This window comes from Euprymna scolopes, chromosome 6 (assembly GCF_053919585.1).
Source record: "Euprymna scolopes isolate OS-2025 chromosome 6, ASM5391958v1, whole genome shotgun sequence".
NCBI lineage: Eukaryota > Metazoa > Mollusca > Cephalopoda > Sepiida > Sepiolidae > Euprymna > Euprymna scolopes.
In genome coordinates, this window is record NC_136487.1 from 115,179,560 (window position 1) to 115,319,870 (window position 140,311).

General features: G+C 33.6%; 3 protein-coding genes and 1 pseudogene across 6 annotated transcripts; 3 read left to right on the forward strand and 1 right to left on the reverse strand.

Moving 5' to 3' along the window:
- The first annotated feature begins 14,186 nt into the window (after nucleotides 1-14,186).
- LOC145277893 (large ribosomal subunit protein bL17m-like) lies at nucleotides 14,187-29,650 on the forward strand. The gene is made up of 4 exons (XM_080129888.1): nucleotides 14,187-14,713; nucleotides 23,669-23,740; nucleotides 27,315-27,453; nucleotides 29,297-29,650. Exons 1-4 carry the CDS (start codon nucleotides 14,537-14,539, stop codon nucleotides 29,536-29,538), a joined length of 630 nt encoding a protein of 209 aa, XP_079986014.1. The 5' UTR covers nucleotides 14,187-14,536; the 3' UTR covers nucleotides 29,539-29,650.
- Nucleotides 29,651-35,190: 5,540 nt separating this feature from the next.
- On the reverse strand, nucleotides 35,191-121,669 carry LOC145277895 (centrosomal AT-AC splicing factor-like). Of its 3 annotated transcripts, none has more exons than XM_080129891.1 (9): nucleotides 121,451-121,669; nucleotides 63,630-63,799; nucleotides 62,406-62,498; nucleotides 55,386-55,452; nucleotides 50,298-50,357; nucleotides 46,121-46,243; nucleotides 41,847-41,967; nucleotides 37,338-37,470; nucleotides 35,191-35,310 (listed from the first exon to the last, which is right to left on the reverse strand). In XM_080129891.1, the coding sequence occupies exons 1-9, from the start codon at nucleotides 121,655-121,657 to the stop codon at nucleotides 35,214-35,216; spliced, it is 1,071 nt and encodes a 356-aa protein (XP_079986017.1). In that variant the 5' UTR covers nucleotides 121,658-121,669; the 3' UTR covers nucleotides 35,191-35,213. The 3 variants fall into 3 exon arrangements, 2 of the variants coding, with proteins under 2 accessions (XP_079986017.1, XP_079986018.1); XM_080129892.1 differs by lacking the exon at nucleotides 121,451-121,669 and adding an exon at nucleotides 72,037-72,286; XR_013868241.1 differs by lacking the exon at nucleotides 35,191-35,310 and adding an exon at nucleotides 37,751-37,866 and having other exon boundaries at nucleotides 37,334-37,470.
- On the forward strand, nucleotides 72,197-111,913 carry LOC145277894 (G protein pathway suppressor 2-like). 2 transcript variants are annotated; one of them, XM_080129889.1, is made up of 11 exons: nucleotides 72,197-72,332; nucleotides 75,394-75,506; nucleotides 79,630-79,733; nucleotides 81,643-81,767; nucleotides 85,543-85,660; nucleotides 87,948-88,110; nucleotides 93,940-94,182; nucleotides 101,088-101,203; nucleotides 104,091-104,180; nucleotides 109,670-109,759; nucleotides 111,619-111,913. In XM_080129889.1, the coding sequence occupies exons 2-11, from the start codon at nucleotides 75,413-75,415 to the stop codon at nucleotides 111,706-111,708; spliced, it is 1,233 nt and encodes a 410-aa protein (XP_079986015.1). In that variant the 5' UTR covers nucleotides 72,197-72,332; nucleotides 75,394-75,412; the 3' UTR covers nucleotides 111,709-111,913. The 2 variants fall into 2 exon arrangements, with proteins under 2 accessions (XP_079986015.1, XP_079986016.1); XM_080129890.1 differs by lacking the exon at nucleotides 72,197-72,332 and adding an exon at nucleotides 73,042-73,277.
- On the forward strand, nucleotides 85,012-85,148 carry LOC145278440 (U2 spliceosomal RNA; annotated as a pseudogene).
- Nucleotides 121,670-140,311: the final 18,642 nt, after the last annotated feature.

The window sequence follows — 140,311 nt, forward strand, 5'->3', positions numbered from 1 at the left end:
CATTAATCCTTTATTTTGCATTAATCCTTTATTTTGCATTAATCCTTTGTTTTGCAGTAATTATTTTTTTTTATACCCAATCAAGGCATATTTATGTAAGGGTTACGATTTGGGACCATGTCTATGGGGAGCTATGTGAGGAGATGACCAATATGTTTGTTTACAATACATTTAAACTTCTGTATGTTAATACAGTCAGGCAGTAGGAAACAGGGAGAGAATTCCAGAAACTAGCAGTCTAAGGTAAGAAGCTATCAGAGTAGAAGTCTTTCCAGCATCTGGGGATTTCTACAGTGTAGGGGTGAGATTTTGCTGCTTGTCGGGTTTGTTAAAAGTATGTACATTGAGTAGGGTGTACAAATGTGATGAGTTCACATTCCATTAAAAGCCTTGTAAAACAGACATAGGAATGCGACATTGCGGTGATGGGACAGAGGTTGGAGCTCGGTTAATAGTGTGGAACCTATTAGATTTGAGACTCTTTTTTTTGGGGGGGGCCTTGTCTAAGAATGAGAAATGTGGTAAATGTACCAGCCGAAATGCGGCAACATTACTCCGATGCATGGTTGAATGGTGTTTTTGTAGATACAAGACACTCTCAGGTGGCAGTAATTTTCTAGCCAGATATAGAAAATCCATCTCTTTTGTATCCTTTACATATAATTTTTGATTTGATAACCTCAAAAATGAACAAACGATTTTTGCATTTGTTTTTTTTGTTTGTTTGTTTCTTTTTTCAATTCATAATTTTTTTTGCATGCCCAATGTTCAATTTGAACATCTCCATAAAAAGGTCAAGTTTTTTTTGTTTATTTTTTGTAATGGAATTTTCTTCATGATTAATGAGTAGAATGTCTCGGTAGGAGTTATGGTTCATATCAAAGATAACAGTGGCTTTAAAAAAAGTGAGAGAAAAAAGAAAATCAAGATTCGTATCAATGTCCATAACTGTGAACAAGTTTGTATAGATTGTGGTTGAGCTGGCGACCAGAACAAGGTTACTTGTAATTGATCCGATGTAAGAAAAACAGTAATGTAGCAGGTACATTGTTAAAGATGTCAGTTGTATTGAGCCAATCCCAGTGATTTATCATTGCTTATTGATTGTTCCTTAAAATCAGTTATGAAATACCAATACATAAAAATACATGCTTTCAAATGAGATACTACAGAAGCACATCACATATATTTATTGAATGCTAAACATTTTATCTAATACATAAAGAAAAGTCGATCGGATAATAAAAGTTAAGCCAAAAAAGCATTTAAACTGACAAATCAAACTTTGCTTTTGCCTAAACAATTTACATTTAATATATGAGGAAAAATCGGCCAGATCTTAAAAGTTGGACGTAAAAAGCATTTAAACTGTCAAATCAAAATTTGCTTTTGACTAGCCAATTTGCATTTGTTATTACTGCATATATACCAATATAATATCGTTTTCACTCTAATTAACTTTTAAAAAGTACTTAGTCCAGCCCAGATATAATTTGAAACATTTGTAAATGACTATAATAAAAATAAAAATCAGCAAGCAGATAAATCATATTTTAAATTGAAGAATACAATAGGAGTTGTCTACTTTACAACTAACATTAAATTTTATTTTTCTGTATAAGTTTAAAAAATATACTAACAAATAAAATTTTTTAAAACATCTTTACTGTATCCCGGACAATGCCGGGTATGTACAGCTAGTTTTTAATATAATAATATATTTTTTTTTTACATAGGCATCACCACTTATCAAAACCCAGATGCCACTCGAGGATAAGGGTTAAAGTGTGTACAGTAGAAATTGGACAATATAGTAACCGTTAGTAATGGAGATTCGGTAAATTTGTTAACTCATATGGAACGGCTCATCAAAAACTTGTTTACGTTTGACTTGAAGACGACCATATTGTAGTCAGCTGGAAAGCAGAAAAACGGAAGACAATTCCAAAGATGTGCAGTTCTAAGAAAGAAGCTTTGCTCATGGAATCTACGTTTAGGTTTAGGCACAGATAAAGAGTACGAGAAATTAGTGATAGTGTTTTCTGCTAGACGGGTGTTTCTTGTGAAAGTTTGGCGAGGGGGGCACAATAGAAAAGAGCTCAGCCAAGCACTTGCTATGAAAATAATGATAAAGCAGAGACAAACTCGCAACATCTCTTCTGTGAGAAAGAGGTTGCAGGGAAGAGAAAAGGACTTTCCCCACAAGACTACGAAGTCTATTTTGAACTCTATCAAGGCAGGATAAGTCCTTTCTAGCAGCTCCTGCCCAGATGTGGCAACAGTACTCCATCCTTGGATGTACCTGGCTCTTATATAGATAGAGAATTGCATCAGCAGTGAGATATCTACTGGATCGATAGAAGGATCCCACCATTTTTCCAGCAGCCTTGGCAACGGATTTAATGTATGTGTTCCATTTACGATCAGGAGTAAAGGTCAAGCCCAAAAGCTTGTGAAAACATGAAGCCCCCGCCAAGACGAGAGCCATTCATTTCAATTGATGGCAGATGGGGATCAGAACGTTGATGATGTAAAGATAAAAGCTTGGTTTTAGATGCATTAAAAGTAACAAGCCACCTCTTTCCCCATTGTACCACGTGCTCAAGATCAGAGGAGAGAGAATCAGAGAGAACTTGGTCGTTTATGGTCTTAGATGTGTTGTTTATTCATTTCAAAATCTATATAATACACATATGATTTTGCTTGCTTGTTTGTTTACATACTGAATATTTTAAATAGTGGGAGGAAGGATGGATGAAACGAGAAGTGGTTGGAGGAGGGGAATAGGGGAAATAGTGGAAGAATGGAAGTAGAGCGAGTAGTAGTAGTACCAGCAGCTGCGTTGAAAGAGAAGAGTGAAATGATATCGTTTAAAGTAGTTTTGCTTTAGTTTGAGTAATAATTTGATATTTGAACAAGTGTCATAGTCGAAGCTGATGTTTCTAGCATGAGTACTTATGGCTTAACCAACCAATCATAATCTTGTAAAAAGGAAAGACCCAGATGTACTCATTTCCCTCTGAGCAAAATTTTCCTGTTAAATTTAACTTTAATATCTGCTCTTTTTAGGATCTTGACATAATTTATTCACTTTTTTCCTAGATCTTTTCTTATTCAATCCTCCTTGTCGTGGTGATGTTTGACACAATGGTGTTTCTGGCCTTGAGTTCAGGAATACCTTGGAGAATGCTGACATCCGAACAGGAATTTCTATTTTGTTGCCATGATCGGAAATCGAAACCAGAACATTATGCCTTTAATTATTACGTTCTACTAATTTAGTTATTTAGATATTCTCATAAATAGAGTTTACAACATTACCTTACCCAAATAATTAGATCTTCAGCATGACATCATAGATTGATGTACAGTATATTATGTAAAGTATTCTAAAATATGACTTCAAACATAAGCGATAATCTATACAAATAAAAAAGTAAACATATGCACGTCTGTGTGTAAATATTTAACCGATAAACTCTTAATATATGGCCAGTCCAACTCTTTTGGTTTCTATTCCTGCTTCTCAAAACATTCTCCCAGTCCTAAAAATTTTGAAAAAAAACAAACTTTGTCCCTGTAGTCATCTGTTTTTCTCTTATTCACTGGAATACATATTTACTCAGCCGTTCATAAATGTAACGTTGTATGCAGGCATGATTCTGAATACTTTTTTCATTTGTGTCTCCACTTTGATTCTTCTTCAGAACTCGTTTGAATGTGTCCATAATTTTTTCTGTCATTCCGTTCGATCTTGGATGGTAAACTGGTGTTGTCATGTGCTCAATGGCCAATGATTTGCAATATTCCTTAAATTCTTTTCCTGTGAATTGGGTTCCATTATCACTGACTAAACGTTTTGTGATTCAAAAAGGACTCAATTTTTTTAAGTGCATTTATCGTATTTGTTGCTGTATGATGTCTGCGTTTAACAATTTCTGGCCACTTTGTGAAACTGTCCACAATGACCAAGTAATACGATCCATTTATGGGTTCTGCATAATCAATCGAGTTCAAGGACCCTTTGCTACCAGTTGACATCCTCTGCATTGTCTTGCCATATTTTCTATGTCTTGGTCCATCCTTGACCAATAAGTGTAACTTCTCAAATACAATTCGTGAAATCCCTGGATGGCCCTCTTGCATAGGGACATTCATATTGGGGAGACGGCGCTGATGAGGGGGAGAAGACATTTATACATTTTACAGTCTGTGGTTTCTTATTACATATATTGTAGAGAGGAGGGAGGGTGATCAGTTCTTTAACACCGGAGGGGACAGCCATTACTTATTATAGAGAGGGGACATATTACTCAAGATGGGTTATACAAAGTTCATTAATAATGATGATTTCACATTACCTTCAATTTGGTAGAATGATGACACGAAGACGGCAGTTACAAAAATATGAGATGTTCTTTTATTCCATTTGACCGGTCGGCTACATGATTAAGACTTTCTCCTTCGCTTCCAAAGGGAGACCCTCCTCTGATCATGTCAGCGCTGTCTCCTATTTTCGTCTCCAACTCTGTCTGTCCATCTCCCAATATCACTAAAACTAGCAAACTATATTGAGAATTCATTTTCTGCTATGACGTCATGTATGGCTTCAAAACGTGCCACACACACACACACACCTGGAAACTCATGTGGCCTAAACATGCATGGTTCGCACATGTCCAAACCATTTCTGCAGACAAAGAATTCTTACTAACCTGTTTTTCGACCTAACTTATTTTTCAATATGCTTTTAATTTGCTATTGTTCGTTCTTCTCGATGACCTTATTTTAATACAATTTTCATAAAAAAAATTGAACAATTAAAATTCCGTTTACAACAATATATCTAACTATTTTATGTGAAACTGGACAATGCGAATTCCTTTCTGAATCTATTTCCGAACCTTGCTTACAAGGTTCGAATCTCGGTCTATCTAATGTTTTTCTTATTTACAAGAAAAGGGGAACCTTTTCTTTTAACAGCCCATGTGAAATTCAGCCCATGTGAATTATCTTTTGCAGAGTAGTCGGCATTACTACTCTATCTGCATATAGTACTACCTGTTTGCATATTGAAAAAGGTAACACACTATTTCCCTTTTTATTTTTCTTGTTCAACCAGACTTGCTTTTTCATTTTCTAATGAAATTATTCTTCTCCACTGCTTTTTTTTTTTTTTTTTTTTTACATCTTTTAGCATTACTGGAAGTTTTTTTATAGTATTCCATAACAGACCCGACAATTCACTTTCGTCTCTATCACTACTACTACAGTTTCTTTAAGTAGTTCCGCATATTTAGGTATCAGTCTTTTTTTTTTACATAGGAGTCACCACTTATCAAGGCCCAGAGGCCACTTGAGAACAAGAGTTAATGGATGTACAGTAGTCAATGGGATAATATTGTAGTGTATTAGTCGTGGAAATTTGGTAAATTAGATTACTTAAGGGTATGGTTCATCAAGAATTTGTTTACATTGGACTTGAATACGACTAGATTGTAGTCAACTGGAAAGATAAAGAGTAGGCGAAATTATTGACAGTGGTTTCAGCTAGACTTGTGTTTTTCATGAAAGTTTGGCGAGGTGGGGGGGACCACAGATTGGAGCTCAGATGAGCACTTGCCATGAAAATAATGATAAAGAAGAGACAGGCTAGCAACGTCTCTTCTGTGGGAAAGAGGTTGCAAGGAAGAGAAAAGGGCATCCTCCACTATGCTATGAAGTCTATTTTGAACTCTGTTAAGGCAGTATAGGCTATTTTTAGCAGCTTCTGCCCAGATGTGGAAACAGTGTAATAAAGTAAGGGTGTGGGTAGGTTGATCCCACTCCCCCGTTAGGAAGAAAAGCAAAACCACTTGGTATCAAGTTGTTTATTTAAGAAACCTGAGAACTCTGTGTGTTAAAGGTTAACAGAAACTGTATTTACTAACTGTTTATTTGAGTTCGATCAGATCTTTGAAGCGAGCCATTGTGTTATTTTTGTAAATGATAATTTAGATTATGGACTGAGAATTGAATTTCTAAACAAAAAAGAAATAATATCCGCGTGATGTTCAGAGGGCGATATAATTGTTTATATATATATCAACAAGTCAGATGGACAAAAAGAGAGAATGTGCAGGCATTTCTTGGAGAAGAGATGCGCAGAGAGGAACACAGTCAAAGCAGAGTTGGCTCTTGACTTGACACATTTCTTTAGATACCCAGAGACCGACACTTCACAAGGCTACAAGCTGATGCCTTCGACCATATTCTTAGCATAATAACACATCGCTTCCTTCAGGACTCTGAAAGAATTATAAGAACTGTTTTTTTTGTTAATATATATTTGGTGCAGAATCGTTTTATCCTGTTTTTTTCTTTTACTACACAAAAAAATCCACAGCTCTCTTTTGACAACGTTCGTCGTTAAGAGGGTACACAACGAATTGCTCCAGGATATATAACTAGACGATCAACCGATAATTCGGTCACTTCCCCATACCAGTAACTTTAGATGGCCAAGAATTATCACCGGCAGTGGAAGGGTTCCGAGGTTGACGATCGTCCTTAACCGACTGGTGAAAGAGTGGGGTACTCCATCCTTGGATGCACCTGGCTTTTAGAATGTAGAGAATTGTATCAGCAGTGAGATATCTATTGGAGCGGTAGAAGGATCCCACTATTTTACCAGCGACCTTGGCAACGGATTTAATGCATGTGTTCCATTTAAGATCAGGAGTAAAAGTCAAACCCAGAAGCTTGTAAAAACATGGAGCCTCGCCAAGACGAGAGCCATTCATTTCAATTGATGCCAGATGGGGATCCGAGTGTTGGCGATGTAAAGATAGAAAGTTGGTTTTAGATGCATTAAAATTAACCAGGTACCTCTTTCTCCATTGCACAATGTGCTCAAGATCAGAAGAGAGAGAATCAGGGAGAACTTGGTCATTTATGGCCTTTGATGTGCTGCCGTAGATGGTAGTGTTGTCAGCATAAATGTCTATGAATGATATTACGAAATATCTTGATAACTCATCGGTGTGATCTATCTTTGAAGGTACATATTCTATTTTAATTTATAATTCAATAGAATTACACCCCAATGCTGTAGTCAATATGATTTGTCGTATGAGTTGGTATCCCTTTTTTCAAACAAAATATTGCTATCAGCAGTTTGTGGCCTGTTTGCAGAATAGACTCTCTTCCATATAAAAACCTGTAAAACTTTTTACAACTCTTTTTTTTTATTTGACTGTAATTTTTTCCCACAGGTAGTAATGCTCTCAAGGCTTTAGAGATTTTAATTTGTGCAACAGTACAGTTCCTCATTACTAGCATTTGCTGCAATTATTTTCCTATTCAGGTTAAAATTGCTAATGATAGATCTGCTAATAAACAGTTTTTAATTTTTTTTAATGCCTGTTTGCATTCTTCTGACCATACTCAATTTGTGTCCCCTTTTACCAACTTATTTAATAAATCTATCAAGCCATATACTTTTGGGATATATATGCTATAATAATTTACTAATCCCAAAAAAGCCTAGAGTTTAGCAACGTTATCTGGTGCTGGCATGTTATTAATACCTTCAGTCCTTTCTGGGTCTGTTTTTCTTCCTTTACTTTCAATAATCTGTCTTAAATATTTTATCTTCTTTAAAAAGAAATCAGCTCGAATTGGTATTCTTCAATTCTCTGAAATACTTCTCTAATATAGGCTTTGTGTTGCATCTCAATTTCGTTTTTAATCAAAATATCATCCAAATATGTGATTGCATATTCAATGCCAGCCAATAACAGCGTTGTTTTTAAATGTTGAACCAATATCCGAGTCATATTGGAATTCAGAGAGTGAATCTGAGATTCCTTCAGCTGAAAAAAAATCCTCAAATCGTGTGGTCTTGTAATAAGTAATTTTACCAAGAATTCTTCATAAGTTTTGGTTTCGGTTTCGATTATAGCTGAAGGAATTCAAGTTATATATATATATGGCACTTCTGCATAACAGTGACATATTAGCAACAGATACGAGTTATTAATTCTTGTTCTTCGCAAGAGAAACGACATCTAGCGGTCACTTTATTTCAAGTTAATTCAAGTTAACAAAATAGAAGCAGTCTATTTCATATACTGCTTATTTATATGTGTGCTCAGTGGTATAGTTAATTAATGCGTGTATTACTATTTTTTAATTTTTTTTTTTTATTACATTTTCACCCCAAACAAGGCACATTGCCACTTTGGTGTAGGTGGCTACTAACAGGGGAAACATCTACTGGGGTACTATGTAGGGATTTGGGCAGCAAGATGTTGGTTCACGTTGCACTTGAACTTCTGCATGTCAGTACAGTTGGGGAAGCAGTGACCTGGAATGGAATTCCAAAGTCTAGCAGTTCTGGGGAAGAAACTACCGGAGTAGAAAGATCTTTTACATCTAGGGATCTCTACAGTGTGGGGGTGGGATTTTGCAGCTTGTCGGGTCTGTCGAGGGTGTTCATGTCGTGGGGGCACAAGTGCTTGCAGTTCATCTGAGCATTCACCATTAAAATACTTGTAGAACAGGCAGAGGGATGCAACGTTTCGTCGATGGGACAGAGGCTGAAGCTTAGATACCAGTTTAGGGCCTATCAGACTTGCGACTCTCTTTTGAACCCTGTCAAGGAGCGAGAGGCTAGTAGCCGATGCACCAGCCCAAATATGACAGCAATACTCCATACATGGGCGAATGGTTGCCTTATAGAGGTACAGGATACTTTCGGGTGTTAGTAGTTTTCTAGCACGGTAGAGAGAGCCCACCTTCCTTGCAGCGGCCCTGGTAATGCCCTCGATGTAATTGTTCCAACTCATGTTTCCTGTGAACGTTAGGCCAAGGAGCTTGAAAGACATACTCTCAGATAAAGAATCGCTGGCCATTGCTATAGGTGGTAGAGAAGGTTTCTTGTAATTATTGAATGAAACTAGTTTAGTCTTGGCGGCATTGAACGTGACCATCCATTTTTGTTCCCATTCCACTACTGATTGGAGGTCATCCTCGAGTGTTTCTGCCATTACTTTAGATATATGTTCATTTGTTTTCCTGTCATACCTGCTATAGAGTGTGGTGTCATCAGCATATATACCCATCTCAGAGGCAATTTTGTCAGGGAGGTCATTTATGAATATCAGGAACAGTAGATGTCCAGGGATAGATCCCTGGGGAACTCCCGCATTTATATCATATTGTTTAGATGTACGACCGTCGAGGACAACCTGGATTTTTCTCTTATCTAAGAAGGATTTAATTATGTTGGGTATTCTACCAGTGATACCGTATGATCTAATCTTCCTGAGGAGACCCTCATGCTATACCCTGTCAAAAGCCTTAGATATATCTAGAGCTACCGCTCTGCCCTCTCCTGCTTTGTCCAGTGAATGGTATATGCGTTCAGAGATTACAGTGAGGATGTCTGCTGTGGAACGGGCTTGTCTAAATCCATATTGTTGGTCAGTCAGAAGTTTAGCATCTGTAAGGTGCTGGACTAGAACATGGTTAATTAAAGTCTCAAATATTTTGGCAAAAAGTGGGAGGAGGCTAATGGGGCGATAATTTAATAGGTCAGTTCTTTCGCCAGAATTCTTTAATACTGGTACCACAGAAGCAGTTTTCCAACAGCCTGGAAAGCAAGATTCATTAAGGCATTTGTTGTAGAGTTTGGAGAGAACTGAAGCTACTTCGGCTGAGCACTTTTTTAATAGCACAGCTGGGATGAGATCGGGTCCACATGCTTTTGAAGTGTCAAGGTTTTTTATGATAGCATGCACCTGAGCAGGGATGATTTTCAGATTGTCTAGCGTGTCGTCTGTCTGCATAGGAAATTGAGGTAGTGGGTGGTTGGAAGGGTCCAGTGTGGAGTTTGAGGCAAACCGACTGGCAAGCATGTTAGCCTTTTCGGTTGCTGAGCAAACAATCTCGTGATTGTTGGTTAGTGGGGGAATTGTTGATTGCCCATTATTTACTACACTGTTGTAGATTTTGCAAAAACATCCTTTATTAATTAGCTGTACTCTCTTCTTATCCTTTGAATTCAACAACTGTTTTGATTTTAATATAATAAATAGTTCTGTTAAGTAATCTATATATTAATACAATAGCGTGTGTTGTTTTGTGTGTCACACTTACATCTGGGTCGTTTAATTGTTATGACCTTCAATTTCTTGTAATAAATAATTTTACCAAGAATTCTTCATAAGTTTTGGTTTCGGTTTCGATTATAGCTGAAGGAATTCAAGTTATGTATATATATGGCACTTCATCATAACAGTGACATATTAGCAACAGAGACGAGTTATTATTATTATTCGAAAGAGAAACGACGTCTAGCGGCCATTATGTGAACCTCAAATATAAACAAGTGTTTACGATAACGCAAAAATATATAATAACGAAATAAATAACACAAAAATATGAAAATTGAAACATTTATTGAATAAAAGATGGATCAAAATATAATTTTAATGTATTAATATTATTTATTTTCAATGAATGATTCATAACTGAAAATAAAATATGATAAAAACATGAAACGTTTATAGATTGTTTTTAGAATTATTTGTTTTTTTTTTTACTAGGTACATTATATATTTTTTAGGTACATTATATATTATTAGGTACATTATATATTACTAGGTACATTATATATTATTAGATACATTATATATTATTAGGTACATTATATATTATTAGGTACATTATATATTACTAGGTACATTATATATTATTAGATACATTATATATTATTAGGTACATTATATATTACTAGGTACATTATATATTATTAGATACATTATATATTATTAGATACATTATATATTATTAGGTACATTATATATTATTAGGTACATTATATATTACTAGGTACATTATATATTATTAGGTACATTATATATTATTAGGTACATTATATATTATTAGGTACATTATATATTACTAGGTACATTATATATTATTAGGTACATTATATATTATTAGGTACATTATATATTATTAGGTACATTATATATTATTAGGTACATTATATATTACTAGGTACATTATATATTATTAGGTACATTATATATTATTAGGTACATTATATATTATTAGGTACATTATATATTATTAGATACATTATATATTATTAGGTACATTATATATTACTAGGTACATTATATATTATTAGGTACATTATATATTATTAGGTACATTATATATTATTAGGTACATTATATATTATTAGGTACATTATATATTATTAGGTACATTATATATTATTAGATACATTATATATTATTAGATACATTATATATTATTAGGTACATTATATATTATTAGGTACATTATATATTATTAGGTACATTATATATTATTAGGTACATTATATATTATTAGATACATTATATATTATTAGATACATTATATATTATTAGGTACATTATATATTATTAGGTACATTATATATTATTAGGTACATTATATATTATTAGGTACATTATATATTATTAGGTACATTATATATTACTAGGTACATTATATATTATTAGGTACATTATATATTATTAGGTACATTATATATTATTAGGTACATTATATATTATTAGGTACATTATATATTATTAGGTACATTATATATTATTAGGTACATTATATATTACTAGGTACATTATATATTATTAGGTACATTATATATTATTAGGTACATTATATATTATTAGGTACATTATATATTATTAGATACATTATATATTATTAGGTACATTATATATTATTAGGTACATTATATATTATTAGGTACATTATATATTATTAGGTACATTATATATTACTAGGTACATTATATATTATTAGGTACATTATATATTATTAGGTACATTATATATTATTAGGTACATTATATATTATTAGGTACATTATATATTATTAGGTACATTATATATTATTAGGTACATTATATATTACTAGGTACATTATATATTATTAGGTACATTATATATTATTAGGTACATTATATATTACTAGGTACATTATATATTATTAGGTACATTATATATTATTAGGTACATTATATATTATTAGGTACATTATATATTATTAGGTACATTATATATTATTAGGTACATTATATATTATTAGGTACATTATATATTATTAGGTACATTATATATTATTAGGTACATTATATATTATTAGGTACATTATATATTATTAGGTACATGCAAAATGAATGCTGATACTCAAAATGTATAAACATCTTGATCCCTCCCTTTACTTAAAAATTCACCAAAAATCAGGAAATTAATCAATTTTAATGAAATTTTCAATATTTATCAAATAATGATCATGGAATATATTGAACACAGACCCCCGAAGGCATAGTGGGTAGAGATGTTGAATCTCTACAGTTCCAGGTGAGAATTGTCTGAAAATAGCGGTTTCAATTCTATCCAAAGCCGGCCAGAGGCTTACTTGGCCAAATCGTGGTGAGACGACAACAACTATGGATGGCAGTAATTGCTGAGAATGCAATTAGGAGATTCGGAGTTTCTATCCTATCGCAGTTACCACCTGACGAAGACCAGAGGAATAGTTGGCCAAAATGTTGTGAAACAACAACTAATAAAGATGAGGATAATAGTCCGCAATAAATAAATTAATAAGTAAGTGGGTTGTTTTTGAATATTTATATCTATGGAAGGAAGTCGAATATTTGATTTTATTTATTTTTTTAAACTGCAAAACAAACAATTTTTATATGAGAATATTTTTCAACCCGTTCTTTTAATAATAAATAAAACTTTTCATTGAGTATTTCCAAATATTTTAAAGTTAGAAGCATTTTTCACAACATTTTTTTTTCAAGCTAAAACAATTGATGAATTCAATATTTTAGCACCGGGCGTAATTTATTTCTTTGAAATATATTTAAGATTTAAAAGTTTTTGTTTGTTTGTTTGTTTTATAGAATTTTATCTGTAAATAATTTACATGACGGAAATGGGAAATAAAATAGGAAATTTTCTATTTTCTCAAATACATTCACTTTATTCTTTAAATGTTTTATTCTCTTGACCACTTTATTCATACGAACATAAATTCATCTGAAAAATTAATTAACTAATCAGTTTTAATTAAAGTTTTGATATGAACTAAAAATTAAGAATGCATTAAATTTTAGTTAACATATTTTCTTGTGTTTATCTTATAAACAAATACTGTATTATTTGTGCTGTGTACTTATCGTGCTGAAATAATAATGTTATTTAGAAAGCCATTCTTAATAGGGAGAGGCTTCCTAACTATTCTGCATTTTTACCTAACAATTTGATGAAAAAAAAAGATACCATAAAATTTAACTTGAAAATCCTATTATTATAATAATAATAATAATAATAATAATAATAATAATAATAATAATAATAATAATAATAATAATGTCCTCTCCCAAATTTACCACCACCCTGATTTAATATCGTAGATGTTTACTATATTTTCTTAGTTTTTAACCAATGTTCACATTATGGTATGATTGTCTTTTGGTAGGTATGTGAACTTTATTTCCGTATTCATGTATTCTACACTGATATGAAAATGAAGACTATAGCGGAGTATATGATACCTAACCATGTAACTGATGAAAATACGCTACACATTTTGATGAAAAAACATGGGGAAAATGAACATAGAAGAACAGAAAACCAAAACTAAATGTAATTTCTGTATTAAAAGTAATAGTTATTTAAATAGTCCAACGAAGAAAATCCAGCTCCCCTAATAAGGGGCATTCTGGATATGAACAAAAATAAAAAATTGTCTCAGTCATGAAGGATTTCTCCTCCACCGGCCGAGGACAGACCACTACTACAGTACTACACTGTGATCTTGTCCTGAAGGCCAAGAATTGTTTGTGTTTTATGTTTCTTTAATTGTTTGTTCCTTAAATTCATAATTCAGTTTTATCAGTATTAGATTGTATACGTAATTTTATATAGATAATATTTATATTTTATATTGAATAAAGCTCAGTTTCATTATTAATCGAATTGGGTTCATTTCTTTTCTTTTTTTTTTTTTAACATGTTTTAAAAATGCCGTCATATAGTATCGACAGTCAGTCACAGTTCGACAAATCTTACCTACATTGCGTGCAGGTATTTTTCAGTTAACAGTCCTTCTATATCTCGGTGGCCGTCGTTTGGCAGCAAAGTTTCTATGTTCGACAAGATGTATCTGATCTTTAGATGCATCCTATGAAACTTGGAAATCTTTCTGCTGGCGTCAGTAATAGTGTAGAAAAATTTGTACAACAATAGTTGAAATAAATCAGTAAAAGATGACACCGGTTTTGTCTATATTCACCTAAGGGACGATTTGTTCGTTTACACCGCTTTTCTTACGGTCGTTTGTTTCACGCGTTATTGTGATAGAGGACGTTTGTTTATGTTATATTAACTCCTAATACGACTGCATTTAAAATTATTGCCATATCTCCAATCTCTCATTATATTATTTATTTTTTGTTAATAGTAAAAAAAAGACAACAATGTTGAAGTTTGCTATCCGAACTCGTCCAAGAAAGATGAGCTCTACCCTTGGCCTTGGAAGCGGCCCCCTTGGCCGCATCGAGCGACTTCGGCGAGTCGTGACTGCTTTAATGCGATATGAACGATTAGAATCTTATTATGGTCGTTTAGACGAAGCCAGAGGCTACGCAGAGAGGGTAAGGATATTATTTTGATGTCATGAAACGATTAATAAATAGCAATAATAATGGATGTAAAAGTCTTTCGTGTTTTTTAAGAATACGTTTCCACTTTTACTATTAAATAATTTGGCAACAGAAATAGGAATTAATCAATTTTTTTTTTTTAATTATAACTGTTTATTCGGTAACATTATAGAATCACTCCCATCCAGTGTTTTTAGTTTTTGTAGCCCCCCCCCCAACCAGACTTAGGGTTAGTGTTGGGAGTCCGGTTTAGGTAGAATTGATTCTATAAAATTATGGTTTATTTTGATTTTAAATCGGCCAGTTCAATTTTTAGGGTGGCATTTAGTTGGCTTTGAAAACTTATAAAATGCGTTCTTCTCGCTCTGAAATTTATACCAGCTATCTGAAATTATTTATTTTGGTCTGAAAAATCTGGGTTAACTGCTCAATTTTTAAATGGTTCAATTTACAGTTTAAATTTAAAACATTTAAGTGCTTGAAATAGAACAGCGTTATTTTGGTTAAGAATGGGTTACAATCTTCATCAGTGACAGTACGGTGTTTGAGGGGTGTAATTTTATGCACTTTTACAGTTTAACATACCCCTGCAAATTTAGAAACCTACTCTTAACATGGGAGAGGGTTTTTGTTAAGTCTTGCCTTATCACGGGCGGAACTCTCCGAAAATGAAAACAATTTTACCTAGGGATGTTAAACGTACAAAGAAAACATAAGTAAACTACTGCTAAAAAATGAACATTTTTTTCGAAAGCCCCCCTTTTTTTTTCTTTTGTTTCCGATTTATAATCATCCATTCTTCAATTTAATAACACGTTTTGAGTGTGTGGGGGTAGGGGACGGGCATTTTCATTTTTGTTTGCAATCTAATTCTTACTCGCGATTATTCCCTCCACATACACAAAATAAACATTATTCATACAGTCATACACATAACTAAAATATTCTAAAACAAACTGATACACACTCTGAAAAATAAAAATAACTTATTTGATTTAAATAAACAAAAGCAAAATGCGTCACTTAAAAAAAAACAAAAAAACTAGTCACTTAAACTGAGACATATTTACGTATTTTCGACAACAAAAATAATTACAATATCTTTTTAAAATTAGATATAATCTTATCGACTTAAATACGTTGTAGACGTGTTTCATCCAAATTTTGTTTTTAATCAATAAAAATCAAGTCAGCGAACACAACACACGTTTGTTATGAAACAATTGAACTTCATTTACAAAAAACAAAGAAAAGTACGTAACTTCGGCTTCATTACATATGATTAGTAATATTTATGGACTATTCAATCGCTTGATAAAAATATCAATTTCCAAAAATGCTCAACTTTAATATTAGTTACATAAATTATTTAAAGGGAAATAAGTTAAAAACTTGGGAAAGTTGGGAAATTAGTTAAAAACTATCTATTTCGATTTATCTATTTATTGTACCCTATTTGCGTAAAAAAAAAAAAATACTACCCGTATAAATTACCGTAAGTATCGATTCTGAGCAAAGTAGCCACCTTGTTAAATTACAGGAAGTAATGTATCTGAGATACATTGTATCTCTTAAACAAGTGACTAAATAAGATCACTACTTTGCTTAATATCAATATTTACAGTATCATTATGAATCGTATCTTCCGCTTGGTGCGGATTGCAAACCCACGTGATTTATTTTTTGCCATTCTGTCCGATCCAGGGCAAGTTGGTTGATGAATGCCCAACTGTTGAGAGATGTCCAATCAAAAATAAATTTCTCTCCACCTTCTTCTTGGCTTTCTTCTGCTTCTTTTGCCTTCTAACATACCCTCAAAGCATGACTTTGACAGGCCAGTGGTTGATTGTTTGACATGGCCCAAAAGTTTAAAGGTTTTACTTTTGATTTTATCAGATAGAGGGGGTAGGGAAGTAGTTTGACAGAGGGTGGACATCATTTTTTCGATCAGGCAATGTCCTGTAATGAAACGCTTTATGTGATTTTGAAACGCCTCAATGCGATTGGCTAGTTGTTAAGTCCATGTGATACAATCAAGGTCATATAAAACTACTGGGAGGATATAAATCAAATAAACTTTTACTTTAACAGTTATCAGCACCCTTTTTGATTTTAAAATGGTGCTATGTTTTTGGAAAGCCCCCCAACCCAGCTCGATTCTGTTTCAATATCGTCTCGTGATCACTGGAGAAAGTCAGTTTATGCCCTAAATAAATGAATTTGGTGACCTGTTTGATGGGTTTACTGTGAATAGTCATGTTTAGGTTAAACTGTGATTTAGCTGTAGACATACATTCTGTTCTCTCTAGGTTTATTTCTAATCCTATCTCTTTTGTATTCATTGAGAAAAACTTGAAGTTTGTGTGTGCATTCATTAACAAGTTCGATATCATCAGCATAGGAGAGGTTGGAGAAGATTTGTCCATCCATAGAAAAACTGCTTTGACAAGTCTCCTCTGTCTTAAGCATAACAGCAGCTAGTGCAACACAGAACAGGATTGCTGAAAGCATATCTCCTTGCTTGATGTACTTTTTTATGTTTAAAAACATCTAAACCAATGTCAGTTTTTATAAAAGCCTGTAATCCATCGTAAAGTGATTTTAGAAGGTTAATGTAGTTTTTATTGAGATGGGTTTTGTCTAAAATTGACCAAAGTTTGTCCTAATTTGATACTATCGAAAGCTTTTGTAAAATCCATAAAAATGATGTATTGCATTTATTAAACTTGAAACCTTGAAAAACATTGAAACTAGTAATTTTTTTCAATTAGGATTTCAACCTTTATTAGATGCTCTTCCTATTGATGTTGAAGAATTTTCAGATGTAGTGAACATTAAAATCATTGAAACTGCTGAAAAGGTCAAGCAGTTAAGCAACCAGTTCCACAATGGATTCAACCCAATACCAGGAGAGCAATTGATAACAAGAAAAGCATTTGTATAAAGTATGGAGACAATTCAACTCAATACAAAGTAGCAAAAACAGAAACACAAAGTCAAAAGGGATCAAATCAATCAACAGTATTTACAGTAACTTAACATTAAGAGTGACGAAACAGCTGCAAAACAAAAAGGAGTCGTTTTGTCTAAAGATGATCATTTTTTTATGTTGACAGATTCCAAAACTTTGAGACAAAATGAAAAATGGCCAATACTAAGAATTTTAAAACAATTGTCAGCAGACAGATGAACAACTAGGATCATGTAATTAAAAGTTTATATAGTTTGCACATGTTTTCCGGCTCTTAGATAACAGCTATGTAAAAAAAAAAAAAAGAAAATAGGGCCTATAAAAGCAATTTCATTGAAAAAACATTGAGAGGATAATTACCAGATAGGCCAACCAGATGTATTTGATACTGGTGTGCTGCTACTGACAGCTGAAAGACTGGCCAAAATCATGGAATTTTGTCCTCAAGCATGTAGCAAAGCTCTTTAGGAAAGAGAATTTGTTTTCCTCCTAATTTTAAATTTGTGGACACAAAAAGAACAACACCTCTTTAAGAAAAACAACAAAAAGAAAGTAGACCGTTTCAATGAATATAGTCGCTTTTTTGCCAGTAATGTCCAGAGTGAAAAGTTTGTCAGTGCATGAAAGCATGCGATAAGACCAGTCTAATATAAGTGAGAGGAGTTTTCACAGCATCCTTTCTGAAGGAAATATGTATCTCATGTGAGAATGCCTTTTGGAACTGAAAATTTTATAGTCTTTTGCCTATGGTGCATTTGTGGGAACTTACTAAAATAAGCTTGCAGTCTGTTTATGTATAGAGCTGGGTCTGTTGATGTTAACTGTATCGAGGTCAGCATCTTTGTAGGCTAGAGAGTATTCCAGGTCCTCTTTGATAGCTTCACGACAATCAAGAAAGATAATTTGCTCCATTGCTGTTGATCAGGATAAGCATGTAATGCAGCTTTCAATGAGTGATGGAAGCATTCTACCATCCCATTAGAAGCTGGGTAATAGCTTGTTGTGTGAATACAGTTGATCCCTAAAATCCTAGAAAGTTCCTGGAAGAGGTGGGAATCGTTTTTTCCGTTAAATTCTATATTCTGTAATTTCTATAAAAGGTAACATTTTAAAGAAATTTCTGCACAACTGTGGCTTGAGTAATTAGCAATGCAAGTTGATTTTTTTCTTTTTAGATAATTATTATTTTATCAACTTGCATGAAAAGAGCTATGTAAAAGATGCTTAAAACCGTTAGAATTATGTGAATACCATCAGTAGTTCAAAAGTTATGAGAATTTTAAGTGCCAAGATTTAGGCTTTTCTGTGGACATTTTTCTTTAGAAAAAGTGGGCTAAATTACAGACCTCAACATTTCAAGAAATTTGTTAATTTCGCCATTTATTTATTTATTTTTCAAGCTATTCTCATTAAACTTGACACTCTTATGTAAAATTGTGTGCTCTTTCTGATTATGCAGTCAAATCTGATGCATCTCTTTACCATAAGCCATGAATTATAAATTCAGATGTACAAATTTGAATTTTTTTAAAACTGGCACATGGTATCATACAGTGGGTGTCTCTTCATTAGCAAAACTAAGTATTATAGTGGTATTTTAATATAGCCTTATTGAGAGTAGGTATTTACTTGCCTCTCCACCAAAACTTGAAAATAATTTTTTTCAAAATTGACAAACTCAGATTAAAAAATGAAACTGATCTTTCTGCTTTGGTTTTGAAAGCAGAAAAAACAGTTTTCTATTTTTAAGCGAATACAACAAAACTCGTTAATATGCTGACTGTAGTCATCGCATTAATGCATAGCAAGTCGTTTTTTTTTTTGTTAAATTGTATATTCTGTAATTTCTATAAAAGATAACATTTTAAAGAAATTTCCGCACAATTAATAATTATCAAATATTAACATATTATATATGAAAATAATTCTGAAACTATTATCTATATGAAAATGGATGATATATACCGATTTATCTTATTAATTTTAAAATATTCTTCATCAACTTTGCTCGGTTGTAACTTTGCTTCCTTTGGGTGTAAAAATAAAACTCAAAATCCAGTATAGATGGACTTCTTTGTTTATATAGCCTGTAAAATTTCAGTCATATCCAATCAAATTTGACCCCGCGCATTTGTATCCAAACATAACGTATGAAATGTAAACATTGAAAAAACAGTTTCCCTTTTTGCTGTTGTCATTTTTTACCGTTTTTTCATTTTTAACCTGGAGCATAAAAACATTGAACGCATAAAAGCAAAATAAATTAACATCATTGGAATGCTTATTCAATTCTCTTTCCATCAATGTAATTCTTTTAAAAATTGACCCACAAATAAAAAAAATATGACTTGTTGAAGCATATTAGGTATGTAATATTGTCTATGTACATGAAAATACAGCATACGCTTGTAATGCTATAGTAACAGTATTGGGAACTCCATAATGTGATATCCAACCTGATATAAGGGTTTGCGCTATGGATTCAACCAAAATGCCTTTCAGGGAAATGGCTTCAGGCCACTGTGTGAAATAGTCTATGCAGTTCAGGTGATCAATAAATCCCTGGCTGTCTGGTTATGGTCCAACCAGATGAAGAGTGTGCATGTTCTTTTTTTTTTTTTTATATCTGTATTTGGTGGTAAAAACGATCAAATAAAAGTTAATAGACACCTGCTAACACTGTATTGCTTTTTTGATGATACATTCTAATAATAGAAAAATGTTTGAGGACATAACAAACATGCTGAACAAGTGTTGTTCAATTTTGAACACAAAAAAAATCTATGAATAAACATTCATAAATAACAAAGATCACATGTTTATGTATTTATAAATTGTAAAATACAGAATCGAAAGAAAAACGTTTCGCTTACGATTTATTTTTTTCTCTGCCGTTAATGACTGAGTTCTGAAGACATGTTGCTGAAATGTTAAAAATGAAAGCATGAACCAATAACTACTACATAAATAATGCATGCATATTCATAATGTTGTCGTTCGACTTTCACCTGGCAAATTTCATTTTTTTTTTTTTATTTTCACACTTTTGCACCGATTTTCCCAGGCTAAAACCATAATATAAAGTTTTGCATGGGTTCAAATACCTTATATATGAAGTTTCATGTCTGTAGACCAAAAACTAACAGAGGAGTTTGGTAGGCAAAACGTTTTGGACAAATATATATACGCATACACACCCCTGCTCAGGTGCATGCTATCATAAAAAACCTTGACACCTCAAAAGCATGTGGACCCGATCTTATCCCAGCTGTGCTATTAAAAAAGTGCTCAGCCGAAGTAGCTCCAGTTCTCTCCAAACTCTACAACAAATGCCTTAATGAAGCTTGCTTTCCGGGCTGTTGGAAAACTGCTTCTGTTGTACCAGTATTCAAGAATTCTGGCGAAAGGACAGACCCATCAAATTATCGCCCCATTAGCCTCCTCCCACTTTTTGCCAAAATATTTGAGACCATAATTAACCATGCTCTAGTCCATCATCTTACAGATGCTAAACTACTGACTGACAAACAATATGGATTTAGACAAGCCTGTTCCACAGCAGACATCCTAACTGTGATCTCTGAACGTATATACCATTCACTGGACAAAGCGGGGGAGGGCAGAGCGGTAGCTCTAGATATATCTAAGGCTTTTGACAGGGTATGGCATGAAGGTCTCCTCAGTAAAATCAGATCATACGGTATCACTGGTAGAATACTTAACATAATTAAATCCTTCTTAGATAAGAGAAAAATCCAGGTTGTCCTCGACGGTCGTACATCTAAACAATATGATATAAATGCGGGGGTGCCCCAGGGTTCTATCCTTGGACCTCTATTGTTCCTGATATTCATAAATGACCTCCCCGACAACATTGCCTCTGAGATGGGTATATATGCTGATGACACTACACTCTATGGCAGACACGACAGGAAGACGAATGAACACATTTCTAAAGAAATGGCAGAAACACTAGAGGAAGACCTCCAATCTGTAGTGGAATGGGGACAAAAGTGGTTGGTCGCGTTCAATGCTGCCAAGACTAAACTAGTTTCATTCAATAATTACAAGAAACCCTCTCTACCACCCATAGCAATGGCCAACGACTCTTTATCTGAGAGTCCATCTTTCAAACTCCTTGGCCTAACGTTCACAGGAAACATGAGTTGGAACAATTACATTGAAGGCATTGCCAGGGCCGCTGCAAGAAAGGTGGGCTCTCTCTACCGTGCTAGAAAACTACTAACACCCGAAAGTATCCTGTACCTCTATAAGGCCACCATTCGCCCATGTATGGAGTATTGCTGCCACATCTGGGCTGGTGCATCTGCTACTAGTCTCTCGCTCCTTGACAAGGTTAAAAAGAGAGTCGCAAACCTGATAGGCCCTGAACTGGCATCTAAGCTTCAGCCTCTGTCCCATCGACGAAATGTTGCATCCCTCTGCCTTTTCTACAAGTATTTTAGTGGTGAATGCTCTGACGTGAGCACCCTCGACAAACCCGACAGGCTGCTAAATCCCACCCCCACACTGTAGAGATCCCTAGATGTAAAAGATCTTTTTACTCCAATAGTTTCTTCCCCAGAACCGCTAGACTCTGGAATTCCATTCCAGGTCCCTGCTTCCCCAACAGTACTGACGTGCAGAAGTTCAAGTGTAACGTGAACCGACACCTTGCTGCCCAAATTCCTACATAGTACCCCAGTAGTTGTTGCCCCTGATAGTAGCCCCCTACACCAAAGTGGCAATTTGCCTTGTTTGGGGTGAAAATGTAATAAAAAAAAAAAAAAAAAAATATATATATATATATATATATATATATATATATATATATATATATATATACAAATAGTTTTGTTTACTAGAACGTTTTTACGCAAATATGACGCAAGTATATATCATGTAGAATATCTGCATGAATATAAATACACGTAATAGTTAACTAAAGATGATCATTCCATAAGAAAACCGAAAAAAAAACTAATAAAGAATTAACTAAAATGAATGTTTAAAAGAATATGGAAATTAGCTAGATCTTTTGCTAATGAATGTAGTTAATATGTAGTGAGCCCTTTGTAAAAAAAATATATAACAAAGTTGTATTTTCTTTTTAAATAAATCAAGTTTTTTTTAATGAATATCAATACATACACACACAAAAAAAGATTTATAGGTGTGTGTGTATGTATGTATGTATATATATATATATATATATATATATATATATATATATATATATATATATGACTGTTTTCTTCATGATGAAAGCATTGTTTAAATGCAAATTGAACATGTAAGTTTAAGAAGCCAATTCAACGCAGATTTTAAGAAATGAACAACCATTTGTTATAAATTGAACTTTTTGATGTAATCACGTCTTTGTCAGAATACAGTTTTTTTTTCATCTTTTTTCATCCCTCGTGGCATTATTGGTGTTATCAATGGTGATTTTTTTTTAATGTTGGGAGATTCACATGGTTATGTGTGAAAGTTATATGAAGTTTTCTCTGTGATAAAAGTGTTATTTAAGTGCAAATTCAAAATGTAAGTTTAATAAGCCAATTTACCGCAGATTCAATGAAGTTCTTGACATTTTAAAAAATTTTTTTCAAATTTTGGAATTTTTTTTTTTTTTAGTTTAAGTTTATTTTCAAATCATTAAAATAGAATGTCATGTTAAGAAAAATGACATTTTCACGACCCCATGTTTGATTCTTTTTTTTTTTTTTGATTTCTAACAATGATATTATGAAACTTTTGAATATTAGGAAGAAGTTATAAACAAGTGAGAATGCATTGATTAATTAGTTAATTTTTTTTATTAAACCTTTTCAATTAAAAAAACAAATAACAGAAATGCAGTTGTCAGCAAATCTATACATGAGGGGAAACAAAAACTTTTCTACTTTTAAAAGATTTATTTCTTGATGAAACCAATTTTTTTTTTTTCTATTAAAATTATTTTTCTGTTGCAGTTGATTCACTTAGCAATAAAAAATGGCGATACTGACAAAGCGACCATGGAAATGGCAAATTACTGGCTCTTGGTAAGTTTTTGAGTTTAAACTTAAAATCTCAACATTTTGGTAATATTGGTGGACATTACAAAAGTGAAACTTGGTGGCAAAGTCCAACATAGATTGAAGTTTATCTGAAGCAAACAATTTCCCCCACTATCTATCACTGCCTAAACCTAAACGTGGATTCCATGAACCAAGCTTCTTTCTTAGAGCTGCCCGCCTGTGGAACTCTGTTCCGCTGGTTTGCTTTCTAGCTGACTACAATATTGTGATCTTCAAGTCCAACATAAATAAGTTCTCATTGAACCATCCCCATAAAAAATCTAATTATACCAAATTTTCACCACAAATGATTCTTACGCTACTGTCCCTACAATACACACATTAACCCTTATCCCTGAGTGGTCTCCAGGCCTTAATATGTAGTGAACCCTTTGTAAAAAAAAAAAAAAAAAAAAAAAAAAAAATTTGGAAAGCAGAAAAGAATGTTAGTTTTATTAACGCTGGCTAGAAGGAGGCTCAAAATGCTGTTTTTCCTACAAATTTTCCTATAACATTTAAAATCAAAAACATACGTCATTTGCAGATCTCTGTGTAACAACATAAGAATGAGTCAGCATCTTATATATTGTATGAAGTATTGCCAAAGTTATAGCAATAAAAGTATTTATCTGCTTAGGCTGCAACTTTGCACACTGGTTACTGTTATTAAAAAGCATCTAATTCATACGTTAAATTTGAAAAAGTCTGAAGATGAAATTCCATTTAAATCTTGACCAAGACCAACCTGATCAGATAAATCTAGCCGTATGGAGTCTCAAGGTCATATAAGATGCAAGACTTCACTGGCTACATTATGGGCTAAATGGCGAGTTTCTATGATGAACAGAACCTTTTCTGTGACCTTGACTTTAACCAAATTGAAATCAGTCCGAAGTTGGACCGTGACTGATATTTTGACCAAGTTTGGTGATGATTGGTCAGGTGATGTCAATGCTACAAATAAACTTGATTGAAAAGATAACCTCCTTGGCAAAAGTAAAGATTGTTTGAAATATTTTTGTCCAAACTCTTTTAAATAGGTTGGTGCAAAAGTAATGTTTTTATATACAAAAACGGGCTTCGTGTACACTTTATTAATTAGAGTTGGGGCCCGTTTTTTTGGGGGCCACCCTGTATATAGTTGAATGTCAAAAAATGACATTTTTGCACCAATCTGTTAAGAGGTCCAAGGGTTTTAAAGTATTACAAACATATCCTTGGATGGGTACTCTAGCTAGTGTATATGTACGAAGTACCTTCAATAAGTTTCCAGACTTTTTCCGTATGGACACTTTTATTGATAGTACACACGTGAAACTCTAGTACCGTTCCAACAACTTCTGGAAAACCCCATGGAAGTCCTCTTGTGTAAGCGTGTCAATAACCTTCGTCACAGCCTCGTTCATCTCCTCAATTATCTCATAACGACAGCCTGTAAGGTTGTCCTTGAGCTTAGGGAATAACCAAGAGTTATAGGGGGCAAGATTTGGACTATACAGAGGGTGAAGAACTGTTTTGATGTCCACCTTGGTTTAATAGTCTGTGATCTCTGAGCATCCTTGGGACAAACTTTGTGCAAATCTTCCGAATCTTCAGTTCCTTGCGAATAATTGTATGTACAGTTCCCACACTGACATCAAACTGTGCACTTATTGTCTCTATAGACACACGATGGTTCTTATCCATGAAATTCTTTTTGGCTACTCAACTCTGGTATTCTGACTTCCTTACTCCTTAATTTCTTTGAATTGTGTTGTGGTGGCCATCTTGGATTTCACAGACGCCATCTTGGATTTTTCACGATGTAATAATGACAAATGATGATGTCCGTCAGAATAATACTTCCTATGATGATAAAACCTTACCTACCATTTTTCTTAGTTTTTATGATGTTTCTACTTAAAGCTGTTAAAATAATTAGTATGCAAGTCACCAAGCGAGATGGTCATAAATACAGCCATCTGATCCTTCATGGTGTTCTGATAGTATGTTCAAAATTTCATCATAATATCTTAAAAAGATCTGAAGATACAGCTTTTTAAAGAGGGGTTAAGTCTGTAAAGTGTGCAAATTTCTTACCATTTTCAGTCACAAGCTTATATGCATTTGAATAAGACTGACTTGAGACAAAATGTCCAGTGAACTGTGTATCTTTTGATACTTTGAATGGTTATAACACTAATTCTACTGGACCGATTTAAAAAAAACAAAAAAACTAAAGATGATATTTTTTGTTTTCTATTCAATAATGCTTGATTTGAGTTTATTTTTTTTATTTTTTTTTTTACATGGTGGTCACCACATATCAAGGCCCGGAAGCCACTCAGGGATAAGGGTTATTGCAAGTACAGTACGTTAGTGTGGAGATTTGATGAAGTGTTTACTTAAGGGGGCGGTTCATTAGGAATTTGTTAACGTTGGACTTGAAGACATCCAAGTTGTAGTCAGGTGGGAAGCAGGCGGACGGAACAGTTCCACAGGCGTGCAGTTCTAAGAAAGAAGCTCTGTTCATGGAATCCACGTTTTTGATTTAGGCACAGATAAAGAGTGGGGGAAATTTTTCACAGTGGATTCAGCTAGACGGGTGTTTTTCGTGAAAGATTGGCGAGGGGGGGACGAGAGATTGGAGTTCAGACGAGCACCTGCCATGGAAATAATGATAAAACAAGGATAGGCTTGCGATGTCTCTTCTGTGGGAGAGAGGTTGCAGGGTAGAGAAAAGGGCATCCCCCACTAAGCCATGAAGTCTATTTTGTACTCTGTCAAGGCAGGATAGGCTGTTTTTAGCAGCTCCTGCCCAGATATGGCAGCAGTATTCCATCCTTGGACGTACTTGGGTTTTATATAAATAGAGAATTGCATCAGTAGTGAGATATCTTCTGGAGCGGTAGAAAGATCCCACCATCTTTCCAGCGACCTTGGCAACAGACTTTGATGTATGTGTTCCATTTCAGATCAGGAGTAAAGGACAAACCCAGAAGCTTGTCAAAACATGGGGCTTCTCCCAGACGAGAGCCATCCATTTCAATTGATGCCAGATGGGGATCAGTGTTGATGATGTAAGGATAGGAGTTTAGTTTTAGATGCATTAAAGGTAACCAGCCACGACTTCCCCCACTGAATTTGATGTAAAGAAAAAAAATGGTGTCGTATCACTACTACTTATGCTTGTCAAGTTCCAATTTTTCAATTTTGACCCCCTTAGCAGATGTTTTTACTGGTTAAAAATCAAATCAAATTTATTCCACAGGTTTGAATCTACATATCAAATTTCAAGTCTGTAGACCCAAAATTAACAGGATAGTTTGGTAGAGACTGTTCAGCAAATGCACACAGACAAGATCACTTTTATATATGTTAATAAAGATGGTGAATAAAATAAAAAAACATGTGTGAGTTGCATTAATTTTGTGACTCAACAAACTATTTCTTATTAAAGACAATCTTAGAGGATATGACATCATATCTTAAAAAAAGACACAATTTCAGTCATCGACGGTGCAAACATCAAATCTCTGCGATAACATAATTCAAAGTAAAAATCTTTTTTCTTTTTCAGGAAAAAGACTTGGTCCATAAGCTTTTCAAGGTTTTAGCTCCACGTTATCGTAATTGTACGACGTCCTTCACTCAGATGCATATACTGCCGTCAGTTTATCCAGGACATGGAGGAGCTCTGGGAATTCTTGAGCTGAAAGGTTATGACTTTTATTTTGTTTGTTTCTTTCTCTTTTGGTCCTTAACTTATTTGGTAAGCATGAACGTGGCTAACAGTGTGGCTTATGGAATTCTTATCTAAATAAAAATTTTATCTGTCCATCTGTTGCGATTTTTTTATTTGAAATAGATACTAGTATTGGGACAGTTACTCGCGATCGGAAAACATCTGTGCTTATTTTCTGATGTTAAAAGCGATTCCTTTAATTATCTTTTTTATTTGATTTCATTTAAAACAAAATCTGCCACTGCTTGTAGTAATAATGAAATAACAGATATTTATTGATTTTTAAACGACCAGTAAAACTAAAATCTACAGATCACCTCCTCCACCCAATGTGTGTTTTATGTTTGCTCATTGGTCATGTGATTTTATGGTAATCGGCGGGGGGGGGGATATCAAGTTTATAATTAAATGTTTAGAGATTTATAAAGAATCGAATCAGGAATTTAGTACAAAATCGGTAATTGTATCAGAATCGGGAGAGGAGGGGGGGTAAATAACTTCTTTTAGAAATTTGGAAATTATGAGATCTTTAGTCTAAAGTTCTACCAATTGATCTATTTTGACTTTCTTATGAATATAGCTTAAAACATTACCGAAACAAAATAATTATAACTCTGTCGTGACGTCATAGATTTATGATTTACGTCATGTTTCAAAACATGAATTCAAGCATAAACAATGAAAAATAAAAGACAATTTCTACAATTGATGCTTCATTAGTAGACACATTATATAAATATTTGCAGGTCGCATAAATATTATATTTTAACTCATACAGAAACTGAGACATTTGCATGTGCATATTATTTTTTTTCTAAACCGTTCACTTTTTGTAAGTTAAAAAAAAGTATTTGAGCTGAGATCGAAAATTAGGCCAGCTTGACATGATCTTTAAAAAGTGTTTTCAAACCTACTTATTCTTAACATAAGGAATCTGTCATGTGAACCATTCACTCAAGCACATTCGTGAAACAGTTGACAAACAGATAAAAATCCAATGACATGTGTACCCCCCTCCCCGTATCAATTTTGGCTCCTTAGCAGCCCTTTTTTCTGGATGAAAACCAATTAAAAAGTTTTCCACATGACTGAATACCTCATATACCAAATTTCTGTAGTTCATTGAGTTCATTAAGTTGTCCTCTCACACACAAACTTTTATAAATGTATGGATTAGCAAAAATATGCGACCAGAATTAATTCCTCTATTTTTCATCCCAAACAAGGCATATTGCTACCTGGAATATAAGGGGTTACTCTTTGGAATCGTATCTAACAGGGGACTGTGGGGAATTGAGCAGTGAGATGTTTGTTCACATTACATTTAAACTTCTGCCAGTTAGTACAATTAGCGAGCGAAGCATGAAACAGGGAAGGAATTCCAAAGTCTAGCAGTTTGAGGAGAAAAAAAACTATTAGAGTAGAAGGCTTTCCAGCATCTAGGGAGCTCAACCGTGAAGGGGTGGGATTTTGCTGCTTATGGGGTTAGTTGGGAGTATGCACGTCAAGGAGGCACAAGTGCTATGAGTTCATCAAATTAGACAAAGTACTTTTAAAACAGGCACAAGGATGTGACATTGCAGCGATGGGAGAGAGATTGGAGCTCAGCCGATAGAGCAGAACCTTTTAGATTTGAGACTCTTTTTGAACCCTGTCTCCAGACCACATATATAAGAAGAATACTCCATGCAAATTTAAAAAATATTTCTATTCCATTAAATTGTTGTTGAACTTAAAAAAATTGATTTCTTTTTACGTTTCTCAATCAGTTCTGTATACTATTTACTTATATAGTTTTATTATTATAATCATTATAGGAAACCCATGGCCGCCTGTTGAACCGAAAAAGATCAGTACCAAAAAATCCCTCGTCAATCAACTTCTCGATGCCAGTCGCACAGATTTTGAAAATCAGTTTCTCCAATCAGTAAAACCATCCAATGTGGACGATTTGCTTGTGGATGTAAACAATCTGATGATTTCCGAACAAGAAAACAAATCCAGCAACACAGACTCGCTTGACCCGACAGAAATGGACGTGCAACAAAAGACGGCTTAACAAAAGATTCTCATTTGAAATGAAAGGGACGTCTCAATATTTATTTTTTTAGATTGTGTACTTTTATGTTTTTTTTAAATTTACAAATAAACTCCTCACTTATTTAATTGCATATTTTGCATTAAATTGTGATTTATTCCATTAAAATACTATACATGAAGGTCATTCCAAAAGTAACGCTTCCTATTTTAACACAAAAAGTTGAAGAACTACAAAGATGGGAGTGGTACCATTAAAACGAGCAACCTTTTGTGCTCCAGAATTTATTTTTCGTCATAGTCACCACCATTCTCAATGCATTTTTGCCAGGAATTCAATGCCGCATCTCCGCTTCTGAGACGAGAGGTTGCTTTCTTAGAGTCTCACACTGTCAATATCTGCAACAGAGATAAAACTTTAAGGTCGGGTAAGTTCAGTCATCATAACCATGCAATTTGCAATCCCCTCTGATCTATTTAAGTGGAATAAAAAAAATAGGAAGAATTACTTTTGGAACGCTCCTCATACCTCATTACACAATGTGTTCCTTCTTTCATTTGTCTAACGTCAGTCAGGATTTCCTTGAACAGAGTTTTTTTCCAAGAACTTCTCTGTGGAACATAAACCTCATAAGTAATCAAACTTTGTTCATTCCATTAACCCTTTATGACCTGGTTGAACTAATTCATTCAGTCATAAATAAATTAATGTCACAACTTTAAATAAAGTGGGAATTGATTCAAACACACCTTTGTACGTATTAGTTCAGTATCTGGGTAGATGTCAGATACCTCCAAGTTGCAACTATCCATTGCTTACATTCAGTGTGCTTCCATCTAAAATTAACAATAAATATTTTTTTTAATCATCTACATCACAACTCAGGTCATAAAGGGTTAACTATTTTCAATCCTTTCATAATATTCTTCATCTTTCCACTGACAGTCATTCCATCTCATTAATGCTTATTCTCAACTAGAATTTGGTCTTGATAAGTTAGTGATGACTCATTAAAATAATTTTTTTAAATCATAATTTAATATATTAAATTAATCTTTCTCGTATATCTCTCTATATATCTATACATGAGGAGGGGTGGCAGTGAGAGAGGGATACAAAGTCATAGCACTCCTTCTGAAGCCAAGCCTGGGTCTCTTTGGACTTGTGGGCCAGCGCCAAGTCCTGTTGCCACGTCCAGGGTTTGTCATTAATTACACCAGAGGATCATCACACTCTTTAACACATCCAGGTACACTTCGATGTGTACTTTCAAGTAGACTTCACTTGAAACCACACCAAAGACCATAATCATGGCCGGAAACTTTGCTTTTATCACCCCAGGCACGTCCCTGTTATCCAGAATTGCATTTTAAGGGTGCTGGCAATGGTCCTGTTGGATCGGTAGAGAGCATGAGTTGTACAGTGGTGCATCTCCAATCTCGCTCGTGGAACATTGTGTCACTTTCAGACATGATAGAAGGCTCCTATCGCTCTTGGGATTTGTACATAACTGCCCAACTAGTAGATGGCCTGCAACAAAAAAAAGAAAACCGGTTTTCATCAAACAGAAATGGAATCATGTCGTCTTTTCTAGGGAGACAATTTTATTGTTCCACTCTGTACACGAGTAGGGAGACATGATGTTGCCCGGGATTAAATGATGATCAGCGAATGTTTCCCACTCCCATATTTATATTTTCAATGAAATCGATTGATTGCCTGCCCTAGTTGAGGACCCATCACAGTTTATGGAAAGGAAGCTTCACATGCCTTCCCGCAGTGACAGTGTACAATACATTTTACTCTACAATGCACTGTAGAGAACATACTGTTGATTTTTATAAACTTATTTTTTATATATAACAGCTTAAATTAAAGTTTAAAATTCAAAAGTCAAGTATCATGCTTTAAACAGAAACATTTATTTTGAATGCATTTTTTTTTTTTTTTTTTTTTTTTTTTTTACAGTGATCACCACTTATCAAGGCCCGGAAGCCACTCAGGGATAAGGGTTATTGCAAGTACATTACGTTAGTGTGGAGATTTGATGAAGTGTTTAATTAAGGGGGCGGTTCATTAGGAATTTGTTAACATTGGACTTGAAGACATCCAAGTTGTAGTCCGGAGGGAAGCAGGCGGACGGAACAGAGTTCCACAGGCGTGCAGTTTTAAGAAAGAAGCTTTGTTCATGGAATCCGTCTTATCAAAGAATCTACTGTTGATTTTATATGTTGGGCCTTTTGGCTTTTGTGGTAATAAAACTTCTCGGTACTCTTGATTAATTTGACTCAGATTCTCGGGAATTCCTGTCAAGCATAGATCGGGCGAGACCGGCAATCGTCAGTTTCAGCCGAGCGTTGTTTAAATGTTGAAATCCTAAATTGACTTTTTGTTTTTATTTACATCATCGACAAAGAGGTTTTTTTTTTTTTTTTTTTGATGACTGTACCAAATTGCAACACCAAAACCCTCCTTCCAATAATAAACAAATACATTGTGTCAAGGACTACAGTCATATATCCGACTGTTAGAAGGGCCTATAACAAAGTAAGAGGAGAAGGATTCCACCAACCACCTGATAATGAATCATAAGTATAAATTTTGTAGACCCCACAACGAAGGCAACAACAGACTACCTCGAGAGGATGTGGAAGGAAGCGAAATAAGCAAGAATGCAGAACTAACTAGAAGCTTCTGGGTACATATTTACTTGAATTTATGTGGAGACAAAAATTCAGAAGTGATCTTTTTCTCTCCATCATAAATCACGTTTCCAAAAGCTACCCGGTTCTTGGGGAGCTTCCTTCCATTTCGTTTTACTCCCAGCTTCCTCCCTCTTTGTTGTCGATGACTGTTCAACAGTCGACAGAAGTAAAAGATTCCTAAGTTCTTCCGCCAGTTATGAACAGCCATAAAAAAAAAAATCTAAAGATTTCTTGAAAAAAAAAAAAATCTAAATTTTTTCCTGTACTTTCATCTAACAATTTACACTTTTCCTAAACATATCTTTACGCATTTTCTTAAAAAAAAATATGTGTGTATATATAACTACTTCATTTACTAACATAAAATTAATATACGAAAGTATAAATTTGCGCGTAAACTTTAAGTATTTACTTCAAAAGTGCTCAATACGTAGGTAGAGCTAGTTAGTAATTTATAAAATATATATGGCGATTAAGCTACACTGAATATTCCACGCTTCATCCACATTCTTCAGGCTTATGCGCGAATTTTGTGATTGCCTGTCATTTTTATATATGCACCTTCTATTGAGATTTTAGTTAGCCAATCAGCTTTCTAGTATCCACCGCACCCTTTCTATCAGCCAATCAACATGCACTTACAAGACAAAGGCCCATTTGACCTCTGGTTGACCTGATTCTTTGTGTGTGCTTTATTTAGCCTGGATGTCTTGACCTCTTTTAAATCTAGGTTAGGGTTTTTTTTTTTTTTAATGTTAGTTTATATATACATATACATACATATATGTGTGATAGTTTATGTATATGCATATTTATTTATTTGTTTATTTTCTATTGTTTTTGTTTTAAAGTTATTTTGTATCTCTATCCTAGAGTAAATTTTATCACATGAACACAGTTGTTCACTATTTCTCTCCTACAGTTTAATAGATGTTGGGGTTCTTTAACGTACAGGATAGCTAATTTTTCATGAAGGCATAATCTACATGGGTCATCTAGGTCTCTACATGTGTTTGCTTGTCTTACTATTTTCCATTCGACTACCAGCGAATGTCCGCTTTCCTTGAGTTCCCAGTATTTGTTTGCTAGCGTTGTTTTCATACAGTTTTTTTTATTATTGAATGTACTTTTGTGGTCATAATATCGAGTTTTGAAATCTAAGGACGTCATACCTACGTAATATTTCTTGTTATTCGGGTTTTCTTTCGCAAATATTGTGGCCTGGTAAACTATGCTTTTGGTTAGACATTTATTTTGAAGTGGGCCTTTGTCCTGGAAGTGCATACTCATTGGCTGAGAGGAAGGACACGGTGGATACTAGAAACCTGATTGGCTAACTAAAATTTCAATAGAAGGTGCATATATAAAAACGACAGACAACCACAAAATTTGCGCATAAGCCTGAAGAATCCTAGAGTGGATGAAACGCAGAATATTCAGTGTAGCTTAATCGCCATATATATATTTATATAAAATTTCTATGCCCCCCCCCCTCGCCTAAAAAATGAAAACTTGACTGAACAAAAAGTCTTGAAAAAACTTGTACTTATACCTAACAATTTACGGTATAAAAAAAAGTAAAACTTCCATCTTTTCTTGAAGAAAAAAGAAAAACTTGTTGATAAATATTTTGCCAAAAAAAAAAAAAAATAAAGAATAAAATAAATTAAAATATTTTCAGTTAAATTTAAAAGTAAGTTTTTTTGTTCTTTTTGATTATTTCCACTTTTTTTTTTCTTTTCTGTTTTTTTTGCAAAGTATTTAATAACAAAAGTGTTTGTGTGTATATGTTCAGTTCAGTGTGCGTTTGAAAATAAAAACACATGCATGCATGATTCCGACAGACTAACGGGACAAAAATAGAAATACAACAACAAAAAAATATAAACATACTGTAAAGTAACTGAATATCTATATGTATTTAATTTTATCACAAGAAGTTGCAGTTTGTATTATTTACATTTTTTTTTTTGCACAGTATTTAACAACAAAAGTTGTTTTTGTTTTCAAACGCACACTGAACCAAACACATGCATGCATGTATAAATTTACTGCATACCTATTTATTTTTCTCCAGAGAAGTTGCATTTTGCACTGTTTATTTACTTTTATTATGTTTTTGACAACTAAAGTTGTGTTTTTTTATTGTTACATCGCCAGGCCAAATAATATGTCTCTTAGTGACGCCATATTTTTAATTTTATTAATCGTTCATTTATAAATGAAAGAATAAAATTCTTCATTATGAGAATTTTCAGAAATCAGCCAATCAGAATAGATGGAATTTGACGAGGGAGCCGTCATTATTTATGAGTCGGAAATCGGAAAGATTGTTATGTCTATACATCTATGGGTCAGTTACGATTGGTGTAATCACTCTGCCTGTGGAAAATAAAGAATTGGTCCTGGTGATAACTGCTAGCAGTGTTAGGACTAAATATTTAGAGAGAAAAATAGGAACTACTTCCTCTAAAGATGTTGTGATTGTGATGGTGTTGTTTGTTGGATGCAATGTAGCATTTTATTATTACGACTGAATGTGTCTATAATGATGTTTGAAAGCTACATAAAATATTGGCTATTAGGATAGATATATGGATTTTATATGTGGCATCTGTTGTTACAAACCTACAATATTTTGGTCCAGAGGGGAATTTCTGCAGTCATTTTATTATATAGGAGATAACAGCACACAAATCATTTAAGGTTTAACAATGTTTCCATGGCTTTTCTTTTCCAGTATACAATGAATATGCATATCTCCAAAGCACAATCTACTGTCTTTCACTATTTGATAAAAAAGAATGCAGATTTTCTCAGCTTAACTGCTGCATCTCTATTGATTTTCTGTCCGACCAAAAAATAATCACATTTAATACTGTAAAAAAATTATCTCAAGAAAAAAAAATGGACAATATTTCATGATAGTAAAAAAAAAATGAAAAGAAATAAGATCTACTTGAGAAAATTTCTTTAAGTTAACTCTTTATTTCAGGGTCTTTTTCTTTGGTAAGGTTTTATAGTGACTGATCGTTTTGTACTTGTTGGCACGGCTGGTTTTCTTTTCACACGTCTCAGAAAGTCTTGCCTATGAAAAGAAAGAAAAAACAATCTATATAATTCAATAAAACAGATGCGCGTGTGGATTACTAGTCGTATAACGCTGAAATTAACAGGAAATAGTAATCATATAATAAGGATGGTTTACAACGAGTAAAATCTTTGTTTGGATGGATGAAATGCACTTTAACTTGCCGATATATTTCTATTACTGTTGTGCATGCGCAAATTTATTCATACTTTGAACTGGTTTAAATTTTTCTTATATATCTGTCAATAGCTTAAATGGTAGGGAATGCGGCTAGAGCTCTAAATGTTTTGGTTTTGATTCTTGCGAATGGAACCAAAGTCATCTTTTTAAAAACTTGAAATCAACACTAATATATATATATATATATATATATTAGTGTTGGGACAATTACTTGGAATCAGGAATCAAGAAGAACACATTCATTGCCAACTACGAGTATTCTTGTACCCTGACATTTACTTAGCCTAACCTGCTACTAATAAACTTGTAGTAACGAAATTCTTTTTCTATTAGTCAATGTGTGCTTGGCACGTACGATAACTATCTTTAACTTGGACTGGCATCTCAAAATAACACATATTGAATAGCATGTTTACGAGTTATCTCGTATTTGGCCTCTGCCATGTATTATGTATTTTTCTAGCGAATACGTATATAAGTTGAATGATTCACTATAAATAAAAGCTGATTTGAGTTATTTTTATTACAAAAAATATACAAACTGATAAAAAAAATGACAATTTCTTTAGTAAAAATTAGTGACAATTCCTTTAGAAATAAATACAAATTTAATAAATATTCCATATTATATTCATATATTTGTTGACTTTACTTTTTGGAAATTGCAGAAAAATAGCTTCGCAATGACAATAAATTTAATAGAGCTATAGCTGGCTGCGAATGTGTTTAGGCATCAGAATTGGAGAAAATTGTGCTTACTTTCTGATGCTGAAACTGATTCTTGTAATTGTTTATTATTTGGTTTGTTTTTGTTTTTAAACTGAATTCTCCATCACTTCAACTAAAGATACAAAATGTATTGGTTTTAAGCTACAAACAAAATTAAAATATATAGATCATCCACACAAGTATACATAGGTATATTTTTATGTTCATGAAAATATATCACATGGGTTTTTACAATAATCCAAAGAAAAACAACTCTATAAATAAATATTTAGTGATTTTTAAAAAATCAGAATTGGGAATATAAAATAGAATTGGTAATTATATCAGAATTGAGAAAAATTTTGGAATCACTAATATATATATATATATATATAATATTCAATAGAAAATTGGTTCTGTAATAATAAATATGAAGTCTGCATGAATTAAAATGTATTTAAGCATATTTTATGACTGGGCAAAACCCCTACCCCACATTCCCCCACTCACGCTCTGCTAATCTTATATAAATAGAGATTTGAGATTCTGTCTGTTGGTCACATTTTTTAATGCAATAAATACATTGCGTTATTTCTCTTACTTTGAAATATTTTATTTTAAAACTGGAAAATATTGTATGAATAGTAAGTAACAAATTCCCAACAAATAAAGTGAAGTATATGACCGACAATTGAAACTGAAACGGTGTATAAGGATTATTTGATACTGGAGATTTTCATAATTGTACCCTTTTTCCAAAAGATGGGAGATATATGAGAAATATTTGGAATCAAGTCTCTCATTGCTGAATTTCAGATTATTTGAAACCATAGCAGCAAGTTTTAGTCACCCTTCCATCAAGACCAGAGGTTTTGGGGAAATTAATATCTATACTTTTGTAAGATCCTATAGCGACACTTAGAGATACCCTTGCAAACCAAATTAGGGTTGTGACCTTAGTGATAGAAATCATTGTTAGATACCAATGATCAAACACAAAACATTTATGTATAAATCTTTTTTACATATCAAATAGTATGAATTAAATAAATGTAATTTCTCACAATCTTTTCATCAAAAGAAACTAAAAAAAATGAAAATAATTTTGTATTTTTCTTACAAGAAAAATAACTTACTTGGTTTGTAATCTCCGATGATTATTCCACACTTGACCAAAAGATGGTAACCAGGAATCCGAAACTGGTAAGTTATGTTCAAAATTAGCACCAACTCTTTCCTTGGGAAGTTTTTGTTTCTGCTGAGCTTTTACTGAAATTAAATACAATAAAATACAAATATCAAAGCAATTTTTTTGTTTGTTAATATTTTGGAAGCAAAGTGTACAGATAGTTCCTATTTACAATGCCTTCCCACAGGACAGAGTTTGACACCAAGGTCATTTTTTAACGTGGAGAAAAGAAACAAAAATGAAAGTTGTCTCAGTCATGAAGGATTTCTCCTCCACTGACATAGAACAAGAAACTGAAGTGTAGCATCTGAAAAACACATACTACACTTTGATCTTGACCCAAAGTGTACAGATAGTTACCCTTATACAATTGTCTATCTGGGATTATGAACATGGTCTTGCGAGTTCACTACCATTGAGTCATGATCATCCCACTTGTTGTGATGGTTCAAAGTAATTGTCAGATCCAGTTAGTCCTGCAAAAAAAAGAATTCTCCCTCCAAAACAAAAATCATAAACCCAGTTTATAAACACTTATAAAACTCGTAAAATCTGTTAGCAACAGACAGAGGCTATTAAGCTAATTAGAGAATCCATAAAACTTAGGAATATCATGATAGTTAGCTAATATAGAATATAGAACTCCGAAAATGTAACAGTGATGCATATTCATTCACACAATTTTGAGGCACCAAGTTCAGGACTGCAGCACACCATGTGAAAGGAGATCGCTGGTACATCTCTGAGCAAACACCAGTGTGATTACGCAGAGAGTCTAATGTGAATATATATTGTCGCAGGTTTGGTCTGTTCAGCCACAGAACAGGCTGGTATTGTGGTGAGGCAAGAACCATGAAATAATTTGTAGGCAACAGAAGTAACTGTCACATTCCGGTGAGTAGACAGCAGATCTGATCCAAGCAGATCATATACTCCAGAGGGAACAGGGTCATGGTGGGGAATATGTGAGTGATATATATCTGGTGGCATGATGCTGTAGATGCTCGAGAGAATCAAACACCCTGCCAACTTTGGCGAGCATTAAGGACCCATATTCCAAGTGGGGACAAATCATTGTCTTGTAAAGTCAGCAAATGCCATCATGAGGAATTGTTTCTCTGTTTAATAGTTTTTTTGAGACTTATTTCATGTCAAAGTTTTAATACCAATAACAATGTGTGGTATAACATTCATTTATGTTCTTGACTGGTGAATAGAAGAAAGTACACTACCATGTTAGATGTCTTTTTTAACTTTTCCTGAACTGTTATGTTATTATGTAATTGGAAATATCAGGTGCTCTATCCTAGTGATCTTGCAAATTGATGACCAATATGTTGCTGCTGAAGAAATTATTATTATTATTTTTTTTTTTTTTTTTATCTATTACTGATGCTACTAAGGAAGAGAGGAAGATGCTTTCTTCGTCTTTGGTTGGATGACAGCAGTAGTGCTGTCATCCAACCAAAGTCGAAGAAAGCAGATAATTCTATTTCTGCTATTAAAACATGGCAGTGATGACTGTCATCACTAATGAGAGACATCATTATCGAATCAGTTAACTCCTTACATGTCAAAGAGACGAACAGCTGTTTCTATCAATTAAAAAACAAGGACAATTTGGTGCGGATAAAAGAACTTTCCATGTAATGCTACCAGTAGCTTATTTGTATGGCAATGCTTAATTGTGCTATATTTTGAATTGATTGGAATAATTGAAAAATATTTAAAAAAAAAAAAGGTCCACAAAAAGTGAGATGTGTTTACATATTTCTATGCATAAGATTCACTGCTAAACTAATCGACCAATGAATTATGGAATATATATTCTAGGCTACATGGTAAATAACATTAACACATTATTTCTTTTTGTAAACTTTACCATTCTTTACAGTTCAAACTGTCACTACTCTTCACACTAACTTTTAAAATAAGATAAAAAAAAATTTCATATAGAAAAGAATTGCTCTACATCAAATTTTGAGTCATATGATTTCAAACTCCTTCAAATATAAGCAACTTGAACTCACAGTGACATTTTTAAGCAAGGATTATAGGGCTATAAGATCTGGTTTTCTGAAACGTGTAAATGGACTTACCACCATTGGATTTACTGATGATACCATTTGATCTAGGGAAACCATTCAAGTTCCAACTCCATTCTTTTGGATATTGTTACTCTTCTATTTTTCATCTTCATACGTGGACTTTAAGCTGAATATCCTTTATTGATCTATATATTTCGATATTATCTTTAGAATATTATTCCCTTCATACTTTGATACTTACAAGCAATGTGCTAACCAGAAAAATTATAGCTAGTCTATATAAAACTTTTATAATTTTATGAGTTGGAACAATTACATCGAGAGTATCGCCAGGACCACTGCGAAGAAGGTAGGTTCTCTCTACCATGCTAGAAAGATACTAACGCCCGAAAGTATCCTATACCTCTATAAGGCCACCATTCGTCCATGTATGGAGTATTGTTGTCATATTTGAGCTGATGCATCTACCACTAGTCTCTCGCTCCTAGACAAGGTTCAAAAGAGAGTCGCCAATCTAATAGGTCCTGAACTGTCATCTAAACTTCAGCCCCTGTCCCATCGACGAAATATTGCATCCCTCTGCCTTTTCTACAAGTACTTTAATGGTGAATGCTCTGATGAACTGCAAGCACTTGTGCCCCCTCGACGTAAATAACCCGACAAACCTGACAAGCAGCTAAATCCCACCCCTTCACAGTAGAGATCCCTAGATGTAAGAGAGCCTTCTACTCCAGTAGTTTCTTCCCCAGGACAGCTAGACTTTGGAATTCCCTGCAGAGTCGTTGCTTCCCCAACTGTACTGACATGCAGAAGTTAAAGTGCAACGTGAACCGACATCTTGCTGCCCAACTCCCTATACAGTACCCCTGATGCCTATGTCCCTGATAGTAGCCCTCTACAACAAAGTGGCAATATTCCTAGTTTGGAGTGAAAATGTAATAAAAAAAAAAAACTGGCATATATAAAAGTTATTTTGCTAAGTGCTTTTCCTCCAAGGATAAGAGCCATTCTTTGAAACTCCATGGAATAAAGAAATAATCATCTTTAGTTTGTATGTCTTGTTTCGAATAATAAATGTTGTAAATTGCAATTTGCAAAATTTTAACTTCCTTTTATATATTGATGCTCTATCTTGAATATTGAGATTTTTCATCTGGTCAGGATTTTCCTATAAATATTGGTATTTATATATCCACCTTTTTCAAACAATTTTTTAACTTGTAAACTCTGAAATTTCTGAACCATATATTTCTCTTTTTTATTTCATTTTTATTCTGTTTAGTCCTGACATCCTTTCCCCCCCTTTCGCTTTCTATGCATGGAGTCTAAAAATGTCATTTAACCCCTCACCCCTCCCTTTTAAATTTAACGTTTTATTTTTCTTAAAATAAATATATTTATTCAATTCTCTCATTTGAGAACCAGACGCTTTCAGTGGTACACAAACTTTATTATGTCACCTGACGAGGATTTTTGGTCCTTACCGACTATGTAATATTTATTTATTTATATATATATATATATATATATATATTATATGATGATTGCAACATCTTGTCAGACGAGTGCCACTCCCTCAGACATTTAAAATCCATAAGCCCAAATGTCTGAGGGAGTATCTATACAAATATGATGTTACAGAGTCTTAGCTTTGTACGACAGCTAAGTCTCTCTCTCGGTTCAAAATGTTGAGAGCCAGCAATAAGCAAGAGCAAGATAGCCAGCAACAAATTAAACTGCAGACCAGCTTAATGCGGGTACTGGTCTTCCGCTTTATGGTTTTTTAAATCAGAGATTTGCTTCTCCTAGAAAGGTTGCCTTCACCACGGCTTACGGGAGCCCTCTCTACCCCAATACACATATACACACACACAAATATACATGGTGCTAGTTGGCCGTTGACCCAGAAAAAGAGTTCATTCGCCCTTTGGAAGGTCTTGTTTTTAATCCTTCAGGGAGACTAGCCGCCCTCCTCACCAAACAAGTCTAGTGGGGGAACCAGTTTAGTCGCCGGTGACCCGACCATGAGGCAGGTAGTACTGGGTTACATGGTACTAGTAGCATATATATATATATATATATATATATATATATATACACACACACACACACACACACACACACATATATATACACTTTTGGTAAGTGTATCAAACATGGTATTCAAACATCACTGGGTTAAATTTGTATGAAAGATTTGAGAAAATTTTTAGCACAACAGATTTTTCTGATAATTTTTAAAGGCAACACAATTGGTATTTTGAAACGATTTTAGAGAAAGAAAAAATTTTAAAGGCAACACAATTGGTATTTTGAAACAATTTTAGAGAAAGAAAAATTTTTAAAGGCAACACAATTGGTATTTTGAAACAATTTTAGAGAAAGAAAAATTAAAATATTTTACTTACAGTGTTTGTCAAAATCTTCAAATGTTGGACCAATCGTGCTCGCTTGAACTGGTTCGACATTTTGTAACCATGGCGGTAAAGCGTCAGTAAATATATTTCCGATTTTAGGATCTACAGAATCCTACCCAAAGAAATAATTAAACTTTACAAAAATATCCATTGAAGAAAAAGAAAAAAAAAAAAAGAATAATAATAAATAAATAATACATCACTTAATCCTAATCAATAAAATAATAACTTTTAGACAAAATTCAACTTTATCAACATCGTCTCCTTCTAGGGTGATATGCTGACTCCAACAAATCTTTACCAATTTGATGTCTTTTATGCAAGACAGTTTGTCTTCAACCACAAAATATGCTTCAGTTTCTGATATCTTCTTTATTTGAGCCAAATCTCTTTCCTTAGAGCAATCTTTTGAGGTCTACGCACAGCCAGTAGGGATCAGATTTGGAGGATAGGGTGGATGTGAAACCATTTAGGAGTGCAATTCATGTAGATGTGTCATTGTTGCTGTTGTGTCTGGAGAAATGGGTTGTTGGAATCATGGAATATTTGAATGAAAAGTAAACAAGTTCATTTTAGGTTAAATACTATTTATTACAGTTGAAACACAAAATATATTTACAGCACGATATGCATGTGTTAGCGCAGCTGCCATCTTGTCCATTCTCCCTGGAATTCTCTAATGTTTTCTTTTCATCTACATAAGGGGAAATAACTCTTATTAGAGTTATTTCCCCTTTAGCTTTTGATCACTATAACAGTCACTATCATACTCCGTGCACTTTTGATCACTATAACAGTTGCGACCGACTTATGGCACTGTGGACTGTCTTTGTGAAGGAACATTTTTTTCATCTTCATTTGTGGACATTTTTTAGTGATTCCTCCTTAAAATGCACTGATAATACGATATGATATTCGCTATTAATGTTTCTCTATTCTCAAGGTAATTGTTGAAACAAAATACTTTGCACATCCCAAAATATGGAGACCGACTCATATTTATGTCATTTGTCAATTTGGATGGCTTTCACCTGATGCTGCCCACTCAGCTGACTGCTGATTTAACTCCAGAGTGAAGTGGTGGGTTCATGTTTCATCCATTGTTGCATATTGATGCAAAAATCAATTTGTGTTATATTGAAATACTGGCAAATAATGCTCTTAATTATCAATGCAATTTGGATTTTGATCAATTATGAGCAAACGAAGTGCTCACTTTGAACACCTTTCTCCTTGACAAATGTCCACGCAAAATGGTGAATAGACTGTGTTTTTGTATATATTTCCAACTCCTCTGCTATTTTATGAAACTTTAAATTACGATCAACTGAAACACGTTTATGAACTTTTAAAAAATATTTTCCACAACAACTGTTAAATTTGGGCCACTTGAGCATTCAGCATCATTTGTTTCTGTACAATTGTGTTTAAAATCAATATAAGTTATCAAACTATTGCTTTGCTTGAATAGTATTTTATCCTCATCAGAAAACAATTCCTTATTAACGAAATTAGATTTTTACACTGTTTTCAACATTTGCAACATTAGTTTCATTTAAATAATTTGTAAAATAATAATCCAATTGGACTCATATTTTGACACATGCCATTTGAAGGTTAGTATTTTCTAACACCAATATGTATTTTCTATTAGTGGCACCATGTATATGTCAGGCCCAGGACGTATTAAGTGATTTGTTACTGGAACATAAATTAAGAAATTATAACAATCATAGCAAACTATGATTATTTGAAAAAAGTTTTATGATTATTATTGATCAGCATTTCCATTACAAAAATCAGATTTTATAGTTATGGATGACCAAAATGACCTATAATTTCATCCATTTCTCCTGAACCCCAGTCCAATCTAATAATATTAAATCAGCAATTATATATATTATTCTCCACAGTGAGATGGATCACAGACGGGGAAATGTAAGGTGACTCTGTCCTAGACCCCATACGTACCCTGTATGGTAGTCGACCAAGAGAATGAGTAAAACCCTTTCATTGTATGTTCTCTTATATTCTGTTGCTCCCATGTCGTCACTGTAGAGGTTTCTAGTGTAGGGGAATAACGGAGAAGAACACTGGTTGCTAGAGACAAGGGTGGGTTAGTTCCCTTTGGACAGAGAGATCCAGACAACAGGACACGAATGCATGCTTGCTCCATGGTGGGCTTGGAAATAACAAGAATAAATGTTCTTTTATTAAAACTGAAAAAAATCCTGAGTGAGTCGAATTTTTGCTTCTTTTCTTCTTCCTTTTCTTTGATGTCTTTTATACAGACTTTGCATGCTAATATTATTTAGTCTTTTATGACAGACTCTTTATAGTCTTTTATGACAGACTCTTTATAGTCTTTTATGACAGACTCTTTATAGTCTTTTATGACAGACTCTTTATAGTCTTTTATGACAGACTCTATTATTGATGTCTTTTATGACCGACTCTATTATTGATGTCTTTTATGACAGACTCTATTATTGATGTCTTTTATGACAGACTCTATTATTGATGTCTTTTATGACAGACTCTATTATTGATGTCTTTTATGACAGACTCTATTATTGATGTCTTTTATGACAGACTCTATTATTGATGTCTTTTATGACAGACTCTATTATTGATGTCTTTTATGACAGACTCTATTATTGATGTCTTTTATGACAGACTCTATTATTGATGTCTTTTATGACAGACTCTATTATTGATGTCTTTTATGACAGACTCTATTATTGATGTCTTTTATGACCGACTCTATTATTGATGTCTTTTATGACCGACTCTATTATTGATGTCTTTTATGACCGACTCTATTATTGATGTCTTTTATGACAGACTCTATTATTGATGTCTTTTATGACCGACTCTATTATTGATGTCTTTTATGACCGACTCTATTATTGATGTCTTTTATGACCGACTCTATTATTGATGTCTTTTATGACCGACTCTATTATTGATGTCTTTTATGACCGACTCTATTATTGATGTCTTTTATGACCGACTCTATTATTGATGTCTTTTATGACCGACTCTATTATTGATGTCTTTTATGACCGACTCTATTATTGATGTCTTTTATGACAGACTCTATTATTGATGTCTTTTATGACAGACTCTATTATTGATGTCTTTTATGACAGACTCTATTATTGATGTCTTTTATGACAGACTCTATTATTGATGTCTTTTATGACAGACTCTATTATTGATGTCTTTTATGACAGACTCTATTATTGATGTCTTTTATGACAGACTCTATTATTGATGTCTTTTATGACAGACTCTATTATTGATGTCTTTTATGACAGACTCTATTATTGATGTCTTTTATGACAGACTCTATTATTGATGTCTTTTATGACAGACTCTATTATTGATGTCTTTTATGACAGACTCTATTATTGATGTCTTTTATGACAGACTCTATTATTGATGTCTTTTATGACAGACTCTATTATTGATGTCTTTTATGACCGACTCTATTATTGATGTCTTTTATGACCGACTCTATTATTGATGTCTTTTATGACAGACTCTATTATTGATGTCTTTTATGACAGACTCTATTATTGATGTCTTTTATGACAGACTCTATTATTGATGTCTTTTATGACCGACTCTATTATTGATGTCTTTTATGACAGACTCTATTATTGATGTCTTTTATGACAGACTCTATTATTGATGTCTTTTATGACAGACTCTATTATTGATGTCTTTTATGACAGACTCTATTATTGATGTCTTTTATGACCGACTCTATTATTGATGTCTTTTATGACCGACTCTATTATTGTGGTCTTTTATGACAGACTCTATTATTGATGTCTTTTATGACCGACTCTATTATTGATGTCTTTTATGACCGACTCTATTATTGTGGTCTTTTATGACCGACTCTATTATTGATGTCTTTTATGACAGACTCTATTATTGATGTCTTTTATGACAGACTCTATTATTGATGTCTTTTATGACCGACTCTGCATGCTAATATTATTTAGTCTTTTATTAATCACCATTAAAATTCCATAAAACTAAAGGGTAGTCAATTATAAGAAAGGAATTTAATCACTAATTAAGTCTGATGTAATCATCTGCGTTTAGATACAAGAATTCTGTGTAGCTTTAATATCATATATTAGTGGTCTTTTCTTTTAGTTAAATATTTTCCGCCTGCATCTATGTATCCTACCAAGCATAAAACATCGCACATGTTAATGTAATGTGCAAAAAAAAAAAAAAAAACTTACCGTGATATTAATGCAAGTTAGACCAGAAGAAAATACTGCAATCGTTTTTTTTCCTTTCGTTTTAGTTTCACATTTTAAAGCAGATGGTATGTTATTTTCATATGGAGATTTTTGGTGATTTTTCTGAAAAAAAAAATATTTATAGAAAAATGTTTAACATTCATTCTTTAACAGAATTTATCTAAACAAAAACAAAACAAATTTACTTGTAATCAGAATCTAAACTTTCGAATTTCAAAATAATACATTCCGAAACAGTTTTAGTTTGGGCAAAATTGTTTAATGGTGCTTATAGAATTCTATATTCCTATTTATCTACCTCCCCATGATGACAGAAGTAGACAAAAGGTCAATTTTTTAACATGGGAAAAATCCAATTTCTTAAAGAAAGGGGCGTTTTCAATTTGCACAAAAATAAAAATGGATTCAGTCTAGAAGGATATTTCCTTTACCTACCAATGACAGAAAATGTTAAGTTATTAGGTCAATACAAAAGTTCATGCTTTTTTAAGGTTTCATCTTGAAAATAAAAAACTGTTTTTGAAAATCTTTATCCATAACAACTTTTGCTATCTCTAATTTTATTCCATCTGTTAAATATGCTTATAAATGCCTCCCAGAATAATAATTTAATTTTAGGTTTTGAGGCCTCCCAGAATAATAATTTAATTTTAGGTTTTGATGCGAAATATGAATCTAACTCATGTTCAATCATTTTTCGTGATGTTAACCTACATCTATCTAAATGGTTTTGTAATCATCAAAATAAGTGATAATCTGAGGGAGCTAGGTCGGGAGAATATGTAAGAATATGGACAAGAAGTATGTATCATGTCAAATGCTAATAAAATGGAGCCTTCAGGTCACCCTTGACCATGATTAACCAATTTATTTTTCTTTGATTTCATCTGTCAATGAGCTTGTAAATGTATCACTGGTAAAATTATTTAGGTTTTGATGTGTAATATGAATTAAACTTATGTTCAATCTCCTCTTATGATGTTAACTTATGTAATCATCGAAATAACTGAGATAGCTAGGTCAGGAGAATGTGCAGGATGGGGAAAAATTTCCCAACCAAATTCTCCTAGATCTTTGGTCCATAGTGCTGTATGAGAACAAGTATTATCATGATGGAAGATGACCCCCCCCCCCTTTTGTTGACTAAGGCAGGTCATTTTTGGGTCAACATGGATTAGAGTATTGCTAAAAAATATGAACGTTTTAATAATCTGAAAGAAAAAAGTTATAAATTAATTATGGTTATAAGTTATAACAATATACATAAAATAAGTTACAATCGTTTAAAATGACCTTTCTCCAAATATATTCCTCCTCTGGTCGTATATATTTGTTAATTTTATTTATCTCTTCTTCTTTGCAATGAACCAATAGGCTGATTTTGGCCTAGTAAAGCTAAGAATAACTTCTAAAAAAAGATCTCCAGGCCAATTGGTAACACCTTCATTTTTTATCACCTTTTTTGTCGTCTTGTTGGCTCAACTTCAATATGGCACAAAACCATACCAGATTCGCCCTAAAATGTCTGAAAGCATATTGGCAAAATACTTAGCTCAGCCAATGACGTATAATAATGCTCAAAGACATCACACACACACACACACACACTTAAAAGCTGCTCTTGTTGCAGAGTTTTATGAATGATTTTTTTAAGAGTATATTTAGTTATTTCCCACTGCAAGAACTTGATGAAGATGACTCCCTTTCTGTTTACTAAAGGTCATTCTCAGGTCAGCTTTTTTCTGAGAAGTGCACGCCTGTGGAATTCTCTTTCGTTTGCCTGTTTCCCACCTGACTAACAACTTGGACGTCTTCAAGTCCAACATAAACAAATTCCTGATTAATCGCCCCCTTAAGTAAGACGCTTTATCAAATCTCCAATATCAACTATTACTATGATATTATCCCATCGATTATTGTACACAAAATAACACTTATCCCCAAGTGGCTTATGGGCCTTGATAAGTGGTTATCCTCATGTAAAAAAAAAAAAAAAAAAAAAATAGGTCAATTGCTGAAAAATATGAATAATGCTTTAATAATCTGAAATAAAAATGTTATAAATTAATCATCGTGATATGCTTAAGTAATAACAATATGCATAAAATAAATTACAGCAGTTTAAGATACCCTTTAGAAAAAGTAGATTTTCCTATTCTTAACGATCAAAATGATAGAATATTGGATGTATTTCTTCATCTGAACAAAATATCAACAAAACTTCTGATCTGAATGCCATGAAAATCAAACAATGTGTTCTTTTATTTAAAAGTAATATTAGCTAGACTCCAAATTGTTTTGTTTTTTTTTTATCAGGGGGGTAAAATGTAAACAAAAAATAGTGAACATTTTGTATTTTTCTAAAAAATAGAAAATTTTTTTTTCAAACAATGGAGAATTAACAAGGTTTTTTTTTGGGGGGGAGGGAGGTATCAGAAGACCTATGCCATATTCAGGTATAAAAATGTGCTTGAAATAGAAAAGAATTGAAAGTGAGGAAAAAATAAATCAACAGTCAAAAACGAGTAAGTCATACTCCCCTAAAATAAATATGTTCTAAAAAAAGAAAAAAAAAAAGAATAATTTCTTGCATGTACAAGTAAACTTGGGTGATGTAATTAGCTCACTTTTTCTTCAAGAGATAAAATAACTAAAACGAAGACAAAATCTTAAAAAAAATATTTCAATCTATTCTTGATGCTTACTGCTGAATAATATCTCTAATCAAGAAGATATCAAGGAAATTAATGCCAACAATAATCATCTGATTAATATGAAATGAATGAATGGTGCTCAACAACAATAAGGAGCTGACAGTGGCTAAGTGGTTAAAAATTTGGTTCCATTCCATGCAAAAAATAAAGCCGCTTGATATTGGCTTCAAATGTCATGAAAAATTCAAGAAAGTAATGTTTTTCATGATGCGTTTTCATTCGTTTTTTTTTTTTTTTAAATCACTCTTTTGCACACGTTTGCTTTGATAACTTTACATGTTCAGAGGTGTTTAATGTTGCTTATGAAATTAGACATTTTTGCTGAATATTTCTTTTAGCTGCCATGTTTGATTTCATACGAGATAAAACAATTTTTCCAATAGAAATCACTCCAGAAAAAGCATGTAGCTACTAAATATAAGGAGCTAAAATAACGAAAGATGATTATCGCAAAGAAAAGAGATGCCTATTAACTTTAGTCGTAAAAAGGTAGGAAAAAAACAGTCAGCAAGAAGAGGATTCCACAAACCTGCAATTCTTGGAAAGAAGATATTATAATGAGGTACAAAAACAGTATATTGGTGAAAACCACTAGACTGAGTCAAACAAGCTGGAACAAAGGAAGCAGAGAGTAAATCTGATGAACACATGTTTTAAAAAAAACTGAGACTAGCAACATTACATCTGTGAGGAAGAAGAAACGGTGAAGTCAATCAAATTACAGATACAGTAGAACCCCCGGGATACGGTGGCCCTAGGATATGTTTTTTCAGGTTACAATGTGGAATACAATGTTTTTTTTCAGTCCCTGGTTATGGTATTTGATTATATACATATGTATCTGTATACTATACATACGTATCTGTATACATATACATATGTATATGCATACTATACATACATACATATATATATATATCTACTGTATTTTGTTACTAATTTTTAATGCCATATACCGGGGTTCTACTATACGTTTCTGCACCTTATCAAGAATCTTCACAAAAATTCACCAGCCAAATATGATAATATTCCATACATGGCCTGATAGTAGATTTGTAGAGCTAGAGAATAACCTCAGGTGTGAGAAAGTGTTCAAAGCGATAGAAAGAACTGATTTTACAAAAAGCAGAAAGAGTAATGGATGTAAAAATATATAAACTCCAAGAAAGATTTGATGAGAAAGAAAAACACAAGATCTACTCTTAGTAAAAGAGATTGAGATAGTGTTATCTTCCTCTGCATAGATCAGAACAATCAGGGAAAAAATTGAGGTTGCTACCAGCAATCAGCTAGGCAATTAAATCTTCCTTGTTCATAGGAATTCTTTCAATTTTAAAATACTTAAATAATTTCAATTGTTGCCATGTTGATCGTTTTCATCCAATTTATTTCTTCATTTGCATGTCCCACCATTCCGACACCACTTCAGAATAGTAACTTACCTCACTAAAATTGGTCACCATTTTCTTTTTCCTGTCATTTTCATGGATCCGTTTCATTTCCTATATATAAAACAAAGAAAATCTCTCTAAAAAAAAAAAAAAATATCTGACTACATATTTTAGAGGTGGAGGCACATAGAGGGTATGTAGAGATTTCATATAACATATATATATATATAGTGGAATGAATGATATAGTGGAATACATATATTTACTCTTTTTTCAGCCCCAAACAAGGACCACTAAGTCATAAGGAGCTACTACTTGGGACTAGACTTGCAGGGATACTATGTAGGGAGTTAGGCAGCTAGATGTCTTTTGACATTACACTTGAACTTCTGCAGTCAAGCACCCAGGAATATATATAAAAAAAGGAAATCTCTTTAAAAAAAAAAATATATCTGACAACATATTTTAGAGGTGGAGGCACATAGAGGGTATGTAGGGTTTTCATATAACATATATATATATATATAGTGGAATGAATGATATAGTGGAATACATATATTTACTCTTTTTTCAGCCCCAAACAAGGACCACTAAGTCATAAGGGGCTACTACTTGGGACTAGATTTGCAGGGATACTATGTAGGAAGTTAGGCAGCTAGATGTCTTTTGACATTACACTTGAACTTCTGCATATCAGTACAGTCAAGCACCCAGGAAGGAATTCCAAAGTCTAGCAGTATGAAAGAAGAAGCTATTTAAGTAAAAGGCTTTATGGCATCTAGAGCTCTCTACAGTGTAAGGGGTGCGATTTTGCTGCTTGTTAGGTTAGTCGAGGGTATTTATGTCAAAGGGAAACTAGTGCTTTGAGTTTGTCAGAGCACTTTCCATTAAAATACTTGTAAAACAGGCGCCCGGATATTTTGATGATGGGACAGAGGTTAGAGTTTGGTTGATAGTATGGGACCTATTAGGTTCGTGACTCTTCTCTGAACTCTGTCTAGAAGTGAGAGATTAGTGGCAGATGCAACAATACTTCATGCATGGGTGAATAGTTGCTTTATAAAGATACAGGATACTCTCAGGTGCGAGTAATTTTCTAGCACAGTAGAGAGAACCCACTTTCCTTAGATCAGCAATGGGACAGAGGTTGGAGTTGAGTTGATAGTGCAGGACCTATTATGTTGGTGACTCTTTTTTGAACCCTATCCAGGAGTGAGAGACTAATGGCAGATGCACCAGCCCAGATGTGGCAACAATACTCCATGCATGGGCAAACCTTACCCTTGTAGAGATACCGGATACTCTCAGATGTGAGTAGCCTTTTAGCACGGAAGAGAAAGCCCATCTTCCTTGCAGCAGCCTTGGCAATTACCTCAATGTATTTGTTCCAATTCATGTTGCCTGTGAATGTTAAGCCTAAGAGCTTAAAGGAAGTACTTTCAAGCTGTGTTTCATTAGCCATAGCAATCAGAGGTGGAGAAGGTTTCTTGTAATTAATAAAGAAAATAAGCTTAATCTTGACAGCATTGAACGATTTATGTCCCCATTCCACTACAGATTTTTAGCCATTTCCTAAGGCATGTATTCATTCATATTCCCCTTGAGTCTGTTCTATAGCGTGGTGCCGTCAGCGAATATACCCATCTCAGAGACAATTCTATCAAAGGGTCATTTATGATTATCAGGAATAATAAAGGTCCAAGGATTGACCCCCAGCTGCACACCCGCATTTATATCATGTTGTTTTGATGTATGACCATCGAGGACAACCTGGATTTTTCATCATGCCAAATCCTGTCATAGGCCTTAGATATGTCTAGGGCTACTTTTCTAGCCTCCCCTGCCTTATCCAGTGCGTGGTATATACGTTCCAAGATGAGAATAATGGAAATAGTATTCCAACGAAATAGAGAAATAAAAGGAACAAACCGAGTTATGTGTTCATCAACGTTTCATCTTTATGTCAAGACTTCGTCTGGATGAATGAAATCAAGAAAACAAAAACACCAGTACAAATATTTGAAAATTTTCTCGTGCAAAGTATGACACTGTTCTATTTCAGCATTTTGAATTTCCAACGTCTTTTTCCGTTGCTGAAATGGAACAGCGTCATAATTTTCACGAGAAAATTTTCAAATATTTGTACTGGTGTTTTTGTTTTCTTAATATCATTCATCCAGAGGAAGTCTTAACATAAAGACAAAACGTTGATGAACACATAACTCGATTTGTTTCTTTTCATTTCTCTCTCTCTCTCTCTCTCTCTCTCTATATATATATATATATATATATATATAAAACACCAAAAGATGGAGAAAGTGAGGAAGCATGGCTGTGGAAATCTTTTTACCCGAATACGATGTCCAGCATGTTAAAAATATACCATTTGTTGTAAAAATCTAATGGATAAACATCTGAAGAAGTTGGTGGGGACAGGATATTTTTATGAAAACATAAATCGTAAAATTGCCAACTCATCAATGAAACAGTTGTAATGGAAAAATCCAGGAAATAAACGAAGGTTATAAAAAAGAAAATGTGAGTCTTTGAATTTTCAACAAAATTTTGCACTATATATGCTCTGTCCCTATTAAATAGACACATTGAACTTAACTCAAAATTAACGGTAAATGGTTTTAAAATAACAACTAAACCCGTTAAACGAAAAAGTAACGACATTTCAAAAACAAGCTTTAAAAATATATATATATATGTATATATATTCCACTATATCATTCATTCCACGAGACAGCTTCACTTTTATATTATTTGCGAGGGGCGGATTTTTCCGAAATTATTAAAAGATTTTTCACTATCCTGCATAGTTTGTTCAAGCTGGGAATGGAGCATCCTACCGGATGCCAAACATTCTCCCACTAACTCAGATATTCCAACTGAGAGATCTTTTTAGGATTCTGACCATACCTTTAAGTGCAATTGTTTGGATATTTCTTGCACTTGGTTCACCAAGTATATGTGCCGATGACAGATCTAATTTCAGATAAGTATTTAATTTATCTCTATATTATTAAAGTAGCTGCAGGAATTCCCCTCTGGACAAAAGTATTGTAGGTTTGCAAACAACAGATGCCACATAAAAAAGACAATACAGCTAGGCCACTATCTAGCTACTATTTTATGTAGCTTTCGAACACCTTTGCAGACACATTCAATCATGATAATAAAATACTACATTACATCCTAGGAGAAACACCATCACAATCGCAACATCGTTAGAGGAAGGGGTACCTATTTTTCCTTCTAAATATTTAGACCCACCACTACCACCACTCGACACCAGGAAGAAGTTTACACGTTCCACAGATTTTACGTTTACACCGGTCATAACTGGCTCATACATACACAGATATACCATTATCTTTCCCATAGTAGAATCAAACAATAATAAAGTCTCCCTCGGGAAAGTCTGCTGCCTCTGATTGGTTTCCTGCTAATTCTCTTATTCCAGAATTAGATCATTCTAGACGCACACTTCAGAACATTACAATATGGCATTGCTAGAGCAAATAATTCTCTGCATGGTGTCATGTTCAGTTAATAGACACAATTTTCAACATGTAACATCAGCGAACGAATCATCCACCCCCTTTTTACGTAACTAATGACTGTTTAGATTTTCTGCTAAGACTACAACATACACAAACATACCTTTACTACTATATACAACATGTATCTTCTACATTGTTCTTTCTTTCTTTATTTATTTGTGGTTGCTGCCGTCAAATGTTAACAACATACGAGTAGTTGTTGACCGATATTATATTGGTCGCGGTTTAATGATTAATGTTTGCTTATTTTTTCCCTTTACACATGAACTATTTTGTTAGGATTACACTTTCTTTTCTCATTCTGATCGCCTATGGTATAGTTAAATACTAGAACGTTTTAAATTTTGTTACGGTTAACTCTAACAAAAGGTGTGAGAATTATTGGCATTTTAACTTTCCTTGCCACACACGCAACTACCATAAAATGTAAACAAACGCATATTGTTCTTTCTTTGCTCGGGCGGAACACTCAATATGTAACTCAGGTTTGGGAAAGTAAATATGCACAAAATACTGACACGCCACTTTCTTTTACGAAAATTTTTTGACAATTTCTTTTACGGGTACCAATATTTAATTATCTATTTTTAAGCAATTATCAAGAGTTTAATGAGGTTATATTTGTTTTGTTTTTTTTATTTATTTTTTATTCCTGTTGATGATTTTATTTTATATCGATCACCTAGGCTTCAATGTTGTGACTTGTCATGTCGCCATTTTCTTTTTAGAACTGAATAAGTGATTTTAAGTAAGTTAAAACACAAAAATATTATGCAGGTAGGTTGCAACGGACATTTTATTGTCTGCAGAAACACTTATTATATATTTGTTTTCTTACCACTTTTACTTTCTGTTTTTATTATTTAGATGTGCTAGAGATACTTGTAGAAAAAAATGCATGCAGTATACCAAGAAGAAAAACAATGGTTGACTTGAAAGATTCTGTCATCGGTAGAAGGCAGTTATCTACCTCTGTTTTTTCTCAATCTAAAGAGTTAATATACAGTGAGAATCGCTAACTTAGAAAACTTGTTTTTACTTATTTTTATTTTTCTAATGGACTATTTTTCCTAATTTTAACTTATGCTAATTTAAGCATGGCAAATAAGTACATAATATTTTTCCCTTAAAAATCATAGACAGTGGCTTTCATTGAAAAACAATGCTCGACAGTGGAAGCTAGATTATTTCATTTGGGCCACAGCTGCCAGTGTCTGCTATTTTACCGGGGATGGCAGTGGTCACCAACAACAACCGTAGTTTAATTTGTTTTTGAGTGGGTTTTTTAATGATTCTGTTCTGGATCTGTGTCATGCTTCCACCAGGCAATGCCGGTTAATGGGCCCTGCTAGTTTCTTAATATTTATAGATATACTTCCAATAATATCAAAAAATTTAAATTAAATTTTAAATTCATTTCTTCAAATGAGAGTAGAAGATAGGCATAAAATATTTTGCATAAGTAGTTAAGAATGCACAAAAAAAAATATTGATGACGATGAAGACAAAAAGCATTACAATTCGGGTTTCTCTTCAATTTAGACAAAGGTAGAAAACTATGAATAAAAACCTTTAACATTTTCTTTTGATGTTCATCTTTGCAAATTTTAAGAGAAATTTCTGTATTTGTGAGATGCCTGAAAAAAAAAAAAAAAATGGTTATTTTTATGAAATAAAACAGATTTGTGTGTTTTGTGGCAGATAAACAAAAATAAACATGCCATAAGAAAGTATATATTTTCTTTTATATTATTCAAACTACTGTTAATACACCATTTCAAATGATGTAATCTCCAACCATCTTCAGGTGTATCTTGTCAAATTGAGAATCTATAAAAAATTTTGAAGGAAACCTTTTATTTAATCCACAAGAGTAGCTTGCTCTTGTTCCGTCAGCTGTAAGTGAGTAGAAGTTTTAAGTAATTCATAGTTGTATTCTTAGTATCGCCCGTAATGAGAATTGAACCAGGACCCCAAATCACTGTCACTTAGAACTGATTATTACTTAGCATTTTTAAACTTTATGTCATGGGTCCTTGTACATAATCCAGATAATTCAAACAATTTTTTTTTAATTGTACAGGGTGACCAAAAAAAAAAAACAAAAGCTAAATGGAGGCCATCTAGAACATATGCTGTAGAACGGAGAAAAAAAGGCCAAATACCCTAGCGTTTTGATGTGATGTTTTGAATATAATAAACTGGTTATGACCAAAGTTTCATTTCATTTGGACAAAACACTAAAAAACGGGGCCTAATTAGAGTTGGGGCCCGTTTTTGGGGAGTCACCCTGTATTTTCGCCGCAAACAAGAAACAGTGCCACTTTGACATCATTTGCAGGGAAATTGAATAGCAAGATATCTGTTCACATTACACTTGAACTTCTGCATGTCAGTACAGTCAGGGAAGCAGGGACCTGGAAGAGAATTCCAAAGAATTTGATGAAAGAACCCTAATCTCAAAAATGTTAAAACAATATTTTCTTTCCTTTTTAATTTTATTGATATTAAAGCATTTCTTCTACTTCATTTTTCATTTGAAAATTGTATACTTTTATGTGATCAACATTTTGATATAAATTTTCATTTCATATACACATTATGTCTACATGTTATATTATGTTATGTTGAAATAAAATCATATTTACTTATGGCAAACAATTTTTTTTTTATTCTTCAATTAAAAACATGGATTATTCCTTTTGCTGATTTGATTTTTTTGTCATAATTGGAAAAAGTTTCTCATGTTATCAGTTATCCAGGTTATTTGTATAAAAGCATATAAATAAACATGTAGCCATCTCGTCACATAGTGACTAAAAAAACTGCTGGGTGAAACCAATTCAAGTTATTAAGTAAAAACAAAAAGCAAGTCAAGCAACCTCCCCATCGTCCAAAATGAATTTGGAAATAAATCCTTCACTATTTCTATAATAAAATGTTTTCTTTTTTTTTTTCCTTTCTTCTTTAAGCATTTCAGTTTGAGCTACTCTCCATTTTTTAAAATTTTACAGGTTTAGACGTTATTTTATGGATATGAGTATTAGTGTGAACACTAGCAAAACATTTTTCTTTCATTTTTGATATTGTCTTTTTTTTTTTTTTTAAATAAACTGTAGAGAAGGATAGTGTCAATAACATGGTACAACAATTACAAATGAAAATTGGCTAGTCAGAATCAAAGTTTGATTTGTCAGCTTAAATGCTATTTAGGTCCAACTTTAAAATCTCAACAGAAATGTGTTGTTTATTGCAAAAAAAAAAAAAAAAAAAAAAAAAAGGGGTATTTTTCCTCATTTTGTAATAACATTTGGACCCTATTTAAAAAAAGAAGTTTCTCCTAAGAGAAAAATAAAAATAACATGGCCAACAGTTCATCTTCCATTCATTAGAAGGGAATTCATAAAACATATTTTTATTTAAAAAAAAAAAATGTCTCATCAAAATAATACCTATGTATTTAGGATTTAGTAATTTTTTAGTATATTTTAAATAATAATGATATCTGAGATGAAACAATAAGTAAGAGTTTTTACTAGAAAGAAATTTGTAAAAAAACATTGTGACCTGTTTAAAATTTTAAATCATATATGTATATACTTTAATTGTAAATACAATTATGTTTAAACAATCTCAATGCAGTCAAATTTCAGTTAATGGATGTTTTTCCTTATTGGAATGATTTGGTGGTAAAAGAAATTATTTAGTTTCTGTTTGCCGAATTTTGGAATAATGCAAAAAAAGTTTTGATATATTTGTATATACTTCGATGTACTAGTAGAGTTCAATGATACACAGGTGTATCATTGGAGTTATTTGTTTCTTGACCAAGCACAAGCTTTGAGATTGCAATACAAATCATTGGATTTCATGTTACATCCCTTATGTGATTTTGCTTCCCCCGTCTCAATCAGTTGAAGTTAAGATGTATATCCTTAGCTTTCCAACTTATTAACGCCATGATAAATCTACCAAAGATTCTCTCTTAACTGTAATTCCTTTTCAACATAGCCCAAATAAAAAGGATTTCTATTAACCTTCAATATTTTCTTTTGTCATTTATTCATTCATCTATGGAGTCAGATGAACTTTCCATCACAGACAACTTTAATTAGAATGGAAAACAGATACCATTCAAACATCATCCTATTGAATATTAAATTAAGACACAAATTATGTTATTTCAAAACTAATGCTGGAGTCCCTCAGGGGTCCATCCTGGGCCCAACTCTTTTCCTGATCTACATTAATGATCTTCCAAATCACATCCTTACATCATTTGTAGACATTTATGCTGATGACACTACCATTTATGGTAGCACATCTAAGACCGTAAACGACCAAGTTCTCTCCGATTCTCTCTCCTCTGATCTTGAGCACGTGGTACAATGGCTGGTTACTTTTAATGCATCTAAAGCCAAACTTCTCTCTTTACATCATCAACATTCAGATCCATATCTGGCATCAATTGAAATAAATGGCTCTCGTCTTCAGGAGGCCTCAAGTTTTGACAAGCTTCTGGGCTTGACATCAAATCTGTTGCCAAGGCTGCTGGAAAAATGGTGGGATCTTTCTATCGATCCAGTAGATATCTCACTGCTGATGCAATTCTCTATCTATATAAGAACCAGGTACGTCCAAAGATGGAATACTGTTGCCACATCTGGGCAGGAGCTGCTAGAGAGGACTTGTCCTGCCTTGATAGAGTTCAAAATAGACTTCGTAGCCTCGTAGGAGATGTCCTTTTCTCTTCCCTGCAACCTCTATCTCACAGAAAAGATTTTGTGAGCTTGTCTCTGATGTATCGTTATTTTCATGGAAAGTGTTCGACTGAGCTTCAGTCTATGGTCCCCCCTCGCCAAACTTTCACAAGAAACACTCGTCTAGCTGAAAACACTATCAATAATTCCCCCCACTCTTTATCCGTGCCTAAACCTAAACGTAGATTCCATGAACAAAGCTTCTTTCTTAGAACTGCATGCCTGTGGAATTGTCTTCCATTTTCCTGCTTTCCGGCTGACTACAATATGGTTGTCTTCAAGTCTAACATAAACAAGTTCTTGATGAGCCGTTCCACTTAAGTTAACAAATTTACCGAATTTCCATTACTAATGATTACTATATTGTCCAATTTCTACTGTACACTCTTTAACCCTTATCCTCAAGTGGCCTCTTGGCCTTGATAATGTGGGGGTTGCCTGTGTAAAAAAAACAAAAAAAAAACGATTCCTTTGTTACGTCTAGAACAGGATGACTTCCTAAATGCAATAGATACACACAAAAACTGATTTTAAAAAAATCCAAAAGAATTCTTTTATTGTCTGAATGAGAACAGCATTTAAAAGAAGACGAAAGAAAGACCTTTTCGCTTTCATCTTTCCAAAATTAAGTATCTGATGCTTAGTCAAAGAGTATAATCTACCTTAATCAGATGTCGCTAGTTTAGAATACAAGGGGGGTAATCCATTGTCACAATAGACAAAGAGAGATGATATATTTTAAGAGAAGGGAAGTAACCTACTTTAGGAAACAAAGGGAAGTAACCTTGTATAACTTCCATTATCACGCGAAAAATGCAGCAATAAATAAATTTTGGTTTAAAACGGAGGCGGGGGGGGGGGGCTAAATGTTAATGGAATTCTAGTTGTGTGATGAGAGAAGCTAGAATCCCCCTTCCTTCACAGTTAGAGCTTTGATTGGCTTTATTTAAATTTCAACAAATTAATTTTTTTTTTACATTCAATGAACATTTTTTTACACCCAATAAACATATAAAACTTGATTGTTGAAGTCTTGAATTATTACACCACTAATCAACCACACTTTCTGAAGGAAAAGAACGTAGCTTAATAATAACGTAAATTAGCTTTATGTTTTTTTTTTATCATAGTCATTGTGTTGCAAGATATTTTATGCAGGGAATATCACTTTAAATAAATCTTTCCGTTTTAAAAATTGATCTTGTGATGAACCCCACCCCCAAATAACTGTTTTCTTATGTTTGTTTACAAATGTCAAACGTGTGTGGAAATCAACCAATGTCGACTAGAAGCTGTTCCTTCTTTTTTTGCTTATTTTGTGGGATTCTTAAAACCAAATTGATCCATAAAAATGATTATCATCTCTACTGATTGAAATAAAAAAGAAACACCCACCATTGGCTTTTTATTATACAGTGAAGTATTTCTTTCTGACTTCATTTCAGATGGTGGTGTTTGTCTGACTTGCTATTTGTTTTCTCGCTTCCTCTCAGCACTTGAAATAGCTTCATCTGAGAACTAGAAAAAGGTATGTGTTTTACTTGCTAACTTTTGCATGACGGGATGAAAATACATAAACATGTAAATGAATACATGTTGGTCTTTATTAAGTGAAAACGTTGCATTCATAGGTTGGTTTATGCGATAATAAAATCATGGTTTGGTTCAGTTCTTTGACGGCATAATCTTTTTGGGGTTATTTAATGCTGAATCCAATAATTTTAGTAAAAATTTTTATGCATCAAGTTCTTTATATCTCCAAATATTTATTCATGGTGTTTGGTTTGACTGTTTTATAGGAGTAAAATATTTTTGTTTTTGACTTTGTATTTTTTTGATTGAGTTTTACAAAAAAAAAAAAAAGAAAAAAAAACAATATCAAAATGTTAAATGAAAATTGTAGAAAACCGAGTAATATTGAATAATTAAATGAAAAACCACTTTTTTCTTCTTTTTTGTCATGACTTCATTTAATAAAAAAAATGATATAACATTACTTGGTTTTCTGAAATTTTCAAATTTAACCATTACAAAATGATGCTTTCATAAGATGTGACCAATGTCTTTTAATGACATCAATATTTCATGCATTTAATTCAGGAAGCAGATATCTTCAGACAGCCTAATCTGGTAGCAGCAGAGAAAATTATGAGATGAAAAAAAAAAAAAAAATGAGTTCATTATTGAAATCACTTTAAAATCTTTCATAGATTATCAAATATTTAAAATTTAAAAAATCAGAAAAAAATAAAATTCTTTAAAAATATTGCTTACAATAAACTTGGAATCGACCAATCAACATTTAGTTTAGATAGGAAAATTTGCACCGAGAGATTCAATATGAAGAATCAATTTGCAACAAAGATTCTTTTTGAATAACAAAAAGGAATAATAGACTATGGAATAATGAAAAGGATGATTTTTAATTAATTAAAAAGGATAATTTAATCAATATAAAAAATTAATAAAACAAGACTACCTATTAAAACGGATAACTATTTAATTAAACAAATAAATAAATTAGAAAGGATAACTATGAGGATGAATTATAATCAAGCTGTCAGTCAGTTAAGTCACATCTGGGACAACTAGTTTGCATATCACTGGGGAATTACAGTGATGAGATACTAACACTCTTCTATAAAGTATTTTTGAGACACCAATTCATGCAGTACAGAAGCCACTGTTGTTGACTAATAGTTATGCTCATTAGTCAACTGCAAATATCATTTTGATGATATTAGATTTTGTAAGGGAGATGTTATCTTCCCACATAATACTGTGCCTGGTATTCCCCAGGCTCAACATTGCTAAACTTTGTTGGTTTAATGAAAATCAACATGTCAACGTGATTTTACCATATGTATCTGACTGAAAACAAAATATAATTTCTTTGGATACTTGTACAGTTTAGTCAAGACATTAAAAAATGAAAATATCGAAAAAAGGTTATATTTCATGTATCTGTTATGGAACAAAGTTCTACGAAAAAAAAAATTTCACTTAATTTCATCAAGTAGTTTGTTTTTTTTACAACGAAAAAACAATTTGTTATGATACCGAGCAAAAGGTTCGATTTTTAGGAAGAAAAGCTAGAATTAAAGATGGGAAGGGAGTGTCGGCGGTTTACATTGAGTTATCTCCCCGTGGCATATTGTTCAACTTCAGCAAATTTCACAATGGCTGACTTCAAACGCACTCTCATAAGAACGTGTTTTTCCGCTGTAAAAAAAAACAAAACTATTTGATCAAATTAAATGAAATTTTTTTTTCGGAGATTTTCAGTCCAAAACAGATACATACAATCTAACCTTTTTTTCGATATTTTCATTTTTTAATGTCTTGACTAAACTGTACAAGTGCCTTTCATTGTATATATCTTTAATAGCGGAACAGATCAGCTATCTCTACACTGAAAATCACTGTGAAATTGAAAATGTAAGAAAAAATTTTTAAAACCAAATTCAATGCTAAAAAATTTTTTTTTCAATAAACGAGTTATCAAAATTGTTTTTTTTTTATCTTCTTCATTATCAAGCTATAATGACGGATGCCAGTCATAGCCAATCTCTCTGGTGTCAAATAAAGGTAGTTATTAATGTCTAAATTTTGTGTAAAGAGCAGACTGGTAATGTGTGTATTGGATCTCGAACTAGAAGTGTTGGCAAATCCAGTAGTTCGTATACATTTCGGTGGTTTTTATGTTTCGTACATTATCTTAATTATGGTGAACTTTGGTGGACCTTTTGTATCGTGAAAACGTTGATTAGCCTTCGTTTCATAATGTTAAACACATAGTAGTTCAGGGGATATAAAAACGTCTTATTTACCTATTAAAATCTGTTTCAGATAATAGAAACCTTTGAAAGTCTTTCAAGCAGTTCTTTCTGAAGAAGGCTCTGGTGTTTTTTTCATGAGTTGCACTGTGAAAAAATGCATAAAAAATATGGATAAAAACATTAAAACATGCAAATTAAATAAATTTATTATGTAAATCCAATGCAAGTATATTTTAAAATTATATCTATAAAGCAAAGATGCTTGTGTGTGTGTCTGTCTGTCTGTTCAGGCATTAGTTGCCAAAAGTAAAATCAATGGCTTGTTTGGAATCAGCATGTTCCTGTAGATGTTTTAGCATAGTTTCAAATGATTAAAAGACTTTTTGGTGCTTGTCAGAATTCCTCCAATGGAAAAACAAAAAATAAAGAATAAACTGTATGATGCATGTATCAGTGACAAGAAAATATCATCTTAATATCTTAATTATCTTAATTATGGTGAACTTTGGTGGACCTTTTGTATCGTGAAAATAGTTTTATTTTTAAATAAGGAAATCAAATTTTGTGGCTAAACAAACAGTGACAATATCACAACGCCATCTTGAAAACAAGCTGCCAAGTCGCCAATAATTATTGATGGAAAGACAATTGAGGAAGTTGAAAGCTACATCTACTTGGGAAAGAAAATGACGAAAGATGGAGATCTCCTCCCTGAGATAAAGAGAAGGATAGTATTGGGAAAGTGAAGAATATCATGAAAAGCCGAAAAGCAAATATGTCAATCAAAGGGAAGATCTTCAAAGAATATGCACTACCTGTCATGATCTACGGTAGCGAAACATAGGCCTTGACAACTTGCCAATATGAAATGGCGGCAGTAGCACAAAGGAAAATGTAGAGGATAATGTTAGGCATCACTCTACAAGACAAAAAGACAAACATCTGGATCTGCCAACAAACAATAGTTATTGACATTAATATTGCCATCAAAACATCCAAACACAGATGGGAAGGGCACGTAGCCAGACAACATGACAACAGAGGGTCCATTAAGACAACAGAATAGACACCTCATGAACACAAGATGGAAGGATGACCTGATACAACACATGGGTCCCACATGGCAGCGGATAGCTCGGGACAGAGTTAGATGGCTACAGTCCAGAGAGGCGTGCTCATTGAGTGATAAAACCCTTATTGATTGATATTGATATTGATTGATATTGATATTGATTGATATTGATATTGATTGATACTGATATTGATTGAACTTACCTGGTCAAATGTGCAAAAAGCCCTTGTTCAAAAATGATCCAACCATCATTTGTCACATGTTGATTTAATTCTAACTCACAAAAGTAACACCAACATTTCTTTTGGTGTTGGTCACTTTCTAATAAACTTTTTATTGTTGGATTTTCAATGGCATTTTTACAAATAGCAATCTGGAAAATAAAAAAAAATAAATTTTTTTTAATTCATCATACAAGAAAATAACTAAAAAAAATAATACTAATACAGAATATGGGACCTATTAAAATAATGCTATTTAGAAATGGATGTACATAAATCTAAGACAATGGTAGAATCATTAGAAAATGACACCTAGACCATAGTAGAATGGGGCTGCAAATGGATGGTAACATTTAATGCTAGTAAGACTAAGCTGCTCTCCTTTAACAATTACAAGACGCCTCTCCAAACCACCGATTCCATGACAAATAACATTGTACCTGAAAATTCTTCCTTCAAACTCCTCATCCTCACATTCACAGGCAATATAAACTGTAACAAATACATTTAGGACATTGCAAAAGCTGCTGCAAGGAAGGCGAGTTCCTTCTATCGAGCTAAAAGACTATTCACACCTGAGAGTATCTTGTACTTCTATAAGGCCACCATTCGCCCATGCATGGAGTATTGTTAACACATCTGGGCTGGTGCATCTACCACTAACCTCTCCCTCTGGATAGGGTCCAAAAAAAGAGTTTTCAATTTAATAAGTCCCACTTTGTCAACTAAGCTCCAACTTCTGTCCCATTGCCGCAATGTTGCGTCTTTGTGCCTGTTTTACAAATATTTTAATGGAATGTGTTCTGATGAACTCGTTGCATTTGTGCCGTCTTGATGTACATACAACCCAGACAAAGCCGCTTAGCAACAAAATCTCACCCCTTCACTGTTGAGATCCCTAAATGCAAGAAAGCTTTCTACTCTAAAAGGTTCTTTCCTTGAACAGCTGGACTTTGGAATCCCCTTCCTGCTACCTGCTTCCCTAACTGTACTGATATGGAGAAGTTTAAATGTAATGTTAACCAACATTTTGTTAATCTTTCCTAGGTATGATCCTAAATAGTATCCCTTACATCCAAGTGGCGATATGCCTTGTTAGGAGTGAATGCAAGTAAAAAATAAATAAAATAAATAAACCCATTCTTAATATGAGAAGCAGGAAAATAATTTTTGTAACTATTTTGTACTTCCATCTAACAATTTAATAAACAAAAAATACTAGAAAAAATATGCCTTGAAAATCCTATCTAAAATATAGCACAATCTGTATTTTGCATAAGTACCAAAAATGTTTTTTTTCTTTTTAAATAAAATCATTAAAAAAATTTTAATTTTAAAAAGAAAATTAAAAATGTTTATGTATTTACAAAATTAGATTCTTTACAAAAACATCATTTAGAAATTTCTTTTTATAAAAACATTCAAAGTGTTTTCTTGTAAAAATAATATTTTTAATAATTTGGTTGTAAAAAATAATTTAAGAAAATCATAAAAATGTTTTTAATGATTAAAAATGTTTATGTTTAAAAGAAATGTAAATATTTTTGAAAAAAAAATGATTGTAAAATGATTATTAACAAAAAATTAATAAAAAAATGTTTTACAATTTACAAGAAAATGATTCAAGAATGCTTTTATTTAAAAATGAAAATGATTGCAAAATCTTTTTATGCTTACAAGGAAACCATTAAAAATGTTTTTTTCTATTTTATAAGAAAATCATTAGAAACATGTTTGATAACATTAACACAAATTAGTCCAAGATTTTATTAATATGTGATCAAATTTGTGAAGGAATTTTTAAAACAATTTCTTTCTCCTTCAAATAGTATATTTCAACCTGATAAAAACCATAGAAACACTTTAAGCTTAAGAAACAATAAAACAATCAAATAAAATCAATATGATGGGAAAAAGGGTTCTTTGGAAACGAGATAAAAATTGAGTCTTTCATTAAACCATGCATATAATTTATACTGGGTTCATCCCATTCTTTTGTATCAAAAACAGAAAAAAAAAATCAAAAATGAAAAGTAAACAAAAAAGAAAACAAAAAACAAAAAAGTGAAAAGAAAACAAAAGAAAAATGAAAAACAAAAAAAATGAAAAGAAAATAAGAACGAAAAAGTGAAAAGAAAACAAAAGAAAAAATGAACAGAAAATAAAAATAAAGTGAAAATAAGAAAAAATGAAAAGAAAACAAGAAAAGTGAAAAAAAAGTGAAAAAAAAAGAAAAAATGAAAAAACAAAAAAGTGAAAAGAAAAAAGAAAAAGTGAAAATAAAATAAAAAATAAAAAAAATGAAAATAAAATAAAAGAAAAAATGAAAAGAAAACAAAAAAGAAAAAAATGAAAAGTAAACAAAAAAGAAAAAATGAAAAGAAAAAGTGAAAAGAAAACAAAAAAGAAAAAGAAAACAAAAAAAGAAAAAAGTGAAAAGAAAACAAGAAAAAAGTGAAAAGAAAGCAAAAAGAAAAAATGAAAATAAAACAAAAAAATGAAAAGAAAACAAAGCAAATGAAAAGAAAACAAAGCAAATGAAAAGAAAACAAAGAAAATGAAAAGAAAACAAAAAAGAAATGAAAAAACAATAGAAAAAAATGAAAAGAAAACAAAGAAAAAATGAAAAGAAAAAATGAACACACAAAAAAAGAAAAAGTGAAAAGAAAACATGAAAAGAAAAAAAAAGAAAAAATGAAAAGAAAACATGAAAAGAAAACAAAAACAAAAAAAAGAAAACAAAGAAAAAATGAAAAGAAAAAGAAAAGAAAAAAGAAAAAGTGAAAAAAAACAAAAGAAAAAGTGAAAAGAAAACAAAAGAAAAAATTAAAAACAACAAAAAAAGAAAACACGAAAAGAAAACAAAAAAGAAAACAAAAAAGAAAACACGAAAAGAAAACAAAAAAGAAAACACGAAAAGAAAACACGAAAAGAAAACAAAAAAGAAAACACGAAAAGAAAACAAAAAAGAAAACACGAAAAGAAAACAAAAAAGAAAACATGAAAAGAAAACAAAAAAGAAAAAAGTGAAAAAAAAACAAGTGAAAAGAAAACAAAAAAAGAAAAAATTCAAAACAATAAAAAAAACAACAAAAAATGAAAAAAGAAAGAAAACAAAATGTGAAAAACCAGTTATTTTTTTTTATAATCTGGTTTTCATCTGTTTGTGCTTTTGCCATTGCCCATCATAATCATTTCTTCAATCATCACAATGGTTCTGAGGCTTTCTTAGAGTCCATATATTAAATCCGTTGCTCTTTCTGCTTCTCGTAAAATCAGTTCTCTCTATTAACTCAAAACATTTTATTGCCCCTGAGGCTATTTTTCATCTCTACAAATCTACAATCAAACCATGTATGGAATATTGTTGTCATATTTGGGCTGGTGAATATCTGTCCTATTTGAAAGTTCTTAATAAAGTGCTGAAACGTATCTAATTTGATTGACCCTGCTCTTTTTTCTTCATTGTAATCTCTCTCTCAGAGACATGGTGCAGCAAGTCTCAGTCTTTTTTATGAATACTATTATGACATATGTTCTTCACAATCGTCTGATCTATTTCCTGCTTCCTTTATTTGATCACATTTGCTTCATTACTAGCGCTAAAACAACAGCATATTCTTTTCATTGTTTTTACTCTCGAGTGTTTATCCGTTGGTATCTCATATGCTTTTATATACAGTGATGTGGTTCTCAGTTGATTAACTGCGTCTGATGTATACTCGACAGTTAAAACAATAGAAAGAATATGCTGTTGCCATAACCCTACTCATTACACTAGAGGTCTCCATCAATTCACTGTTTTAATACCTCTATTTCAGTAGCTTTTTTTACAAGAACTGCAAGCCTGTAGAACTCTCCTCCTACTTACTGTTTTCCTCCTACCTACAGCCTTGGTCTTTTCAAGACTAAGGTCAATAAGCATCTCCTGCCTTGTGATAATTATCTTTCAGTTTTGTTAGCTTTTCACATCAAGTAGCTTCATGCCTTGTCTCAAGCGATTTTGATAACAAAACAAAAAAAAAACTAAAAAGGAAAAAACGTTTTGGACAAGTAGTATTATAAAACAAATAATAGAGGTACATAGCAAATCTTTATCAATAAAAGTTTATTTAAACGTTTTGGACTATTGCCTTCATCTTGGTGATGGTTTCTACGCTCTGGAACCCTTATTACTTTATCACTTCCACCTCATACTACGTAAATTGTGTTGAAAAAATTCATTTTTAACAGCAATAACATGTGACTGCAGTGTACATAAACTTGGTCCCAAGTTAATCCTTCAAAAGCCACAATGTGAATTTGGAAATTTCTACATTTTATAAAATAGACGGGTTCTTATGTAATTATGTTATTGTGGTAAACTAATAATGTTATTTAGACAGCCATTCTTAACATGAGGAAGGAAGGAGTTTTGTAACTATTCTGCACTTCACCTAACAATTTAATAAAAAAAAAGATATTGTAAAACTCGAATTTAATTTGAAAATATGATTATTAAAAATAGCACGGTAACATAAATGCATAAGCACCAACAGATGCTTTTTAGAAATAGGTATCCAGAAATTTGCAGTCGTAACATAAATATTTCTCACTGTGAATGGAGAAAGCAGACAATAAAAACAAAACTGAATTGACTTTAAAATCTAAGATTAAAACTTAGGTTAAGGTAATAATAAAAAAAGAAAATCAGTTTGGTTCATATTGTCTAAATTCTTTGGTGAAGTTTGTTAATGTTCACCAGTCTCAGAATTGTTTGATGAAACTCAGAATTGATAACATAAGCATTAAAATTTTTTTAGATACCTATTCCTAAAAAGCACCATAAAATATATTACATTTCATTCAAAAGTACAACTCTTTCAATGTTTGATTTTTTTAAATCCTCTTTTAATCGTCATTGCTTCCTTCAAACCACTGTTGCTTTCAAGGTTCAAAGTGAGCCACAATCTTTATCACACTGTATCTGTATCCTATGTTACTTGTGTCAGGGAAGTTCTTACTGCCCACCTCATCTCATTATTACACAGCTATGGAACGGGCTTTTCACCCATGAACTTCTTTGACGACACAGCACAGTAGATTCAATCACTTCTTAAGGTAATCCTATCGATCTCCAACTCGATCACTGTCACTTGAACAATCAAGGCCATGGAGGTCTTTTACACGATGAGGCATGTATACTGTTTGGGGTGACTCACCACTATCGTCAAAGTTCCCATTCTCCATTCACTAATGCACCTATTCGTTTAGGCTCTCAGCAGCACAGCGTCCCCTTTTTTTTTTATAGATCCTATGCTTGCATTCTGTTGACAGTGGAAAGACAACCTGCATAAGCATACAGCACATTAGTTGGAGCAATCACACTGTGGACATCATCTTTAGACATGCCTTTATATCAATAAACAGCATTTTGATGCATCACTTCTTAAATAAATAAATAAATAGATAAATAAGCACTGGAATCTCATTCCTAAGTAGCAACAGACCCCCCCCCCCCCTATCCAGAAGAATAATAAATAAAATTTATCAGCCCCCATACTCCCTGCCCCTACAAAGAAAAAAAACAAAACACAATTAAAAACATTGTTCTAAACAATTAAAAAAAAAAACACCAATGACAAAGCTTCTCTCCTAACAGCATGCCTGTGGAACTCTTCTGCCTGCTAATCTGCTGACTACAACATGTGTGTGGGGAGGGGGGGGGAACTTTATCCTGATGGTAAAGGTGATTACCAAGTGATCGAGTAAGCTTCGAGGGGTTGCAAAGGATGCCCTATGCACCCCCCCCACTGAGGTCGAGTAACAAAGTAACATGGAGAGCAACAAGTAACTAAGGTTGTGCCAACCATTCGCTAGTACTTCATAAACACAACTGACCACTAGTCAGAGGCACGTTCGTTTTATAACAAAAGATTTGTGCCTCCCACTACTCTTCCAATATAAGACTCATCCTCTTTAACACTCAGATTGTAATTCCGTCCCTGAGGCCGGCGCCACCAACGTAAGCAATCCTCTTTTTCTTTTCTTTCTCACATATGATCCTCTTCAAGTCCAATACAAACAAATTCTTATTGGGCCACCCCCTTCAATAATCAAATTCAACCCAACTTTCATCATCATACAGTCAATAAACCTTATCCTTGAGTGGCGCTCTGGCTTTGATAAGTGATGACTACCTTATAAAAATTAATACACAAATTGTTTTTCGGTTCATCGAACATTCAGGTAGCAATATACTCAAGGTTCAGGAATCTCCATAAGTACTGAAATTCTTTGAAGATTTGCAATTCAGCATGTCTTTTAGGGGGAGATACTCTGCTTAAAAACATTGTCAAACTTTGACCTCGTGAGGAGGCAAATGAATAGAAACATTACATCTTGGCCTAGCCTTCAAGCTAGGATGCCACCCTCCTATGCATTACCTTCTGTGGGAGAATACTGCCTATCAGCTAAGACACCCTCATATGTGAAGGAGTTGTGAGAGGTCTATGTATACAAATAATTTTGTTCACATTCAAAGTACCCCGTTTTCGAACAACCAAATCTTCTATATTATGCCCACATTAAAAATCGACTTTGCTATTTTGGAAGGCAAGTAAATAGGAATAATACATGAAATGGAATAAATTACATAGAAGTTGTTGCTAAGACTGCTGCAAAGAAGGTAAGCTTCCTCTCTCACACCTGTCAGTATTGTATATTTCTACAACACCATCATTCATACTGTTGCCACATCTGAGCTAGTACACCAAACACTAGCCTCTTCCTCTTGAACAATGTGGGGGGGGGTAATTTCTAACCTAACAGGTCCTGCACTATCTGGCAAGCTCCGGCCTCTGTCGTATCGCCGCACCTGTGTACTATTCTTATTATGTATTCTCATGGAATGTGCTTCGATGTTCCCCCATCTCTCACAGTAGGATCCAAGATCCCGAAAGATTTTCTGTTCGGATTTTTTTTTTTTTTTTTCTCGTACAGCATAGCTTTGGAGTTCCCTTTTTGTTTTCCCAACAGTACCAACATTTAGAAATTTAAATGTCATGTGAGCAAATAGCTTGCTACCCAACTCCCCATCCAGATTTCTCCTATAAATCTGGTCCTTATCACAGTAGCAACTTGAGATTCAGTAACAATATACTACGTTTGTGGTGAGTAAAAGTTCATAGGTAAAGCAAACATGGTACTTATGCAGAATGTTATTATTTACAAACCCGCTCTTAAAATGGGGAGAGGGAGGTGGTTTAAAAAAAAAATCATTCTATACTTTCACTCAACAATTTAATGCATTAAAGATATCTTAATCAATTAATTTAAATTGAAAATCCTATCTAAAATAAATAAAGGTTTGTATTACTGTACACAAAAATTCGAAAAAGTTGTCAAAAAACAAATAACAATAAATGTTATCAAAGGCAAGATGGTAAATTTTTAGTTTATCGACCCATCGGCAATTTGTCGACTTTTAACGGTTTTCGGGTACGCTGAGAACGAATATCGCATTCATTTTTTGTGCAAACACGCAGTTATCCATATTTGAAGACATTCAGTATCCAACCTAATCCTTATCATTTTAATAGTGGCCATCTTGTTTTCCAATAACGAAAAACGCCAAAAGAAGCTAAATATGCCACATGTAACTGGAACACCCCTCCCCACCACTGGCATTGGCGTAAAAAAAGTAAGGTTTATTGTAGGGGGAAGGGGGGTTGTATTACTGTACACATAGATTCGAAAAAGTTGTCAAAAAACAATAACAAATGAATGTTATCAAAGGCAAGATAAGTTACTTTTCTACCAAACTGGATATAATTTTCGTGTTTTTATTCAATGTAACATGTTTATTCCGCTCGAAAAGCATACAGTGTTTACCGAAGTATTGGAAAATTCAAAATGGCGTCCGACTCTCTCTTTAACACGGTAAGTTTGGGAAAAGGTGTTATAAATAATAAACTAGACAAAATACTATTAAAAAAACACCGAATATATGTTAAGTTATGTCACGGTAACATATATTGAGCGAATTTCTAACAGTATTTTGTATAGTTTATTATTTATAATACCCTTTCCCGTACTTACCGTGTTAAAGAGAGAGTTGGGCGCCATTTTGAATTTTCCAATACATCGGTAAACACTGTATGTTTTTCGAGCTGAATAAACATGTTACATTGAATAAAAACACGAAAATTATATCCAGTTTGGTAGAAAAGTAACTTGCCTTTGATAACATTCATTTGTTATATATTTGTTTTTTGACAACTTTTTCGAATCTATGTGTACAGTAATACAAACCCATAAATAAATAAAGATAACACACCATTCGTATTTAGTACCGTAAACATTTAAGAATCTTTATATATAAACAATTAAAACTATGAGGAAAACGTACCTTCGAGCTGAATCGTTTTAGGATTTTAGTTAACAGATTCCGATGTTTTTTCATATAAATATGGTTATCTTTATCAACATGGCTACACCGGCAAAGCGAACAAAATTGGAATTGTTCAAACGGTACGGTTGACATATTTTACATAAAGTTAAACAGCAAAGTGAAACAGAAGTTTATCACACTTTTTGTGTCCTTCGGAAACTGGAGAGTTCGTATCCGGAGCAAACTATTATAACTTCCTGTTTTCCTTCTCAAAACTCCAATATTTTTATTATTTTGAATCCTGTAAACGATAGGTAAGTATATATTTTAACTGATAATGATATATATATGTGTATACTTATATGAATATATTTTTTGTCTCTTTATGAATTATTAAATTAACAGCAAAATTGATTGATTTATTAAAAAAAAAAGATTGGTACAATAACAGTGCGTATTTATTTTGGAAACCATCATTTTAAAAACCTTAGAATCAAGCCAAGTACTGAAGTTGTCAATTTGATAAACTTCCATGATTTACAATTGTTCCAAATATAAAATAGTCAATTTTATTTATCTTATTAATTTTTTCGTCTTCTAAGATAAATTTTCATTGTAACTGCGTCAGATTGAGTCATTCGTGACTCCCTGTTGTGGTTTAGTGTGTACGGTTTCAGCGTCCCAAATTCTCTTTTCCAAAACATAATTTATATGATTATTTCAATTTTGTCCTTTAAATTGTCTTGCAACGTAAGATTATGCAGTCAATTATTGATTCGTTATATGTGTGTATACATATAATATATATATGTATATATAGTAACTTATAAATAACTTTTATATTGATTTTTTTTTCTCATGTCATTAAATTATAGTAAAACAATAATCAAAGTCCCCTTAAAAAGACAACAAAATTGATGAATTAAATATTTATGAATATTTTTTTAGTTTATTACGACGTCTTAAATTGCATTCTAAATGTATTACTAAAACTCTGGATCTTGCTTGTCACACAGTTTAAGCTTCAAATGAAACCAAACAAGATGTCTGACCTTTCGAGCTGAAGTGTCAGTTATTTCGAAGTGTCAATTATGTTATCCTCGATCAGTGTAAATGTCTAATGTAAGATCGTAAACTCCATATTGCCCCCAATCGAAAATTCAATATGGCAATACTAAACATTACTCTGAACAACAACAACAACAAAAAAAAATGATTATGCCGCCGTGAAACCGGATGTGAAATAAATCAGACTTCAGGTTAGTGGCTGGATTAATTATTATTATTTTTTCTTTACTTACAAAGAAAAATAAACATTATTTTTTTATGCTATTTTCAAAAAGGGTACTTATGCACTCATTGTACCGTGCTGAAATAATAACGTTATTATTTAGAAACCTATTCTTAACATGGGTAGGGGAGTTAGTTTTGTAACTATTTTGTACTTCTCACTTAACAATTTAATAAAACAAATCTTTTCACTTGAAAATACGGTACTTATGCACTTTTGTTACCGTGCTGAAATAATAATGTTATATTTTAGAAAGCCATTCTTAACATGGGAGAGTGTTTTCTAACTATTATCTACTTTCACTTAACAATTTAATATAAAAGATATCGTAAAACTTGAATTTAACTTGAAAATACTATTTTCCGTTCTTTTTTAGGGGTTGCTCAATATCCTCTGTCCAAACCAAATTTCATGTCCACACGAGTAACGCCGGGTATCCATGCTAGTGTGTGTATATATATATATATATATATATATATATATATATATATATATGACAAAATGTGTGTGAGTGTGTGTTTGTATGTATTGCAAAAACTATTGACAGAGGCGACAGATCCTCAGGAGATCGGTATCATTTTGAAGCTTGAAAAATAGGTCAAAAACATTAATTCCTTCACACTGAACTCTGCTGTTTTGTACAAGGAGGGGTCGTTTTTTTTTTCCTCGTCATTTTTGCAAGTTATATCAGTTGGATGTACTTCGCTTAATTTCAACGTTCCGAACTTCCAGTCAGACGATCGAAACATCGGCAAAGATATCACGTTTTTTTTTTCCCCTCCTTTGTATTACGGAATCGAGCCTACCTGCCTACTACCACTTTTTTTTTTCTTTCCACCTAAACTATCTACTGTTGTTTCACCATCTCCTTCCCCCTGCTACTACCAATTTATTTTTTTTATCCCCCCCCCTCCCCCGGGGTCCTTTACTCAACCCAAGCAATCCTGGGGAACCCCACTACTATACCACTTTTTTTTTTATCGCCTTTTAATTCTACCCCCCCCCCAGCTCCTTACTTCATCTTCACACACCCAGGCAGGGAACCCCTGCTAGTATATATATATATATATATATATATATAATGAAATTATAAACTTATTCCTGTTTGTGTATATGTTTGTTTTTTTATTTTGTTTTTTTTCGGTACTCATGCAGAGAGTGACCCAGACGTAACTCAGCCCACGCCCGGCTTTCCTCGGAACATGATGTCAACAGCCGGAGTAAGCCAAACGTCGCCGAGGAAATTAAGCTGTCTGATGTAACATAAAGCTGAGCCAATGGCAATGTAGCACAATGGTTTTCAACGCGAAGCACATTCGTGCGAGTTGAAAATTTAAAGCAGCAGACAACAATTTGGAAGAGAAAGAAAAGTAAAAAAGTAAAAAAAAAAAAAAAAGCACACCATTTCGTACTTTCACGTCAGAAAAACAAAAAAAAAACATGAATTTTACAGCTTTAAGTGAGCAGCTGAAAACACCAGCTAGAGTCCTCGACTTTTATCAAGAAAAAAAATTACTGGCACGGACGAAAACTTGTCGAATGCGGAATACGATCTACGCACACACACACCATTAATAAAACAACGGTCTGATGAAGCAACAATATCCCACCCAGTTTTTTTTCAACTTTTCTAGTTTTCAGGTTTTTCCTTGAAAAAAAAAACACCCCAAAAAACAAAAATAAAAAATTGTTTTAAATTTTTCTTGAAAAAAAAAACTTTACAAAAAAAATTCCTTGAAAGTATATTTATTTGACTTACCTCTGAACCTTTTCTCGAACAAAAAAATCTTTAACATTATTTTAAAGTAAAAGAAAAGAACAAATATTGTTATAACATTTTTCTTTACAGTTAAAAAACTTAAAATTTAAGGTAAGTATGCTTTTATCGCCGACGCTTGGCTTAATTTCCTCGGCGACACTCAGCTTACTCTGGCTGTTGACGTCATGTTCCGGAGAAAGCCGGGCAGACTCAGAGTTGCACCTGGATCACTCTCTGCATGAGTACCTTTTTTTTTTTCTTCTAATAAATTAATCATTTTATTTAGGTTTTATTTATTTATTTATTTTATTTATTTATTTTTTAGATAAACCCAAAGAAAAAAAATGCCGGTGCTTATTGACCGACCGAAGATGACTGTTGCTACATACCATGCATTAAAACGACATATAATGAGAGAAAGGGAGAAGAAAAAACAAGGTACATATATATATATATATATATATATATATATATATATATATATATATATATAGCATTATTTAAATATGTTTGGATGTACAAAATTTATAAGCACTCTAAAACAAAATTGATGAGGGCCCTTTCAACTATTATCTTGTCGGGAGAAAAAGGTTCTTGTCCAGAATTCCAACTATATAAAAACAAGAATAAAGAAAAATCTGTATAATGTATGTTTGTTTTTGTTTTTTTTTGCCTTCATTGAGTCTCTGTAGCTGCACATGTAATTGTGAGGCAAGGGTTGTGCAAGCTCTAACACTTCTGAGTCGGCACTGCTTGAATTCAGTGACCAGAAGTGCTAGACAAGTGAAAAAAAAATGTAGAGATTAGTGGATAGCACATATACAGCAACTGGAATTCCCAAATAGTCACTCATTTTAATACTGACCAGGCTCAACGTTGCTTAACTTTGGTGATGTAACAGTGTGTCCACGTGAATAATGCTGTATAATGTATGTAGTCATGAGGAAACAAAAAAATTATATTCCAAAAATCACATAAATTGATCAAGTAGTTTTATTTTTATAAAGATAAATCATTTTTAAGCAATTTATGGGACTTCATAGGCATTACAATATAAATCTTGCAAGTTTGACTTATGGTTGAATTATCTTCCTTTGTTTTTCAAAATGGTGGACAAGATGACAATATTAGCAAAAAAAAAAAAAAGGCGGGGGGAGATATTGAATGTGCCAAGGAATTAACAGTAAGTGATTGAAATAGATTTAATTCAGTAGTTGTTTAAAAATGATTAAAAGTCAGTGTCGAATAAAGAAGAGGAGGTAAGGGTTCAAAATCACCCAAACAGATTCACTGCTTTTATAACTTTCTGGCAACAGACCCACATAAATCAGAACGTTCCATCTAATATCTGACAAAGAAATACCATCCTTCCTATGATTGTAGCTATTGGTTCGCATTTAATTCATGATAATCGGGGCTTTGCCAATAACTATAAAATAGTGTTTAGAGGTGCTGCATAAAACGGATTCCAAAAATCATTGAAAAATTTTGGAATATGTCTATTATAATTTTTAAGCCTTTCTTGTGCTGGCAGTTTATAAAAATGTTGGATCTCTTTCAAAGAATTTTGATCATGCCTTCCCCCCCCCCCTTTTTATTTTAATTCTATGCTGTTCTTTTATTAAATGGTTCTAGTTCAGAATTTCCCTATATTTAAAAAAATAAAAAAGAGAATAAAAAAAATCTGTGTCTCCTGACTAAACAAAAATACCATATTCCAAAAATCATATTAATTATCTTTAAATAAGAAAATCAAATATCATGAGTATCTGAAGAGCAGCTCTTTTGTGTGTCGTTTTGAAAATAATCTTAAAAATAAACCGGAGAGACAACTCAACAATAATTCAAACTTGCAAGATTTATGTTGTAATATCTATGAATTCCCATTAATTGCTAAAAAAGTGATTTTCTCTAGAAAATAAAACTTCTTGATCAATTTAGGTAATTTTAATTTTTTTTCATGGATACATACATCATACACATTTTTGTTTATTTTTGTTTTTTTTTAATATAGAAGGGGTCTATGCTGGATAACATCACAAAGTGATGATGTTATCCATTAAAACAGGTGGAAGAGTCTTGGAAGCTCTTTTCTGTTGTAAACAGATGTTATCATTTTGTGACGTCATTATTAAAAAGGGGTTTGAAAGATATTCAGGAGATCTTTTATGACGTCATTAATAATGAAATAGAAAAATTATGTCATCAATTTAAACAACATATGATTGGTGACCTTTCCAGTTACAGTTCATCTATGTAGACAGTGTTGCATATGTATACATTTGTTATTTGTAGTCAAACTTTAAAAGTTAAGTTCAATAGAAGTTAATTATTAATTCCAGAGTATGTATTGTATTGTGGCTAGGTTGTTGAATCGGATGACTTTGGAAAATATTGAATGTTATTCACTCACACATGTATACAGATCCAGGCAATGCAAGGTACTCAAGTCCGGTTACTGACAGGAATAACGTAAGCTGAGTGGAACAAAGTTCATTCAATTTCATATGTAGCAAAGAAACCAACCCACATCTTGACCTGTTATGTCAATGGCCAAACAAAGAGGCAATGGGAATTTCGTCAATATAAACATACCCAGAAGACAAAGAAACAGACAGGAAAGGACAGAAACATGTGACACATTTCTTTGTAGTCATTGCCCTCCCTCATTCTGTTTTTTCACTGCTGCAAGCCACAGCACTTAGGTGTCAATAAAATGCAGTCGTTTTGATTAACTTTCATTGTTATTTTGAAACCTAACACATTTCAACAAGTGACTTGAAAGATATTCAGAAGAATATTGAGTTTTCTGAAAAAATTTAATTTGTAAATTCGAAGTAAGCCTTGTCGCTAAGTTTTCTCTTCTTAAAAAAGAAAGATTGGTACACTGTTTGAATCTCATTACTTGTGTTTATAAAAAATACCAGGCATATTTCTTTCGCATTTAAAAGTGTAGTCATTACCACAGCTGCATTGGTAGGAAGCCGGGGTTCATAATACTTGGATCTAAGGTTTGAATTGTTTGACCAAAGGTACAGTTACTTAGTTTCCATACTGACAAGCATAAAAACATGAAACCAATATGTCTAGGGATATAAAATATTTATTAAATTAGATAATTATATACATATATATGAGAGAGAGCAAGAGTTTGAGGTTTTTCTTTATCCACCTACATTGTCTTTTCCAATGCTTTAAAGGGGCTGAGGCAATTACTTTATAGATGACTGACTCTGATTGATAACAAGGGGCATAACTCTGGTAATGTAAACATTTCATGAGGATGACTTGTTGAAGTGAGTTAATTTTACAGGAGAAATGTACTCTTGTTTGAGAGGATGTGACACAGGCAGTGGTTATCAAAAGTTTCTCGTCAGCTCACGTCTTCCACTCTTGGCCGGGACTGATTGCCATAAGGGAGCGTAGTTTGTACCAGCGCTTGGTAGATCCTTACTTTGTTACTGCAACTTATCTCAAATCTTGACCAGAGTCAGGAATTGAGTTGGCAGAAGGCATGACGTGCAAGGTCAATTTGCACTTAAATATCTGCTCCATCTTGATTCCTAGCTATAGTGATGATGCCAAGATATTTGAAACTCTCAGCCTTTTCAAAAACATCACCCTTGAAGCCGATGGGTGTTTTAGGGTAAAGTGTTAGATTTAAAATGTGGAAGTTTTGTTCATTTGGATGAGAAAAAAACTTCAATTTAAGTTGGAATCAATAATCGCAATTACATTTTTATATATTTTAAAATGAAACATTTGTATACACTTCAGTTTTTTAAGAAAACACAACAGAATTAAAATCTATATCTGTTTTTTTTATACGTACTTGGACATGTATATACTATATAAGTGTCCATTCTGCCCTCCCCCCTCATCCGTCAAAAGTACTGGAAAAAATGTTTTGCTCATATTCATACTTTTTAATCATACTCATATAAAATAACGTTTCAGTGAAATTAAAAATAATGAAATAAGAAAAAAAAACTTTCAAATTTGAATATTTATAAAAATAGTATCAATTAGTATAGAAAAGAAAAAGTGTCTCATTTTGGAAATAAAGTATTCTTTCTAAATTCATTTTATGTCAATTCTAATGGTTCTTATTTCGATTAATAAAGTTTATTATGAAAGGAGTTAATGATCTTTTGAAGTTGAACATCAAAAAATTACATTATTTTTACATGAACCTAATACTTACTAATTTTTGTGGGATGGGATGGATATTTGTATTGATACAAAAAATGTTTTATTTTAATTATTGAGAGTAGGGGTAGTATCTGTTTATCTAGTGATGAGTCACATGTATTTAAAAAAAAAATATAGAAAAATCTTTATCATAGAACAAAGATGTCATATTTCAAAAATCATGTAGGTTTTTCTAGTAACTTTTCTATTTGACTAGTAAAGGAAAATATTTAGTTGTCAAAGGTCAACTAAAGATAAATTTGTCCGTAGAGCTCTTTAATGATTCTGTGACTTGAAATGGAAATGCTGAAAGTGCTCAATCCTTTTTAGCAATGAGATGTACGTTATTATAAGCCTTTTCTCTTTGCAGAGCAAGAACATGATGCTCTTATTGAACGACTCAAAAAAGAGCGTGAATTACAAAAGAAAAAACAAGAGGAAGATAACCTGACACTGGAACAAATTAAAGATCAGGTATTTTATAAATTTTTTTTTCATTTCTTTGTTGTTTATTATCTTTTGTAATTATTGCAATATATAATGCAATGTAGACATATTACCACATCTTTTTTTTGTCTTTTTTTAACAACTATTGCATGCTGATTCTCTTTTTTTTTTTATCATTTTCTTTTACATTTTTTCTTTACATGTTTTTTCTTTTATGTTTTTCTTTTTTATGTTTTTACATTTTTCTTTGTTTTTCTTAATGTTTTTTTCCTTTTACATTTTTTCTTTTACATTTTTTTTTTTTTTTACGTTTTTCATTTTTGTTTTTTCATATTTTTAAATCAGATTTTTGTAAAGCTTAATTGAATTACTTATGCCATTGTTTGTTTAATACATTAAATGAATAAAATTGTTTTGAGTTATAACATACTTAAAAGAAACATCAATTTAAAAAGTTACATTTGAATGTGAATTGCTACAGACAGACGATATATTGTTTGACAATTTTATTAAATAGGTATCAGCTCGACTTGTACAACATTTATTTTAAATAAATTAATACCTGGAAAATTGCTAATCAAATATTTTTTTTTGAAAATTTTCATTTTATTAATTTGTTTTTAAACATTTTCTATTTTTCATTTTAAAAGTTATGAAATGTGAATAAATATTTTTTGCTGCTTATCGCTTTAAGCAGGAAACTCTACTTGTTTTATAAGCACTTTAATGAAATGTGCTCCAAAAAACTAATAGCACTGATGCTCCTTTGATATAAATACCCCCAATTAACCAGACAAGCAGCAAAATCCCACGTTTTTCACTGTAGATGTCCCCTGGTGCTTGAGAGCCTTCTACTCTGAAAGTTTCTTTCCTCGAATTGCTAGATTTTGGAATTCCCTAAAGAACATTTGTATGAGCACTGATGGAAGCGTCCTCAACAAAAAAATGTTATGCATAGTTTGAATCTTTTGTATATCATGATTGAGGTAGGCCGAAATAATTGTATTCAAATAAATTGTTTTTTATGAAAATTTGTTCCCTGCATTTTTACTGAGATTTACATAACGTTGAAAAATTTGTTAGAGATTTAATTCTACACTATTGAGCTGTAAAAAGTTCTTTGTGTTATAAAAATTTATATTAAAATATTTTAAATGTATATATAAATTTCACTTTCTTTGGAGTATTTGTTAGTGTATGGGCACAACATCCCTTTGAAAGTTAAAACATTTGAGATTTACATGAAATTTAATTTATAATTAGTAGACATCGATTAAGCAATATTACCTTAATTTAATTTATAATTAGTAGACATCGATTAAGCAATATTACCTTAATTTAATTTATAATTAGTAGACATCGATTAAGCAATATTACCTTAATTTAATTTATAATTAGTAGACATCGATTAAGCAATATTACCTTAATTTAATTTATAATTAGTAGACATCGATTAAGCAATATTACCTTAAAATATTTTAAATGTATATACTTGTGTCGGGTAAATTTCACTTTCTTTGGAGTATTTGTTAGTGTATGGGCACAACATCCCTTTGAAAGTTAAAACATTTGAGATTTACATGAAATTTAATTTATAATTAGTAGACATCAATTAAGCAATATTACCTTAATTTAATTTCTTAAGACTGCTTAAGCTCCAAATTTTAGACATTTTTCCAAAATCAAAATCGTGTGATCTATTTTGATTCAAATTGAATAAAGATTCTAGACATGAAATTTAATATCATTATAATTTGATTTTAATCTTTGTAGTGGAACATAAGAGTGGTTCAAAATTTGTATTTGTTGAATAAATCTTATTAACTAACAACTTCAATTTTTAAAAAAATGTTAAACTTTAAAAAAAATTATTCTTCTAAGCAAAAACATTGTTATTTTAAAAAAATCTTTTAATTCTTTTTTTTTTTTTTTTTAGATTGGAATTATGGATTCCAAACATGAATCTTTAAAAAATGAAAAACATGAATTGTTTTCACAACTGAAGAAAGTGTTGCATCAAGAAGATGAGACGAGACGAAGAGCTCAAATAAAAGAGCAAAGGTTAGCAATCCATTTTTTTTTTTTTGTTCATTTATAACTTGTGGTAAGAAACCACATAAGAATGTATAGCAATTATTTCTGATTATTCAAACTGCTGTTCTCAACTTCAGCAGTATTTACGCAACGTTTCAGCCAATGTAATCTTCAATCTTATTTGAGTTTATCTTGTCGAACTCTGGAATCATCTGCATTGAATTTCAAGCAGAAATATTTTTTTTTTTATTAAATCCATGGGATAATATGCTATTGTTCTATCATCCATGACCAGGTAGAAATCTTAAGAAATTTGTAATCGTAAGGGATAAAATACTAGGTAAAATTCAGTCCTAAGTAACACTCTTCTGGAGGTTGAAGGTTCAATCCTCAGTGCAGGTGATATGAATAATACAATTGCAAATTACTTAAAAAAAACCTTCTACTCTATCGTAGAACAAGAGCATGCTAAACCCGTGGGTTAAATGAAAGGTTCCATACAAAATTCTGTGAAGATTCCAAAGTTTGACAAAAAGATTATGAAAAAGGATTCCACAAGATATACTTGAAGTCAAATGTTATATTGGTCGAAGCGTTATGTGAATAATAGGCAAGATGAGAACAGTAGTCTGAATAATAATCCAAATTATCAATCCTTATCTCAAAAATGCAGAAACCTGAATTTTTTGGGATTTGGATTAATAATTTGTCTTATTTAGAATATTTGGTCTATTATTCTCACCCTGGTTATTCTATTCCCAACGTTTGCAATCTTCTTTAAATGCTTCTTTTCGAACTTGGGAATTTTTGTCATTCAAATGATTCTAGTGACTTGGGAAATGATAAATTATGTTAAGGAGTAGAGCGGATAAAACCCAAGAAAAGAGATGAGTAAAGATCGTTTTTTGATTTTAGTGAAATAAGAATATCGGTGATAGTGAAAAAGTGACAATACGTAAAATATAACGTGAAATGTTTTGGAATTTTTTAGATAAAGCGTGATGATTTGGATTATTCGGACTATCGTTCTCATCTTGCATATTATTTTCTCAACGTTTTGGCCAATGTAATCTCTTTTCTTCAGGAGCATCTTTTTAAACTTAGACGTTTCTATGTCAAATGCGGGGAATCTATACAGAATTTTAAACTGAACTCTTTATTTAATTTAGGAATATCATGATAATTAAGACTTCTACCCTTTTAGAGCTGGTCAAATGGGAACCATGTATTTCATGAATTAAAGTTAGTTTATTTCAAAATTCCATAGAGGTCTTTGAGTTTCAAAAGATGTAGTTACAGAAGGTTAAAGGTTACATTGGTCGAAACGTGAAAATAACACTCAAGATGAGAATAGTAGTCTCAATAATACTAATTCATGTAGAGTTTAGTGTTTGATGGATTAAATAATGGACCCTATGTAAATTCAACACCCCAATTCTGCCTATGACTAAAATAACTCCAACATTAGGCCTTTTGAAATGTAAAGAAAACATGTTTAGTTGATTTGGTCTTAGAATAATATTTTTTCCTTAAAAAAAGTAAATCCATTGTTTTAATTTGAGAAAGTTTAATTTATTGAAAACGCAGATAATTGTTTTGTTTTTGTTGTTTTTTTATAAAATCATTGTTACTTCACCAATTTTCAATGGAAATTTGAATTTGTGTTGGAATTTTAACAAAATTAAATAATTTCATAACTATTATTTTTTTCTCGGTGGTATTTTAAAAAAATGTGAATTTTTACTATAATAATTGGGAAAATCTGATTGTTTTTTTTTGTTTTTTTTTCTAAGGAGAGGAAAAAGCCAATAATTTAGCTGAAATCCATTTGTCTTGCACCACTCTTTATTTTATCAATTGTAGACACGTTGTATAAATATGATGGTTTTCTGCTTTCTATTAAAAAAGAAAAAAAGCAAAAACAATGTAGATAATCGGTTCATCAAAAATTTTGCCTGCATTTTTTTTTCTTTCTAATTTTTTGGTTTTGAACAACACAAAATGCTATTTTGCATTAGTCACGTGATTGGTCTCATCTCAATAATATCAGAGGGTCTCTATTTATGCTGAAAATCCACAGAGTATGAATAAAATAAATTCATATTCTGTGGATTTTCAGCATAAATAGAGACCCTCTGATATTATTGTAGCTCTTTTGTTAAAACTGCAAAAATATTTATCTAAGCTAGCAGGGACACCCAATCGTAAAATACGCTTAAATATGTTATTTTAATTCTTGCAGATTTTGTATAATTATTATAGAGTAAATGTTCTATCAATTTTTTTTTATAATTTTTTTATAAAGTTGCGATTTCAAAAATAAAAAAATATATCCTTATGATGGGTGCATCAGCTTGAACTGAAACCAAAACTTCTAAAAAGAATATCTGTATATATATATATATATATATATATATATATATATATATATATATATATATATATCTATAACTTGAGTTCTTTCAGATATAATCAAAACCGAAACTCATGAAGAATTCTTGATAAAATCATTTATAAAAAAAAAATAGATTACTGGAGTGCCCTCAGCTATAACTGAAACCAAAACTTATGAAGAATTCTCGGTAAAATTATTTATTACAAGAAATGGAAATCTATAACCATGAAACAACAACGGCTGTAAGCATGACACACAAAATAAATAGCACACATGCTATCCTATTAATAGATTATTAATTATATGTTAATTATATGTACCAAAACATGAATTTAGCAAACAGAATCAAAATAGCAGTCTAATAATACAAATTAGCAATATCCATCTAAAAAAAACAACAAAAAAACTTGAAAAGTCCTTACATGTTTAAATAATCTTTAAAAATTTTCAAATGTATAATTTCTTGTGATTTTTTTTTATCTTCATGCTCACAAAACCAATAGTGGATTGAAATAGTGTTAGTCGTGTGCAAGTGACTCTATAAGTCACTCTGTCAGTCGGTCTGTCTGTCCGTAACACTTTTGTGCTTGGCCTTTGATTAAGTTCAAATGTCTGTTGTTAATAAATACTGTTCTTAGCTTTTTAAGTTTTTCTTAGATCAAAGTATAGTATCTTTTCCGACAGATACTGCAGGCAAAGACCATATGTGGGGGCAACCCCACATATAAGACCTTGGTCAATGTAGGGGCAACCCTGCATACCAATTGTAACTATCCAGCTCCCCTACTCCCGGGGAGTTGGTCCCTATTTCCCCTTCACTCCTCACATTAAAAATCGGCCTTGTGCCTAATTTGCTTGGTGAGGGAGCAAATAAATACACTTTTCTTGGCCTTTTGGCCAAGATCAAAGTGTAGTATCTGTTCTTAATACATGCTGTACTTATGTTTGTAACTTTGTGATATAAAGTGGGGATCACTTTTCTGTATTAATTTAATGTAAAATGATCACCCAGTTTACAACCAGTCAGTCTCAAAACCATTCAAGTCATTATCCAGATCATTCAAGTTGTTTTTTGAAGGATTCCATTTATTTTTTAGCATTCAAATCATTCTTAAGGTCATTCAATTCATCCTTAAGTTCATTAAAGTCATTCTAAGTCATTTACTTTTTATTTATTTAAGTCATTTCAGCCCATTTTTCGGGCATTTTAGTTTATCTTTAAGAATTTCATGTCAATCCTACAACATGAATTCATTACATGAGAGCACGCGACTAATGGCTATCGGCCTTGTTTTACTAACATTTCCTTTTCAAATAGTTGTGAATGGAAAGTAATAAAAACATAAAAATACATATTAACATTTTTAAATTTTACTAACATTTTTTTTTTGTCTTTTTCTCCATCAGTGAACTGTTAAATATTGCCTATTCTCAAGGTATAAATGTAACGGGCCATCCAATGTTACTTCCTCCAGGCGTGACAGGACGACCAACATTGTATAAACCTCATCAACCACTTATTCCTGTACGTATTACTCTTAATATGAATTTAAAAAATCACATAAATTGATTAAGTAGTTTTATTTTTATGAAGAAAATCATTTTAAGTGATTATGGGAATTCATAGGCAGTAAAACAAATCTCTCAAGTTTGAAATACGGAGTTCTTTCCCTTTTTTCAAGATTATTTTCAAAATGGTGAACACAACAGCTGCTATTCTCTTACTCAAAAAATTTGATTCTCTTGTTTGAAAATAAACTTACTTGATCAATTTATGTGATTTTTGGAGTATATTTTCGTTTCATCATAGCTACATACATCATACAGACTTTTCTTTATTTTTGTTTTTAATATAGAAGGAATTCTGGACAAGAACCCAATAATAAAAAAAAAGCATTAAAAACATCTAAATAAGAATGTGTGCTAAAAACAAGATGAAACAATAAAATTGTTAGCCTTAAGAAAACAACGCGACAACTTTATGTTAAAACTTATTGAAAAAATCAATTCAGGTAACTTGATTATGTAGTAGAGCTGACATCTATTCAATGTAGCCACCTTCAGCCTCAATTACCGCCTAACTATTGGTCTGGAACATACCTTTTCCACAAGCGTCAGTAGGAACTCGACGGCTGGCAGTGATCAGGCTGGCTTTGGTGTTGTTGGAGGTCATGTTGGTGATGTTCTTGACGTATGACAAGCAAAGTAATCCAACAGGTTCAGGTCGGGAGGAGGATGGGGAGATGTGCTAGATGGGTACAAAGTCATAGCACTCATTCTGAAGCCAAGCCTGGGTCTCTTTGAACTTGTGGGCTGGTGCTGAGTCTAACTGCCACACCCAAAATTTGCCAACAGCCACCTGATTGTACCAAGGGATCATAAGACTTTTTGGCACATCCAGGTACATTTTGGTGTTGACTTTCAAGCTGACTTCGAAGATGTGAGGTGGCATGATGTGGCCTTCACTTGAAACCAAACCAAAGACAATAACTGTGGCAGGAAACTTTTTGATCACCATGGGCACGCCCCTGTTATCCAAATTTTCATTTTGTAGGTGCTGGCATAAGTTGTACACCGGCGCATCTTCAATCTCGCTCATTGAACATTGTGTCACTTTCAGACATGCTAGAAGACTCCTATCGCTCCTGGGATTCGTACACAACTGGACAACTAGTAGATGGTCTGCTACAAAAAAAACAGCTTTCATCAAACAAATAGAATCATGTAGTCTTTTCTAGGGCCACAATTTTATTGTTCCACACTGTATGAACATTTCTGAAAATGCTTGAAACAGGAAACAACAGCTATGTAGGAGTCACTAAGTGTATGCATTTCTAGTTGAGTAGGGCTCAGATATTGCTGACAATTGATGTCTAAACTCATCTAATGATTATTTAATCTCTAACATTCATTAGTCATTATGTTTCCAAATTTTTGAGATGAGGGTTAATAATTTGAATTATTTGGGCTACTGTTCTCATCTTGAATGGTATTTTCACAATGTTTCGATTGATGTAACCTACAACTTTCTTCAGGTGTATTTTGCTGAATGCGAGGAATCTGTTAGCCATAGCTGGGGAGAAGCCTCTAGTAATTTGCAATTGTATTTTTGAGCGTCACCCACACTGAGGATTGAACCGTCAACCTTTAGAGGAGTATAACTTACAACTGAATTTTACCAAGTACTTTATCCACTACACCATAAGTTCTTGCAACGTTTTAGCCGATGTAACCACCTATCTTTTTGAGATGCATCTTTTTGAACTCTGGGAATCTATATGGAATTTCAAACTGATTACTTATGATGTGTGTGGATTAATTGTTTGAAAATCTTGGTGCTTCTATATTGAATGAACAGAATTCAAAAATTGAAATAATGAATTTCAAGTAAAACAAATGGTACGTACATAATTATTATGTCGCAAATAATAAAATATCCAAAAATTACAAAAAAAAAGCGATATTGTAGAAAAATAATTATTAATGAAAAACAGTTTTCAATAAAGTTTTCCCGACATTTGGAATTATGTTCACCACGTGAAGTAAGCAACAGAACCTATCTTTTTTTAGTAAGCTCAATATATAGTCCATTTCATAAATTTCTTTTTTCATTAATTATTTTTCTACTATATTGTTTTTCATAATTTTTGGATATGCTACTATTTGCACCATGATAATTGCGTAGGTACCATTTGTTTTACTTGAAATTCAATATTTTGATTCGTTCGTTAAATATAGAAGCACCAAAATCTTTTTCTTTAGAGTTGGAATATTTGTTTAAAAATCAAATCGTTTGTCTTTTCTTTATTCAGATTCAACAGCGTTTACATCAAGGGATGAAACGAGCTCGATCACCGTCACCTCCTGTTACCGTCTATCAGTCGTATCCAGGAGAGCATAAATATCCGCAAACTTCCTATGCCATCTCAAATAAGCAACCTACAGTTGTGTATACGCCACCTCAGGGTGAATACAGTAAGCAAACATTTTTTTTTATTTTTTATTCTACACTCCATAAATAATTCTTGCTTTTTCATTAAGTTGTCTTTTGTTCGTATCTACTGGAAAACAGGAAATTTGGATTTTCTATACTATATTTCTCTTAGTCTGTCTGTCCATCTGTTTCACTTTTTCTCAACAAATGCCAACGAATTCCTATTAATCACTGAAAATGATTTATCTTTATAAAAATAAAACTATTTGATCAATTTACGTAATTTTTGTAACATATTTTCATTTTGTCATAGGTATATACATCATACATTTTTTTTTTTTTTTTCTAATGTAGGGAAAATTCTGGACAAGAACCATTAATTTTATCATAAAGATTGTGATTTCAAATGATTCATGGAGAAGGGTAGGATAGTTAGATAACTTGTTTCAGCAAAGAATGTGTAATTAAAAGGGATTAAAAAATCAGTACACACCTGTTTCTTCTGCGGTCTTATGCAGACACAAAAAGAAAAGAAAAAAAATGGCTGCCTTTCCGCTATTATGTTAATCCAACTCTTAGAACATCAAAACTAAACCAGTCTTTAAGATTCACATTACACATCTACTGTATAATTCTCATAACATTTCTCTCCATGCAACATATGTCCTCAGCCCTGACTGGCCAGGGCTATGACAACAGCATATTCTTTTCCTTGTTTTGATTCTCAGGTATATATCTATTGATATCTTATATGCTTTTATAGTGATGTGCTTCTCAGTTGATTAATTGTGTCTGTGTCGGATATATACTTGAGTCTAAACAATGAAAAGAATATACTGTTGTCGTAGCCGTAATCATCACACTACATACACATGCTTGATAGATTCTTCTCTCAGTTGGCGGTGGTAACACTTTGCTATTAAAGCTTTTTTTTTTTGTTGTCGTTTTTCTCCAAATTATATCTGCACTATTAACGTTTATAACGTCTGAAAAATGCTTTTTCTCAGCAGTATGCATTATTTCTTAACCAGTCTAAACTTAGTACCTAAGCCAAATTGTATTACTCTTAACCAGTTTTTAAATGGGTTCTTCCAAACTAAATTAATACAAAAAAAAACCTGACCTCACAAATTGAAAGTTCCATTACGGTATCTTATAAGGTAAAGCTTGAATGCTCGAATCATTCTCTATCAAGGTTAGATAAAGCCAAAAAATATCCACGCAAAATTATGGGAGGGGAGACTATTTTCAAATATCCTCCTAAACTGGGAATGGAGTAACGGACTTACATTAAGTAGATATTAAAGAAGTCCTTACATTTTTTTCTTTTTTTAAATGGAGAGTAGATAATACACTGTGGTTGTGTTATCGGCAGCTCCAGTAACTCTCGTTTCTCTTTTTTTGTCCCTCAGTCCTCATTTCCAATGAGTGATTTTTCTGACAAAGGGTGAAGAAAAAGCTGCTTTCCAGTTCGGTAGTACTTCGTGAACAGTAGTCTGAGATGTCGGTAATTTTTCTGTTTCTATGTCTATCCTTGTGGCCACATCACTAGTAAGGGTGCTGGAGGTAAACATTTCATCTGGGCTGACATTACCCGCCTGATAGTCAGGGACCCGAACCTTGGATTAACCACTAAGGAGGCTGTCCTATCAGTTGCTGTATTGCCATTTGGTGAATGGATTCTGGACCATGCAGTAGTTTCTGGTGGGGCCTCTCGATGCCATACTAGTGGATAATTATTACGACTTTACCTTATCATGTGCTACAAAAAAGAAAATTCCTGTCTTTCTCTCTCTTACGTTCCCTCTCTGTCCTACTCTAACCAAATCTGTCAACCTGTTCCACAAACCCCAAAAACTCAACATGAAATATCTAAAAAAAAAAAAAAAAACAACCACGAATAAATCTAGAACACCATCCTCCAATGTAGACCCCTACTACCATGTCTCCATGTCTCCTTCTCCAACATCAGAGGTCTATGTTCCAACCTTCCAGAGATTGAAACCCAATTACAGGAGACAAAACCGGACTTACTCTTTCTAAGTGAAACTGGCATAGGGCCGACCACTTCCCTTGACGAATTTATAATTAAAGGATACTCTAATTTAACATCTAAATCTGACCTCCAAGATCGACATGGAATATGCGCCTACATTAAAGATGGCTTTCCGTGTGCTAAAGATATCTCCAGAGAAGACCCTAATTTACCTTATATGTGCTTCCGGGTTGCACTTGCTTACACCACCGCATTTATATTTGCCCTCTATCGCCCCCATAACAGCGAGGTTACTGTCCTTAAGAGTATATCTGAGAAAATTGACGTCATCCTGTCTGCTCATCCTTCGGCTGACATTCACATTTGCAGTGATTTCAATGTCCATAATGTGGAATGGCTGACCCACTCAAATAAGACAGATGATGAGGGGAGGTTCTGTCATGCCATTGCCTATGACCTCACTCAGATTGTTCACAAATCCATCCGTGTGCCTGATACTACCAGTCAGTATGCAAGCCTTCTAGACCTTTTTCTCACAACTTCCCATGAGCTATGTTCATGTTCCGTTCTATCTCCCCTGGGATCCTCCAACCACTCCATTGTATCAGTTAAGATAAAAATGAAATACAATAAGTCTTCAGATGTACCTCTCCACTGTACAGTATATCGATACTCTATGGCTGACTGGGATAGCTTCTGTACATTCATATCTGATCTACCTCTGCATTCCATGTTTAAAAAGGATGTGTCCTCTATAGTATCAGACCTGACCGAATGGTTAATTGTAGGCATAGACCGATTCCTACCATCCAAAAAATTCCAACAAAAACCTAACAGCCAGCCATGGTTCTCCCCAGAATGTGCTGGTGCCATTGCGCACAGAAATCACTTTTTTCATAGCTCCAACATAATAGATGTACTGAGACTAAAGCTGCTTTCAAGACTGCCAGCAACCACTGTAAAAGAGTAATAAAAAATGTAAGAGAGCTATATGCTAAGTCCATCAAATCCAAAGTAGCTGAGCAACGGCTTGATTCCCACCAGTTTTGCCAAATAGCAAACAGGATCCTGAACAGAAGCATGCATTCCATCCCAACTATCATCAATGAACCTGAGGTCGTCTCATCAGTATCAGACAAGGCCAAACTATTTGCCAAGAACTTTGCAGCTAACTCTACCCTCTGCGACGAAGGTCATCAACACCCCGTATTTCCTCCTACAACAGACAACACACTATCCAACATACAAATATCTGTGCGTGAGGTCACCAAACTAATCAAGAACCTTGATTCCAGTAAAGCAACTGGCCCTGACGGCATTCCAATTATAGTGTTGAAAAAGCTTCGACCAGAACTTGCTCTCATACTTACAAAACTGTTTAAGCGTTGCCTTAAGGAGAAGTGCATTCCAACACCCTGGAAAACCTTGTCAGTATGCCCTGTATTTAAGGACTCAGGTGATAAGTCATCTCCCTTTCAGTACAGACCAATAAGTCTCTTGAGTGTCATGAGTAAGTTACTGGAATCCATATTAAATAAAGAAGTAGTCAACCACCTCAGCAGAAATAACCTCCTTAGTGATATGCAATATGGTTTCCGTTCTGCTAGATCTACAGCTGATCTGCTAACAGTTATATCCCATAGGATTAGTGAATCTCTTGACAAAGGCTTCTTTTCTAGGGTAATTGGTCTTGACATATCAAAAGCCTTCGATAAGGTATGGCATAAGGGCCTACTTCACAAGATTTCGAGCTACGGTATAACTGGAAATGTTTTCTCAATAATTAAATCATTTCTCTCTGATAGGCTCATAAGAGTAGTAGTGGTTGATGGGCAGAAATCAGAGGCCCACAGTATTAATGCTGGAGACCCCCAGGGGTCCATCCTAGACCAAACTCTCTTCCTGATCTACATCAATAATCTCCCAAAACACATACTTAAATCATTCGTTGACATCTATGCTGATGACACGACCATCTATGGCAACACATCATGACAAAGCTCTCTCTGATTCTCTCTCCTCTGATTTTGAGCACATGGTACAGTGGGGGAAGAGGTGGCTGGTTACTTTTAATGCATCTAAAACCAAGCTCCTATCTTTACATCATCAATGCTCTGTTCCTCATCTAGCATCAATTGAAATGGATGGCTCTCGTCTTGGGGAGGCTTCATGTTTTGACAAGCTCCTGGGTTTGACCTTTACTCCTGATCTGTAATGGAATATGTATACCAAATCTGTTGCCCGGGCTGCTGGGAAAATGGTGGGATCCTTCTACCGCTCCAGAAGATATCTCACTACTGATGTAATTCTCTATCTGTATAAAAGCCAAGTACGTCCAAAAATGGAGTACTGCTCCCACATCTGGGCTGAAGTTTCTAAAAACAGCCTATCCTGCCTTGACAAAGTACAAAATAGACTTCATGGCTTAGTGAGGGATGCCCTTTTCTCTTCCCTGCAACCTCTCTCCCACGGGAGAGATGTTGCGAGCATGTCTTTGTTTTATTGTTATTTCCATGGCAAGTGCTCATCCGAACTCCAAGCTCTGGTCCCCCCCTCGCCAATCTTTCACGATAAACACCCGTCTAGCTAAAACCACTGTTAGTAATTTCCCCCACTCTTTATCTGTGCCGAAATCAAAACGTAGATTCCATGAACATAGCTTCTTTCTGAGAAGTGCACGTCTGTGGAATTCTCTTCCATTTGTCTGTTTCCAACCTGACTACAATTTGGATGTCTTCAAGTCCAACGTAAACAAATTCCTAATTAATCGCCCCCTTAAGTAAGACACTTTATCAAATCTCCAATGCCAACTATTACTACAATATTATCTCATTGATTATTGTACACGCAATAACCCTCATCCCCGAGTGGCTTCCAGGCCTTGATAAGTGGTGATCCCCCATGGAAAAAAAAAGAAGCTAGTGAAGACAGAAGTTCCTTGAACTTAGTCCATCCACTCCTAACTCTTGCAATTACACTAGCACCTGTTCCATCCTGTGCTCCAAGAGTTTATTTAAGTTCAAATTATTGTTGCGGTTTTCAAGTTACTACTAGTATACAGCATAATCACATCGACACACATTAAATCACCAAAGTTAAACACCAACCTGTAAACACCAACCATTCTGGGATTTTGCTTTCATTATCAATGTATCCACACCGTTAGGGTATTTTTGTCTGCAGTTGGTTTTGTATCAATCATTAGGTATTTTATTTTCCAAAGAGGTATTTCCATATCAGTCAACCATATTTTGTTTCTTCCGATCGGATGTGTATATGTTAAGTTGGTTTTTATTCATGTCAGGTACAGTTTCCAGTATACCTGTATTCAACAAGATTTATGTTTGAATTTCAGATTTTCGAAGTTGGCTATATTTGAAAATACATAAAATAACATTCGTATCCATACCTGATGATGTATTGAAAAATAAAAAACATGTAGATCATATCATTGAGCAGACATCTTAATTACCGCATTGTTTTTTTTTTTTGTTTTTTATTTTCAATACCTATGAGTTTCTACGACAAAAATATTTTTATTTATTTAATCCTTCAGTGTGTCTTATCCTTAGGTATGGATCAGAAGGTTATTGTATTTTCAAATATAGGTGAAATTATTTTCTTGGAAATTCAAATATTTGCAATAGGCCTCTAGTGTGCTTCTTGGTAAAATGACTTGTAGTATAGAACTTCGTGGTTAGAATCAATATCTGCCAATGTGCATTTCATGTGGTTAAAACAGGAACTCTGTATTTGCACAATGAGATTCAAAGCGAAATTAAATTCTTACCTTTTCTTTCGTAGTAACATTGAATGACTTTGACATTTTCTTTATTTAAAAAATTTGTATTTTTTATTTCCTGCTTACTTCTAGAACCTGGCAATTATGGCCAGAGTCAAGCATCCCAAGTAGCTTACGCAGGCCAACAAGCACATGCGTACCAACAGCAGGCTGTACCTTATACGGCAGGACCACCAACAACAAAGTATGTCAATACACCAACAGTCACATCGCAGTCTGCGTTTACTTCGTATCCTAGCCATTACGCTCAGCAGCAGAAGCCACTTGCTGATGCCTACTCACACAATTATCCGTTGCAACGCATGCAACAAACGGGTAAGACGTTTTTCCCAATTCAATCTCGATAATTATACTTTTTTTTTAATCTGTATAAATAAGAAATATTTTGTAAATTTTCAGAATACTTTTTTTTTTTTTTTTTTTACTATTAATCAAAATTTAAATTTCAAGTAAAAAGCACTTTGATGTTCTTATGTGTCATGCTGAAGTAAGTATCCTCAACAAAAGTTTTTAAAAATTATAGATTAAAAAATTACTTTGAACTTTATATTAAAAATAAACATTGGTTTTATCGTATTTTCTCAATCTGTCATTGATAAAAATGGAAGTACCGGAAGTTGCCATAAAGCAGGGGAGATAAGTCATTCTTTCATTTAAGCAAATAAAAATGAACAACATAATACAATAAAAACTTCAATTTACAATAAAATTGATTTTTACTTCAACTCAATCATTTTTTCTTAATTTTTGGTGCGCATTCTTCTTTCAGCATGAGACATAAGTACATCATTGTGTTTTTACTTGAAATGCGATTCTCAATTCTGACTAATAGTAAAAAGGCACTGATACATTTAAAATCAAAAATTATTACTATTATTATTAATTCCAAGACAGGTTATAATTAATTCCCCAAATAGAAGTTTCACACCACTTTTATGTCTATTTATGGAGATTAAAATCCAGAAATCCTACTAAACCTTATGTCTTTAATCCTTATTTCATCCTTTAATCCTTATTTCAATATAGATCAATGGTTTTAATTCTAAAGAATGTTTAAAATGTACAACTTAATCATTAGGTATGTTAGGAAGAAATTGAAATTAAAGTAATCTTGTTTAATTGATGTTTGATGACAATGGGTCAAATTTAGTGCAAATCTGAAATATTTGCTTTTTTTTTTAAATACAAGGTTGTCTTCATATGGTAATCCTTAAAATCCCTTTAAAATCTTCCAAAGAAAGTGAAATTTTGGGACTATTTATTAATTGATGATTAATGTTTTTAGAAAAACGATGGTAGAGACTCTTTATGAAAATTCAGATTCCTCTCATTTTTTTGTGAGATTAAAATCTCACAAAAAAATGAGAGGAATCTGAATTTTCATAAAGAGTTTCTACCATCGTTTTTCTAGAACTAAATATAGCCTCATAAGCTTAGCACCTGTGTTTCAAAATTTATAATGGTCAGTTAATTAGTTTAGGAGTGAATCCTGTATATACAATTAGATAAACATTTACATATACCTAATTTTTTCTATTTATGGAATAAATAAAACAATAAGTTTGTATTATTTGGATTCTTTAAACCACTGTCCTCATCTTGAGTGTCATCTTCATAGTATCTCTCTTCCTTATCCTCTCCTCATTTTTCTTTATTTCCTCTCTCTCTTCCTTGTTCTCTCTTTCTTTCTTATCCTCTCTCTCTTTTTTGTCCTCTCTCTGTCTGTCTCTCTTTTTTGTCCTCTCTCTGTCTGTCTCTCTTTTTTGTCCTCTCTCTCTTTTTTGTCCTCTCTCTCTCTTTTTTGTCCTCTCTCTCTCTTTTTTGTCCTCTCTCTCTCTTTTTTGTCCTCTCTCTCTCTTTCTGGTCCTCTCTCCCTCTCTCTTATCCTATCTCTTTCTTTCTTGTCCTCTCTCTTTCTTTCTTTATTTCTTTCTTTCTTTCTTTCTTGTCCTCTCTCTTTCTTTCTTTCTTTCTTTCTTTCTTTCTTGTCCTCTCTCTTTCTTTCTTGTCCTCTCTCTCTCTCTTTCTTTCTTGTCCTCTCTTTCTTTCTTGTCCTCTCTCTCTCTTTCTTGTCCACTCTCTCTCTTTTCCTCCCTCTCTCTTGTCCTCTCTCTCATCATATAACTATGTAGTTTATTCCAAACATTAATTTTTAACATTTATAATTTAAATACAATTTCAGACATAAGGCCCCTGTGGCTCATGCATAATCTAAATGTCCAATTTTCAAAAACTCTACACATTGTATTTTGGTTAGTTGGTTGTTTTTGTTTTACGGCATATCAACCCTTTTCGGGTTATTTAATGCCGAATCTAGTGATTTTTAAGAAAATATTTTTAATAGAATATATTTGTTTTTTTCCAGTTGGTTTCTATTTAACCCATAGTTGGGACCCTAACAGATACTACCACTCCAGGTCAGAGTGGTCCTGGGAGCAATAGCAATTAAAGGGTGATTCCACACTCCCCAAAGCTCGCAAGCTGTGGCCTCACCATCGGATATAGTTTTAGGTCATATCCAAGACCATTGTATTTTGGAAATAGCACATCAAATGTTGTCTGCCAAGTGGTCTATTGATTCTAATTTATCAGCACAGACATGGGACTTTATATATCCCTAAAAATAAAATTAAATCTTATGAACGAGATGGCCAATTAACATATTAATTTTGCAAAATTATTCGTTCATTAAATGTTTCTCTCAGTAAATTGATCATATCATTTGCAATTTGCAAACGCTGTGCAGGTATCAGTTTCTTCATGATCAGTTGCCAAACGAAGTTGAACTGTAAATAACTGATAGTTGCCAAACCTGCAATTAAAGAAAATAGTTGTTGATTTAAGCTCTCTACTCCTACAACACACACACACACACACACATATATATATACATACACACATACACTGTGTATAAATTTACTAGTTGGCCAAGAGGTGAACTACAGGTCAAGTGAACCTTTGCTTAATAAACACTCATCCATTAGCTGTATAAAATAGGAGCATGAATAACAAAGAATCTGATTGGCTAACTAACAAAATTAACACCATATGTATATATAAAAATGAGCAGTAACATCAATTCCATGCAATAACTTAGCGAATCCTCACAAGGATGAAAGGCAAAAAATTCTGTGTCGCTTAATTACCATATATATTTTTATAACTTACTAATGTAGTTCTACTTATGTTTCGAGTACTGTTGAAGTAAATACTGAAAATAGATACGTCAAATCTTATGTAGATACATGTAATAATAATTGTATATATGTACACGTGTATATAGTTATCCACACTGTTTTGCTGTATCACAGCTCTTCAGTGTGGCTAAACTAGCACTTCTCCCTAGCTAGGAATTGAACCTTCAACCATTAATTTGATAATTGTCAGCTCTAGCCATTAACTCAATGAGTGAAGCACTCTTAAATGACATCTCAAATGTCTATTTATAGAAACATTTGGTTTCTGCACCCACAGTGCTCAATTTGTGTATTTACAAAGAGCTTTGTACTATAAGAAGCACCCAGCAATAGTACTCTACCTGAAAAAGGAGCTTATATAGTCATCCAGACAGTTACTATATCACAACTCTTCAATGCAGCTAAACTAGTACCTCTCCCTATATATATATATATAACTTTAGATATGTGTATTTATTTATATATACTACTACTGTGTTTGTGTGTGTGTTGATTTCTTTGTGTGTGTGTGCGCGTGCGACTTAACAATGGAAAAGGAAGAATGAAATGCATGATTTTTGTCCAGTTTCATTGGCTTTTTCAAGAGTAAATAGCTAAAAAAAAAAAAAAAAATGGCCCGTGACAAGGGTCAGCTATTTCGAGAGTAATATATAATATATATATGCAAAAGGAGTCAAGATTTACACCCAGTCACAAAGTCATCCCTGACTTCAGAGGCTGTCATTCAACCCCCAGACTACCAGGAATTAGCACGAGAAGTAAGGGAAATTACTAGCATTACAAGTTGATTTTTTTCTTTTTAGATAATTGTTGCATGAAAAGAGCTATGTAAAAGATGCTTAAAACCGTTTGAATTATGCAAATACCATCAGTAGTTCAAAAGTTATGAGAATTTTAAGTGCCAAAATTTAGGCTTTTCCGTGGGCATTTTTCTTTAGAAAAAGTGAGCTAAATTACTGACCTCAACATTTCAAGAAATTTGGTAATTTCGCCACCATTTATTTATTTTTCAAACTATTCTCATGAAACTTCGCACTCTTATGTAAAACTGTGTGCTCTTTCTGATTATGCAGTCAAATCTGATGTATCTCTTTACCATAAGCCATGAATTATAAATTAAGATGTACAAATTTCAATTTTTTTAAACTGGCACATGGTATCATACAGTGGGTGTCTATTCATGAACAAAACTAAGTATTATAGTGGTATTTAAATATAGCTTTATTGAGAATAGGCATTTTCCTGCCTCCTCACCAAAAGAGAACTTAATCTGGAGTGTAGCCATTGAATGCCTAAAGAGCATTCATGGCCGGTATTTACTACTCCCCTCACTGAAAAAAAAATGAGTAGATATGAATTAATCTCAGAAATAAATCAAAGAAAATTTTTCATATAGATTTTGGATTTCTGTAAAAACTGAAAATTCCCATAGTTGACCAGAACTTATGCATTTTGGGACCAATCCAATTTTCAATTTTGTAAATCCTCTCTATCTGGCCCAAAATATACCCGTTTTCTGAGATGCAACCATAAATCATACTCTACACGAATCCTCGATATAACTTTCACAGTACCAGGATACCATGAATCCTGATAAGCAACAACTATATATTCATCAGTTGATGGTAATTTTTGTCATTTCTATTCTGTTGTTTTACTGAAAATTCAATTATGTAAACAAAGAAATAAAATGGTAATTTTTTACCTTGTTTCCACCTTAACATTTAAAATGATTACTTCTCTAGGTTTTAGGGTATACTGAAAACGAATATCGCATTTAAATTTTCTGCAAATAAGTAGTTTTCTGAATATTAAGCAATGTCATTTCTTATGTTATCGCTGGTGGCCATCTTCGTACGCACAAGCGCAATCCCAAGAAACTATGCACAAATGCGCATACCAAGATGGCCACCAGCAATAACGTAAGAAATAACATTGCTTAATATTCGGAAAGCTACTTATTTGCAGAAAATTTATGTGATATTCGTTTTCAGCATACTCGAAAACCTTTAAAGATAGTCATTTTAAAAAAAGATGTTAAGGTGGAAACAAGGTAAGAATTTACAAAATGCATCACAATGAAATTCTTTATTGAACCTCCTAATTATTATTATTATTATTATTATTATTTAGATATCCTCAATTAAAAAAAAAAAGACGGGTTTGTTTTACAGATTCGAAAAAATGATCTTGATAATGAGTTAAAAATAAATTCAAGTTTCATGATATCCTTTTTATTTAATTGTTAGGTGAAAGTACAGAATAGTTAACAAAAAACACCCTTCCTTCCCTATGTTAAGAATGGGTTTCTAAATAACATTATTTCAGCATGGTAGCATAAGTGCACTTTTATTTGTTATGTATTTGTTTTTTTTGTTTTGTTTTGTTTTTTTGACCACTAAAAAACACAATTCTACCTTAAGTACAGATAAGAAGTTAAATGCATGTACTTAGTACATTTTGTTGTTTTTTAACGCTTTTAGTACATGTGTACTAAAAGCGTTAAAAACAACAAAATAGTATTCTTTGGAAATCAAATTTGAAAAACTTGAAAATAATTTTTTTAAATTGATGGACTCAGAATATAAAATGACTAGTAAGACAGTTTTCTATTTTTAAGAGAATACTTTAGTCAGCTCAGCGCATGATGCGCTTAACGACCGTTTTCTGTAAGTGGATTTGATTTCTATAAAAGATAACATTTTAAAGAAAATTTCGCGCAATTAATAATTATCAAATATTTACATATTATACATGAAAATAATTCTGAAACTATTATCTATATGAAAATGGATGATATATGCCGATTTATTATATCAATTTTGAAATATTCTTCGTCAACTTTGCTCGGTCGTAACTTTGCTTCTTGTGTTCATAAAAATCAAACACCAGTAGAGATGGACTTCTTTGTTTATATAGCCTGTAAAATTTCAGCGATGTCCAATCAAATTTAACCCTGCGCATATGTCTCCAAACGTAACGTATAAAATGAAAACATTGAAAAAAGTGTTTCCCATTTTGTTGTAATTTTTTACCATTTTTTGATTTTTAACTTTGAGCATAAAAACATTGAATGCATAAAAGAAAAATAAATGAACATCATTGGAATGCTTATTCTATTCTCTTTCCATCAATGTAATTCTTTTAAAAATTGACCAACAAATAAAAAAGATATGACTTGTTTAAGCACATTAGGTATATGATATTGCCGATGTCCATGAAAATACAGCATACGCTTGTAATGCTAGAATTAAGTTCTGTTAATACTGGTTAGTCAGACATAAACAATCTGATAGTACTCAACAACTGATGTTGGAATATTGCAGTGTGCTTAGATTGACCGCTTATTCTTAATTCTCAACTTTTTCTTAAAGGGACCTTATAAAATAAATATTACTCAGGGTTAGTGATAATGTTATGAAAAATTTTTTAGGTGTGGTGGAGGGGGTAGTGGTGAGGTAATTTTTTCTTTTCTTTTTTTTAATTTTTTTGTACAAGTTTTCAGCATAGAAGACCTATCAATCAAAACGCCATACAAAACTTGTCTCTCATAACAAAATTTATTTTTGTTAACTTCTAAAAGGTTAGAATCATCTGGGGAAAAAATGAGGATCATTGCAATCTGGATCAACAGAATAAAAACACAAATTTAGTCAAGCAAATCATTTTCTTTCAAATAACATAAGCCATTTTATCAATATTTTTGTGAGTGGTTTTAAATTTGGACAGAAGATTGTGAAATAATTCATCCAGCTAATAGGAAGGCTGAATTAATCAGGAGGTTTTTGCTAATTGACATTTTGCTAATTGACATTTTGCTAGCTTTCATGTTTTTTATGTTAATTTTTTGTACCTTATTTTTTTTATTATATTGTGAGGAAGAATACTTATGTTTTCTACATTTTTGGAATTTTTGATTAAATTTATATTCTTGTTTCTTTTTCTATCCCCCCCCCCCCACCTCCCATCAGTGTGTAGCATAGATGGTAATTGCATAATTTTCCATTTTTTTTTATTTTACAGCTGGATATATCAGTACTGCGCACGGTTCTGGCATTTCTCTCCAGCAGCAGCTTGAACATGCCAATCAGAAATCTGGTTTTAGTGATGAAAAGTTCAAGATGCAAGCAGTGCAACAGGTAAAAAGGAAAAAAAAATTACAAATTTTTTTTTCCTTTTTCCCCCCCTGTCTTTTCTCCCCCACCCCCATTTTGACCTATCAACTGGCCACCTTATTCATGCAACTTAACTCTATTAGATTATTTTCTTTGAGGATATGAAAAGTCCCATGTCTAAACTGATAAACCAGACACAGTAAACTACTACTACACGTTATTGCCAAAATACAGCCTAATTTAATGTGTAGAGTTGTGAAAATTTGACATCTATATTGCACCACATATACATGAGCTGCAAAGGTATATACTAGAAATTGCATTTAAATTGGCAAAAATTAATCTTTGAATATAGCACATATTTGTATAATAAAAATATTTTTCTGTGATTTATTTTAATTTAAAGTTCACCATCTCTAACAAAACACACTCTTTATAGAAGCTATTACCAAATGACTGGATTTGGCATTAATTAACCTAAAAAGGGTTGATATACCATAAAACAACCAAAATAAATCCTGCTACAAACCGTTCCTACAAGTAATCAATATTTGTTCATTCCATTAGTCATCTTCAATCCTCCCATAAACATTAATTCCTTCCATTAATCTTTCTTTTCTAGTCACCAGGCATTCTTCACTCGGGTCAGTCTGTTTTATGTGATGGTTACCTTCAGTTCCAATTTTCTGTTCCAAGTCGACGTTTATAAAACATTTTTTATAAAAAATATAATTCTTTTATTTAACACTGGAGGTACATATAACACTGATCTGACACGTGCCTCGCAGCCAAATTGCTATATGTCTGTCATGCACAGAATTCAGGCTTCAACTGTCTAAAAACAATACGGTTTAATTTTCATTTCTTTTTTTTTTCTTTTTTTTTTTTTAAAAATATCATTTTAAGCAAAAATTATATGTACTTATGTCGAAAATAGTAATATATCAAAAAATTATGAAAATTCATCAAGTAGAACATCTGCTATTTTGTTTTCAGTAAAATAACGTTTATTGCTATAGACAACAAATATTGCAGCCATGAACAAGTAATCTGAAATATTCGTTCCTAGTTATGTCCCCTGTGTGTAGACTCTTATTGTCTACTTTATAACGTCTAAGAAAAATGCAATTTTACCCAATTTTCCATAAAAATGAATTTTAACTATAAATAGCTTTCTACTCGATAAATTTTCATAATTTTTGGATATATTACTATTTTCGACATAATTATGTAATATTGTTTTTGCTTAAAATGACATATTAAAATATACCGACAAACACTCAAAATTGCACAAACATGCGAAATTGTTGTCTGTAAAATAATTATAAAAAAGAAAAACACTGTCAGAGTTTTTCTGATTGGTTCAAAGAAAAATTTTAAACTTTTATGATATTCATCAGCAAACGTTTTCTCTGATTTCTACAGAATACAATCCATTATTTCATTCATTTCTCTACGTGTTTAGCGGCCCTGTCGGTGGGGCATTAGAATACACCGACTGCCCCCCTGCAGAGAGTAAAAGTCCCTCAATGGGGGTCCTGGATATGACCTTAAACTATATCCAGTGGTGAGGCCCCAGCTTGTGGGCTTTAGGGAGTGTGGAGGCACCCTTTAATTACCATTGCTCCCAGGTCTACTCTGACCCAGAGTGGTAGTACCTGTTAGGGTTCTAACTATGGGTTAAATGGAAACCGACTTGAAAACAACAAATATATTCTATTAAAAATTTTTTCTTCAAAATCTTTGGATTCGGCATTAAATAACCCGAAAAGGGTTAATATGCCGTAAAACAAAAACAACCAACCAGGTGTTTAGATGCAAGGTCAAGTGCTAAGTTTAAAAACTAGTACAATAGGATTGGCACACTTAAGACTACAAAAACTTGAGCAACACTGTTGGCATTCTCTGGTTGGGGCAGCTCAGGTGATTAAGAAGGCAGAGCTTGAGGGGGTAGGTCGCCTGAGACTGAATAGGTCCATACCTCAGTCCAATAGCAACAAAGTTACTATCGGAGTAATTATCAAGGACAAATCTCCGACTTGTACGAAGAGAAATAAGTTTATATGATTCTGTTCTCATTTTTTATTCTTACAATGTTTTGGCTGGTATAACCTCTGACCATTTTCAGGTGGATCTCGCGCAAGAACCATGATGTAACAGATGAAGTATTAAGTAAAATTCAAGCACAAGTTACACTCTACTGGAGGTTGAAGGTTCAATCTTCAGTGCAGTGATGCAAAACATACAATTGCAAATTACTTAAAACTTCTTACCCAGTCATGGCTGATGGAACGAGAGCATGCTATACCTGTGCATTGAATGCAGAGTTCCATTCAAAATTCCATGCAGATTCCCAAGTTTTACAGAAAGATTCCACAGTTCGACAAGATACGCTTGAAGAAGGTCTGAGGTTACATCAGTTGTAATAGTGTAAGAATTACATTTAAGATGAGAACAGTAAAATTAATTTAACATGTGTATTAACTGTCTCTCACTGCTTTGTTTAGCTGACGGATCTTGATGACCAAGAGCATATGTTATCACTAGGGCTGTGACAACAGCATATTCTTTTCATTGTTTTGACTCTTGAGTATATATCCGTTAATCTCTTGTGTGTTTTTATATAAACTGATGTGGTTCTCTGTTGATTAGCTGAGTCTAACTGTGTCGGATATATATTCGAGAATGTAAAGAATATGCTGTTGTCACAGCCCTAGTTATCACACCATCTCCCCAGTGATTTACCTCTTTTTCTGCACCCTTCTACCATTCCTTCTAGACATATCTTGCCAACACTGATCATTGCTTTTAATGTAATAAAGATATTCAGATTGTTTAAATGTTTTATTTGTATAAATGTGTAGAAATCAGTTAAATATTTTTATGTTTTTATTTTTTTTAATATTTGCAGTCACATATCCGAGGAATTACACCGATTACAAGCCAGCAGCAAACGCTGATGACACGGCCGTTGCAAATACAGCAGAATTCCCAGCCAAAAGTATGTTTTTGGATTTTACTTTTATTTGTCGTTTCACATTTTTAAAGATTCATTCAAATGTAATGGGTAAATAGTTCTCAGATCATTTTTACGGTAAACTAGTCTATATCATAAATGACATAAAACTCCAAAACTAGAATATTTAGTCCAAGTAAAGGACTAATATATATAAAATAAACTAGAAGGTAAACTATAGAAAAAGTGGATGGGGTCAATTTCTGGTAGTTAGTGGAGACAATCGGACATATCCAATTTCTGGTTGAAAGTAGATACAAAGTATCTTCAATAAATTTCCAGATTTTTTTTTTTTTTTTTTTACAAGCATTTAAAATTGTCGTAGACTCTTGAAAATTCAATATGTTATTGCTTTACATCTGATGAGATGACTGACCAACTCTTATGATTTCATGTCCAAATGAACAGCTACAGCAGGAATTGGAATACATTCTACTAAAGTTTGATTGTCACAGCTAGTGAAGTTCAAAAATGCAATCTGGATGTGAGTACATTTTAGAAGAATGATATGCAATAAAATTCAGTTTTAAACTTGAAAAAAATGCCACAGAAGTGGATGGAATGCTTCAGACTGCTTTTGGACCATCTTGCATGAATGGAGCCTCAGTTTTTGAGTGGCATAAGAGATTCAAGGAAGGCAGGGAGTCTGTGAGGGATAAGAAGTGTGGGAGGAGTAAGGAAGTCAGAAAACCAGAGTTGATTGGCCAAATAAAGAATTTTATGAATAAGGACTGTCGTGTGTGTGTTTATAGAGATAAGTGCAGTTTGATGTCCGTGTAGGAACTGTATACACAATTATTCACGTGGAACTGTCCCGAGGGTGCTCAGAGAAGATCATCCTTGTCACAGACTATTTGACCAAGATGGACATTAATACAGTTCCTCACCCTCCCTATAGTCTAGACCTTGCTCCTTGTGACTTTTTGGTTATTTCGTAAGCTCAAGGAAAACCTTATTATGTGACAATTGAGATCAAAAAGGCTGTGACGAGGCTCATTGACTTGCTCACACAGGAAGACTTCTATGCCAAAGGTTGTTGGAATGGTACACGTTGCAGCCGGAGGAGCTTACTGTGAAAGGGATTAGAGTTTCATGTTTGTACTATCAATAAAAGTGCCGATATAAAAAAAGTCTGGACTCTAGAGGGAGATAGGCAACAGATAGATTGCCAATAGAGCTTGACTGATTGGAAGGAGAGAAAGATTGAATGACTGAATTAGTCTTAGCTGAGATTCTAAACTTGAAAGATGAGAGGCTTAAGCTCATAGCTAGATGCTAGCAATGACCCACACTAGAATGCCTAGAAGATGAAGAACGATGATGGTAAATGCATTTTGGATTAGCAGTTAGTGCGGGGATTGTACGCATAGTGCTACATGTACATAGTATTCATGATTTTAAATACCAAAACTAGATGAAGAAAAGGTGTTTATTAATAGTTTTGTATTAGAATATATAGGCAATACTGACTAGGCTTGCTAGAACTGCCCCTCTGTGGAACTCTGTACTTCAGGGCTGCTTTCTAGCTAATTACAACATGGCTGTTTACAAGTCCAATGTAAACAAGTTTTTGTTGAACTATCATTTTAAATAATCAAATTTTACTCAATTCCTACTACTGCCTAACTTCCTGACACACCTTTATCCTCTGGTGACCTTTGATCTTTGACCAATAATGACTCCCTTGTGAAATTGATGCTTAAATGTTTACTAGAAGTCCGAGTTGGTGAGTAGATGCAGTGATGAAAGGAGTTCTTTAAAGACAATGCCAGCATGTTGACAAATGAGAAGGCTAAATTGGTAGTGTTGAGTTTGGGTGTTCGCATTCCTATTGAATTATTTCTGCATTTCGGCACCACAGTCTATGTAAATTTGCTAAAAAAAACGCCACTTCATATGTAAGTGGTGACACTTTTGATTGGTCCAAAATATAATCTGTTTATATTTACTCATTCAGTGTGACGTGTGAGAGAGATGTTGTATACGATGTATATAAAATAGAAAAATGAAGTTAATTATTTTTACCTACATTCATCCACATCCTAACCATGGTTTAAGTCATTTTACATGCTTTTTATTTCTATCTTGCATCTGATTCTTATTACAAAACCACAAAAATTATATATATATATATTACTAGCAGGACTACCCGGCATTGCCCGGGATAAAAGTGTAGCAATTTCTATTAAAACTTCTATCTCTTTATTCCCTTCTCTTTACTCCTCTCTATCCGTTTTTCTATCTTTCTCTCTTTACTCTCTACCCTGTTTTCTCACCTCTCTCTTCCCCTCTTTTGCCCCTGACTATCCCATTCCTTTCTCTGGACATGCACACAGACAACTCTTCTGTATTCTTTTAGGCATGAGTTGGCATAAGGGAAATAAATCCTTGATAAAAACAGTTACTTCACTTTAGTTCATAAAATGGCAGAAAAACCAACCCCACTCCTGACAATAACTGGTGCAGTTGACCCTTAAAGAATTTTTTTTTTTTTTTTTTTTTTTTTTTTTTTTCAATTTTGGATATTATTTATAGCAATGCTAATCATAACTATACCAACTTTGTGGGTCTTTGTTTTGTAGTTTGTTTTTTAGTTTTAGTTGAACATACATACATACATACACATACCTACATTTGCCTTTATATAATAGATTAAATATATAATTTCTTAAATTTTAACATTATTTAATAATCATGTTTTTACTAAAAAGTATTTGTTTGAAAATAGATGACATCATAAAGAATTAATAAAGGCTTTTAACAACTTATGAGAAAAAAAAGCTCATTTTCTGATTATGACATCATTTATTTTCAAGTAAATTATATATTTTTCAGATTTTTAAAATTTCTGCTTCTGCCTTCTCTCTCATGTTTTCTCTCTTCCTTTCTTCCCTCTCTCTTCATGTTTTTCATCCATGTGACCATACCATTGAAGTCTCCTGTTTTGCACACATCTTCTTATACTGTTCACACTTAATCTTCCTCTGAGGTCATCAGATCTAAGCTTGTCTTTGAGATTCGTATTACACATCCATTATATCATTATTGGCATGATCACGTATTGTATGTACGGCATAATCACATTGACACTCCGGTTCCCATCAGATCACCAAAGTTAAGCAATGATGAGCCTGGTTATTACTAAAATGGGTGACCAATTTGTGAATTCTAGACACTATATGTAGGAGGACGTCGATGCCTCCTTGCAAGAGTTGCAAAAACCTAACGTCATCATCTCCCATAACGGAAATGTACATGCAACTGAAGATCGCTTGTGAATTTCATACTTCCATGGAACTTTCTCCTTTGGAGGCAGCCAGTTAAACCCGAATTGGGTTAGTGCTGACTGACATTGTATCATTATCATGAAATTTTTTTTTTTTTTTTCATGCAATGCATACCTTCAATACTCACTAGCCAGGTTTCACTTCCATACATCATCACACTGCATACACATCCCTGGTAAACTTTTTCCTTGGTTGACAGTGGTAACCCTCTGCTAGTTAGTAATGGCAGAAGGACCAGGAACATCTCATGCAAATTTTCCCAGCCCTGCAATGGTTAGAGAAGAGGTGGATATCAGACAGAAATCCAGCTTGACCTGACCAAGATAAATATCACTACATGTAAAATATAGATATCAACATTTAGGAAGATTGGGATTGAAGAAAGACAACATGCATATTGACTATAGGTTCTAACTTTTTCCGATACCTTTGAAGTTTCAGTCGTGTGATATTGTCACTTACATCATCATATTCAGTTTAAGCTCCATTTTACATGACCTGGTATAACCTGGGTGTGCCAAGTTTGAATCCAGTCTGTTCCACGGAAACACGTTCATCAAACCCCACACTTGTCCTTGTGTCTAACCTTCTAGAAAGGAGGTGAATAAATTTTAGAAATTGATTTCCAAATCTACCCCATCTCTGACCAGGTCTTTATTTATCCCTCTTTCTTTCAAATCCATCCTTATCACTTCCTCCCATGTTTTCCTTGACCTCTTGCCAGCTGACCCTGTCATCTCAATTGTTTTACATCTACTAAACCAAAAACTCTAATCTATACTTTCAATGTGACCAAACCAATAAAATCTCCTGTTCTGCACACATCTCCATATACTGTTCAGATTTAATCTTCCTCTGAGGTTAAGTCTGCCTTTAAAAACTTTCATTGTATCATTCTTGTACTAATGTACATCCGACACTAAAAATGAAATTAAAAAAAAAAAAAAAAAATTAATGCTCTACCAGTGTCCATACTTGCTATTTATCTCGATTGATTAATAGGTTTCATATAAAATCCTTGAATTACATCACTATTTTAATTTTTCATGTATTAATTTTCATTTCTGATGATCTGAAGACAAAAAAAACCCCTCCTCATTCACTTTTTTACTATAGAGCGAAGCATAGCTTCGTAATTTATGTCTAAGATGTTTTTTTCTATTGACTTCAGAGTATGATTGTTAGAATTTTAAGCTGATAATTTACTGTAGAAATAAAATCTTTTGTGGTTTCTATTTTTTCTTTGTTATTTTTAGTTTAAACTCTAAATGTTAAATCTGGAAATCTTCTGATATTTTTTTTTTTTTTTTTTTTTTTTTTTCTGAATTCCAACATGCCGGCATAACCCATGTTCTATAGAATTCTATTATTTATGGATATGGGTTTAAAAGTATTAAGTGTTTTTAAATTTGTTTTTGCAGATTCTATATATCTTCATTTTCTTTAACAAATTCTTTTTTCCATTCCATATATTAAACTTCCTAGCAGTTTTAAGAAATATCCATTCATCTTTGAGAAGTTGCATAATGATCATTTACTATACAGTGAAACACGTGTAAGACCGTGTGAAAATTTAGATGTCTGCCTAATATAAAAAATTATGAGTCCGTATTTAATCTTTCGGATTTTGGAATAACTAATAGTGTGCGTTTGTGTGTGTGTATATATATATATATATATATATATATATATATATATATATATATATATATATATATATATATATATACATGCACACACACACACACACACATATATATATATTTCTCGCTATATAGTTTTTCTTTACTTGTATATATTTTTTATTTATCTCTCTTCTTTATCTATTTAGCCTCTATATACCTATAGTATAATTTTATTTATTTCTAAGCTAATGTTCTTATGCCAGGTTTTTTCTCTATATATGATCTTGTTCTCTTTTTTTCTTCTGATGAGAAGCATTAAGCTTCAAAATACTATGGTTTTTGCTTCATGTTTTTCTTTATTGATTTTATGATCAAATAAAATTTATTTAACTTTGAGCTGTCATCAGTTTGTTTCTTTATATGCACACACACACACAAATACACATTGGTCTTTATTATAGGATGATTTCTTTTCTTTCTCTAACTTTATTTCAACAGATCCTGAGATAATATAATGAATGACGCAAATCTTACAAATAACCTAATAAAATTTCTTTTCTAGGGAAGTATTGTTACCGGTTATTCTGGCCGAGGTTCTCAAAATCAACCTCAGCATACTACTGTCAGCTCTTATCAACCAGTAACCACTCAGGTAAATTATTATCTCTTGTTTCCACGTTTTAATATTTGTTTAGCTGCTTTATCAAAAGTGCAAATAGTGTTCGATGCTTGTTTTGACATACGCTGTGAAACAAACAAAACCAAACCTGCTAGTAACTTTTTTGTACCAAAACTGGACCTTTCTATTCCTTCAAGTTTTTTAAAGTTGTACATATCATATAAACACTTGGTTATAATCAAGATTGTCCACTCCTTTTGACTTCCACTTTTTGCTGTCCATTTGGTTGGATAATTAGACCTGTTCAATCAGACAAGAAGGCTTATTCTTAACATGGCGAAAAGAGGAGATGGTGTCTTCACGTATCTGAGAGAAAGATAAGCATTAATTGGAAGGGATCATATCTTGCTTGTCAGTCGTCGCCTCTGCAAATCAGAAACTGGAAGACGAGAAGCGCAAACAATTTTCACTATAATCTCTCGAGTAATGGGAATAAAGAGGCACTCATAAAACCATGTCAATTCACAATGATTTCCAATGTGGTGCATCTTAAATAGAATAAATAGTGAACAAATTTATCAAACAAAATTTACAGAAGAAAAATGGATTGTCCACCCTTTTTGACTTCATTTCTGCTGTTCATTTGGCTGGATAATTTGTACATAATCAAGCCGACAAGAAAGTCATTCTTAACATAAGGAAAAGATCTGTTATTTTATTTTATATACTAACAGGCAGCCTGGCATTACTCAGTCATACAATATGCTTAAACATGATCTTTTAATTTATGCAGATTGCATATGTATTCTTATAGAATCAGTTCTCTATTGATTATTGTATAATCAATAGAGGTATAATTTGTCCAGTGGACTAATTCGCAAGAAAAATAATGATAATGATAATGTTGTTCATCAAATTCTATCTGTGTTTATTTACAATATCACATCAGCTGATATTTGAGCTTGATAATAAAAGCCCTGGAAAAGTTACTTTTGATTAATGTTTAGTTTTACAATATGCAAATGAAGAAATGATTTGCAGTGATTTTTAAATGGTATCTCTTTTATTGTAAATTAAACTGATTAATAAGGAAAAATTGAAATCAAATGGTGAGGCACAGAAATTTGAACATCAACCATAAAAATAGCAATAGCGTAATGAAAGACTAGCAGTGTGTCTTCTATGAGAAAGGAGCAGAAGAGATCATTCTCGACTAGATTATAAAGTCAATTTTGTGTATATTTTAGCAAATATATGCAGCAGCTGACATAAGTATTAGTATTGCTCTTAATATAAACAAAACTCTTTTTTTTCCGATTTATTTCAAGTGTATAAATAATCAACCTTGTATTCCATAATTTTTAAAAATAAGAATAATTTTTTTATTATTTGGACTACTGTTCTCATCTTGGATCTTATTCTCACAATGCTTTGGCTGATGTAACCTTCACCCTCCTTCAGGTGCATCTGGTCAAAGTCGGGAATCGTTATTTCGAAGATAGACATGGCACAGTGGATAAAAGGTTGAAGTAATAATCAGTTCTGCGTGACTACATTCTGGAGGTTGAAGGTTCAATCCTCACTACAGATAATACTAAGAATAAAATAAAAATTTCTTAAAACTTCTACTTGGTCATGGTTGACAGAACAAGAAAAATCTACTCCCCATGGATGAAATAATGAATTCAGTTTGAAATTTGGTGTAAATTTAAGAGTACATCTGAAAAAGATTGGAAGCAACATTAGTCGAAACGTGAAAATAACATCCAAGTTATGGATTGCAGTCTGAATAATCCAAATCCAATTTTTACATTATAGTTAGAATAAAATAAAAATAAAGCCCCCCAAAATTAAAAATATTGTGACAAATTTCTTAATCTTTTTTGTTTTAGGCCAGTTTTGCTGGACATCAGGGTTCTGGACGAACACAATCTTACCCGCCTCAGCAGCAGTCTGGACGCTACTTCATCTCTTCGACTTGAACGGCTAATTTTTATTTATATATAATAAAAGCTTTTAATTTTACTCGGGCATATTCAAATACCAACATGAATTGTTTCGATTTTTTTTTTTTTTTTTATCTATTGTAACTGGACATTTTTTTTTTTTCTTTCTCTGTGAAAATCGATTGTAAATGTGTTTTTTCTGTTTTTCATTTTTAATTAAAATAAAATTATTTCTGCAAATCTTCTTCTTTAATATTTGTAACCTTTTACCTGGCATGTCCCAGGTGTTAAATATTCAAAGACAATTTTCTTCCACATATGCAGATGAAATTTGTGTGATCAAATATCAAAAACATTAAGTTCTGTAAAATTCTTTACAATCTGAAAGTTCTTTAATCTTTAAAATAATATTGAATTCTTGTCACTTTTATAGATTTTTAAAACCATTTAGAATAAATGTTATTATTTTCACTTCAATCTCTCTCTCTGTCTGTCTATCTATCTATCTCACTTTTACTTACTGGGATGAATTTCCCAACAAACTTTATAAAATAATGCCAAAAAATAAAGACGTAGACAAAATACCAAACTAAACAGAAAAAGTCACCCTAGCAAGAATAAAAATGAATCATGCACATTAAACCTATTCATCTCTTGAGAAAATAGAATCAACCCATTTGTATACCATGTCAAACACCAGTCACCATTAAACACATTCAACTGATTGTATTGATTTTATAGTAACAAGAGGTAAGAAAAAATATTAAGAATCTATTTTTAAAAAAATTCTGCGTCATAGTTTCAAACTTTAAAAAAATTGACCTTTTATTAGAAAAAGTTAAAAGAAACATATCACTTATGTCATCTGGAGCAGGAGGTAGAGGCTCTCTGAACCCGTACTGCTGAACTCAAAATAAAATGACCCAAAGAGCTAGCATACCATAAAACACAACAAAAACAAACTCCTCTTTTGCTATATTTAGCATTATCTCTCTTATTCAGGGGATTTTTGATATTTCACAATCTCACTGTTCATGATTTAATGTCAACTGTCTTTAAATCCATTGTTCCTTTTTTTTTTATATATATATATATATATATATATATAAGGAAATATATATATATATATATATATTTTCCTATAAATTTTTTATTTTTTTTGTGTATTGATATTCATGTTAAAAACCTTTCTCTATTTATTTAAAAAAAAAAAAACGTTTTGTTATATTTGGGTCTTGGAATTGCAATCATCTGCAAAAGATTTAGCTAATTTGCATATCTTTTAAACATTCATTTTAATTAATTCTCTATTAGTTTTTTCAGTTTTTTATGGGATGATCATCTTTAGTTAACTATTACGTGTAATTATATTCATGCAGATATTCTATATAATGTATCATTATTTTCATGGAAAGCGTTCGACTGAGCTTCAGTCTATGGTTCCCCCCCTCGCCAAACTTTCACAAGAAACATTCGTCTAGCTGAAAACACTATCAATAATTCCCCCCACTCTTTATCTGTGCCTAAACCTAAACGTAGATTCCATGAACAAAGCTGTATTTCCTCCTATAACAGACAACACGCTATGCAACATACAAATATCTGTACATGATGTTGCCAAGCTAATCAAAAACTTTGATTCCAGTAAAGCAATTGGCCCTGACGGCATTCCAGTTATAGTGCTGAAAAAGCTCCAACCAGAACTTGCGCCCATACTTACAAAACTGTTTAAGCGTTGCCTTAAGGAGAAGTGCTTCCCTACACCCTGGAAAACATCATCAGTATGCCCTGTATTTAAGAATTGAGGTGAAAAGTCATCTCCCTCTCAGTACAGACCAATAAGTCTCCTGTGTGTCATGAGTAAGTTGTTGGAATCCATATTAAAGAAGTAGTCAACCACCTCAACAGAAACAACCTTCTTAGTGACGTGCAATATGGTTTCCGTTCTGCAAGATCTACAGCAGATGTGCTAACTGTTATATCACATAGGATTAGTGAATCTCTTGACAAAGGTTTCCTTTCCAGGGCAAAAGTGGTAGTAGGGCAGGCAGGCTTGAACCCGAAGGAAGAAAAAAATGTGACGTCTTTGTTATTGCACCCATCGCCAAATTGGAAGTGGCTAGTCAATCGAAAAGAGGGGACGACTTTCGAAAATATCATAAAAAAAAGCGACCCCTCCCATAGAAAAGTGCCCAGTTGAGGGTGAGGGAATGAATGTTTTTAACCAATTTTTCGATATTTGTCATCCGAAAGATCGAGCTTCAAAACCATACCAATCTCGTGAAAATCCGTTGCCTCTGTCGAAAGTTTTAGGCAAACATACATACATAAACACATACATATATTTAAACAGACAGGTGAGATTTATATTATCACTAGCAGGGCTACCCGGCGTTGCTCGGGACCGTATAAACAACGAAAAAACAAAAGCAGATATTGAACATATGTTTTATTCCTAGGAGAGAGGAATCTTTCATCTCAAGTTTTAGCGTTACAAACAAACATTTGTCTTTTATATATATAGATAATGACAGGTTTTTTGGGGGCCCCCCTCGAAGATAACTGATCAGTTGACCAACTTCTAGTGGTCCGTTTGACGTGAAATTTCGATATTTGTCATCCGGGTGATGGGGCTTCGATATGATACCAAATTTGTCAAGTTTGGTTCCGTCTTTCAAAAGTTTTAGCGTTACAAACAAACAAACATACATACATACACACAGACGTTTGGCTTTTATATATATAGAAGATTTCAAAATGCCTAATCAAAAAAAAAAAATTTATAGTCCCTTAGCTTTTAGCTTAGATCAAGTGTGGTACTTGTTCTTTACAGCAGCGCCAATTGAACTTTTCATGTAATTATCTCTTAAAAAATTTAAAATACAGACAGATATACAAATAAATTGAGCCAATGACGTTTATAATATCTATAAATATAAAAGCGAAAATGTGTATATGTATGTTTGTTTGTATGTATGTATGTGTGTTTGTATGTCTCGCAAAAACTTTCGACTTGGGTCACAGATTTTCGCCAGATCGGTATCATTTTAAACTTCCAACCTTCGCCCGACAAATATCGAAAAATTGGCCAAAAACATTAATTTTTTCACCCTGAAATAATCATTTTTCTACAGGGGGGGGGGTCAGCAAAAACCGTCCTCTCATGACGAGTCTACTTCTACGCATGCGTCATACGACGTCGTAACCTGATTTACTTTAAATATTTGAAAAAGCGACACAATTTCGGCGACGCTAGTAAGTAGATGAAGTTGGTTTTAATATGAGGATTTTTGGTCCCTCGACAATGGAGGAATTGAACCTAGTTATTTGTTCATTTGCTTGCACTTTTCTCAATAACGATGCCTTGGAGTTTTAAAAAGTTTTGTACAAACATTAAGCATGGTGAAAGTAAATTTTTGCCAGAACAGATTTTCCAGGAAAACTCAGGTTGTCCTTCTAGGAGGCATTATAGGGTTAAAATTATTCTCAAATCGTTCATTTGTCTGCACTTTTTCTCAATAAGCACCCTTTGGATTTGTTTTTAAATCTTGCACAAACATTAGCCATGGTGAAAGTAAATTTTTTACTTGTGGAGGGAGGCCTTGCATGCTCGACTTGTTATTCAGTTCTGCAAGGAAAAAATAGAAATTGTACTGAAAGTGTTGAAAGTTGAATTGGGTTGGTTGGTTGGTTGTTCTTGTTTTACGGCATATCAACCCTTTTCGGGTTATTTAATGCCGAATCCAAAGATTTGGAAGAAAAATTTTTTTAATAGAATATATTTGTTGTTTTCACGTTGGTTTCTATTTAACCCATAGTTGGGACCCTAACAGGTACTACCACTCTGGGTCAGAGTGGACCTGGGAGCAATGGCAATTAAAGGGTGGCTCCTGTTACGACCCGGAATGTCTAGGGGTAAAAGTCGTAACACAAAATGTAAAAAAAATTATTTAAAAGAAATTAGTTTTCCCGGGTTTTTAGGTACGGGAGGGATATATCCATTTCTCAAAAGACATTTATAAACACAAGACAGGAAAAACACATCCAAGTAACAATACCGAGGCCAATGGAAAAATTAACACAATTTTATTTACATATATAAAAATATATTGTAATGAAAGTAAAAGAGAATGTGTAACTGGATGAACAAACAAACTTGAAATAGATTCGAGAGAGAATTTCCGCGCAAAAGAAATAAACAGTTCACATCCTGTCGTCTGCTTTTAACTCCAAAATGGAAGGATATCCTTTTTGTGTTTTTGTTTTTGTAGTTGTTTCCATATATGAGAGAGAGAGACATAGAGAGAGAAAAATAAACAATCGACTCACTCAGCGCCGGGTTTTAAATATTTCTGTCGCATTCCTTTCTTTTGAAACAATTTCATTCCTTCGTCCATTGGATACATCGTCCTTCCTCATTATCGCCTTTTTTCGTTTTCTCTGTCGTCAAAATATATCGTTCATTTCTTCGCCGTCGTCAGCACCACAAACGCCGTCACCATCGCCAACAATGTCGCTTCCCTGACCCTCCTCCTCGGCTGCTATATCGTAACTGTCTCGCCACCCTGCGCCGCTCCTTTCCCTCTCTCTAATGGTATACCTTTCTCTCTCTCTTTGGCGCCCCCCTCTCTCACTGTATGTACCTGCATCTCTCTCGCGTCACTAGCTCAATAACACGCGAGGCAGATGCCTGCAGCTTTCCCTCTCTCTAGTTTCATATCTTCTCTCTCCCCCTCTCTCTTTCTTTACAGTTTATAAGCGTCCCCTCGCTGTATTTTCGTATGTTCTCTCTCTCTCTCTCTCTCTCTTTTTCTTTTTCCGGATGTTTACAAATTCACTGAGAGCAGACGACAATATAAAGCGCGATAAAACAGAATTTTCTCTCTCGACCCTTTTTCTTTTTTTATAATATTAAAAGTAATTATTGTCTCAAATTATATATTTTTTTTCACATATTTGTAACACTCCACACTCCCCAAGGCCCACAAGCTGGGGCCTCACCACTGAATATAGTTTAAGGTCATATCCAGGACCCCCATTGAGGGACTTTTACCCTCTGCAAGAGGGCAGTCGGCATATTCTAATGCCTCACCGACAGGGCCAGTTGAATTGGGAGCAACAACTTTTGAAGAAAAGGAACAATAACCATTAATTGAACAGTTTTACTCAGGCAAACAATAATAAATGTAAAAAAAAAAACCCAAAAAAACAGTAAAAATGGATGTCAGTGAAGTGTATTTATTTACAAAATCGAACAACACAACCATAGCAGCCATAGAACACTTGGATTTTTCTTCTTCATCACTTAGTTTTTTTCCACATTGGAAGTGAGTCACACACTGTCCATAATTTTTTCCACGAAATTCTGTCATTCACATTAGGTTTCATGAATTATCTTCGACTAAGTTGCTCCAAGTCTTATCAAACTTGCCTTTAATGTACACAGTAGAACGATAAAGTTTTCGCCCTAAAGAAAACAACACTACAGTTTTATTTTAAAACTTTTATTGAAAAAATTAATTCAGGTAACTTGATTATGTAGTAGAGCTGACATCTATTCTATGTAGCCACCTTCAGCCTCAATCACTGGGTTCGGAACTGAGAGCATGCCTTTTCCACAAGCATCAGTGAGAGCTCGGCGAATACTTAGTGGATGGCGGCGATCGGGCTGGCTTTAGTATTGTAGGAGGTTATGCTGGTGATGTTCCCGACGTATGACCAAACAAAGTAGTCTAGCGGGTTCTGGTTGGGGTAAAGGAGGCAATGAGAGAAGGATACAAAGTCGTAGCATTCCTTCTGAAGCCAAGTCTTGGTCTTTTTGGACTTGCGAGCCGGCGCCGAGTCCTGCTACCACACCTAAGGTCTGCCAGTGGCCTCCTGATTGCACCAGGGGATCACCACACTCCTCAGCACATCCAGGTACATTTTGGTGTTGACTTTGAAGATGTGAAATGACATAGTGTGGCCCTCACTTGAAACCACACCAAAGACCATAACCGTAGCTGGGAACCTTGTTGAGCTGTGCCCTAAAGCGTTTGTAGAGCGACAATTTTATCGTTCGCCCTGTAATTTTATATATTCAATCAGAAATGGTTCAACAGATTCAAACCAACGCATACAAAACTTATCTTATGTAAAAAAAAAAGTGTTTTGTTAAGCAGTGGACACGTTCTTTTCAAGTTGTTGGTTTTTCAGTTGTATGATGGCCATCTGCTGCTTGTGTTGTAAATCACTCAACCATTTCACCTCTAGTAATGAAAATAATAAAACATGTTTTAACCTTAAACGTTTCAAGCTGACATGATCGTTCAGGGAGCAGTCATTGAATGAACGTTTACATAATCTATGCAATCCGTAAAGACGCAAGCGAAGAAAATCACACTGACAAATCTTATGCATTCTAATGCTATTGATTTGAATAGAATTGGTTATAGTACACTTCATGGCCTTCTCCGACTGCATCCTCATGATTTCTGTGTTAGGATCAACCTAAAAGAAAATAGTTACTTTCCTTTGACTGATGAGGGAATGGTTGCCCTTGGATTTAGAAGGAGGAATTCTTTATAGAGTGCAATCTTTTCCTGAATTATTTATTTATTAAAGGATGTAAATTGGTAATCCCATAAATTGGTGACCCGGCTTAATTTTTATTTATGTTTATTTTTTTTTATTACATTTTCACCCCAAACAAGGCACACCGCCACTTTGGTGTAGGGGGCTACTATTAGGGACACAGGCTACAGGAGTGGGAGTTGGGCAGCAAGATGTCGGTTCACGTTACACTTGAACTTCTGCATGTCAGTACAGTTGGGGAAGCAGGAACCTGGCAGGGAATTCCAAAATCTAGCGGTTCTGGAGAAGAAACTACTGGAGTAGAAGGCTCTCTTACATCTAGGGATCTCAACTGTGAAGGGGTGGGATTTTGCTGCTTTTCGGCAGTATCCTCCTCACTCACAACCCAGTCTAGTTTCTCTTCTAGATTCTTTTTCATCTTGGCCTTATCTAGTACGAGGCGATGTGAGAAATATATTGGTGTCAATGTTTCTAACCACTAGAAACACATTACAGGTAAAATAAATAAATAAAAACAAACAAACAAATAGACCGCCCACAGGTGGGAGAATTAAGTTAATTTTATTTTCCCCCCTCTACACCTAGGTTAGGTAAAAAAAAAAAAAAAACAGTTCTATTCTACAGAATAAGAACCAAACTAAAATTACTTTTGCCAAATGAAAAACCGAGTTAAATCAAACGTCGTAAAATCAGCCATTTTTGTACCAAATGAAAAATTGTTTCCTACGAATTAAAAAAATTATAATTTTGTTTTTTGAAAAACATTGAAAAATATTAAAAAAAAAAAAAAAAATGAAGGTACTGGTCGCGATTAGAGTTCCCTGCCGAATACCCTAAAAAAACACTGACTTCTCCCTTAGTTGCCATAGTAACTAAACGATCATGAATTTTTATCGACTTTGTTTTACTGTTTATGAATATTGAAATAAAAGACATTACTACACATTTATTAATAATATCTCACTTTTAATCACTTTTATCGACTTTTTTTACTGTGTGTTTATGTGTCACTTTTATCGACTTTTTCTTTTCTTTTTTAAATAGCATTTTCTTTTTAAATGACGACGTTTTTACTGTTTATGAATATTAAAAGAAAAATAATTACTAAACATTTATTAATAAAAAAAATGGGTGCTAGTGCAGTGCACTTATGATCCGCGCTATATTTTAAATCGTATTTCTAAGCTTAATTAAAGTTTAATGTTTTTTTTATTCAATTGTAAGGTGAAATCGTAGTCATTTAAAAAGAAAATGCTATTTAAAAAAGAAAAGAAAAGGTCGATAAAAGTGACACATAAACAGTAAAAACAGTAAAAAAAAAGTCGATAAAAGTGATTAAAAGTGAAATATTATTAATAAATGTGTAGTAATGTCTTTTATTTCAATATTCATAAACAGTAAAACAAAGTCGATAAAAATTCATGATGGCAACTAAGGGAGAAGTCAGTGTTTTTTTAGGGTGTTCGGCAGGGAACTCTAATCGCGACCAGTACCAAAATGAAAAATAAATACTAACCTGAATGTATTTTTTTAAAATTATAATTTTGTTTTAATCATTGCAAAAAAAAGTAAACATTAACCTGAATTAATTTTTCAGAAAAAATAGATTTATTTCGAACACAACAACTTTTCCATCTTTTTTCATCCAAGAATTTTTTTTAACTATTAGAAAAATAAAAAACAAAAACACTCGTCCTGTTGTTGCTGTTTTAAAGGATTGTCGGAAATTTCTCCTCTTTCAGATAAATTCAACATGAAGCGAATAACATGCACACAAAAAATAAAAAAATAAAAGAATGAAATAAAAAGAGGAGAGTAAACGAATAAAATAGAAAGAAATCTTGTTTTAAAATGAAAGGATTTTATTTACAATAGGTTGCAATTTTCCCTTTGCAGACACTCAAATACAAAACACGCCAAGTGACAAAAAATAGCAAAAAAAAAACAAAAAAAAAAAAAAAAACAAACAAAAACCAAAAAAACAAAACAAAAAAACAAAAAACAAATTGTAAATGTCACAGCGAACGACTACAGTAGTTAAGAAAATTAAATACGAGTACGGTAAATATGAATAATTACTCCCCCATGAAAATTCCTTTAAAATTACCACTCTAAAAGGTTTTCGGGGTCGCTGAAAACGAAAATAACGTTTAAAATTACGATAAACGAGTAGTTTCCAAGATATGAAGAAATGTTAGTTTTAAAAGAGTGAGGATCACTTTTCTATAATAATTTAACGTAAAATGAGCACCCACTTTGTGGCAACGAATTTTTTTCGGGGTGGGGGGAGACTTTCTTTTCACCCTTAGAAACTCCTTTAAAATTACCACTAACGTTTAAAATTCCAAGAAACAAGTAGTTTCCAAGATATGAAGAAATGCACTCACTTTATGGTAACCCTTTTTTTAGGGGGGGGGGACTGCCGGTTTGCTTTTCGTTCTTTTTTTGGAGGGGGATATTCAATTATAGAACTTGCATAGTTTTTAACAGGTGCTTACGCAGTTTAATTAACCGTTTTAACGTAAGTAACGCGCCGACATTATCCGAGCAGAACTGTTTAATATTTTAAAAATATTCTGTTTACATTTGGTGGGAGGCGGTAGAAGGACGGGGGGAGGGGGGGGGGGGTTGTGGCAGCCGCGGCCGCCACAACCCGCCCCTCCACCGCCTCCTACCAAATGTAAACAGAATTTTTGTAAAATATTAAACAGTTTCTCTGCTCAAAACGGTTAATTAAACAGCATAAGCGCCTGTTAAAAAAACTATACAAGTTCTATAATTGAATACCCCCTCCAAATAAAGAACGAAATCAAACTGGCAGTACCCCCCCTCCCACCAAAAACAAAATGTGACCATAAAGTGCATTTCTTCATATCTTGGAATTTTAAATGTTAGTGGTAATTTTAAAGGCTTTTCCGAGGATGAAAAGAAATCCCCCTTGAAAAATTCATGGCCACAAAGTGGGTACTCATTTTACGTTAAATTATTATCCCCCCACTTTTGTAAAACTAACATTTCTTCATAACTTGGAAACTACTCGTTTGCCGTTATTTTAAACGTTATTTTCGTTTTCAGCGACCCCGAAACCTTTAAGAGAGGTAATTTCAAAGGAATGTTTGAGGGTGGAGTAATTCTTCATATTTACCACGATTACTTCCTCAGTCATGCTCACAATAAATTAATAAATCTCAAGGAACGTACTTACAAGAAATGCACACATACCGCTGCTGCATCTATAAAGATTAAGGAAGTATTCGCCTCGTTGCAACTGGATTTTTTTCTTAACGGGTTTACTTCCAGAAGGAAAGGCGCAGGAATCCTCGTCCACGGTAGGCAATGAAATACACGTCCACTCTTCTTGGCCACAGAAATTGAAAGACGCAGATTTTTTCGCTGAAACCAGTGACATCATTTAAGGAACTAGCCTTACGTTTTTATTCAAATTAAAGGGAGTTTCGTACAAACCCAAAATATACGAAACTAAGTTTAATAAAGTTACAAACTACAGCAAATGCAATTCATGAACTAGAATAAAAATATAACAAATACATACATGGTGATACATAATTGTTGGTACAAAAATAAAAATCCAACATTCTTCCTTTAAAAAAATGGCAGTCAACCTGCGGTTGGATAACACCTGTAGATTTTATAATACAATTTTTTTTTTATATACAGTAGAACCTCGGGATACGACATAAAAAATTAGTAACGGTACATATAATATATGTATTATATAACCGTTATATAATACATATGTATACAATTGTTATATCGCATATCCATATTTACATGAATAAACCAGAAACCAGCAGCAGCTGCGTCAGCGACAATAATGGCGACGCTAAGACAAATCCGTTCGTCGATGCAATGCAAATGAACTCACTAAATACACACGACAACTTCAAAGCCCATTTTTTCATGTACACATATCAATAGAATAGCTCGCACATCACTTCAACCAAGAAAACCGCCAGAGAAGGCCGCACATCAAAAGAAAAAAACAAAATACAAATCACAAACATCGCAGTAAACGCAACTTGTGCAGCATATAAACACGAATATCTATTCCACGAAACATTGCAACAATATAACACAGACTAGATTACATTCACAACTTTCTTAGCTTTAAATCGATATAACACATGCATACATACACCAAACAGACGATTCTCTACAATACATTAAAACAATTAAGCAAACACATTTAAAAAGCAAAACGAAAGCCAATAATCAAAACTCTTTTTGCTTTCACCTACGTCCGCGTCATGACTATAAAAGCGTCAGCTTTCGCGACAAACGAGTCAGTCGAGCCCAGAGACAGTCAGTCAACCAACATGACGTAATCATCGGCTCCGTCGGATTCCTTTCCCGACGTGAAAAAAAAAAAAAAACACTTTCGCGCACATCATTTATCAACTTCTCCACATGGAAGCACCAAACAGCGGGGATTAACATTTACATTTATTTCATCTTGTTTCATATTAGCGCTTGACTTTTCTCTCCTAAGAAGTTACAAACATCGACTTTATTCTCAGTATTCTGACAAGATTGCGGCGCCTGACTATGCAGATCCTTTGAAGTGACATTTGCAGCACAGTTTTCAGACGGTGATGCAGTATTTCTCAAACCAAACTTGCCAGTACTCAGCACACATTTGAACATTTGGGCTTAGGAGTTGACACTCCAAGCATCTCCTTAGGAGTTTCAAATATCACAGGGTTGCACAAGGAATCACACTCCACACCATCTGCCAACCTTGAGAGATCAATCGAGCCCGGAAGGAGAACACTACAACGTTAACAGCATCCGCCTATACAAGCAAACAGTCCAGGTTCCCACGCAAGGAACGATCACCCAACAACTCAGTTATGTTATCTATTGATGTCAGCCATTCATCAACATCGATCTTCATTATCATAAAGTAAGGCTTTGGTAATTCCCTCTGCAACCGCAATAAATCTAAAACAACGATTATCTTCCCTAAATAAAACTTTCGTTTCCTCACAAGGAATCCGAAAGAACGAGTAACCAACATCTTTAAAAATATGGACCAACCCCAAACAAATACAAAAACAGACGTTTAAATATTATGCACAAAAATGCACGCACGAGGGTTACAACAAAGGTATACATATAAAATTTCTTCTTCATAGCGCAAAAAGATCAATATACTATATTAAGCAGTGAAAATCTCAAAGGGATATAATTCTCAGTTACAAATTAAAGGGGTCACTATGACTCGAGTAAAATTACCACTAAGTGGACCTTAAAACTAATTTAAACAGCCGTATGGAAGTTAATTGGCTGGAAAAGGAAGAATAACATCTAAGACTCGTTATAGTAATATCCTCACTGAAAAGAGTGGGAAGCTAGTTTAAATATTCAATTACGTAGGAGGAAAGTACACGTTTCCAATGTCGTATGTGTATTTTCGAAAGAATCCAGATAATCAAATGCAAATACAGGCAAGAAAAGCAACTTTTTTTTTCACAAAATCTTTCTTAGTGTAAACAATCTGCTAAGCAAATAGATAATGTGAACTCGCTATCGAAAAAATATTTTTCGCTAAACAACTACGTTACCCAAAAGTCATCCCCCTCTTTCTGAAAACGTCATCATACAACTTCACCAACTAAAGGAGTATTATTATGAATATCTGCAACGTACGAGTAAATCCCGTTTCCAATGGGCGATACAATCACTGGCGTAGCTAGGGGGCGGGCCGCCCCGGGCACCACACCTGAGAGGGCGGTATTTTGAGAGGGTAAAAATAGAAAGTAGAAAAAAAATAAATAAAAATAAACAAAAGTTAACAAAAAATATGAAATTTTATACCAAAAAGGTTGTAAAAAATCGGAATTTTGGGAGGTATCGGAATCAGAAAAAATGTGTCTATATTTTCTGAGCGTCAGGGGGGGGGGCGGCATTTTGAGATGGTAAAAGGGGAAAATCGAAAAAAATGCTAACAAAAAATCTGAAATTTTATATCGAAAAGGTTGTAAAAAATGGGAACTTTTGTAGTTATTGGAATCGCAAAAAGGTGTCCCTATTTTGCGAGCGGCATATGTCAGGGGGCGGCATTTTGAGAGAGTAAAAATAGAAAGTAGAATAAATAAATAAAAATAAACAAAAGCTAACAAAAAATATGAAAAACTGTTAAAAATATATAACAAATAAATGTTATCAAAGGCAAGATAAGTTACTCTTCTACCTATCTCGACAAGTTTTTAGTGTTTTTTACTCACGTGTAATCAGTTAGAAAAACATAGTGTCTATCGGTATATGCGAAAAATACAAATGAAATCCATTCAATATATGTTAGCGTGACATAGGGTGACATATATTCGGTGGGTTTCTAAGAGTATTTTCAATATGTATTTAGTTAAGTCAATTTCCCGAACTTGCCGCATTCTAAACGAAGTCTGGCGCCATTTTTTATTTTTTGACAGTTTTTCTTCGAATCTATGTGTATAATGAAACAAACCCGAAATTGTTAATTCGATTTACTTCTCTTACTTTTCATTTTAATAAATATTCGATTAATATTACATGATATATATGCATCCACTAATATATATATATATATATATATATATATATATATATATATATATATATATATATATATATATATATATATAATGTAAATATAAATATAATAATAATATCATATTATAAGCTCTATTTCCTTTTCGGTTTTATTGAGCTTTTACATCTGGCTGAGTTTACTTTACTTGTAAATATAAACTCTTTAATATTTATAATATATTTTAAGTTTACCATTTTGATTACCTTGGTAAACTTATTGTAATTTATATATATATATATATATATATATATATATATATATATATATATATATATATATATATATATATAAGGTTAGGATTTTTTTTGTTATTGGCGTTTGTTCCGCGATAAGCGTTTGTTTACATTTTTTATATATTTTTATACATTCGCTACCTTAGCTATAAGCTCTTTATTATTCATATTATTATATGAATGAATCGCCCTAACTTTTTGGACGTATTTAATTTAATTTAATTATTTTTTTTTACGTGCATAAAATAAAATAAACTAAAATAAATTTTATGCACGTAAAAACATAATTAAATTAAATTACATATATATATGTGTGTGTGTGTGTGTGTGTGTGTGTGTGTGTGTGTGTGTGTGTAATAGACATTCACACACAGGACTGTTTGCGCTGTTTACAGCTCATCGGTGCGGCTAGACTTTAGCAACTACTTCCAGCTAGAAACGAAATCCGACCATCTGAGAGAGCGAGGGAGAAATATTTTAACAACAATTAGCAGCCTTTGGGCTGATATCACAGTGTAGTATCTGTTCTAATGATACACTTCTCCTTTTCTGTCGTCGGTCAGTATGGGGAAATCGTTCATGACTGAGAATTTTTATTTTTGTTCCTATCCAGAGTGCCCCTTTTTGTGGAGCTGGATTTTCCCCACATTAAAAACCGGCCTTGTGTCTAACTCTGCCCTCGTGGAGAGGCAAGTAAATTGGAACAATCGGCAGTCGTTGCCAAACCGACCTCAGCTCTAATTGTACACAAGATCTAATTTTAAACAAGACAATTGCTATATTCGCTTATGGCCGTTTGCCATTTTCGGCTCTCATTATGCTCAACATTATGGGAGCATTATAATAAATACGTATTTATTTTATAACTATATATGTGCATATATACATATATATGTTCATATACACATATATTTATACATATATACATACATACGTGCATATGTACAGATATACATATATACACACATACACATATATATAAATACGCATATATACATACATATATATGTATATATATACATATATGTATATATACATATATGTATATATATACATATATAATATAAATATATACATACATATATACATACATACATGTAGATACATACATATACATATATATATAAACAAATATATATATAATATATCCTTCAAGATTGAGGCAATTTTTTTGTTTTAATCTAGGTTGAACTTTCTCTACATTAAAAACCGATCTTGAAATGAATTAAAGCAATTTATTCTCAATTAATGGAAATTTTGAAAACTCCAAACGCAATTGTAAATGATTACTTGATAAATAGTTTAACAGTTTGGAGTTTTCAAAATTTCCATTAATTGAGAATAAATTGCTTTAATTTATTTCAATCACTAAGTTTTAAAAATGCAAGCATTAATTATTTCTGGAGATATACTCAGTGACCGGCTGACCTAACAGGATAGGGCCAAGCCCAGGCTTCGGCCAAGCACCAAAAAAAACAAAATGACCTCAGAAAGATTTCATACTTAAAGGGGAACTTTCATATACATTTTTATCGAATAGGTGCGAAAAGAAAGTTGGATATTTGGGTGTATATACACCGACATCAAAGAGGAAATAACATTAGATGCGAAAGTTTGAATTCATTAATTTTATTACTGTCCAATTCATGAGGCTAATACTTTGAAAGTATCAAACGTTTGTTTTTGTAGCATACTTTTTATAACTCCTTGTAAACTTTATAATTGCTAGCTGGGGGATCGGACAAAATCACCCCGGGCAACCCCCACCATCTACTTAAAACAAAAGGAAAACAGATAAAATCTCAAATGAATAAAAAATATTAAAAATCAGTTTTCATATTTTAATTTTAATTTAATTGAATTTAGGAAAATTATATACCGTAGAACTAATTTTCGCAAGGTATGAAAATTAAGCAACTACAGAATAAATGTTAACTTAATAATAATGGACTAGTTTTCCTACCTAGCAAAAATGGACGAATTTTCCACGGACGAATTTTCCATGGACGAATTTTCCGGACACCCAAATGCCCGGGGGGGGGGGCAAATTTTACTACCGCCCCGGGCGGCAAAAGGTCTAGCTACGCCACTGGATACAATCTTCAGTATTAAAGATTGGTTGGTTGGTTGGTTGGTTGGTTGGTTGGTTGGTTGTTTTTGTTTTATGGCATATCAACCCTTTCCGGGTTATTTAATGCCGAATCCAAAGATTTTGAAGAAAATTTTTTTTTAATAGAATATATTTGTTGTTTTCAAGTCGGTTTCTATTTAACCCATAGTTGGGACTCTAACAGGTACTACCACTCTGGGTCAGAGTGGACCTGAGAGCAATGCTAATTCCCCTACAGTGGTTCCACACTCTCCAAAGCCCACAAGCTGGGCCCTCACCACTGGATATAGTTTAAGGTCATATCCAGGACCCCCATTGAGGGACTTTTACCCTCTGCAGGGGGACAGTCGGTGTATTCTAATGCCCCACCGACAGGGCCTCAGTATTAAAGAATAAGAAAATACGATGCGTGTCGTTCACATATGAATGCAACAAGTATGAGGGAAATTAGAATTTAAAACGCACAATACAACATTTGTAATGGTATTATCTAGTGAATTCACAACTTAGAGACATCAAATACATGTGAGAGAACGTGTTCATTATAAATAGCAATAGTGAGATGTATACTTATTTCTTTTCTTTTAATGAATTGGGGAAATACGTATATTCAACAAACACTGGTTTCAGACACAACGTCCCTGTTTACTTGCCTCCTCATGAGGGTATAGTTAGATAAAAGGTCGGTTCTTGAAGTGGGGAAAATCCAGCTTCCAAAAAATGTCGGACATCCCAGATTAGGACCAAAAAATCAAATTACCTCAGTCTAGCAGGATTTCTTATTCGCTGAATAATGACAGAAAATACTACAGTATCTCCTAACGTCAACCGCAATACACATTGGAATTCAGCTAATGTATGGAAAATGCAAATTATACTCCGAAAGAGGGTTGCGAATGTCATAACTTCAGTCTTAAAGGGGATTTAATGGTCCGTATATTATACGTGTTGCTTAACCCCTTTTTTAAAAATTGGGGAAATGTATACGAAAAATAGTTCGATATACTAAAAACATACCTTGCTAAATTCAGAAATAAACGGAATATAACATACCAATCTCCATACAGAAGTATTATGCTAAATTCGGAAATTTTAGCTGGGCAAATGTAGTTTGTTCGAGACAGACACACAGAATTAAAAAGTTCTGAACTTAATGAGAAAATGGAAACTGTAGTAGTCGCAAGAATCTACAAGTTAGAAAAGCATTTCATCCAACGCATGAAAATTGTTAAACAAAATGTTTTTACTATAGGCATTAAAAATAATGGTACACGATTCAATTTGAAATTTATTTATCTTCAAAGTGCATTTTTATAAATTTTACAAAGTAAGGTATAAAAATTTAAATTGAATCAAAAATTTACCTTGGATTTATTTTATGCACTTTTTACAAAAATCATTGAAAATTTTACATCTATATCATTAATTGCTAGATGAAAAATAAAGTTTTTAAATTGCAACAGAATGTACATTACATAAAATAAATCCAAGGTAATTTTTTGATTCAATTTAAATTTAATTGTTATACCTTTGTAAAATTTATAAAAGTGCACTTTGAAGATAAATAAATTTCAAATTGAATCTTGTACCTTTATTTTTAAAGCCTATAGTAAAAACATTTTGTTTAACAATTTTTATGCCTTGGATGAAATGCTTTTCTAACTTGTATCTTATCTTTTTAAGATTGTCTTTGTTATATTTTAAAACTCTCCTTCTCTCTATTTTAGTTTGTATTTCTCCTCACACCACGACTCATTTTTGCAACCCCCTTTTTGTATTATTACAGGTCTTAATATTCTGTTTCAGTTTGTATTTCTCCTCACACCACAACTCATTTTTTGCAACCCTTTCTTTGTAATACAGGTCTGAATAATGAGAAAATCTGAATTTTTTTAAACAAAAACTTTAAAACTTTTTTAGATTAGATTTTGTAAAACTTCTTTCAGAAAAGAAAATCTTTAAAATTTAATAAGGAACATATTTCATATACGTTTCATTAACAAATATTCAGTACATAAGAAAAATAGAGATGAAAATTTGAAAAGGACTGTATAACTGGTTACGGTCAATAGTAGTCCTCGCCAGCTCGTCTTTGTTATTATTATTATTATTATTATTATTATTATTATTTAAAAAAATTTGTGTCCTGCTCTTTCGCGCGAGGACTAATATGAGCAGGTTCTAAAGAGACAGGCGTAAGGGACGGGGAGGTATCAGAAAGTATTAAGTAGTGGGCTTTGGTGGAGATAAGTTTTACCTCTTAAACTACCGGCCTAACAGAAAGAGAATTAAACGTACATTGAAATAGGAAAAAAGAACATATGCAATGTGCTTCGAAATAAAAACGGGAAATTTGCAAAGTGTCGGAAATGTCTACTCTTTCAGATAAATTCGACGTGTACGAAAGAAAATAAAAATAATAAAAAGGATGAAATAAAAAGTGGGGAGTAAACGAATAAAATAAAAAGGTTTTGTTTAAAAAAAACAAGATTTTAATGACACTAGTTTGCAATTTTTTTCTTAAATACAAAAAACGCCAAGTAACAAAAACTAGCACAAAAAACAAACAAAGAAAAAACAAACAAACACAAAACAAATTGATTCACAAATTTTAAAAGTCGTCACAACGAACGACTACAGTGGATAAGAAAATTAAATACGAGTACTTCCTAAATCATGCTAACAATAACTTGAATAAATTTAAAGGAATGTACTTTCAAGATAGACTGCATTTGCCTTTTTTGTCAGCTTAAAGGCTTTGAATTCACTCCAAATTTATTTCCCTCGATGTCGCTTGTGTGACACTGCTGTCCCAACTTTCACTTTCTGGTTACCACTTGACGCGTCTTCTCTCCACTCCAAAACGAACTTCTGCAACTTTAGCTTTTCTCTCCCCGAATCCGACTTTTCTCTTCTACAAATACAACTTCTCTGCTCGCAATCTAACTTCAGAATGCCTTCCTTCCCCAAATCACTCCTCTTTTATCTCCAATCAGGAGCATCTCATTTGCATACCTCGTGATCACCCTGTAGGCATATAAAGAAACAGGGCAGCCATTTTTGTTTCTTTCTTCTTCATTATGAACACGAGGTAAGCCACACAAAAACGCGGCCGGTCGTTCTTGTTTCTTTTTTCTTCATTTACACCACACGCCCCCCTGATCTTCGAGATCAATAGGATACTTCGTAATCCTCCATCCAAGCAGGCCGCCTCCTCTCACGTCGAGGCCTCTGGGGGACAACTTCTCGGGGGTTAACATTTTCAGGTTCACTACAACGCGGGCCTAAGTCAGGTCGAGCAGCATCATTTGCTTCTCGGTGGCCCCCGATTTCCTCTTCTTCACTGCCCTCACTGCATACCGGCAATGTCACGGGATGCAGGTCTAAGATATGCCGGGGAACGCCACTCACCATCACATTGTTCTTCGACTGCAATCCTGTTATGACCCCTCTTTTCCAACGAGTGGTACACTGTGCATTGGGGGGGGGGGGTTCACCCACACCTCTTCACCTACTTTGATAGTGACTTCTTCACTCTCAATTCCTGCTGTTTTGTTGCACGGATGCCGCCACTTGTATGTGAAAACGGCCCTATGAGGCACAGTTGTCTCATCTTGTTTGGTCTTCGGCGAGATGTTATACCAAAACACCGTCTCTATGGGTGATACGTTGCTTTTTTCCGCAGCGGCTTTAATGGTGCGATGATTCCTCTCCACTATTCCGTTACCACTCGGCCGATACGCTGCTCTGAAAAATTGCCTTACTCCTCACTTATCGCACACCCCTTTAAAGGCTTCTGATCAGAAAGCGGGGCCATTGTCCATTAAGAGTTCCTCAACCGGCCCTCTCTCCAAAAATATCTCCTCGATGACCCCTCCAATCGCCCATGCAGCTTCTGCCCTGATCTCTCTCCAGATGGCAAACCTTCCCGGTCCACAGTCGACCATCGACAGATACAATTTGTGGCGATAGTGTGTCACATCAATGGCCAATCGCTTCCAGTCCTCCGCAACGTGTAGCTCTCCTGCTTCGTGTCTGGACGGTCCAGGGTCAATTGATTGGCACTCTCGACAGTTCTCCACCACCTCCTTAACCTCCTCCTCGGTGGTCCCCGGGTAAACCTCTCTGGCTAGGAATAACGTTCGTTCTCGACCAAAGTGGTGCATTTCATGTGACTCTTTGACTTCTTCCCCTGCACAGCATACCGAGGAGACCTCGTTTCCCTCCTGCAGCCAGGCCTTCTTCACGCATGCCATCGAATCCGCCTTGTTTTTTTTCTGACGGGACCAACACAACAGATACTCTCAACTGGAATTCCGCTATCACGTCGGTGAGCACTCCGAGTCTGCGCTTGATCAGCATTTCCGCAGCACCCCTGGTCTTAACTCTCTTATCGCCAGTTACTGCCGACCGAATCCACGACGCTACCATTGCCGAATCGGTTTTGACTTCAATTATTTTCAATCCCCATTTCAGGGCCAGATTGATTCCTTTTATAGCGGCATCTAGTTCTGCTACGTTCATATGGGAGAAGTCGTTGTTTTTTCTTAGCCACGCCGCATCCTCCACAGTTACACCTCCTATCTCTAGTACGACGCCCAATGCCAGGTTACTGGCATCGCACCAAACCACACCCGCGTCTTCGCCGCTGACATACCATTTCCCTTTCACTGGGTCCTCATTCCTCACTCTCGCAATGACTTCTTGCAGCATGTTCATGACCTCCTTCGTCACACGGCCCTCCCAGCCATCAGTGCCTGTTTGTCGTTTAATAAAGCTGCATGCTATCCTTAGCCAGCCAGCGATAGGATAGTGCCCGATCAGCCTCCCGCAGACTGAGAAGAGTTCTTGCCTCGTCAGCTCAGATCCGACTTCGGGTATTGCATTCCCTCGTTCGAAGACAAGGCTTTCTTTTCCATCTCGCCTTAGTTTCAACCCCAGCACCGCTCCTCCATCTAGGGCCTCCGCCGGTTTCGCAGTTAACCCATACTTCTCGACATGGCTTCTTACTTTCTCTGCTGTCACCTCTGCCTCCTCCACCAGGATGTCGTCAATGTACGAACTAGTGGCCTCCTCCACTGTACAGTCTTTGCTCAGCACTGTCTTCAGCACGGCAGTCATAATTTTGGGGGCTGAACTCAGGCCAAAGCCTAACCTCGTCAGACAATACACCCGCCCCTTGTACCGGACCAGTTGGTACTGCCAGAGTTTTTCATCTACATGGATCTACAGATATGCCGATTTCAGATCGACAATCTTAGTGGCCCACCCCATTCTTCTCCATTTCCTCATGACCTCCTCACATACATTGATGTCGATCCCCATTCCAGTGTGGCAGGCTACGTGTCTGTTCAATTCCCTAAAATCCAGCACGGGCCTAATCTTGTTTTTGGTAGGCTGAACAACCGCCAGTAGTGGCAACACTCCTTTTTCTTCCCCTGTCCACGGTTTCAGAATTCCTTCTTTTATCCACCTCTCCACTTCTTCCTCAAATCCTTTTCTTATTTCTCCTCGCAGGGTGTTTTCGTAGCAGCCCACCTTATTCTGTAGTTCTGGGGGCCCGGAGATCCATTTCAATTCCACCGTCCACCTCACGCCATCAAACTTCGCCAGGAAATCTTTGTCCTCAATGCAGCAAACCTCCGGTTTTGGGGTTCTGACGGTTCTATCACCTTCCACTCCTGCCATCCCCACTGCGCCGAGACGTCCAAACGTCACTTGGCCCCCTCTTAACGTAGCGCCCCCCAGTCGGTTAATTGCACATACCTATAATCACGTCGCCACCACCGACCAGATGATTCAACACTAGGGCTTGCAGTCCAATGGGCACCCCTTGCACCATTACTTCCGCTGTCGTCTCTCCTAAGCATTTCACATCCCTGCCATCCACGGTCCTAATAATCCTGGTTCCGCTCCATGACCTCGCGACATTCCTCGCTAACAACGTTGTAGTGCAGCCTGTGTCGACAAGGGCTATGGCTCTCTTCCCATTGACTACCACCGGTAACGGAGGCAATGTTCCACCATGCGCCATGCCCACACAGAAGGGGTAACCACTGGCGCAATAGCTCCACTTCACTCGTTTCCCTGGTCCCGTGCAGCAACACAATAGCGGCTAATATGCCCCACTTGTCCACATCGGTAGCACGTGATCCCCGGTCTCTGCTCTTTGCAGTCCTTGATCAGATGAGGACCCTGGCACCGGAAACACTTGATGGCAGGTCTCCCCTCCTGTCGCCTCGCCGGCTGCCTCTCATTTAAGTGAGGCCTCATGCACATATTTCCACTCACAGCTGCAGCCACGATTGGGCTTTTAACATTTTTCACTAGGACTCTGGCGTGGACCAAGAGATCGTCCACTTCCATAGAATGGATCCCCGTGATTCTCTGCATGTTCGCAGAGATTTCCTCTGGGAAGCCGTTCACTAGGTACAGCTTTACCGTCATCTCCAGGCTCCTCCCCACGTAACCAGCCAACCCTGCCAGTCTCCTGATCTCTGCCGCAAAGACGTCAACGGACTCGCCGGTCCACCTCAAACTTGACAGCTTGCCAAGTGCTTCAAATGGGGCCTCAGCGAAGGCCAATTTCAGCCTTTGCTCCACTAAGGCAAGGTCTTCCTTGTCTTCATCTCGCATCTGCTGGTAAATCGTGAGGGCTTCCCCCTCTAAGTATAGCGGCAGCAGGGTGACCACATCTTCTATCTTTTGCAGCTTCGCCACCATTTTTAATTTCTCCAGCCACTTAATCAGGTCACCCTCCCCAGTAAAGGGTCTCAACATCTGAGTGCTCAGTCTCCACTCAGCCATGTTCATTTTCTCGATGTGCCGAAATAGCTTGTCGCTTGCGTGACACTGCTGTCCCAACTTTCACTTTCTGGTTACCACTTGACGCGTCTTCTCTCCACTCCAAAACGAACTTCTGCAACTTTAGCTTTTCTCTCCCCGAATCCGACTTTTCTCTTCTACAAATACAACTTCTCTGCTCGCAATCTAACTTCAGAATGCCTTCCTTCCCCAAATCACTCCTCTTTTATCTCCAATCAGGAGCATCTCATTTGCATACCTCGTGGTCACCCTGTAGGCATATAAAGACACAGGGCAGCCATTTTTGTTTCTTTCTTCTTCATTATGAACACGAGGTAAGCCACACAAAAACACGGTCGGTCGTTCTTGTTTCTTTTTTCTTCATTTACACCACACTCAAAATACGCGCATGCTGTTGCTGCGTATATAAAGTTTAAGGAAGTATTCGCCTCGTTGCGACTGGATTTTTTCTTGCCGGGTTTACTTCCAGAGGGAAGGCTCAGGAATCCTCGTCCACGGCAGGCAATGAAGCACGCATCCACTCTCCTTAGCCACAGGATTTGAAAGAGGCAGCAGGCTTACAGTTTTCGTACGAACCCAAAATATACGAAACTAAGTTTAATAAAGTTACAAACTACAGCAAATGCAATTCATGAACTAGAATAAAAATAATTGTTGGTACAAAAATAAATAAATAAATAAATAAATAAAATATCCAATAGGATCTTGGTTGCCGGCAAACAGTTAATTTAGTACAACGGTTAAATTTAGAGTTTCTTCTTCGTTATTATAGCGAAATCTGACAGTCGAAACATAGTTTTCATTAAAAAAACAATGATAAATACTTACTTTTTTATGTCAATATCAACGAAAAGCAACGTTATCTACCTAATTGTCATGTCGCAATTAGTTAAATATTACCGGAATATTACATAAAACAAGTATTTTCGTACTTCAATGAAAAAAAATATGATTTCGCTATGTTTGTTTGTGACATATGACGTAAACACAAGGAAAATAACTAAATTTTCTCAAATTGGCTTAAATCTTTGAAAGTTTTCAGAAATTACTTCCTATACATAACAAACTTACATAATAAACTGAATGCACGCTATTCAGTTTATTATTGTAAGCAAACGTTGTACATTTCTTCGAAAACCATTTTCTTTAATAATTAATTTTCTACCTTATCGTTTTTCGTAATTTTTGGATATTTTCATTACTGCAACATGACAATTAAGCAGATACCATTGGTTTTACTTGAAGTTTAATACTTCGATATTCGAATCTTGCTATTATAACGAGGAAGAACCGATCCTGGTTAAGGTTAAAAAATTTAAAGAAAAAAAAAAGCAACAACAAAAAACGTAGCCGTCCTCTGTACATTTTTTATTTTAGATTTGACGCTGTATTCAATTATGGTCTGTCTGTCATACATTTACTTTGTAGACTGTTTCGTTTGTTTCCGGCTGTTCCGGAAATGTGTTTCGGTAAGAGTCGGCTTAGTTTGGCTCGTATTCTGTAGATGTGCCAAAAGTGGTATGAAAGAGTAATATATTATTTAATAATAATCAACAGCTGGGTAATGGAAAACACAAAATATAGTTTTCACACTTTAAAATTATACAGGTCGGTAGAAAATTAAATTGTAATGAATTTGATGCAAGCTGTTTACCATATATATATATATATATATATATATATAGTAAACAGCTGGTTGGAAACCACGCCCCTTGTCGAGATGAAGCATGTCTATTCCACAGCGGTTTGTTTGATCTGTGTTGGTTAATAGAATTTTGTGTGTGCAGGGCGTTTGCTCATTGATAGTACTTGCCTCGCATGCAGGAGGCTCTGGTTTCAAATCCTGGGTAATGATATGTCTGACTGAAGGCGAAACTCGTGTCTTAGACTTCCGCTTCGTTGGCTGGCGTGGCTCTTGTGGGCTGCGGAAATAATTATATATATGATTTTCAGAACGTGAGCGATTATATATAATAAATTCCACAGTCAAACAACGAAGCACTAAGCAGCCCACAAGAGCCATGCCAGTCAACGAACCGGATTCGTTAACTGTCATAACTCTTGTGGGCTGCGTAATTGTTGGCTGTGGAATTTATCATATATATATATATATATATATATATATATATATATATATATATATATATATATATATATATATATATTGTTACGACTCGGAATGTCTAGGGGTAAAAGTCGTAACACAAAATATAAAAAAAATTATTTAAAAGAAATTAGTTTTCCCGGGTTTTTAGATACGGGAGGGATATATCCATTTTCTCGAAAGACATTTATAAACACAAGACAGGGAAAACACGTCCAAGTAACAATACCGAGGCCAATGGAAAAATTAACACAATTTTATTTATATACATAAAAATATATTGTAACGGAAGTAAAAGAGAATGTGTAACTGGATGAACAAACAAACTTGAAATAGATTCGAGAGAGAATTTCCGCGAATTAGAAATAACAGTTCATATCCTGTCGTCTGCTTGTAACTCCAAAATGGAAGGACAGCCTTTTTGTGTTTTTGTTTTTGTTATTGTTTTCATATATGAGAGAGAGATATATAGAGAGAAAAATACACAATCGACTACTCACTCAGCGTCGGGTTTTAAATATTTCTATCGCATTCCTTTCTTTTTAAACAATTTAATTCCTTCGTCCATTGGATACATTATCCTTCCTATTTATCGCCTTTTTTCGTTTTCTCTGTCGTCAAAATATATCGTTCATTTCTTCGCTGTCGTTAGCATTACAAATGTCGTCACCATCGCCAACACTGTCGCTTAACCCACCTCCTCGGCTGCTATGTCGTCACTCCCTGACTCGTCACCCTGCGCCGCTCCTTTCCCTCTCTCTAATGGTATACCTTTCTCTCTCTCTCTTTGGCGTCCCCTCTCTCACTGTATGTACCTGCATCTCTCTCGCGTCACTCGCTCAATTATACGCGAGGCGGATGCCTGCGGCTTTCCCTCTCTCTAGTTTAATATCTTCTCTCTCCCCCTCTCTCTTTCTTTACAGTTTATAGGTGTCCCCTCGCTGTATTTTCGTATGTTCTCTCTCTCTCCTTTTCTTTTTCAGGATGTTTACAAATTCACTGAGAGCAGACAATATAAAACGCGATAAAAACAGAATTTTCTCTCTCGACTTTTTTTTAAAAATTTTTTTAATTATAATATTAAAAGTAATTATTGTCTCAAATAATATATTTTTTACATATTTGTAACAATATATATATATATATATATATGTATATATATATATATATATATATATATATATATATATTGTCACGTAGACAAGCATGAGGAAAGACCATTTCATCGAATCCATTCTTAGCTTACAGTGTGTGAGAGAAATACTTCATCAGATATATTTTTATCAGAGAGTGTGTAAGAGTGTAGGAGGGAAGTAGTTTTGTGAGGTAGCGAAAGACACATCGCTTCATGTGAGGGTCATTCCTTGACCATTTTATTTCACCCGAATGAGTCAGTTGATGAAAAGCTGTCCAAGGACACGCGTTGATTAGGCTTTATGTGAGCGAAAAAAATCGACGAACACGAGAATAAGGAAAAGAAAGAAAACGTCGTCGCTTCTACACTATTTGGAAAGAGATTTCGTAAATATTATAACTGAATTTCACATGAAAACATGTGTATCTACTTATTCCTCGTATTTTTAAGATGATTATATCCAAAAATTACGAAAATCGATATGGTAGAAAATTATTTATCAAAGAAAAAAAAATAGAATTTGATTAAAACGATCGTAAGACACAGGAGAATTCCAAAAGGGAGTAAATTTTCCGTTTCGATTTAAACAAAATGGCCACAATTTTTCGCCTGCTACCACGATTAAAGTTGTTTTTATTATTATTTTAAATAATTCAGTAATATTCAGGTAATTCCGACTGCATAATTTGGAAGCTACCATTGTAACTTATTAGAATTAACAACAACAACAAAAAATCAGCAGAAACCATTGTTTTTTATCTGAAAATTCCATTTATCGACTACAAAATTTTGTTTTAACAGTGTAGAAGCACCAAAATGTCTTTATTCGCCAGAGACAACACTAGGATATAAATTGTGCCCATCACAAATTTTCATCCTGCCTGAATAGATTTCTGTCGCGACAAAGAAAAAAAAAACTAAAAAAAAACAAACAAATTCATCATGATCCATTCACATGGAAAGAAATACATCTCGAGACCATCCGAAGATTGTACAGCGCCAACCTCTTTACTAGAACTCACATAATGCTTCTTATTCAACTGTATTGTTAATTATTCCTCGAGCTACCCATCAATATCGTGTAAGTTCGTTGGTTGGTTGGTTGGTTATTTTTGTTTTACGGCATATCAACCCTTTTTGGGTTATTTAATGCCGAATCCAAAGATTTTGAAGAAATTTTTTTTTAAATAGAATATTTGTTTTCACGTCGGTTTCTATTTAACCCATAGTTGGGACTCTAACAGGTACTACCACCCCGGGTCAGAATGGACCTGAGAGCAATGCTAATTAAAGGGTGGTTCCACACTCTCCAAAGCCCACAAGCTGGGCCCTCACCACTGGATATAGTTTAAGGTCATACCCAGGACCCCCATTGAGAGACTTTTACCCTCTGCAGGGGGGGGGGCAGTCGGCGTATTCTAATTCCCCACCGACAGGGCCCAATATCGTGTAAGTAAGCTCCATTTTTGTAAAATGTTTACCGAGATTGGATGCAATTGTTTTTTTCTTTCTTTGCTCATATCGATATAATAACCTTGATCCCCTCCTGCTTTGTATCTCACTTTATTTAATGTTACATAAATATCTACATTTAAATTATGGTTTTGCATTGTCTCTCACATGCTTGTTCTTTTTCTTTTTCTGTAGACGGAGTCATAAACTGGAGAATTCACTTCCTATGTGTTCTGTTATTAATTTTGGAACCCTGGGACATACGAGCCTTTTTCTTTTACAAACAGGCCTACCAAGCGTTGCCCGGGTACTGGCCATTTTTTCTCCATTGAGAAACGTATACCAACAACACCATACCAAAAGACAAAGAAATTATTTATTTCAGGACACACTGCGCTCAAATGCACCTGCTCTATTTAAGATATCGAGCACTTTGATAATCCCAAATCGTTCCCCACTTCCCACAATAATTTGATGAAAAATGACGTCATAACCAGAAGTAACCTCCCTCCATCTTACCGGCTATTCGAATAAAAAATAGTCTGGGGGATTGTCTAATCGATGTGATTATAATCTGAAGTCATCCCCCACTTAACACCAGACTTCGAAGAGGAATTACGTCATCACCGGAAGTAACCCCCAGCCTATCGCCCCCCCCCTACTCAAAAAAAGGAGAAGATAATGTCTGGGAGGGTTGTCTCATTAAATACTCGCCAATCTGTAATGATAATCTCAAATTGTCCCACACTTACCACTATAATTTGAAGAGGAATGACGTCATCAACGGAAGTTTCCGTGCACCTGGCCATCACTGCTCTTACTCAAGTAAACAGGAGGGGATAATGTCTGGGAGAATTGTCTAATTTAACCACACACGCCAATCCATGTTATGAAAATCTCAAGTCGTCACCCACTTACCACCAAATTATAAGAGGAATAAAGTCATCACCAGAAGTTACCGCTCCCTGCCTGTCTTCTCCTCATATTCGAATAAATAGGAGATAACGTCTGGGGGATTGTCTTATTAAATCCTCGCCAATCCATGTGATAATAATCTCAAGTTGCTCCCCACTTACCACCATAATTTGAAGAGGAATTACGTTACCAGCGGAAGTTACCATCTCACCTATCACCCTCTACACGAATAAACAGGGGGAGATAATGTCTGGGAAGATTGTCTAATTAATACAATCGTTAGTCCATGTCATGATAATTTCACGTTGTCCCCCACATACCACCATAATGTTAAAAGGAATGACGTCATCACTGAAAGTTACCACCTCACCTATCATGCTCTACTTGAATAAACAGGAGAAGATAATATCTGGAAAGATTGTATCATTTAAACAGTCGCCAATCCATGTGATAATAATCTTAAGTTGTCCCCACCACAATTTGAAGAGGAATGACATCATCATCAGAAGTTAGCATCCTTGCTTATGACCCCCCTACTCGAATTAACAGGGGGAGATAATGCCTGAGAGGATTGTCTCATATAAACACTCACTAATCCATGTGAGGACAATCTCAAGTTGTCCCCCATTAAACACCATAATTTGAAGAGGAATGAAATCATCACCAGAAGTTATCACCCCCTGCCTATCACCCTCTACTC

Excerpts from the sequence above, each read along its gene's own strand:
- LOC145277893 (XM_080129888.1), top strand. The coding sequence starts at position 14,537 with ATGTTGAAGTTTGCTATCCGAACTCGTCCAAGAAAGATGAGCTCTACC. Across the intron at positions 23,741-27,314 it reads TGGCAAATTACTGGCTCTTG|GAAAAAGACTTGGTCCATAA; the intron begins GTAAGTTTTTGA and ends TTTCTTTTTCAG. Across the intron at positions 27,454-29,296 it reads GGGAATTCTTGAGCTGAAAG|GAAACCCATGGCCGCCTGTT; the intron begins GTTATGACTTTT and ends TAATCATTATAG.
- LOC145277894 (XM_080129889.1), top strand. The coding sequence starts at position 75,413 with ATGCCGGTGCTTATTGACCGACCGAAGATGACTGTTGCTACATACCAT. Across the intron at positions 94,183-101,087 it reads GCAACGCATGCAACAAACGG|CTGGATATATCAGTACTGCG; the intron begins GTAAGACGTTTT and ends TTTATTTTACAG. Across the intron at positions 109,760-111,618 it reads ATCAACCAGTAACCACTCAG|GCCAGTTTTGCTGGACATCA; the intron begins GTAAATTATTAT and ends TTTTTGTTTTAG.
- LOC145277895 (XM_080129891.1), bottom strand. The coding sequence starts at position 121,657 with ATGATGTCACTGGTTTCAGCGAAAAAATCTGCGTCTTTCAATTTCTGT. Across the intron at positions 50,358-55,385 it reads ATCAAAAGAAAATGTTAAAG|GAAATGAAACGGATCCATGA; the intron begins GTTTTTATTCAT and ends TTTTATATATAG. Across the intron at positions 41,968-46,120 it reads TAACTTGCATTAATATCACG|GATTCTGTAGATCCTAAAAT; the intron begins GTAAGTTTTTTT and ends TTCTTTGGGTAG.